The 120,802-nt window shown below is 35.7% G+C and overlaps 6 protein-coding genes across 12 annotated transcripts; 2 read left to right on the top strand and 4 right to left on the bottom strand.

The window, feature by feature from the left end:
- Positions 1 to 8,436: 8,436 nt before the first annotated feature.
- LOC124544270 (neprilysin-4-like) lies at positions 8,437 to 74,044 on the top strand. Of its 2 annotated transcripts, XM_047122744.1 has the most exons (17): positions 8,437 to 8,673; positions 20,130 to 20,206; positions 57,154 to 57,296; positions 65,865 to 66,110; positions 66,973 to 67,175; positions 68,988 to 69,164; positions 69,375 to 69,482; positions 69,804 to 69,948; positions 70,155 to 70,369; positions 70,813 to 70,989; positions 71,405 to 71,508; positions 71,590 to 71,648; positions 71,748 to 71,796; positions 71,878 to 71,945; positions 72,259 to 72,392; positions 72,940 to 73,110; positions 73,684 to 74,044. In XM_047122744.1, exons 1-17 carry the CDS (start codon positions 8,662 to 8,664, stop codon positions 73,858 to 73,860), a joined length of 2,265 nt encoding a protein of 754 aa, XP_046978700.1. In that variant the 5' UTR covers positions 8,437 to 8,661; the 3' UTR covers positions 73,861 to 74,044. The 2 variants fall into 2 exon arrangements, with proteins under 2 accessions (XP_046978700.1, XP_046978701.1); XM_047122745.1 differs by lacking the exons at positions 8,437 to 8,673; positions 20,130 to 20,206; positions 57,154 to 57,296 and adding an exon at positions 57,318 to 57,481.
- Positions 74,045 to 74,349: 305 nt separating this feature from the next.
- Positions 74,350 to 76,747, bottom strand: LOC124544271 (probable U3 small nucleolar RNA-associated protein 11). Its single transcript, XM_047122746.1, has 4 exons — positions 76,396 to 76,747; positions 75,725 to 75,850; positions 74,918 to 75,109; positions 74,350 to 74,647 (listed from the first exon to the last, which is right to left on the bottom strand). Exons 1-4 carry the CDS (start codon positions 76,624 to 76,626, stop codon positions 74,438 to 74,440), a joined length of 759 nt encoding a protein of 252 aa, XP_046978702.1. The 5' UTR covers positions 76,627 to 76,747; the 3' UTR covers positions 74,350 to 74,437.
- Positions 76,748 to 76,780: 33 nt separating this feature from the next.
- LOC124544272 (sodium channel protein Nach-like) lies at positions 76,781 to 79,865 on the bottom strand. The gene is made up of 9 exons (XM_047122747.1): positions 79,578 to 79,865; positions 79,314 to 79,511; positions 78,865 to 79,134; positions 78,510 to 78,609; positions 78,047 to 78,214; positions 77,568 to 77,691; positions 77,384 to 77,489; positions 77,200 to 77,306; positions 76,781 to 77,056 (listed from the first exon to the last, which is right to left on the bottom strand). Exons 1-9 carry the CDS (start codon positions 79,673 to 79,675, stop codon positions 76,914 to 76,916), a joined length of 1,314 nt encoding a protein of 437 aa, XP_046978703.1. The 5' UTR covers positions 79,676 to 79,865; the 3' UTR covers positions 76,781 to 76,913.
- Positions 79,866 to 83,342: 3,477 nt separating this feature from the next.
- Positions 83,343 to 95,175, bottom strand: LOC124544155 (E3 ubiquitin-protein ligase TM129). The gene is made up of 5 exons (XM_047122613.1): positions 94,570 to 95,175; positions 86,117 to 86,246; positions 85,603 to 85,857; positions 84,638 to 84,759; positions 83,343 to 83,592 (listed from the first exon to the last, which is right to left on the bottom strand). Exons 1-5 carry the CDS (start codon positions 94,983 to 94,985, stop codon positions 83,445 to 83,447), a joined length of 1,071 nt encoding a protein of 356 aa, XP_046978569.1. The 5' UTR covers positions 94,986 to 95,175; the 3' UTR covers positions 83,343 to 83,444.
- A 1,277-nt stretch (positions 95,176 to 96,452) lies between these two features.
- LOC124544109 (coatomer subunit beta) lies at positions 96,453 to 110,194 on the top strand. Its single transcript, XM_047122546.1, has 20 exons — positions 96,453 to 96,634; positions 97,363 to 97,457; positions 97,860 to 98,089; positions 98,912 to 99,081; positions 100,383 to 100,590; positions 101,271 to 101,408; positions 102,025 to 102,223; positions 102,298 to 102,443; positions 102,552 to 102,692; positions 102,779 to 102,934; positions 103,118 to 103,230; positions 103,415 to 103,602; positions 103,672 to 103,986; positions 104,488 to 104,631; positions 105,303 to 105,464; positions 106,644 to 106,789; positions 107,189 to 107,278; positions 107,972 to 108,124; positions 108,916 to 109,070; positions 109,390 to 110,194. The coding sequence occupies exons 2-19, from the start codon at positions 97,367 to 97,369 to the stop codon at positions 108,997 to 108,999; spliced, it is 2,874 nt and encodes a 957-aa protein (XP_046978502.1). The 5' UTR covers positions 96,453 to 96,634; positions 97,363 to 97,366; the 3' UTR covers positions 109,000 to 109,070; positions 109,390 to 110,194.
- Positions 110,195 to 110,555: 361 nt separating this feature from the next.
- Positions 110,556 to 118,440, bottom strand: LOC124544111 (troponin T, skeletal muscle). 6 transcript variants are annotated; one of them, XM_047122550.1, is made up of 14 exons: positions 118,295 to 118,439; positions 116,597 to 116,636; positions 116,286 to 116,327; positions 115,635 to 115,652; positions 115,303 to 115,320; positions 114,273 to 114,300; positions 114,012 to 114,137; positions 113,712 to 113,927; positions 113,406 to 113,624; positions 113,226 to 113,318; positions 113,062 to 113,142; positions 112,752 to 112,830; positions 111,652 to 111,878; positions 110,556 to 110,757 (listed from the first exon to the last, which is right to left on the bottom strand). In XM_047122550.1, the coding sequence occupies exons 2-13, from the start codon at positions 116,617 to 116,619 to the stop codon at positions 111,652 to 111,654; spliced, it is 1,170 nt and encodes a 389-aa protein (XP_046978506.1). In that variant the 5' UTR covers positions 116,620 to 116,636; positions 118,295 to 118,439; the 3' UTR covers positions 110,556 to 110,757. The 6 variants fall into 6 exon arrangements, with proteins under 6 accessions (XP_046978506.1, XP_046978505.1, XP_046978508.1 ...); XM_047122549.1 differs by lacking the exon at positions 112,752 to 112,830 and adding an exon at positions 112,387 to 112,465; XM_047122552.1 differs by lacking the exon at positions 115,303 to 115,320.
- Positions 118,441 to 120,802: the final 2,362 nt, after the last annotated feature.

Raw genomic sequence — 120,802 nt, 5'->3', positions numbered from 1 at the left:
TATGTAATTCAGACTACAGAACTTCACTTTTTGTTCTAACATCGAACAGACTGTCACGTATATTATAAATTAGAAATAATTAATTGTTAAATTAAATTATTTAAATAAACGTATAAGTTAAATTCGTTCGGTTTCATTCTGCATCCTCAACGGCAGCCCTACGTAATTGGCGCAGTCGGTAGGATGCTCGCGGAACGTTTCGCGTAGAAGATTTCCGTAATCGCGTGAAGCCCCGCCGTAGCTTGTCTAGCTGCTGCATCCGTAGCATCCGAATCTACGAGTAGTGCTGCACGAGAGGTATCCAGACATCGATAACGCAGAGAGACCGAAACATGTTCATGTGAGTACACTAGATTCTTTTTAGTGGTTGCTCAATCCTAGCCTAACTAACCTGTGTGTTAATAAAATTTGCCAAGATTTTTCATTTAAGAAAATCGAAGGAACCTAGGATAGTTATTAGTAGTAGGCAAACTTTCGTAGATAATAGAAGAGATATTAGTTTAAGTAGTATAGAAGAACAAACGGAAATGTCTGAGTTAGACACCATTTATAAAGCCTTAAGGTTGGTACCCGAGTTCGACGGGAACCCAAATGTACTTACTAGATTTTTAAAATTATGTGATCAATTGGTAGGACAGTTTTGTAGTGATAGTAGTAGTGAATTAAGTAGGTGTGCTCTTCTCAACGGAATTCTTAACAAAGTAACAGGCTCTGCTGCTCGCTTAATTAATTCTAATGGGATTCCATCCGACTGGCAAGGCATTCGAACTGCTTTAGTGAACAACTTCGCGGACCAACGAGATGAAACCGCTCTATATAACGATTTAGCTATTTTATCGCAAGGTTCTAGCACCGCGCAGGAGTATTATGAGCGTTGCCAGAATCTATACAGTACTATAATGACCTATGTAAGCCTGCATGATACCCTTGAGACCACCATTAATGCTAAACGAGATCTTTATCGTAAATTAACGCTTCAAGCGTATTTGCGAGGTTTGAACGATCCCTTAGGATCGCGCATACGTTGCATGCGCCCTGAGACCATCGAAAAGGCATTAGAATTCGTACACGAGGAGATGAATACTATGTACCTACAAAATCGGAACCAAAAATTACCTGACAAAAAATCTATAAATTCTATGTCCGTACCAAATCATTTTGTAAGTGCCTATAAAATGCCTAACCAACAGTTTTCAATGCCCACGCCTAAACCTTTTAACTTTAATATACCTGGCCCTTCACGCCCTCATTTCGTTCCACCATCTACACCGCAATGGAGACAGAATCGGTATCAACCCCGCCAATTCGGTCCAACACATACGCAACAAATTTTTAGATCGTCACCGCCAAATTATAACCCTCAACAAAATAACTTTCAAATAGGTTCACGTCTTAACCACCAAGCTGTTAACCAACCACGTCCTATGAGTGGAGTAAGCCATTATGTTACAAGACCATTGCCGCCTACACAACCAACAATTACAGGACATAACTGGGCAAAATCCGGGAACCCACCCCCTACGAACTACTTTAAATCTAAAGAAGTAAATTACAATAGTTTCATTGACAATTCTATATACGATGAATATGCCGATTATTACGATCCTTATTACGATATTAGCGAGTACGTAGAATACCAGCAACCCTATGAATATTCCGTACAGGAACCTTTAGAAAATTGTACAGAAACACCCCAAGTGGAAGCCGATAGCGTTAAAACAAACGAGCAGGATTTTTCGAAGGACCGGAAGTCCGACACCTTAAAATAGAAATTAATCTTCAAACCCAACGTCAGCTTCCGTACATTCAAATCGCATCACCTCCTATGAAACTATTAATAGATACAGGAGCAAATCAATCTTTTCTGTGTCCCGAGGTAGTGGAAAGATACTATAGTAACTTACCAGTAAATTACGATCCTTTTGAAGTTAAGAATATTCACGCCACCTCTAGAAATTACTATTCAATTACGTTACCTAGCTTTAAAGAATTTAATGATTCGGATAATACGACATTTTACATTTATAAGTTCCATGATTATTTCGATGGGCTTATTGGTACAGACCTATTAGATAAGTGGGAGGCTGTAATAGATTATAAGAACAAATTGCTAAAAACTAAAACCGCTTCAAATCCGATTAAGGTATATGATTCCCGCAACGCGAATTTGTATGAGGACATTATACCAGCGAATACTTCGAAATTACTTAGGATTCCGATAAATATTCATGACGGACATGCATTTATAGAAGAACAAACCGTTTCAAATTGTATTATAGGCGAATGCTTAACTACCGTTTCGAATAACAGGGGAATAGTTGAAGTAACCAATCCAAGTCGAAGCGACGTCATATTCTCTATGGACCGAGCAATCTCTGCAGAAATGTATAACGTACAGTGTACACCTGCCAATAAACAGCAAGATCGCATAAAAGAAGTAATTTCGCGTCTACGCACTGATCACTTAAATATCGAAGAACGTACGAACTTAGAGCTGCTTTGTGCGCAGTATGCCGATGTTTTCTACTTAGAAGGAGAGCCTTTAACTTTCACCAACAAAGTAAAGCACTCGATTAAAACAACTGATGAGGTTCCGGTTTACACAAAAAGTTATCGGTATCCCTATGTCCACAGACAGGAAGTACAAGAACAGATAGGTAAGATGCTAGAACAGGGAATCATTAGGCCTTCGAATTCAGCATGGAGCTCCCCAATTTGGGTTGTAGCTAAGAAAGCAGACGCGTCAGGGAAAGCTAAATGGCGTATAGTAGTTGATTTCCGAAAACTCAATGAAAAGACCGTAGACGACAAGTATCCCATTCCTAATATAGCCGACGTATTAGATAAATTAGGTAATTGCCAATATTTCACAACCTTAGACCTTGCTAGTGGCTTCTATCAAGTAGAAATGAACCCCCAAGATATACCTAAAACAGCTTTTAATGTTGAACACGGCCATTTTGAATTCTTACGCATGCCTATGGGCCTTAAAAATAGTCCATCCACTTTTCAGAGAGTCATGGACAATGTGTTGAGAGAGCTACAGAATACTATTTGTCTAGTATACCTAGATGATATAATAGTATTTAGTACATCCCTTCAGGAGCACATAATTAACCTAGAAAAAGTATTTAAGAAATTACGTGAGTCAAATTTTAAAATACAGATGGACAAATCAGAATTCCTAAAACTAGAAACGGCGTACCTTGGGCATGTTATTAGCAAGGATGGTATAAAACCTAACCCTGACAAAATATCGGCAATTAAGAATTACCCCTTACCTAATACCCGTACAGAAATAAAACGCTTTTTAGGATTACTTGGTTATTATAGAAAATTCATACCAGACTTTGCTAAAATAACCAAGCCTCTGACCCAATGCTTGAAGAAAGGTTCCAAAATTGTCCAAGATCAGAATTATATCCAATGCTTTGAAAAGTGTAAAACTCTACTTGTCAATGATCCGATCCTTCAATATCCGGACTTTTCAAAGGAATTTATACTCACAACAGATGCTTCGAATTTAGCAATTGGAGCCGTTCTTTCTCAAGGCCCCATTGGATCAGATAAACCAATAGCATACGCATCGAGAACGCTTAATTCAAGCGAAATAAACTACAGTACGATAGAAAAGGAATTACTCGCCATTGTGTGGGCAACGAAATACTTTCGACCCTATCTTTTTGGTAGGAAGTTTAAAATTATGACAGACCATCGGCCTTTGCAATGGGTAATGAACATGAAAGAGCCCAATTCGCGCTTAACACGTTGGAGACTACGCCTAAGTGAATATGATTACACAGTCATTTATAAACCAGGGAAAATTAATTCCAACGCCGACGCCCTATCACGAATAGAAATCCATAATGAAGAGTCTAGTTCTATTGTCGTTAACATCTCAGACAAATCTGATTCAGAAAGAACCAGAAGTATCGACTCAAGAACCGACAGTATTCATAGCGATGCAGAAAGCCCTATACTAGAAGTCCCTATTACTGATGATCCCCTTAACAAATTTAGCAGACAAATCGTATTTAACGTTGTTGGCGATATTAAAAGTAGACCTCACATAACTCACCCTTTTGAAACTTACACAAAAACTTGCATACAAATCTCCAAATCAAACCTAGAACAAGATGTAATAGATGCCATAAAAGAATACGTTACACCACGTATAAAAACAGGAATCTTAATTAATCCCCCGCTTGAAATGTACAAAATTATACCGGTTATACAAAAGTATTTCAAAAATTCCGCAATGAACCTAGTTCTTTCCAAATTAGAAGTTGAAAACGTTAAGGATTACCTAAAGCAACAAGAAATTATTAAGAACTATCATGAAGGCAAGACGAACCATAGAGGCATTAATGAATGTTGTTTAGCTCTGTCTAAACGTTATTTCTGGCCAAAAATGAAAAACCAAGTGACAAAATTCATTAATGAGTGTCTTATTTGCGGTCAGGCAAAATATGACCGAAATCCTGTAAGACCTAGATATGAAATTGTACCACCACCTACCAAGCCTATGGAAGTTGTACACTTGGATTTATTCAGCGTAGATAGTAACAAGTACCTAACAATTATCGATGCATTCTCGAAATATGCACAAGCATATTCTTTGAGAGATGCTACAGCCGTTAGTGTAGTTCAGGCTTTATTAAAGTTCTCTTCCCATCATGGTATGGCTCTTAAATACATTACGGATAATGGCCCTGAATTTACAAATCAACTATTTTCTGAATTCATTAAATTACACAAAATTGAACATCATAGAATATGCCCCAATACACCCAATGAAAATGGAATGATAGAACGCTTTCATAATACCCTACTCGAACACTTGCGTATCTTAAAATTAGAACACCGCAATGAATCCGTTACCAACCTTATGACGTACGCTGTAATGGCATATAATAGTTCAATCCATTCTTTCACGAAATGTCGCCCAATAGAAATAATTACTGGTCATTTAGATCCGCGAGATCCTTTAGACATGAATATAACAGAGCACCTATTGCAGGAATATATACTAGATCACCGTAAGCGAATGTTAAAGGTATACGAAATCATTAATGAAACCGCCCTTCAGCGTCGTACTGAAATAACCGAGAACATTAATAGAAATCGCGAGCCTGAGCAAACATATGCACCTGATCAACGAATCTATGTCAGAAATCCCCTAGCTAATAGACAGAAATTAGCTGCCCGCTATACGAACGATACGGTTGTAACAGATTTACCTATACATATTTATACAAAGAGAAAGAGAGGACCCGTACCCAAGTCGCGCCTGAAACGGGTACCTAATAGTGCTCGTTTGTTACAGGATACAGAAAACACTACTCGCGTTAATGCTGGCTCAGATCCTGAAGCTGGGACAAGCAGACGTGATAACACTTGAAAGCTTAAAAAATGGACCGGGTATTCTCCCCTTCAACCTAGGACCTACTAGAATAATTTCCCATTTCCATTCTTTTGTTCAAATTATAAATTTAAATAATGTGCGAAATAGGTTAGAATCCGTTCGAGAGAAGTTAAGCAACCTAGCACCTGACTTAAATAATAAAACTTCGTTACTTTACGCCCCGCATATCAAATTTCTTGCAACGAAATTAAATGACATGTCAGAGCAACTGTTAACCTTTCAAGGAAAACGTTCAAAAAGAGGCCTCGTTAACGGTCTTGGTTCCATAATCAAAAGTATCTCCGGAAATTTAGATTATACGGACGCACTAAAGTACGAAAATGCCATTGCTATTCTACAAAAGAACGAAAATAACTTAGCCATTGAAATAAATCATCAAATAAGTTTAAGCAAGCAGTGGGCATCTCAGAGTTCAAATGTTACAGATAGGATAGTAGAAAACCAGAGGAAAATAGAGAACATTATTAAAACCATCTTAGATAATGATGTTAGGAAAGAAGAAGATGCAATTAAGTATTTTCATTTAGCCCAGCTACTTACAATACTAGGTGATGACATAGACAATTTGTCACAAGAGTTGTCAAAACTACAGAATCTATTGGCATTCATAAGAGCTAAAAGCATCCATTATTCCGTTCTCGATTACGACACTTATATAGTTATGTTAAATAAACTAAAAGGTTTATACAATTCAAATGTAGTGCTAGATATTAATTTTAGGGAATATTTAGATCTATTAAGATTAGGATATTATTATAAAGATAATGATATAATCTTGGTAATTAAGTTTCCAATCATGAATCCCAATAACTACATCCTTTACAAATTGTCCTTAGCCCCTAATAGTAATGATAAAATTATAATCCCTACCTATCCATACGTAGCAATTAACGAGAAAGATCTACTGTATATAGAGACAGAATGTCCGAAGTACAGTCACGGTCATCTTTGCGAGGACAACTTAAACCGACACTATGGAGAGCAAACGAGCTGCATTCAACATCTTATACTCCAGCAACATATCCATGAAACCTGTCGGGTTACTCCAGTAATCTTATCTTCTCAAGCCATGGAACAATTGGATGATCGTCACTATGTTCTGAGCTTTCCCAACTTAACGAAAGTTCATTTAACCTGTTCTCAAGATCAATACAAAAACCTTCTCGGAAGCTATCTAGCTGAAATACCTAAAGGGTGTGCTCTACAAACGTCCATCTTCACCATCACTAACCACCATGATCAAGTAAAAGGACAAGTTTTGAAAATGTTGAATATAGAATATAGTAATGAAGATCCATACAAAGCGACAGCGAAGAACATCTTGAAATTGAACAGTATAGATTTGACTCACTTACATTCAACCAATACCAGGATTGCCTCTCAAGAACCAGTGACTTTGGAATTGTCGAACTTAGACACGCTCTATCACACGACTATACCTGTCTACCTACTCATCGGTGCATCAGTACTCACTATTAGCATCGTCCTCATTCGTCGCAAATGTATGCATTTAAGAAATACCAACCAGAAGGACAATGAGGCAACCAGAACACAAGAAGTCCAGGACAGCCCCAGAGATCCTATGTCTCTATCAGCACTATTTTCGACAAAAGTCTCCAAATAGCTGCTGATCCTGCGGAGGGAGTTGTTAAGAAATAATCGCAAGACCTCCCGAACATCGAGCGCTACCAAGAATTACCATACCGTGAGAAATAATCACACCATGCATTCCTTGAAGCTACCACCTGTTGCCAGCGTCGCTGCTTTGTTTCGCAAGACCTCCCGAACATCGAGCGCTACCAAGAATCACCATACCGTGGGGACCATTCAGTGATTTACCGATTTCGTATATAAATATGTAATTCAGACTACAGAACTTCACTTTTTGTTCTAACATCGAACAGACTGTCACGTATATTATAAATTAGAAATAATTAATTGTTAAATTAAATTATTTAAATAAACGTATAAGTTAAATTCGTTCGGTTTCATTCTGCATCCTCAACGGCAGCCCTACGTAATTATTGTGATATTGATGACGTACTGTTGCAGTTGACGGTCAACAAGAAAAAAAATACAAAGTCCCAAGCGGTTGAGTTGTACAAGAAAATCGGAGCAACTTAGGACATTACTAAATATGAAATGATAAAAATCCACCGTAACAGCCTCAAGTCAATTGGCGTGTTGATCTTTATAGAAATATTATTTATCAAAATTTAATTTAGTTTTTATTTCTGTCTGGTTTTAAAGCCAGTGCTCAATAAATCTCTCGGAAGAGTTGTCTCCGTCAGAGGCAATATGTCATATATCAATATCCAGTAAGCAGATAAGTCTTCATCATGACCTCCGCCTTATATGGGGATGCATATGCAAGCTTCCGCTTTTGCTGAAGAGATTTGAATGAAAAACGACACATTTTGTATATGACCTTCGTAACTTCGAAAATGCCAGCGGTTTTTATCTTTTTGTTTATAGTATAGGCACCTATATCGTGTCCAGAAACAGAAAAGAAACATGTTCTATAATCTATATAATAAATATAGATAAAATCGATATAAAATGCCAGCGTAAAATAATATAAAACTCAAAAAATGATGATTTGAAATACAATATCTTATAATGATGTAATTAAGTAGTGCAAATAAAATCAATTTTAAATTTTTAAATATAAAAAGTAAATGAACAAATCGCAAATCCCTATTACATCATGGCGCTAAACCAACGGCAATTATTTTTTTGTTATACCTACAAATATTAAACGTAGGCTTAAAATCGTAAAGTAAAATTGCAACAAGCTTTTCATTTTGCAAGAAAATACTTAATCGATTTACAAGACTAATTTGTATCTGAATGGCAGATTGCAATTGACAAATAAAATTTGAAATGATGAAACAGTCAAAGCCATTAGTTAAACCAACTGTATCGCGATTTCAGCATCCTAATCGTGTTGAACGTCATTTCTGTCTTACCTTCAACTTTGTATACATTATTGTTTAGTGCACTCTGCTTCAAGGAAGTTAGTTGAGAACACGGGTCGTTGCACCTCTATGGCGGGGAAGCAAAACTACAGCGACGGCTGAAGCGCAGCCATTGTCGCGTGGTTGTAGACCACGCATGCGCGAATAGTTTGTGCGCCGCGAAAAAGAATAACATCGTGCGTCCAGAAATATTATTAAAAAATATTATATTAAAAACAATTATTGTGTTTGTGTTTAAGTTAAAAATACTAAAACATAATGAAGTATAAGGTAAGCTCAAGCTAATTATTAGTGTGATTAGTTTTTTTATGATAATAAATAATTATCTATAACTAATATTAAAAATTGTGATATATTTTTTTAAACAAATAGACAAAGCCCGTATTTATTTTAATTAATTTTACAACGCTTACAATATTTTTTTTAATTAGAATTAAAAAACTAGTCCGATTTATAATTGTAATTATTCTAAAAATTTGTGCTATAACAGAAAATAGTTAATTTGACATTCATAAAATAAGTAGGTAGGCTGCATTTGTCTTCGAAATTATTTAAGAACTATCCGCAAAACCTTGATGGTGCGTCTTCGCGCAAGATAAATAATAACGTAACACTAATGAACGGAATCATTTTTTTTAATGAAGTTCTTTTCTTAAATAAAAAAGGCAACTAACTAAGGCTACCAATAAATTTGACAATGAGAATTCACGTGATAACAATAAACGTTTAATACAAAATAATAATTTTATCTATACAATAAAAATAAAGGTTAAAGTTATACATGAAAAACACAGCTATTACTTTTTTTTGTATTCGTATATGTCGAAGGTAAAAACTGTTTGTTAGTTTTTTTTTTTATTCAAAAGACGAGTTCCATTCTCTGAAATGTGACTGATGATATTTATTAAAATATATACATATAACAAAATTTATTTTGTACTAAGTACGATGTACCGCTTGGGACAAATAACACAAGAATATCAACAATATTCCATATAGAATTATTTTTCTGAATTAGACCTAGACTCGGCTAAAAATAAAACAAGGTGCGAGTTGTACAAGATATCAACAATTACAATTAAATTATAATTTTATTTTTAATCTTCATTCAGTTCATTCACTCATGTCTTTGGGTATTACAATCAGATTCTTATTCAATAATTTTAAGAATGTTTTCAAAGTTTCAGTATTATGAGAACACGCGTTACATCGGAAGTACGATAGTATTAAAGTCGGTCTTATCACTGAAACTGTCACTATTAAACAACCTCGAATGAGAGGACACGACATAAATTAATACAATAAAACAGTCTTAGGGTTCCGTATAAATAAACAGCAGCTGTTTGAAGTTTTAATGCAATGCATAAATTATATTTACGTCTGTCACAATCACATTAAAAAAACAATCTTACTAATATGTAATATGTACTATGTATGCAAACAAATAATCATACTCAGTGACAATACAAATAAAAATTGTGTAGTTATTTTCGTAAGCCATATTAACTAGGGAACTCTATATTCCGCGTGGCTCGATATGGTCTTGGCAGATTTAATAAACTAGGTATCTGATTGTTTTACAGTCTGTCATCTGTTCATATCTAGGTTAGTTATTAGCGAGATTAAAAATTATATTTTCTATTTTTATTTATTTAATTTCTTTCGTTTTTAATTTATGTTTCAACAATAAATTAGACATTATAAAAAAAGCTCTTATTCTAATTTACTAAATATCATTACATAGTATAAAACGAAGTCGCTTACCACTGTCTGTTCCCATGTATGCTCAGTCGAAATTACGCAACGGGTTTTGATGCGGTTTTTTTTAATAGATAGAGTGATTCGAGAGGAAAGTTTTTGTGAATAATACATGGATAATTTAATAAAAGAAAAACTGATACTTTACTACATACTACTGATAAGTTACTACTGTGATTTCGTATATAAACAAATTCTGTAATATATTTAGTATCAGTATTGCGCCCGTGTAGCTGTGCGGGTCGCTAGTAAAAAATGAATTAAATATCATATAAATTATAAGCGAGTATGAATACTGTAATTTTTTCAACCGTTAGAAATCAAGCAATCAAATCGTTTTTTCAAATAAGTAACTATTATTCAATATCGTTTACGTATAATATCATAGAGATTGTGTTTGCTTTATTTGAAAGATGAAAACATTAAAAATAAACCTAAGCATCATTGGCACTGGTCTCAGAGTAACGAATAAGGCTGGTTCCTTTGTCGCAGCTTCAGCAAGGCAAGTGAAACGGCTTGCCTGATGGGATAGGTAGCCTTACGTTTGCCTTATTTATAGTTTTAAACACTTTTCGTCGACCAGCAACTCATTATTATTAAATAATGAGCTGTTAGCACATTTAACGATGTATTTAGGAAGATTCTTTATTGTTTATTTTAATAAAAGTATAAGTAACTAATAGTCGCCCGTGTTGAGGTGGCCCAGTGGTTAGAACGCGTGCATCCTAACCGATGATTGCGGGTTCAGACCCAGGCAAGCACCACTTTATATATGTGCTTAATTTGTGTTTATAATTCATCTCGATCTCGGCGGTGAAGGAAAACATCGCGAGGAAACCTGCACGCGTCTAATTTCATCGAAATTTTGTCACATGTGCATTCCACCAACCCGAATTGGAACAGCGTGGTGGAATATGTTCCAAACCCTCTCTTTAATGGTAGAGGAGGCCTTATCGCAGCAGTGGGAAATTTACAAGCTGTTACTTTTACTTTTAGTCGCCCGAGGTTTCGCTCGCGTTTTAGGGATGTCATATGTTTGGATTTGAGATTTTGTTCAAAAATAATTGAATTAAAAAATCATACATTCATTCATAAAATAACTCGCATTAAAATCCTTTGCGTGGCTTACGACATCCGAATTACGAACGGTGGGAAGTAACTTTGTTTTATACTAAATACGAAGAGATGACAAAGGGGTAAGCACTTTTGTCAGCTCGATTATTTTTGTTTCGAAAGTAAACTTTACGATGGGAAATATTAACAGTGTTAACATATATAATTTAATAATTGACTGCATATGTATATAATAGGTTTCTATCAAAATAATGTTAGACGTTCAAAAGTAACTCTACTGTTTATTTGCGACCTCATTACGACTAAGCCACTGAATCAATAACAATGAAATATTACGTAGCATAACATAGTCTGGGATTTAGATAAAAGAGACATATAAACTTTCGGATCTATTGGAAAAATACTTTGTATTGACGGGAAGCTAGTTTGGAAATTAATAAACTGTATTAACTTTCGGTACATGAGGACATGTCTGTTAGTGACGTGGTGTTAGGACGCGTCCGTTTAAAAGTAATGCTTTGTGGTTTACGTAGAAAACGTTAAATTTTGATCAGTTTTCTTACACCTTACCAGCATCAGCGTTGAAATATTAATCATTTATAATATTGCCAAAGTCAACCAATTTTGATGAAATACTTGTACATACTAAAAGCACGTAAGCAGCAATTGCTGCAGCTTACTCACTCTTAAAATTTAGCGAGCTACCCAAGCCGGCTTGCACAAAGGCCTCTACCATTATAGACAATATATCATTCATATCAATTATGCAGTCTACCAATTCGAGTTTATAAAATAATATCCAGTAATAGCATTACTCGGTAACCATTTATACAACCGCCGAACAGCCATGCTTTATATTGCTGCGTTCCGGTAAAAGAATGAGTCAGAGTAATTACACGGACTAGGAACATATTAACATCTTTAGATTCCATGCTTGGCAGCGCATTGACAATGTAAGGAATGGCCACAATGCCAATGTCTGGACAGAGGTGAACACTTATCATTGGCATTTAAAAACACACAATTTAGTCATTTGTTTCCTGCCATTAAAATAACCTACTGATTTACGGCCATGCCAATTAACTCCATCCAAATTAACATTGTATAATGAACTACTAACCCCACGGTTTCACATGTAAAGAAAGATCAGCACCTCATGTCAGCGTGTATTAAATTTCATGATGATCGGTTGAATAGTTAAGAGGTAAAAGCGTAACAAACGAACAAACTCACTTTCGCACTCATAATATGCTAGCGACCCGCCCCGGCTTCGCTTCGCACGGGTGCAATACTGACACTAAATATACAACAGAATTTGTTTATTCACGACAATACATTAGACACTTCTAAAATTATTAGTGTTATGTGTTGTATACAAAAACCTTCCTTTCGAAACACTCTATTTATTAAAAAAAAAAAAAAGGATTAAAATCCCTTGCATAATTTAAAAGATCTAAGCATACATAGAGACGGGCAGCGGTAAGTTACTTTGTTGTATACTGTGTAATGATGATGAAGGAGTAAGAAACATTCCCATAACAGTTAGCCAGATCAATATTTTACCAAACGAACTTCGAAGTGACCTACATACGTATTCGCCGTTAAATAGAAACAATACATACAATAACATTATGCTCTTTTCTAAAGAGATAACCGATCGTTTCAGTATTATAATGGTAAAATTCAAATATGTCACATATACACAAAGAGGAGTACGTAGCCAGTTGTCCGTGTGTATTCGTACTATCCGTTACATAGCCCATAAACTGCGTGATTCACATTCAGATTTCGTTAGGCTCATGACATTATTGTTGCGGAGATAAAATTGAACAATGATAAGATACATTACAAATGTTCAATATAAAATGTAATAAGTTAATGTTTGTGAACGGAATAATAATAAATAGGCATAGTAATGATAGTACTCGTCTTAGAAATTGCGACTAGATCCATACAACAACAACGTGTAAATTTTCCACTGCTGGGCTAAGACCTCCTCTCCCTTTGTGGTGAATCTTTTGGAACATATTCCATGGATCTATACGTATCAGAATTTGTTTTTTCAAAGCTCTTTGTACGGTATGTTCCGAGAATGAGAAAGGTTAATAATGAAAGAAGATTCATAAATAATCAATCATCATCAATCAAGGCTTTTATATTTGATAGTATGGTAATCTATGTTAGAGTGGGATTATGCCGGCGGGCTACTAGTAATAGAACAGTATACTTAGTAGTTTAACAAGACAATAATTTAATAGTGATAATACTACTTCCATTAAGAGAGACAAGTTCAAATTAGTCGGGAATAGTACTTTCGTATTATTGTGCCAATCTATGGCTACCCGATTACTAATCACGGCTGTCATTCAAAAATTATGGCTAATTGCAGTGATAACTCTATAAATATAAATTCGATTCCCAACTTCACGTCATTAAAATCTACTATATTTTAAACCGCATCTAAAACTAGAACGCAAAGTCTTTATTAGAACAAATTCTAGGTAGTGCTTGAAGTAAAAGCTCGTGTCCTTGTTTAAAGGATGCGCACGCGCACATTATAGAGGTACCTGAACTATAATCGATTTTAGTGATCTTAAGGCATGCGATTGGAAATATTTGAAATGTTATAAATCAATACTTATATGCCTGCATATTTGAAATCTTAAAACTATACTATATTTTGTAATTGAAGATTATAAACATATAGTATAAAAATAATAATTACTCAGCATCTTTATATATCTTTGAATAAAATGCAAAACCCAGATTCTGTTGATATCATATGCAATATACAATCGGAAACATTGTATGTAAAAATGCAAAGCGTTGAAAAATTATTTGCAAACGTTCATTACCAATTTCTCCCTCTTGTGTGATGAGTTTTCAAAGACAATCTAATATATATTAATTAGTTATAAAAATAAACCAAAATTCCATATTTCTTACTTTCGAATACATTGAATTTCCATACAAGCTTTCGTTAATTTTTCACCCATTTTGAGTGCTGAATTCCTACATTTTCTTAGAACTCATTTAATTTCCATTCAGAATTCCTGTGCATTATTTCCTATTCTGTTTTGTGTTGTGCGTTGTATATCAGACAGACTTGTTTAATATTAAATTGAATACATTTATGTATATCGTTTTAGAAAATTTAATATAAACGTGTAATTAAATAAAATGTTTCCTTTATTTGTTTAATCATGTATATTATAATATGTTTGTTCAATAAAACTCATAGTATTGTATCATGCCACTAGAATGTAATTTATCTTATATTACGAACCATAGCATTCGTTTCCCATCGCGACAATCAGAGAGTAATGTATGGAAGACGTTCCATGAATAATAATCGTGGTTTTATGCATCCGCGTTGTAATTAAATTACAACGATTAAGTCAATAATAAAATCACAATAAACAAACACGTTTAATAGGAAAGATAAAGTAAGTATAACAAAAACGAAACTACGAAATAAGTATTTTACATCACTTTTATCTTGAACTTGAGATTTCCATAGAAAACCACTTTTGTTCCGGTTCAGTTGCTCTTATTACAATTTAATCTATGGCTAAATAGTGACATCAGGTTAGCGGGAAAAAAATAAAAATGGCGCTGGCGTTACGTACCGAAATGGTGCAAGTTCGTATATTCTACAATCCACTAATTGTATTAGTTAGTTATTAGTTCATTTATATCTTTTCTTTTACAAAATAATCAAATCTGACAAAACATTTTAAGTATTTAAATTAAGATTCGTTGTAATATTTTATTATTATATTAAAAGTAGTAAAGTAACAGCCTGTACATTTCCCACTGCTGAGATAAGGCCTCCTCTTCCATTACGGAGAGGGTTTGGAACATATTCCACCACGCTGTTCAAATGCGGGTTGGTGGAATGAACATGTGGGTGGTGGTGTGTGTCTAACCACTGGGCCATCTCAGCTTTATTACTATAAGTTATTGAAATGTATAGATAGACTTCTGAGTTTGGCAGTTCATATTTGGTCGTGACTATTATTTCCGTGTATATGTGGATACAAAACAAATAGACAATAGAAATTACTTTTAAGCTTAAGTTTGATGAACTGAATTATTAAAATCGACTTATATTATTATTTTTTTTGAATTACGATGTTAATTGTGCACAATCATTATTTCCTGATAACTCGATTGTTTGCTGTTGGTTTTAGATTATCGCGTATAACAAGATACACTTTCTAGTTTTATGGTGGAAATAAAGATACAGATAATATAAATGTATGTTTGATCGTTAAATTCGTTTGATTTCCGACTTGGGCCGTTTAAATGTTATACTTCTTTTTTATCAAGTAATTACCAGTAATTGCCTAGAATTTCGAAAAGCATGCATTAAGCCGTTTCTCAACTAACGAACTACTCTTTCTGGTGGTATTTAATTTACCGAATTATGGGAGATATAAGGAGTAAATAAATACATAATAAATAAACAATTATTGGACAACATCATAAACATTAATCTGATTCCAATGTAAGTAGCTAAAGCACGTGTGTTATGGAAAATCAGAAGTAACGAAGGTACCACAAACACAGACCCAAGACAATATAGAAAACTAATGAAATGTTTCTACATCGACTCGGCCAGGAATCGAATCTGGGATCTCGGAGTGGCGTACCCATGAAAACTGGTGTACACACTACTCGACCACGGAGGTCGTCAAACACAGTCTAATTATTTTTCCTTAAGGTATTATCAAACTCATATATTTCACAAACCTTCAATAATCGCATATAGCGACGTAAGGATGTCACATACAACAATGTGCCGAATACATTAAAGGGAAAGTACTACAAAGAAACATATTCGTTCTCCCACGGTTAAGGAGAAATCATAAGTTTGTCGCAATAAGTATGGTCTCACGTTATTATATTATTAAAAAATATTAAGGATTGAGTAACAGTAAACTGTATCGAAATTTACATCATTCATTTCAGGCTTAAAAAAATTTGAAAATATTTCATTTAATGTTTTTATTTATGTTACCTTTAAGATCGTGAGTTGTTACATGGAAAATGTTCTCTTGCTTCGAATTAAAAATAATATTTTTATTTTTAATAAAAGATTTTGTACAATTTTCTAAGTGTATGTCTGTGCAACAATGCGAAATTATACCACAAAAGCACATTTCGTGATGAGTTTATTTCCTTTCGAATTCAACGGAAGGCGAATGCCTAAAAAGAAATAAGAAAAAGTCAGAAGTAGAACAGTGTGGCAAGTGGAACACATTGCACGAACAATATGACATAACTCAGTCCGCGCGTTCGATTATACTTGCATTTGGCAGATCGTTAGTAGATCGCTCTCAGATATTATGACTACCGTTGACGTCATGTAGTACTAATGTTTCGATCGTAAATAATCAGCTTCAATAACACGCACTATTCGACATAAGAATTAAAATATCTTAGAGTTAGTGTTCCTTGATACGGGATATCTAAGCGTCATTGTATTGTTTTAACCTGGTTTAATAATATAATACTGGGTAGAATCTTTACGTTGAAAAAACGGCAACTTCGAATGATGTTGTATGTTTTAAAATTTCCATTCAGCACTTGTCGTACACGTATGCATTATTGGAGTATATTTTTGATTCATTATATACTGCATAAACGTTTAACGCTTGCTTTCGTTATATGTTATATTTCGACAGACAGTATCATTATCATTACATAGTATAAAACAAAGTTGTCTGTCCCTATGTGTGCTTAGATCTTAAAAATTACGCAACGGATTTTGATGCGGTTTATTTAAATAGATAGAGTAATTCGAGAGGAAGGTATATAATACATGGAAAATATAGTACAGAAACACTGATGATAACTGATAATAGAACGTCGCTAGTTATCAAAAGTAAAAGCAAGTAAGTATCTCACAGCTCGTTAAAAATTCTCCTCTTAATAATTGAATTTTATTTAAGTTTCCTTCCCCGTCTTCGCGCGTGTGCAATGCTCTTACTAAATATACTACATAATATATTGCTTGTTTCGTTACTATATTGTCCATATATTAAATACGAAAACCTTCTCTCGAATCACTCTATCAATTAAAAAACCGCATCAAAATCCGTTGTGCAATTTCAAAGATCTAGGCATACATAGGGAATGACAGCGGTAAGTGACTTTGTCTTATAATGTAATATGTAATGATAATGATGATTAAAAATACTATATAACACCTCCGACCTAATATAGCTGTATAATGGTTAAATTGATGATGAACATTCTATAAGAAAGAAATCTAAGAGTCGAAATGGCCCAGTGGTTAGAGCGCGTGCATCTTAACCGATGATTGCGGGTTCAAACCCAGGCAAGCACCGCTGATTCATGTGCTTAATTTGTCTTTATAATTCATCTCATGCTCAGCGGTGAAGGAAAACATCGCGAGGAAACTTGCATGTGACAAATTTCATAGAAATTCTGCCACATGTGTATTCCACCAACCCGCATTGGAACAGCGTGGTGGAATATATTCCAAACCTTCTCCTCAAAGGGAGAGGAGGCCTTTAGCCCAGCAGTGGGAATTTACAGGCTGTTGTTGTTGTTGTTGTTGTGCATTCCACCAATCCGCATTGGAACAGCATGGTGGAATATGTTCCAAACCCCCTCCTTAATGGAAGAGGAGGCCTTTAGCCCAACAGTGGGAATTTATAGGCTGTTGTTGTTGTTGTCGTTGAACAGTCTATAAATGCTATACTGCTGGTCTAACACCTCTCTAAACCTTTTTAAAAAGTAATATCGGAATTAATGCACCTCAAATTCGATACACAGTAATAAAAAAATCACCTCAGGTCCTCATGTCAGTGTTCTCTCTCTCTCTCTCTCTCTCTCTCTCTCTCTCTATCTCTCATGATGTTTTCTTTCATCACCAAACACGATATGAATCATAAACTGAAATAAAACAAATGAAGATTGATCGTTGCTTGCGGTGAAACAGCTTAGAATCATTAACTATACCGCAAGACTGTGGTTTCCAGGGATGTTAAGCGTGTTTCGGTAAGATGAGACCAAGCGAACAAGGCTTTGATGAATATCTATTATGACTAGTTACGATTAAAATAATGTTAAATGGTCACAATGGTCATTAATCCTGCGTTAACAGAAAGTAGGTGAAAATTAGCGTTAGCGTAACCTTGATAAAGTCCCAGAAATAGTGACGTCTTAACTTTGTTAAAAAAATCCTATCATAATAGAACTGTAACAAGAAATAAGACAACTATTGCAGTTGATTTTGAAACGATTTGTCAATAATTTAAAAGTACAGCGAGTAATTGTGATACGTTGAACTACGGTGCAATAATATTTTAGTTAGCCGTGGCCGAATAAATAAATTATCAACGCATATAATTTGTTTATGTTGTATTACTATCACTATTTTATTGGTTCTTATTGACTCCAAAGGAGGTATGTTATGACCTCTGCAGCTAGGTATTATTTGTAAAAAGTTGTTGCTTGTTTTTTTAATTTATGTGTTTATATTTACATAATAATAATTTCAAAGATGATGAATTGTCGTAAGAAAGCCAGCATTTCCCTATTTTTGTGAACTGTTATATTTGTCTGAAAATAATTTTGAATTTAAAAATTATATACGAACTTTTTTGACTTCATCATTTTATACAACATCTTTAAAAAAAAAACATCTCATATAGAAATTACTTTATAATTTAGCTCAGAAATGAGTCTGGTGATAAATAATTAAATGAAACGGATTAAATTTTGTTTCGTTACTTTTATCGTAGTGATCTTATCATCGAACGTAAACGTTATATCATTTAATTCGGCAATTCAATGATCTGCATCTTGCTGACCGGTTTATGTTTTCATTGGTGTATTTATCTTACTCTTATCTCGTCCCATTGTTTCAGCACAATGCGTCTGATGTCACGCTAAGCTGATTATATAATTAATAATCATTATTCGGTGATATGTTCTTGTTACTGATATCATTTACCAATGAAAAAATTTATCATTTATTAACATAACAATTGATAACATTAAATGCTTAAATATATACAAATATGAACTAAAACTAGTTACTGTATTAATCTTGACCGCGTGGAATGGTGGCAAGAATGCTAGCAGCGTTTCCCCGTTGAATCGCAATTCCGATCCTCTGGGCAAAAAACGAACCAGCGCTCCTGTCACCAGTGGAGGCAAAGAGGCGAGGTGTTATACTTGTGATGAAGCTTTTTGGCTTTTTGGCTTTTTGGCACCATTACTCCAAGGGCCAAGCGTTTCGACAACGAATGGAACAAAAAAGTAATTTGATAAATACCAATAATATAAAATTATGATTTTTGTTACGTTTAAATTGACCCTGAACGTGACACGACGGTACTGTCTTGTCTTTGGTTGTGGCAAATTTGAAATAGTTATTTTCATAGAATAATGCTAATTTTTATACAACCTATTTAACTACTACTATTAGTCTGCTGAGCTGAGATAACCCAGTGGTTAGAATGCGTGCATCTTAACATTCCAGCAGTGGGAAATTTATGGGCTGTTACTTTACTTTTTTTTTACTTTTATTAGTGTGCTATTGGTAAGCGTGGGTAAAGTCTTGATTAAAACTGCAAATAAATTCGATCCCCCCATTGGTCTGAAGTTTGGCTTGGTGAATATAGATAATTATTATAACAGTTATTTTCAACTGCTGATCATTGGATATCAAATTTGTTTCCTAATTGATGCTTTGCTGATGTTGAAGTTAAAGGACACTGCTTGCTGTAATCGAGTGAATAAGCTGCTCATGTTTCCTGAGAATGTATAATAAATTTATTGCCTCTGGGTTTTGAACCATTAGAACAAAAAGTCAGTCATGTATATGCATATAAACCATAATATTTTTGTGTCAGGTCAAGGATATGGACAGTGAGAGCCAGCGGTCAGCTGCACAATTGCCGGATACCGCCAGCGGACTGGAGGAGAAATTGTAAGTTTATTATTGTTCTTACGTTCCACTGTAAGGGCTGAAATAGCTAATGTATGTACTTAGAACTATAAACGAACACTTTCAGCATAACCTTAAATAAAATAAAAGTTAAAGAGAAGATAATTAAGAGTACTCTAAAAACCTGCGGTTTTGCTCGCGTAGAAAATATTAACAATATTACTCAATATATTTAGATACTTTGATGTAAGACCACTTTGTTTACAAAACTTTTTTCCAATTAAAAAGTGGCTTATGTCCTTTATCGGGTTCTAGGCTATTTGTGTACCATATTTAATTTAAATCGGTCCGTTAGTTTTGAAGTGAAAGCAAGGCAAACAGACAGACAGATTTGTTTTAGCATTTATGATATAAGTATGCATATGGATTTTATTTTTCATATAAATACTTAGAAATTAGTGTTATTGACCATTTATCGTCCCAGGTAATGAAATTGACAAATGTAATATTGATAAATTATATGTTTTATTAAGACAGGTGTATTGTATACGTGTGTATATCCATACGTACGACACAAGACAAGCAATAGGTATATAGCAATCAGTTAAATATCTGTTCTAATTTAATTAAATAGACTTTTTATATTTAATTCAAATTTAAATTATATATAGCTCCATGAGCAGAAGTTTATTAACTTTAATTTATACCTAGGTAATAGAAGGGTTAAAATATTCCTCATTTTGATATTTCTCTTTGAATTGTCATATTATATACTTTTTTAAGTCGATTTGATTAAAAACAAACCACGTTTCTTTGTTGTGTATCAAATCAACATCCTGAAATTATTTTTATCTAATTTATTTCATACATATTCAAATGAACTTATTTATAAGACTACTGAGAAATCAAGGAAGTGTGCAGACGTGGCACAGCGGAGCATCATTGCATTATGCAATACTGCTGTGCCGAGAATGCGTACCCGCATAAATAATGCACCTTCATCACATTGCAGATCTTTACATAGAATAAACGAGAAAATCGATTCCAAACATTCGAATGACGAATCTCGAAACATCGATTTTTTAATAAAAAAAATTCGTAATACATCCTGATTTAATCTCAACTATAAATAGACCTGTCAACAGACTATTTAATGTTTCACAGATTTTGGTAAATAAACACAGAAGTTTTATTTATAGGCATTGGCAACGCGTGTGAGAAGTATAATACTTATTAATACGTATTACAATCTATTCACAATAGGGAGATAAAAAATATTATGTTACTAAACAGACACGTATCCTTTACAAACGCGAGTCGAAGATAATTAATATGACGGCAAAAGTGTTATCATTAAATGTGTGCCGTCGTATCGAAGGAATAGCAATACAAGATTGGTACAAATTGGTTAAATTATGGATAAATATTTAGCAAGATTAAGAGTTACTTATTAAATGGTACAGCATTACTGGGAGAAGAATCAAGCTGCATGGCCGTGACTGTTTTTCACACCAGATTATATGATTCTTAGTAATCTTAGGATACACATATAACTTAGGATATATCTATTATACACTAAAAAGTAGATTTTTTTGGATTGTAATGAAAAAAAGAACATACAATTTTTTTGAGTTTTGTTTAATAACTAAAAAAAATATGTTAATATTATTGCACAATGGGCTTAAAATCTATATTAGTAGTGATATATTAGTTGATAATGAAAGAAGTGTAATTAATCATTTAGGTACTTTAATTAGAAAGAGAAGAAAGATCTCTTGGTCTGTCTGAGTATGTAGTCATCAGATATTCTACGGCATCAATACTTGGTATTATTGGTTTGAAGGATGAGGGAGGTATTGTAAGTACAGGGCAGAAGAGAGATAGCATCTTTGATACCAAGGTTAGTGGCGTAGAGCCAATGTCTGTGAGCGAAGGTGACCACTTACCACTATAGCTGGTCCTATAACTATACGTAATTCATAAAAACATATCTGTATGTAAGAAAGGGCATTTCTATACTTATAATACTTTAAGATGAATTTAGTTAATATTCTTTATTGTACACCACAAACATAAAAACAGAAATATTAACAATTATTTTTATGATTTGTATAACATGCAGAGATGGCTAATTAGCCATATCCTCCAGACAATCCATTTTGAGCTGAGTGTGTGCAGCCATACACTTACATACAAATATTTACACACTGATACTTATACTTAATACGCATATAAATATATATAACTAAGAAATTTGAGGATAATTGTATATGTATACGGAAATTAATTGAAGTCGTCTAAATTATTATTTAGGAAGAAAAAAATAACGATATGAAATACGAGGTAAAATACAGCTATATATTAGAATATTCGTACAATATGCAGCTAGACTATGCATCGTATGTTAGGAATAGACTGTTGGGCGTGTTGTGGAATTCGCCGATATTGAGCGATGACGTACCAGTGCTGTATGATCCTAACGGTTCAGGAGGTCAAGAATGAATTAACATGTTTGTACACCAAACATTAATTATCATGTGTTGCAAGTAATTTATTTAAGGCATCAGAACTTTGTCTACTACAAAGACACTGTTATTGTAAATATACTTTCACCGGCGGTATTTTCGAACCGATTCGATTTGGGAACCTTCAAGAAAAGAGCGTACTCCTTTCTTAAAGGTCGGCAACGCACCTGCAAGCCCCCCGGTGTTGCAGATGTCTATGGGCGGTGGTAGTCACATTCTGTCAAATGAGAATCCTGCTTTTTTGTCACCTATAACATAAAATATTATCTGCCCCTTCTTTGTCTAGGCAAGGACTTTTTTCAATTCGAGATACAGCAATATAAATTACAGTTTGTAAGAATAACTGGTGTCATGTACTTTGTGGATTAAGATCTGTTGTTATGTATACAAAACTCTGTAGACATTTTTAACTTTGCCGTTTCATAAATTCAAATCGTTTATAAAAAATACATTGGTAAAAAAGGCATATTATTCGATACAAGATTTTGTAGATGATAAAAAAGCGTGGAATTAATACCTGTTGACTTCCAGCCAGGATATATTAATTTAAATAATTGTATGAACTAACATAACTTTGTATTTTTTTAAATGTTTAAAAAGAGTAACTACTGAGTTTTTTGCCGGTTCTTCTCGGTAGAATCTACTTTCCGAACCGGTGGTAGCTTCACTTAATTGTTAAATGACGATTCAAAAGTGCTTGTAAAAGCCCACTTGAATAAAGTTTATTTTGATTATGATTTTGATTTGACTATTCCGGATTATCCAATCGTTTCATATACTTCCAGTTAAGAATATAACATTATACAGATATTATAGAAGAGAACATTAAAAAGTAGCACTTTGACTTTATTTAAATGCATTAGCTACTATCTTTAAGTATAATTAAGCTATAAGTTTTTATCGGATTCAATTACGGTTACGCAGCTCCATAACATCCATGCTTTAGATAAGAAAGTGCAAATGCAGATTTAGTGAAAATGACATTTGCAGTTAATAGTGCTGCGTCAATATTTACAGTTACTGTCTGTCTGTGCTTATTTTTAATATTGTTATACAGGCTGTTCTATATATAGATATTATGAGACATTGTGAGAATGAACTCAAATAATTAATTTTTCGTAAAGCATTCAGTTTATATAGTTTATTACATACACAACTAAAGTTGCTAATACATACAAATTAAATATGAACAGAGAATCGATGTGAAGAAGAGTTTTCTTTCATAATTTTCTAAGTAATTGTATGTGTACATATATAATAATAATACATCAATCGTTTTCCAAATAAATGGTCACAGCGATAGTAAGAACACAGAAAAATATATGTATATGTATTATTACAAGAAATCTAAAGGAAGTATGAAGGCTATAATCTCCGTATGAAGACTGGCTTTTATCACTACATACACTTTGTAAATACAATTTATAAAATTCTACAGAAAATATCTTATTGTTTTATGAACAAAATAAACATTTAATCTCAAATACATCATTCTTCTTCAAACTTTATTTTTAAAGTGATTAGATACATTTTAAGTTGTACCAAAACAATGTAAAACTAGATGATGTATTCGTCGGAAATGATATGACACGTAGCTGATAAGCTCAATGTAAGCACTATGGTATTATACATTCATAATTCATACTTCGAATATGTTTAAATTTGCATTTTCTGTTATTGCACTAGGTAACAAAAACACATGTATTAAAAATTAATGCACAGAAAAAAATGCATTCAATTTAAACGTGGAACATCATTATCTTAAAAATTAAACTTTATACTTCCTATATAAAGTTATTTTATCTTATAGAAATTTCTAGAATATTTATTTAATGAAATATAAAGGTGTAAATAAAACGCCAATGTTTGTGAGGTTATATGAATGGATAACTACTTCTCTTCTACACAAACACTACTGAACAAATTTAGATTTAGTAGTCTTTCGCGGTTTTGTTCGCGTTTTAGAGCGTCGCTTATCATGTGTCAGACAAAAGATAGCCTATTTCCTTTATCGGAGTTCAAGTTTGCTTCATAGCAAATTTCATGAAAGTCGGTTCAGCGGTTTGGTCGTGAAAGAGACACAGACAGACAGACAGACACAGTTAATTTCACATTTATAATATTTTAATATAGAAATATAGATTTGGAATCGAGATAGAGACTTAACACATAGAACCCACCCCGACCAATTAATGAAAGTTTTTTCATCTGATAGACAGGCTTGTAATCATATTTACTTACGAGTTAATTTACATATCACGAGTCATTTTACATAGACAGAAAACTCCACTGTGAATACGTAAATCGAAGATTCAATATCAATGAAAATATAATTTAATCAACACACGCGCCGTGTAATTGCCATACAATGACACGGAATTATCGACGAGGCATTACGGAGAAAGATTTACACATGTATCATCGCCTGACACGGTATTGTGATAACGCGACGCTGTTCCTGGTCAATTATATGCAAAACTAAACGATCGACGCATACAAATTCTTTGTACCTACGATTTATCGATCGAATCTTTCTTTTCTTTAATCATACAACCTTCGATATAGCAACGGTATATGTGTAAATTATGGAAATTTCTCTGCTTATACTTGAGTTATAGTCATTATAAAATATAATAGGCCTTTTTTTAGTAATAAATATATGTAAAGAAGTATTATTCGTTGACGATATTAATGATGCGTTCTTATATTTTTTATTTCGAATCGAAAAAATTACAGATAATTTCCAGTTTACATCACTATAATTACCTATCGTCTCCATTAGCTAATTATGCAAGGAATACTAAGTAATGTACACACTAGATAATACATTTGGTAATCTATTGAGTGGTAACCTAGTTTTCCAACTATCGTTCACTCCTAATTAACATTCAATAATGTTTTGTTCGAAATCGTACATTTTAACTGTAATTCTTTGACGTTTTACGTCACGGCTTGATGGAATTGTACCACCATGTTGTTCGAACGATCATCATTACATAGTTTAATGCGTCGCTTACCGCTGTCTGTCCCTATGTATGCTTAGATATTTAATATTACACAATTCATATTTTGATTTGTTTCTTTTTTTTTTTTAAGTGATAGTGATTCGAGAGGAAGGTTGTTGTATATATAATACATGCACAATATAGTAGAAAATTACTGATTATTTTAGATTCTAATGTGTAAATAAACAAATTCTCTAGTATATTTAGTATTAGTATTGCACCCGTGCGTAACCGGGGCGGGTTGCTAGCCTTCAGTATTTTTAGTGGAAAGGTTTTGGCAAGAGAAAATATGATATCTGTTTAGTATGGGTATGCTGGTTTGAGATGGAGTATTTTTATTTTGAAGAGTGATTGGCCGAGTCGAGATGGCCTAGTGGTTAGAACGCGTAACATATAATATATACCTAGCCGTTTTCGGCTACAGTGACTTAGCTTTCTTGAATTTGTAATTAGTAGGTAATATTTAAAGCCTGCGATGCGACCTCACATGACTAACATACCCAATCTTTGCACTAAACGTGCGACCACATGTGTCGCAAGTGAGTGTACCATTTACATAATTGTATGTTATATTAGCAGGTGGACGTGCTTTTATTTTGTCGCGTTTGAGGTCTAGTTCTATTTTCCTGTTATCTTCATAGGCATGTACTTTTTCATGTACATGCCGTCTCCACTCAGATCTGTTTTCAGTGAGAGATTCCCAGCGAGAGGCCTCAATGTCGCAGCTCTTCATGTGTCTTTTCTGAACATCTTTAAAGCGTAGGTACTGCCCCCCGCGTTTTCGTTTACCGAACTCTAATTCAGAAAAGAAGATGCGCTTCGCCTTTCGCTCGTCTGACATTCTCGCAAGGTGCCCGCACCAACGCAACTGACGCCGCATCAAATATGCCTCAATGCCGTAAACATTAGCTCGACGAAGAACATCGGTATTGCGAATCCGATCCGACCATTTAATGTTTAAAATTTCTCGGAGGCATCTTAGATGGAATCTGTCAAGCATGCGTATTTGGCTACGATGTAGACACCACGTCTCAGATGAGTACAAGATGATGGGCAGTATGATCGCCATATACACCTGTATTTTGGTACTTAATTTGATATTATGGGATCTGAACACCCGGACTTGGAGATTACCAAAAGCAGCCATTGCAGAACCAAGTCTACTATTGATTTCCGAATCAAGGTCGCCTTTGGCTGTTATGCTGCTACCAAGATAACGGAATTTATCTACTTGCTTCAAGTTATTTCCGTTAATGTGTAGATTCAGTGGAGCCTGATTTCCGGCACCCATAGCAATCACTTCGGTTTTTGCGATGCTAATTTTTAAACCAAATCTAACACATGTGGTATTAAGTCTCGTGATAAGCGCTTGTAGTCCTTCAGAAGTATCCGCAACAAAGCACAGATCGTCGGCATACATGAGTTCGGTAATAAGATCGTATGATACCTTTGTGTGAGATTTAAGCCTAGCAAGGTTAAATATGCCACCATCCGTACGATACCGTATTCGAATACCTTCTGTGTTATTTTTTAAACTTTCCTTCACAACGACTGAGAAATACAGAGCAAAAAGTGTCGGTGCCAATACGCAGCCCTGTTTTACACCACAGGTGACGGGAAACTGCTCTGACTGCGCACCGTTCACAAGCACTCTACACGTCATATTCTCATGAAGAAGCTTTATCAGACGTATAAATTTGTCAGGACACCCCAATTTCGATAGAACAATCCATAACGCCTCACGAGGCACACTGTCAAAAGCCTTCTCTAGATCTATGAAACAAAGGAATAGAGGTTGGTACTGCTCTCTGCTTTTTTCCTGCAATTGCCTTAACGAGAAAATAGCTTCACAGGTGCCTCTGTTTGGTCTAAAGCCAAATTGTGTTTCAGGTAATAACCTTTCTGAGAGATCCATTAGGCGGTTTAAGAGTACCCTAGCAAACGCTTTTCCAGCGGTGGAGAGCAATGAGATACCTCTGTACGAGTTACACTCTGAGCGACTACCTTTGTTTTTATATATGGCACAAATGAGCGAGACACCAAAATCAGAGGGAATTTCTTCCTCCTCCCACATCTTTTGAAAGAACAACCAGATCTTATGGTGTAGCGCATCTCCTCCATACTTCAGTAATTCTCCAGGAATATTATCTACACCAACAGACTTTTTGTTCTTTTGAGCCTTGATGGCTTCAATAACTTCCTGGAGTGAAGGAGGTTGAACTAAATCTTCTCTTTTGGGTAATTCAGGGAGTGTTCTCAAATATTCAAAATCAGCCAGCCGATCAACATTGAGTAAGTTATTAAAGTGCTCCGACCAACGATTCAGAACATCTTCCTTGGAGACCAGGAGAGTGCCATTAGTGGATTTGATGGGCACACTTACTTTATGTGAGTTTCCGACGAGTTTCCTAATCTCACCAAAGAATTCACCTAATTGTTTGGTGTCTGCAAGCCATTGGATGTACTCGATTTTGTTCTGCCACCATTCATCCTTTGCTGTACGGGTAATTTTCCTAAGTTCAAATGTACTCTGTCTTATTCTATCAGAAATATTCAGATTCAGCTGAGCTTTTCCACGAAGAAGTTGGCGATGTTTTGCCAAAGCATCTGATAACAACTTTTCATTATCGTCAAACCAGTCTGCACTTGAGCGAGGTTTAATATCAAGAATTTCTTTGGCAGCTCTGAGGATGTTAGCAGATAGATTATTCCAAGCTTCGGTAGTGTTGTCAGCAGCAGGGTCAATAGTTGTTGTTAAACTGTTGATAGCTTCCCTGTACTTATCAACAGTTTCGCCTGACTCCAGCTTTTTTAGGTCGAGGCTAAACTGCCTGATCTTACAGGGTCTTCGGCGAGGCCATAGACGCAAACGCATTTTGGTTATCACGAGTCGGTGATCTGACCAACAGTTTGCGCCACGCATAACCCGTGTAATAGTGACATCGGAGATGTCCTGCTGTCTAACGAGGGCATAGTCAATAAGATGCCAGTGCTTAGACCTTTGATGCATCCAGGTGGTTTTGTATTTAGCAGGTAGTCTAAACATGGTATTGGTAATAGCCAGATGAAATTGTGAACAGAGGGTTAAAAGTAACTGGCCATTGCTGTTCATATTTCCAATACCATGACGCCCCAATACACCAGGCCAAGCTTCAAAGTCGCGTCCAACACGAGCATTAAAGTCGCCGAGTAAAAGTATTTTCTCACAGCTACGAATTCTGGACAACGTTTGTGAAAGTTCTTCGTAAAAATGGTCTTTCACGTCGTCGCTTTTATCAAGCGTAGGTGAGTATACACTAATAATATTCAAATGCTTGTCGTTTTCAAGGTGAAGGCGCAAGAACATTACACGATCTGAAATACCAACAGGATATTCTACCAATTTAGAGGCTAGTGTGGTTTTAATTGCAAAGCCTACTCCTGATCGTCTTGGTTCAGAAGCTGGTGTACCTTTCCAAAAGAACGTGTAACCACCACCGCGCTCGACGAGTTCTCCCTCATCAGCTAGATGAGTTTCGCTAAGAGCAGCTATATCGACATTGTACCGTCCAAGCTCTCGCGCTACGATGGCGGTTTTTCGTTCAGGGCAAAGGTTGTTGGGTCGATCTAAAAGAGTTCGGACGTTCCATGCGCCAAAAGTCATAGTCCGTTGGATTATTTTAGCTTTCCGCTTCTTTGTGGTGTGACCACGCATGTGTGGGATGTCCAGGTAGCCGTGGTTACTACCTCCCATTAAATTGGGATGAGCATTTGTTTGGGGCACCTTTTCTAGCCCCCTCCTCGGCTGGGCGAGGAAAGCAGTGCCTCTCTAAATAGAGCTGCTTTGTCGCAAAGGGTGCTGCCGAACCGCACTGTCATCCCATCGCAGTACAGGAGCGACCACTCTCCCTAAGCCGCCTATGTGCAGGTATTAGACAAAGAACGGTATACATCAAGACCGGCCTTCTCTACCTCTACCTATCGCCACAGGACTTCTAGTTCGAGAGTACCGTTAATCAAAAGCCAAGTCAAGTACGCAGGATATATTTAGGTGCATAAGTGGACGCGCAATACACAGATGCACCCTCTCGTCTACCTCCCCTTGGTCCAATGGAGTGGATAACCGCTACGATCGGAGGAGAGGAAGATGCAGTCTCTGGCAACGATACATCACTCCTATCGCCACCTTCAGGCCTTCAACATTGCCTGGTTGTCTCGCCACTGAAAGTGGACTGCATATGTGCCAAGACAAACAGCACTTGCACGGGGAGTTGCCGTGTTAAACTCGAAACACTGACATAAGCCATCACAATTACGGAAAATGTCAGTGCTCGAGTCCCCCTCAACCAGGTTTAGCCCGCGAGTCGACGCGGTTCCCAGGGTGTGGCCGCTGTGTGCTGACAGCTGCTAGGAGCCACTGGTGAGAGGTTTTTGGACCATCAACGATTTTATAAATGCAGAAACTGTACCTTTAAGGTTAAAGGTCGACTAACAGTAGCTGACGCTGACAATCTAATACACCCCACGCGTGCATCTTAACCGATGATTGCGGGTTCAAACCCAGGCAAGCACCGCTGATTCATGTGCTTAATTTGTCTTTATAATTCATCTCGTGCTCAACGGTGAAGGAAAACATCGTGAGGAAACCTGCATGTGACAAATTTCATAGAAATTCTGCCACATGTGTATTCCACCAACCCGCATTGGAACAGCGTGGTGGAATATGTTCCAAAACCTTCTCCTCAAAGGGAGAGGAGGCCTTTAGCCCAGCAGTGGGAATTTACAGGCTGTTGTTGAAGAGTGATTGTGCTTATATAAGTGCTGGCACAGGGGATATAACATCATAGTTTCCATAGCTTCTGGCACATTAGCGACCATTATGTTTTCTTTGAGAAATATCACAATAAATAAATATAAACTCTATAACGATATATAAAATCAAGGTCAAAATATACTATTACAAGCCCTTTTGAATCGTCACTTCACAACACTATATTAAGTAAAGTACTAGTAACAAGTATCTTAAAACTATCCTTTTTAAAATTGATCGTAAATATTGGTACGTTAATAAATTTTTCCACCAACTCGCATTGGAACAGCGTGATGGAATATGTTCCAAACCTTCTCCTCAACGGGAGAGGGGGCCTTAGCCCAGTAGTGGGAAAATTATAGGCTGTTGTTGTTGTAAATAAATGTATATATCAGTTAATAGAAACCTTAAAAAAACTCCTTGTGGTTAATGTATATCTAAATAAAAATGTAAATATATTTCAAATAATAGAAATGTTAAAAATGTATATACTATAAATAAAATGTCCACGCTATGTGCAGTCTACGCTTTATATAATTTGACATAATTTGACATAACTGGTGTGACGGATGCACACGCGATCAATTTTTCGCGTTATGTACGCGGTATTCGCAATTGAGATGATTGAATACAAATTCTAGCAGTTGTTGCGAAATTAACTGCTATTTCGGTCTACGTTAATTGAAATAACTATATTGTTGTCTAGCTGTGCCCGCGACTTCGTGCGTTTATGAATTTCTTACAAAAGTTATTGTTGTAGCTTAAATTACTTCTTATTACATCAGCTAATTGTCATTGAAAGTCACGCCGAAATCAGACTAGCCGTTCCAAAGATTAGCCGCAACATATAGACGGACAAATATTGTAATACATGATAGTTTGGTGTACGTATCGTGTATATGCATTTAATAAACAAAACGGTTATTTTAATATTACAAACAGACACTTCAATTTTATTATATGTGAGTATGTAGCTTTATTAAATTTAATATATAATGTTATATATTTATAAATGTGCATGCTTTAAAGTTACACGCTGTGTTTTCAAATGTGAAGACACACATCACATCACATTTCCCTAAGATACGGGTTCTCCTAGTTTACGGGTACAGGGCCTCTTTGAGGTATATATAGTACGAGAAAACTTAGATATAGCATCGGCAAAATTCATAAAACCGATCACAACCGAATTGAGTACGTCATCCCAAATTATCAATATTTATTTCTTATGTGAATATGATCTTTACACAAATATAATAACTTGTAATATCATATTACCTAATATATTCGTCAATTTGGCACGTCGATTTAAGTGCACCTGCTTTCTCGGGTTGAACTGACGCGAGAATCTATAGCGACGAATAGCGTCGAACGGCGCGATAGGGAGCTATTTATATTGGTTGTATAAATCTCCAGTAATCGGTTTTATTCTATTTGCTGATTTTACATCTGATTTGTGTCGTACTATAACTTGATATAGTCACGATAAATATATTTTGATTTTTGATTTTTTTGACAGATTAGTTTAGACTAATTAGAAAATAAATGTCTTGTAATATAAAGTTTCTGAACGTATAATCTTATAAAATAAAGCTTTGAAAAGCTCTTCTAAGAGCCTATTTGAGTAACGTTTGTTTTCATTTTATATAAAAATGTTATTAATCGCTACGTGCGTGGAATCGCAAGGAGTCAAGCCCTTTGTTCCACGAAATCTCGGAAATCCCTCCAAGGCGAAGGTCGCGCATCCTCATAAAGAAAGCCGCACTGACTCACAAACATTTCATTTAAATAATGCGAATAATTTATCGTCAACGCATTTGTACGTCTCGTGATGGATCACCCCTGACAGTTTCGACTTCACAATCTTGTAGCTTGTCAGGTTGATTTTCTTCGAGATATTTTTAAACTCAATTTTGTGTATAATCTGTGCTGTCGTATTTATTTTAAACAAATTATTATTTAATTATACAAATAAATATTACAGACAAGCAAATGGACGATCTAAAGGTAAGTGACACTACAGTCTATGAACATAAATAATATTAAACTTTTCTGACATCACTAATGCGCCAGTAATATTGGGAGCGAAGATTTTCTGTTCCTTTTGCCTGGGCACAGTAAACCTGGGCACAGGAACACAGATATAAATAATATAAATCCTGTACCATATTGGCACAAAGAAAATCCAAATTAAAATATAAACATATATATAATTATATTTGAATAATAGTGTTTGGCGGTAGAATATTGGTACCTGCTACTCTGGTTTGCAATTTCTTCAAAGAAAGAAAGCAATCATTTTAATTGGCCATGACTTTGATTTTACTCATGTGGTATGGCCATTGCTTTATATTGTTGATGCTCTAGTAATAGATGAAAGTTCTCCCTGCTGAAGTTTACTGATGGTTTGTACCGATACCCTCAAACTGTCTATTTCTTGTGGTGCTATAAAAAATAGAAATAGGAAGAAATACAAAGTTTAGGATACTATCTCAATTTTTTGCTATAAGACCTTTACTAGGTTTAATATTTTGGTAATATAATTTATTTATAACAAATTCACGTTACTGGTATTTAGTTCTTGTGTCGGGATAAAGAGATCCTATTACATAGACTCGTGACAGTCGTTGCATCGTGATGTGCCCGACATTGTACGACGTTTAAGATAGGAAGGCAAATTATATGATATTTATAGATTTACGGATCTCTGGATCACCTTGAACTAATGTCAATATACTTTGCGTCACTTTGTAACAATTGCATTGTTGGTAAAGGTGTCTCATCTTTTGAGATCTTGCTGTCTCTTGGCATCTCTTGGCAAGAACCATTTACTCTTTTGATCGTCCCTGAAAAAAGATGAAACATGTAAATATTACAACAAAAAATATCTACGATTTATTATATTTTTTTTATAATCTAAGATCACAATTTATTAAAATGCTGTTACGTGAATATTATTAATTTATTTATAAGATTAGATAGCTAATTAGCAATGTATGGCATTGTTAATAAAGTGATTATTATTCGTTATAACAATAGGTTGCTTGAGGGTCATAGTCAGCTGTTGGAACAAGTCGCCATTTCTGACACTATCACAGTTAAACAGACTTAACTTTAACCTCCAGTTTCTGAAACGATAGTAAAATTCAGATTAACTATTACTAATTTAATCTGAATTGTCATAGATTATTAAGACAATTTCTTCAACAATGATCACATTCAAATTAAAGTCATAATGGTTCAATATAAACTAGTTCTTCTTTATTAACATAAGAATTAACAACATTAAATGCTTAAATATATATATACAAATATGAACTAAAACTAGTTACTGTATAAATCTTGACCGCGTGGAATGGTGGCAAGAATGCTAGCAGCATTTCCCCGTTGAATCGCAATTCCGATCCTCTGGGCAAAAAACGAACCAGCCCTCCTGTCACCAGTGGAGGCAATGAGGCGAGGTGTTATACTTTTGATAATTTTTATTATGGTTCAATATTAGTAATCTGTAATTTCCTCTTAAGATCGACAGATGGTATAGAAAATTTTTAGTATTCGAAAATTCAGTAGGAAGTAAAGTCTGATTGTACGATCCGGCAAAGATGTGAAAGTTCGCGGCCCGGACCTCGAACCTCGAACAACGGCAATTAAGAGGGAAAGTGAAGTCCTTATTAGACGTGATTATGGTACCTTGTACACGCCACTCCAAAAAGTGAGGCTTATGTAATGCAAAATGACAACGTAATAGTCTTTTGATGTCACCGACATTATATTGTTTTTTGAAATATTTAAAAACAATAATGTTTAATCCTTTTTTAAATGCACATGACTTTAAAGCTACCAGGACCCATTTTAGCCGAAATCTCCACGCTAATAAATTTCTAAATAAAAAATAAATGGAAATTCTGTCGTAAGCTAAATAACATGAATTTTTGTCTGGAAGAGATCACTCTTTTAGCGATAAGACCGCCTTTTGTACCGTGTTTGATATTCTGTTGTGTTGCTTCTTGTATTTTTTCTGTTTCGGTGTACAATAAAGTATATTTATCTTATCTTATGAATGTAGTGTATATTTATTTTTTGTTACATAACATGTTTGTTAAAATAATGTCATTTACTCATTAATTTTTTATTGAAACATCCGATAAAATACTTAAATGTTCAATTTTAGAAAATACGTATGGGCTCGAGGGGATTTCCCTCGTCCGTTGATCCAGATCTCTAAATCCGTATCTAAATATACTTACTTAATATAAATAAAAGTTTTTAAAATGCAACCGAGTCACAACTTTTTAATGCTTATTTTTTAAGCGAAATGAGAGATCAATGAGATCATTGATCTCTCATACAAATGCAGCACTAAAATAGATATTTTAGTGCTGCATTTGTATTTAAGTTTGTGATGGATTATATGGTTATAAGAAATATTAAGTTTACAAGAAAACTTGAAAATAAAACACAGTGTACGTTAATAGTAGGATTAAATCCTTCCAAAAGTCTTTCATCAAATTAATGTGCAATATTTTCACTGTTATTTTCCGTAAGCCTGTCACATGCCATCACGGTAGCACGTCTTGTGTCGAGCGGTGAAAAGGGGACGTGCGCTGCGTTAATTAACAATCGAGACACAGAGCAGAGAATACGAGTACTAGAAATGATATAAACATTATTGTTATGCATATTGTTGGAATAAATAAGAAACATATGCGTCACACAACTGCCCTTACAAAAAAAAAGGGAGATTCTTGGCTGACACATTGAGATCGCGAATATAAATATTACGGTGTAATGTGATTATTGATGGTTATTTGTGTTGTAGGCTAAATGTTTTTTTATTGTGGTAGATTGATTATTATTTTAAATTGTTTTAGAGGTTAACCTACTTCCTACTTCTGGTTATAAAAATATTATATTCATATCTTTATTCGAAATAGAAGTGATTACACTTTCTTATTGATAGTTAAAAATCTACCACCGGTTCGGAATTTAACAACTCAGACATGAGAAGAACCAGCGAAGAAACCAGCGGGATCCATCTTTTTTATATCAGGTTACATATACAATATATATTTTTAATAATAATACAAATATATTTTAGTCATTTGAAATTCGCCTGGAGGCGATCATCTCATTCCCAAGGTGTGCATTTTCCAGTGAGACTACTGTTTCCGTCGTCGTCAGTCACAAAATCACGACGTCTGAAATCGTTAGGTATTCCTCTATGAATCAATCGAAGCCGGAGTAATTAATAAAAATTTTTTTAAAAAAAATTGCGATTCATTTTCAACCGACTTCAAAAAGGGAGGAGGTTATCAATTCGTCTGTATTTTTTTTTTTTCAAACGCTCCTAAAGTAGCGGATGCGCGGACCATATTATACTTAATTTTTATTATTTCTGAATTCTACAATAGTTATAAGTATATCAAATCAGGAATATATCAGACTATCTGATGCTTGCAAGTCAGTATAAAAGTTTTCCTTGGAGTTCAAGTTTAATTCAAATCAAAATTCATCAAATTCAGTATGTAAGTATTTATAATATTAGTATTAATTGTGTATATTTATATCCCATTGTCTCTAATTAGATTAATGTATGCCAGAAGGTACTCTTCAGTGATAATAATCGGTTTATATAGTAAACAGTAATTTAACTAAATATAGGGTCGCTGTACACGAGCCACCGGCCACGAGCAATCTAAAGGAAATAAGCTGATGTTAGCTTTCTTTGTTGTTGCCGGTGACCCGTTTGTGGCGACCCTTATAACTTAAATGTGGTAATTATTCAAGGAGGTGTTCTGAAATTGTATACTAAAAAAACAAAATTTAATATATATATTAAACTATTCAGTAATCATACGCGCGTACCACTTCTTCTTATTTTTTTAATCTAAGAAACAGGCCATCGGACTTTAGAGCTTAGCACAGTTTCGCATTGGCAGTGAACCTGACGACTGACTCGACATTTTAAGCAGCCGGAAATCTGTAATTGTAACGCAGCCGTTGTCTTCCTCTCTCTTGGCTATCCCTATTAGAGATAACGTAAAGCGGATTGCGTTGGCGTTCCAATATTTATTGTAACTGATATAATATTATTATTTAACACCTATTTTATAATATATATACAACTATACATAGAAAAATTAGAAAACTTCATGATTCTGACCAATGTATCGGATAAGAATTAATTGTAATGGTTTTAAATGATCAATTTGTTTTATGATTTGGATATACTACTTGTATAAAAATATTTATATTTGTTTTGATATATCCACTAAACTCTCACTAGAGCTGGATACAAATAAATTCTCATATATACATACTTGTATCGTGATTATGAATTATCTTATAATTAAAAAAAAATATAAAAAAATGTGAATTTTGAATTAAAAAATGACTTCAAAAATTTTAATCAATGGTGCACATTTGAGTACGGTATATTCTCATTGTATATTTTTTATTGGAAAGGCAAGCAAGATAACATTTATTAGCTAGAAATGTATTTTCATGTTAAATTAAAATATGTAATATAAAAATAAAAATAAAATAAACAAAAAAATTATATTTTTACTTTAATGAATGAATTAAAAGAGTTTCCATCGTAAGGCCGATTAACAATATAATTGTATTAACTTTGATCAAAGTCATCTTGCATGGCGTTTCATAGCCACTTATTTGTGACGTAATATAAGTCAGTCTCATAAACCGTAATATACGCCAGTCTCTTATATTGTTCATAAATTTATTAAGACATATCGAACATCTCTTCATACATATATCGTCAACCCGTTTATCTACAGAAGGGTTATTCTGTAACAGGAAACACATAACGTAGCTCACCGCAACGCGAGCGTGAAATGTCAGTTGATATAGATTGATTATAATTATTTATTTATTTTTACTCATATAAAGTTACATTTTTAAATATAAAATACAAACATATGTATAAAATATATTTAAAAATATAAAATACAGAGGCCAACCAGTGGCGGGAACAGGGTCTAAGCCACCGGTGGTCAGGGCTCCAAAGAGAGGAACTTCCTCACAATACGCGCCGTGCCGAGGAGTACTGCCTTCTGCATCAGGCCCTTGACCCAGCTGCCTAACGAGAGCCTCTTAAGATGTTGGTCGAGGCTCTTGGCCATTAGGCCATTCGCTGAAACAACTATCGGCACAATAACTGCTGTATCCACATCCCACATGTCGACAACCTCGTGAGCTAAGTCAAGATATTTTATTTGTTTATCCTTCTCAGCTTTCACGAGATTCTCGTCATGAGGGATGGTGATGTCAACAATTATCGTGCGGCGCTCTGACCGATCTATCACCACTATATCAGGCTTGTTGGCGACAACAGTCCTGTCAGTGATTATAGATCGGTCCCAGTACAGTGTGATATGACCATTCTCGAGAACTGGGTCGGGCACATACCTGTAGTACGGTACCTCTGATACCACAAGACCGTATCGAAGTGCAAGTTGTTGATGGATAATCTTGGCCACTTGATTATGTCTGTGCAAATACTCTCCGTTAGCAAGACGAGAACAACCGGAAATAATATGTCTAAGGGATTCGCCCGGAGTGTGACACGCCCGACATATGTCCACCGTGCCATCCCTCACAATATACTTCCGGTAATTGTTCGTCATGATAACTTCGTCCATAATCGCACAGACAAAACCTTCGGTTTCACCAAATAGTTTACCGAACCGTAGCCAAGATACGGACGCCATAAAGTCCACATTGGGTCCATGAAGGACCCGATAGAAGCGTCCGTGTAACTCCTTGCACTTCCATACCTCCTTGCGGTTCTCAGTACTTAGTACTACAGGTTTGCGCCAGTTCTCTTTGCCTAAGGAGAGCGGAGTTAGTCCCTTGTCCATTGTAACTACATCTCGGTGCATATCCAAGTCAGTGTGGAGAAAATACTCCCTGAGTTTGTATACCTCACGGTTATGTAGGGTCTTGGCATTTAAAAAGCCACGGCCACCACATCTCCGTGGGATGTACAATCTCATCACCGAAGACCGAGGATGATGCATTCGATATGCAGTCAGCAGGACACGGACTTTCCTATCCAAGGCGTCTAGTTCTTTTTGAGTCCACTTGAGTATGCCGAAAGAGTACATCAAGACCGGCATGACCCAACCATTGAAGGCGCGAACCTTATTGCCACCTGATAAAAGACTTTTGAGTACCTTTTTCAGGCGACCAAAGAAACGCTCCTGCAATGATTGTTTCATGTCGGTCACATTGATGCCTAACGCTTCCGACATACCCAAGTATTTGTATGATTCGTTTGCGGACAGTGACTTAAAGTTTATGGAATCTGAAAGTTGTAATCCGTCAGATTCCACAATCTCTCCTCGCTTTACATGCATAACCGCGCATTTGTCAACTCCAAATTCCATTCTAATAGAATTACTAAAAGTTTCTGTTACCTTTAGTAACTCCATTAGTTGTGAATCTGAAGGTGCAAAGAGCTTTAAGTCATCCATGTAAAGTAGGTGGGATATTATTTTACCTCCTCTCCGCAAACGATAGCCCAGCCTTGAACTCTCCAAGAGAGTACTTAGGGGGTTCAAGGCTAAACAAAACCACAATGGACTCAAACTATCGCCCTGGAATATTCCCCGCTAAATCCTTATCGGTTCGTCATTACCATGAATCGTTCGGCATCCTGGATAGCGAAGGACTGTCCGCCATTGCCCCATACATGATCTCAAGAAACTGCATAGAGTTGTATCTAATTTATACAACTCCAGCACCCTCAAGAGCCCTGTATGCGGCACGGAATCATAGGCCTTCTTGTAATCTATCCAGCATGTCGATAGACTCTTTCGAGAACGACGAACCTGTTGGCTAATGGTCATATCAATGAGGAGTAGCTCCTTAGTGCCTCGTGATCCACCCCTACATCCATTCTGAGAGACAGACAAAATACTATTATTCTGTATGTGACTATTAATCTTATCTCTCAGAATGGCGGTAAGGAGCTTATAGACCGTCGGTAAACAAGTAATCGGTCTATAATTTTTAGGATCCTTTGCACTACCTGACTTATGGAGCAGGTGGGTGACTCCGGTGGTAAGGAACTGTGGTAGCGACCCAGACTCTAGAGCTGACTGGAACTGGGATGCCAAGCATTCATGCGAGCTGCGCAGCCATTTTAGCCAGAAGTTATGCAGCCCGTCCGGTCCCGGAGACTTCCAGTTGAAAACGGATCGAACTGCAGCGGCTACATCTTCAGAAGCAATGGAAATTTTTCCCATCACTTCCAAAGGCTCGCACGCTTGCCTGACCTCCAGCATCCAATCACCTTCAATGTGGTCGACGGGCACCGACCAGATGTTGCGCCAAAATGTATTCGTGGCATCATCATCTGGGCGGCACCCATCGCTCATATCCTGGTCGAGTCGCTCCCATGTTCTGTACACCCACCTTTGATCGCTCTGGAATTTGCGATTCAAGTGATAACGGTCCACTCGCCGCCTGTATCGACGGATGCGGCTTGCCCATGCATAAACTTTTTGTTTTAAGAAGTCAATACGCTCCATGACATGGGACGGATATTCTTGCGGACCTATACCAGTCCCTAAGAACGCCCGCCCCACGAAACGCATTACACGTGGACGCGTATTCCCTTCCTTAAAACAATATAATTTTCCAATGAGCACTCTGGTCTCATTAATACGTTTCTCAATCCTGCTCTGCCAGGCCGGTGCAACAGCCTTTGGTCGTGTAGCTCGTTCGGTGTCTTCAAATGTAACACCAGCTACACGACATGCTGCAAGCCGACAAGCCGCACAAAACAGAATTGAGTGCGTATCCTCGAGATTTTCACTGCTCTCAAAATAATCTGTGAGCAGAGAATCCAGAGTGCACACTAGGTCCCTATTCCGTTTAGTCATGGGCAAACGTGGCAACCGTGGCCTAAGCTCAGCGGGAGTGTTACGATACTCCCGAATCGCATCCCCCAGTGCGCTCCTCAAATGATCACTGTACTTACTTGTTGTAATAGCCATGTCACCACCGCCCTCGTCATCATGTTCTGGGCCCTGTGGTATTGTAGGAAGTGTTTCCTCAACCACGGGCGTTGACGGGCCGGAAGTGACACCGCTATTACATGTTTCCGAGCGAATCCGATCAAGTACGGTGTCACTCAGCCTGTTGTTACGCAGAATGACTCGCACCTGATCCGACAGTCGTTGAGCCGAGACGTTGACAGCTGGTTCAAGCGCCTGAAACAGAGAGAGCATCCTAACACGGTACGCCGTGAGGTTAGTTCCCCCCTTTGTAGCCCCATAGTATGCGCGCATGACATTTTCATTGATGGGTTGTGTCCATCGCATGCGCTGCACACCACCACCGGAAGCGGGGACCCCGTTTGAGACCGGTTGGCCTCTGGCTCCCAAGCCCGTCGGTGGCCGGCGTCTCCCCGCTCGACGTACAGGTGTTGGCGACGTCGGCGGGGAGAAGTACTCGTCGCTCGAGCTCGACGCAGCTGCAGACACCAGACTACTTCCTTGTGCGGGGTCCTGTGTCTGCGAGGCGGAGCTGAGCGTCGGGTCCGGGGATGGATAGTTGTGCGCTCGTTGTCTGGCTCTTGTCAACATGTTTTTGGGTTTTAAACATTCTTATTTTGGTTTGACAATGTCACTTTTATTTTTGGTAGAATTATTGATGTAGGTATATCTGTTCATTTTTGTATAATTGTACGTATATTTTATTATTTATGGTCCAAAAATATCTGTTTACACTTTTTTAGATAAATATAGAATTTTTTCATTAATTTCTTTAAATAATTTTATGACAGTCCCATTTTTTTCATGTTGACGTATTAGTTGGTTGCCAGTGATTATAATTATTATCATACTTAGTGCAAGTCAGCTGTCAAAACTTCATGAGTGAGATACGAAGTGAATTTTTATAGAATCTCACAACAGAAGTCACAACATTTTTTATTTATTTTTTTATTATAATTAGGACTCTATCACATTTTGACATTTTATGCCTGTATTTCGCAGTGACATTCGAGTTTCTTATTACATAATACTACAGTGTGTACGAAATAAGTAGTTATATGTATAAAAAGGTATATGTTATAGTTATATGTATAAAACAAAGACTCCAAAAACAAAACGTCTAAAACATATAAAAAGATAAGCTTTAAAAAACGTGTTGTTCATTCAATTATCTTAATTAAATGAAAAAGTTATTCATATAAAAATATCAGTTATTTTAAAGATAATACAATTAAAAAGAAAATTATTAAAAATTAAAGTGCTTCAAGATAATTTAGGAGACGGCATAAAAATATAATTGAATTTTCAGTTGACGTAACGTCGTTGACGTTTAATTATTATATAATTTATATCCTTTATAAAGTCTGAGTGTTGATGACACGTTAAATTTATTGAGAAGTTTACAATTAACACCAACATTTTGATTTATCTATAATTGTATTGAAACTTCAGTTGAATAATCCTTTAATTAAATATAATACATATCAAATAAAATATGTCCAATTTAAATTATATCCTAATCAAGGACGACTTCCTGTAAAGGACACATAATTAATAAAATAATCATAATATATAACTATATCGCATTTCGATTTAGCCAACTTCACTTCACTTACCTTACCACATAGACTTATTATTTATTATAGTACTTTTGCCTATCTATAAAAAAAAAGTTTTCTATGTATAGTATAACACTTAATTCCGTTATTGTAACGTTTAAGTCCGTTCGTATAAAATAGTTATGTAGTAAATTGAAAAGTATGTGGAAACACTTGTTAACTGGTTCAATCATAAATAATAGTTCGTAAATTTTCACATGGCATATTATGCCACAAGACAATAAAAAAATAAACAGTTTTTAAGTAAGGACCATTCGTTTAAAAACCATTTCTCGCTTTGATTGCTTTACTATACTTAGTTAAAATAAAAATCCTAAATGGTTGCACCTACCTAAAAAATAGGCTTATTACGATTCTATCTATCAAGAAAGAGTTTTAAATCATCTGACCTCAATTGTACTATTTGTATCAGATGAAAAAATATATCAAGAAACTTAATATTTTCAATACGTAAGCACGCGAGCATATATGTAATTTTTTCAGGCAAGCCTAAAATGACGCCGGTAATGATACATATATGTGATAAAGTTCCCAAACATATATACCTATATTACTGTTTAGATAATATCATACCAGTAGATTCTTCCCGTTATAAACAAAACATGTTTTTGCAAAACATGAGCAAGAGCAATGACCTTTAAATTTTCGTCATATCTCCCACACAATAACTCAAGTTCGGTGAACCGTGACTCGAGCAGGTCCTACCTTAATTGAAAGTAACGACCAGAGGTTTCATTATGTTATGTACACATTATAAGTAAACAAATATAAGAGATCATCTTCCACCTTCATCATTCACATAAGTAAAATTGTGACTAAAATATAAAAATATTAGTGATCTGTCCTGGCTTCGCACGTGTGCAATGCTGACACTAAATATACTACAGATTCATACAAAAACCACTATATCTATCAAATCTATTAAAAAAACGCATCAAAATCTGTTACGTAATTTTAAAGATATACCTAAGCATACATAGGGACTTTTCTTAATAACCTTGACGAGTTTAATGAAATTTCTTACAAAGCAAACTCAAGGGAGGACATTTAAATTTTACGGCTAACCCTTTTAGTACGAGCGGCAACATATACTTTTGTAATTAGAGAACGTTTTTCTCATCAAAAGCAGTTATCAAAGCTTAGAAAAAACTAGAGCCTTATTCGATTCCCATTTATTGATTCAACGCATTGAGGTGAGTTGTATTCGCGAGTACCGTTACAGGATTATAATCACAACAGTCACTTGCGTGTGTTCATTCTAAATACTTTCAATGAGTTTGATTTGAAGAATAATTATACATATAAGACCTCTTCGTTCCTGTTAAGCCGTTATGTCCTATAGAAAGTGCAATTTCGATCAAAATCAACTAGTGTGACCAGGTTTTTATACTGGATATGGACATATATTTTATTATTTGAATCTAAATCTTAAATGGTACTTTCATATAATAGAAGGACATATTTATTGTTCCATTGTATTTTTTTTATATTTGTATTGAAAATTTAATATTTAATTTAAAAAAAAATATGTATTGCTTGGTGCAAATCCGATTTAAGTATCAGCTCTGTAAATATGTACCTGTGCGCCACCAACATTAGGAACGAAGATTAATAAATAATGATAGCCTTTAAAACCCGAAGCAGCATCATTGCTTAGTAATGATATATTTAATTAGTGTACTTGGTGGTACCATTGAATATACTTTACATTTTTTACAATTCTCAATAGTCTATGAGCGGAGATGATCTCTTAATGAAAAGCTCATTTGCCTTCTTAAATGAAAATAGGCTATTTGACAATGCGAAAAATAAATTGTGAATTATTGTAATCAGTGTATATTATGAGTTTAAAAATGGTTATTTACTAACGAAATTTGAAAAGAATACTTAACTTATTCAAAAATCACTAAATAAAAATGCATTTTTTCAAACGTTTGTCACGTCACACAAAACCCTCCTGATTGGCCTGGCTTATGATGAAGTCACTTTCTTGTAAACCTTGCTTTTATACTATATGTACCACAGATTAAAATACAGCAAAGTGACATCACCGACTCCATTGCAGCGCCATATTGTCCAAGTAGCGTTTTCGCACTTTATTTAAATATGGAATTTTAATATGATATTTTTCGGCAAATATGTACTAGAAATAAAAAAAATCAACTTTTACTGGGTTCCTTAACCTCTACTAAATAATATAAAATGGGTTTTAAAAACCAGTCAAATAGCCTATTAAAATATTACTAGTTTCAAAATGCCGCGATCCCTGAAATAACCGTATCTGTTGGTCACCGTATTCGCAACATGAGACATTTGTCTCGGCATTGTTTGTACAGTTATGCGAGGAACACAAAGAAATAACTTTATTCCTTGTGTCACGTGATAGCCATTGATATATGGGTTTAACTGTTGATCTGTTATCGTTGTTTGTATGGAAAGGCGATTTAGTCGTGTTATTATGTAAATTATGTAGGTAATCTTATTTGCGGTCGGTGACTTCCTGAGTTTCAGTAAAGTCTTAGACAATGGTTCCTCTGCACTGGTATATGAGTGGTTTGAATATGAATAAGCTTTACTAAGTGTTTTGAGTATATACGCGATGAAGGTAGATGCTATGCAGATGCATAGTTTCAATCAAAAATTAATATCAAAGGAGGCTTTTACAAGAACTTTGAAACCGTCATTTAACAATTAAGTAAATCTACCACTGGTTCGGATAGTAGATTCTACCGAGAAGAACCGGCAAGAAACTCAGTAGTTATTCTTTTTTTAAATTAAAAAAAAATACAGTCCATATGTATGTAATGTTTCCTGACTGGAAAACAACAGGTATTAATTCCACGCTTTTAACAATAAAGTGAAGCTACCACCGGTTGGGAAAGTAAATTCCACCCAAAAGAACCGGCAAGAAACTCAGTAGTCACTCTTTTTCAAAATTTTTGAAAAAAATGTCCTTAATTTCAATTTAGCTGATTCCAGCTCAATAGGTCATTTAGATAAGATAAATTAGAATCGTATAATCTTTCATTTTTGCTAAGGCTGAGGTCGTACTTAATGCTATAATATAAATCCGTGGCCTAATTTAATTTTCTATTTTCACATTTTCATTCATTAAGACTGTAACTTTGTTGCATAATTGTTTTTTTAAGTTCATGATATACGAACATTTATTCATCATATCTTATATAAAAATACGAGTGAATATATTACGATAATATTATATCGAACCACAAAAACATAATATGCCACAAATGTGCATTTAATTGAAGTAACACCCAAAGACCGACTGCAACCATGCTTCATTATTATAAAAATCGGTTGCTTGGATTATCTGTATCGTCTATAATGTCATAACATCTATATTATACGAGCGACTTTCCCTGGATTTGCACGGGTGCTTGATCGTTATCATTATATTATGACAATATTACTTAAAAACATTATAAATTGTAGCCTATGTGTTATTATGATGTATAACCTATATTACTGTAATATTTCATCCAAATTCGCTCAGTTATTTTTTCGTGAAAGAGTAACATACATACATCCATCCTCGGAAACTTTTGCATTTATAATATTAGTAGCATACTAATGTCTTACTTAACTAAAAATTGTAAGTAGAGTTTTTTTTTAAATTGTCTTTTATTTATGAATCATAAAAAGATAATAGTCCTTAGCTATACACGCCGCGTAGCATATTATTAGTATATACTATACTAGCTGCCCGCCTCGGCTTCGCACGGGTGCAATACTAAATATAATACAAAATTTGTTCATTTAAGACATCACATTACAAACTTCTAACATTATCAGTATTTCTTTACTATATTGTCCATGTATTTTATATAAAAACCTTCCTCTTGAATCACTCTATCTATTAAAAAAACTGTCTCAAAACGTAATTTTAAATATTTAAGCATACAAAGGAATATAGGAACAGAGAAAGCGACTTTGTTTTATATTAGTAGTGATGAGGAAAGTACAAAACAACGTCAAAATAAATCAAATTCAACGATTAATTCATGTCGCGTGCTCGCCAAGCGAATAATAAGCGTTGTCACCGTTAGTCCGAAGCGATTACAATCTAGGATTGAATTTTCCGAAATTATGAGTAAATTTATTTTCTATTTGTAATTCGTGGTTTTCCTTTTCCGAATAAAATTGAGGCAACTCATTGAAACAGTCACCACATACTTCAGATATTTTACTTTGTAAGGCACATATATGTACTATTCATGTCATGACATGAGCCGAGATGGCCCAGTGATTAGAACGCGTGCATCTTAACCAATAATTACGGGTTCAAACCCAGGGAAGCACCACTGAGTTTTCGTGTGCTTAACTTGTGTCTGCTTTCAACTCGTGCTTGACGGTAAAGGAAAACGCCAAGAAGGAACCAAAATGTGACTAATTTCAACAAAATTCTGCCACATGTGTAACCAAACCGCATTGGAGCAGCGTGCTGGAATATGCTTCAGTCAGCCCAGCATAATGATATAGTATTCCTTTCGTCAATGCGCCAGCTAGATGCTAAGATGTGCCCGTTGTTACACAGGCTCACTCACCCTTCAAGGCCATATATCAATAATACTATACTTGACGGTATTATTATGTGATGAATAAATAATTTTCAGAGTTGTGTCATCTAGTAAATTTAACCTTAACCTTATAATTTTTGTTATTTAACAACATACCATATAAATATTAAACTAGTGACGCAACCGGACTTCGCTCGAGTTCAATACTTATATTAAAAATGAAATTATTTACAACATTACTTTAAAACATTTAAAATAGTCAGTGTTTCTCTTCTATATTATGCCATGTATTATGCATATAAATCTTCCTCTTGAAACAATATGCCAATAAACAAAATCGCATCAAAATCTGCTATGTAATTTTAAAGATCTCTAAGCATTGGGACAGACAGCGGTAAGCGACTTTGTTTTATACTATGTAACTCTCTCATGATAACTCTTGTTAAGTTTATTTCTTAGATGAATCCAACAAAATGATATTACGACTAGAAATTACTTAATCAACACAAGGTTCTAAGTGGTAAACGTAAGGTTGTTAAATCGTAAACGTTCACAATCTAACTTTGATATACCTCGGTGATAACCTTCAACCAAACTTTTATATACACTGTGTTCATCATTTTCCTGTTCAGCCAAAATATGTAATATTTTAATAATGAACAAGCTGCTCTACGCGCGACTCTTGTCGTGTGTTAACACTTCATATGAAATTATTCACGAAAATTGAAGGTCCCATCAAAAACATAAATGTAAAATGAGTGCCAAGTTCAGTATTATGAAATATACCTTGGTTGTTGACTTCAACGACAAAAGAAGTGAGATCTAAATGGCTGCCAAGGTCCATTCTCCTTCCTGAAATTCATTTGATACTACATAAAATAACATTTCTCCTTATAACTTAGAATAATGTATTGTATACTAAGGTCTGACTTGGCTATCGCGGGTCAAAAGTGGCTCGCCAGTTCTGTTACCTGAACTTGGCTGACACGCTACCGCGTGTCTAGATAAAAGTTTTATCTTTGTAAGTAGGATTTAGAACATAAAATGTACAGAACTAAGAGAAGTTAAAATTTGAATTGGCTACTTTACTGAGGCTTCTTCATTGAATCACATTTCCGATTTACATGAAAAATAACTATAAAAATAAAATAAATAATGTGGCTATATATATATATGACGTGTGTTATACGTTACATCTTTTTAGATTTTTATTGCAAGTCCAAGCGTCAAATGCTAACGGAAGAAAAATATTATTTGAATTTAAGTGATCCTTACAAAATCCGTCGCGACCTCATCTATATGAAGACAATCAAAATACGATACGAGATTCATTAATCCTTTTTCATATTAGGAACATACATGGCTCACATTAAGGTTCCTGCACGTATTCAAAGATATAATTTCGACATGTCCTTAGGTTTTATTACGAATAATAAGATATGTCTCATAAATAAAACAAATGTTTCGATATAAATAAATCATTAAAAAATGTTTTGTTACTAAAATCGATATTATAGTTGTATACAATGACGAGTTTCAATAAGATCGTTTGCGTGTAAATAGAGAAGGAAGAAAGAGAACTGGGTCACTTATGATACTTTTTAAAAATCTACAACGAACAGACACATCTTATATATGTATAGTATTAATTTAACAAAACCCTGCCGTAACTGTCGGAACGTAATGGAATTTTCTCAAACATCTTAAATGGAAAAAACCACAAATTTAATCATTTCAAGATCCTAAATAGTAATCTTCATTGTTCTACGGTTGTCTGTGTATTCACTTTATATAAGGGGTTAGGTATTTAGTAGATGGATTTAGACAATATACTATAATTTAAAATTAAGCTGCCTGGCTGATAATGCTTGATATATAATGTTAACCTATTTCTTTTGACCTTCTTTAATCTAGCAACGACTTGCTTTACCTAATTTGATATCAAGATTCAGCAAACCATGAGATCAAATTGGTTACATTTTTTTTCTTAATATCGCCGTCTCACTCACCTTTCAAAGTACATAGGTATATCAGATCCATTCATGAGTTTTCCAACTTAAACGATGTTTTCATTGAGACTTTTACGTCTAAAATTTTAAGTTTAATTCATAAGTGTCGGGGTAAGATAAGGTTCGTCACCTTAAGGCCTATTTTCGTGTGCTCGAGTGTGAGCGATAATCGGCTTTACCGATCGAGAATGACATATTGCGTCGCAATGATTTGTTGTTTAGATTCAAAAAGGTACTAAGAGTTTAAGACTTGATAAAGGAATGAATTTGAAAACTGACGAAGGTTTTCTTACTCTGACTGTACTTAAAATGTAACTTGTAAGGAAATATCATAAATATAATTTCAATTAGTTGTATTTCATCCGAGTCGTTTCCCGGTATACACTATGTGCTCAGGTGTGCAATCAATATGAAAGTGTAAATGGTGTAAATGATAGCTTGGTGCGAAACAATTGTTGGTTGCATTCCGTTCCGTCGCCTGCGCGCGCGCCAAGACGATCCGAGGAAGCTTAGCGATCCGCCTCTAGCCGTAAACAGTTAAGACTTCGTACTGGAATGTCTTAATCACGCCGTAATTGTTACTTTTTGCGTTAAGCTTGCTAGTTTATTAATAATTAAAATGCATTACATTTAGGTGGCTATATACACCAAGATAAATAATATAATTAAACTATTAAAGGAACACTCTATATTTCCTATTTTTAACTATTATAAAGGAGAGTATAGATTGCAATACTTTATCATATTATAAAACATAAAACTGATGTACAGACACACAGAATATTAATCTCAATTAAATATGATAAAAGTATACTATACCTTTAGAAGAATTAATATTACGTTATTATAAAACAATACATCTTATTACACACAGAAAACATAAAAAAATAATTAAGCAATTAGTCATAGACAATATAAAGTATTGTAAATTTCCAACATAGACTGAATATCTAAATACTAAATACAAAGGAAAAATAATAATATTACAATCAAAAAAGCTGCAGACTACGTAATCTACTAACTTTTATTATATTAATTGTATTTAGCAATTTTATCGCCTATAACATTCAAGTGTTTAACTGTTTACTGCAATCTTTAACAGTTATTTGAAAACTTAAAAAATATATCCATTAAAATAGTAATCTTAGCTATCATCGCGATCACGTAATATAAGGCTTGTTTGAAGTATTCTTATTTATTTATTTGGGAAACCAACGTGATATAAAAAGTGTCTAATTCTACTTATACATCCAGTCTTAGTCTCTAAAAAAAAAGTATAGAAACGGACAAATAAATACTACAACAGTGCTTATTAAAGAAGAAATAAATTAAAAAAAAAAACAAAAAAAAACTAATCAAAATTATAAAATAAACATCTCAGATAAATAAAATTTTAACAAAAAGAAAAACCGACTTCAAACAAAACCCTATTTTAAAACAAATGAATATTCACGAAAAAGTAATAAAAATAATTGCGTATTCAACATATTTTTTAGAGTCTTCCTAAGTTAAATGAAATGAAAAATATTAGACTACTTAAAAGTCGATTAACGATTATATCATGTAGTTATAATTATTGTTATATTTGGAGCCGGTGTCAGCCACGGTGCCCTTGCCCCAACAATCAAAAGAAAGAAGCGATACGAGCCCCTTGATTGATCCAGTATATTATTGTGTAAAAGGTAATTTGTAAAAAACATATTTGTTAAAGTATTCTCGTATTGTTTTTTGATAGATATACTGTAGGGTTTTATTGGCTGACACCGACTCCAAATATAACAATAATTATAACTACATGATATAATCGTTAATCGACTTTTAAGTAGTCTAATATTTTTCATTTCATTTAACTTTGGAAGACTCTTAAAAATATGTTGAATACGCAATTATTTTTATTACTTTTTCGTGAATATTCATTTGTTTTAAAATAGGGTTTTGTTTGAAGTCGGTTTTTCTTTTTGTTAAAATTTTATTTATTTTTTGATTTTAAGTGAAGCTGATGTTGACTAACTAATTTTTTTTAATATGGATAGATTAAGCGTTCCGTTTATATGAGTCAGAAACTACTTCGAGGACAATTTCAAAGGAAACTTGCGAATAAAGCAAAAATAGACTTTCGAAAATGCGGATTTAATACGTCACGCGGCGTGAACTACAAGGATCCCTCGAAAGAGCTGTAATCGAACTCAGCAAAAAACTTTGAAAAAGACCAACTATATTTCGTACATCATATGACATCACATCACATACACAAAATTTGATTAAAGATAGTAAGAAATTCTGCCCCACGCACCCTAACTGCGAGCCGTATAGGAGTTCCATCACTACATAGTATAAAACAAAGTCGCTTTCTCTGTCCCTATATCTTTAAATCTACGCAACGGATTTTGATGCGGTTTTTTTTAAAAGATAGTGTAATTCAAGGGGAAGGTTTGTGTATATAATACATGAACAATATAGTAAAGAAACACTGATAATTTTAGAAGTTTGCGATGTGATGTCGTATATAAACAAATTCTGTAGTATATTTAGTATCAGTATTGCACCCGTGCGAAGCCGGGGTGGGTAGCTAGTTGATTATAATATTCGACTATGATAATTACATAAACATAACCACATTACGGAAGGTGACTCAAATATCCAAATAACCTATAAATAAAAGATTCGACCGAGTATCGCTAACGTGCTCCTCAGAATTGTTCCGTTCCCTTCCGTTCCGTTACTTTGTCATGGATCCTGTGCTCAGAACCTTACCAAACTTTCACCAAATTACCCTTGAAGTATATATTTTATAATAAAAAAATAATTATCAAAATTGGTTAACGTGATTTTCAGTTATTCACCTATTTGTCGCGCATATACATAACGCAAATTTAAGACTTATGCCGTTTTCACATGGATACCATCATCGGAAAAAAAAATAAAAAAAATGGGACCCCACGGGAAGCACTACCTTTCAAACAAAAAAAAAAATTATCAAAATCGGTCCACCCAGTGAAAAGTTATGAGGTAACAAACATAAAAAAAAAAAAAAAAAAAAAATACAGACGAATTGATAACCTCCTCCTTTTGGAAGTCGGTTGAAAAGAGTTCTTATTTCAATACATACAACCTTAAAGAAATACTAAAATTAGAATCGGATTTAGATGAAAATTAATAGGTTCAGTTCCGGGTAAGATACTTCTTTTAATTCATCCCTCAAGGTGGATAAAATGGAAGGGGGTGTGAATACTATTGATAAAGTTCTATCACATCAGTTCATTATTTAATTTTTGTAATCACAATAACATCATAATCTTTTAATAAGTAATTAATTAATTCAAAAATAAATAATAAATTAATTAATTGTTACATTTTTAGTTTTTTTTTTTAATCTAAATATAAAATTACTCTATTATTTACTAGAGATAGGTGCTCTTTTGTTTTAGTCACGAACAGATCGTACCTCATACAGCCATATTGGATAATTACATATAAACGTTAAACTCCTATCGTCTTTAAGCAATTAATGTAGTATGTTGTTTAATAGTCGTCTTGTTACGAGAGAAATTATCTGCATGACTCAATGTTTATCATTACATTAAATTTATTATAACTACGATTATTAACTATTTTATAATATACACACAAATGAGGCTGTTGCGTGTGTTTAAATTATCTTATTAATTATCTGTAAAAAATGTAAATCGCTGCAAATATTCTATTAAAGTTCATATAATTCGAAAATGTTATATCTTTATTTATAATCATTAACTTTTAGTAATGCTCAATATAGCTGAGTTATTAGCAAATCGCATGAAATAGGTACGTTCTTTATGGAATAGGTTGGCGGACGAGCATATGGGCCACCTAATGGTTAGTGGTCAAAATCACCCATAGACAATGACGCTGTAACAAATATTAAATATTCCTTACATCGTCAATTCGCCACTAACCTTGGGAACTAAGATGCTATGTCCCTTGTGCTTTCATACCGGAACACAACAATACTGCGTACTGTTGTTTAGCTGTAGAATATCTGATGAGTGGTTTGTACCTACCCAGACGGGCTTGCACAAAGCCCTACCACCAAGTAAATCTAAGATTTGTTCATCTTTATCCCTACTTCGATTAGAATAGGCTATTTGATCTCTGTCGCATACGGAAGAGAGAAAGCGGGTCTAATTTGCTTGCAAGAATTAAAATAACAATAAAACAAGCTATATACAAGGTATTAAAAATATACGAGTAGTACATATTTATGTAACATAAGTTACAAATCTACTAGCTAATAGCTCTGTCTGAGTATAGTTTCCTCAACGTAAGTTAAAGTAAATTGTCATAACTATAGCTATTACTGATATTAAATAATTGTTTTACAAGATACTATTATATAATATTATTTATATACATAATCTAGAACTGGAATTAATATTAAAACAATTGATAACTTTATACTAAGCTAAGATTTAATATGTAGAATGAGTTTCTCTTGAACAAACAGAGACGTATGTCTGTCAATATATATAATGAAAATATAACTTTATATCAATTCACTTTTAAATATAACAAGAACAATACCCCAAATTAATGTGGGTATTTCTTATATCCCTATTTACCTCCCCTTTTAAGATTATCACTCGTATTCAGAGTAGGGACGACAATAGTCTAAGGGGTCAGGATCGAACCTGCGAATTTTTAAATCGTTAGGCGTCTTGCAAATCATTGCGATATTGACATTCTTTTCATATTTCACGCACATGAATATGTGTCATTGGACATAGTTTAACTTTATATAGGGAAGGGTGCAGATGTTATTGTCCTCTGAATGTAGTCAAGCCTGTTGTTCAACACTTCGCGTTAAAACAAACTGGCATCGAAATAGCTTTGCTAGCTCAGCAAGGCTAGGTCGGTACTTCACGTCGACTCATCGCCTAAAACTATACAAGAGGCAAATTCGGCCTCACAAACACTGCTCTCACCTCTGGCCGGGCGGTACCCTCGGTACCAGCTTCTTTCACTTGGCCGTATTCAACGCTAGGAAGGGTTTATCGATATTCAAGATCTGCTTGAAGTTATGGCTTTACGTAGAGATGTTGAATGACTATGCATCTTTGTTAAAATGTTAAGATTAATCCCGTCTGAACAATTTCAACTTCAGATAACGCCTGAAAATTTCAAGTTATAATCATGATTTGTACCACATACCTATACAAATCTCCTATGATAAAATAAGGAAGATTTGGATTTACTCTTTCTTGTCATAAATTATAAAATACTTTTGCTATACATATGAATTAGTTATTAAAATTTCACGTATTCTGATGTATAAACAAACAACACTAACACTCTATTAATAACTTGAAATGAAATGGATTAAATTAGAATAATCAACGCTACGAACCTAAGCTCTATATCAAAACGACATATATATAAATCAATGATGAAAGTCGTTTGTAATTTTATTTACCTGTGATATTTATCGAATACCATCCTAAAAAGTGTTTGTCCGAAAATTTAATTGAATAAAAAATTAAAAAGGCAAGTTCTTATCTTAACTGGCGTCGCCAAAATTGTACGGAACGTAACTTACACTTGTTCTTTTTTTTATCGACGAAAGAGCATTGCCCTGAACGTTAGTCATCCACGTTGCAATTAAAATTAAATTTATTGTAAAAATATTATTGTTTACGTTATAGTATACTACATACCTACTAATCAAGTTTTTTGTATCTGTGCATAAATTACTTATTTTACTGATCCTATATGAGTATTTAAGAATGTGAGCCGAGATTACCCAGTGGTTAGAAAGCGTGCATCTTAACCGATGATTGCCGGTTCAAACCCAGGTAAGCACTACTGAATTTTGATGTTTTTCTTCACCGCCGAGCTCGAGATGAATTATAAACACAAATTAAGCGCATATATATATATAGTGGTGCTTGTCTGGGTTTGAACCCGCTATCATCGGTTAAGATGCACGCGTTCTAACCACTGGGCTATCTCAGCACTTAAACACAAAAATTCTAAAATTATTTTATATATTCTGATCAAGTATGCTTAATCATATACTCTTTATATTATACAAGAGGACGGTAGCTCGTAAAAACACTTATGAATCGTAATTAAATGTAAAACAAGTATAACATAAATATTGGACAACATCACATACATTACTCTGATCCCATTGTAAGTAGCTACAGCACTTGTGATATGGAATATCAGAAGTAACTACGGTACCACAAACACCCAGACACAAGGCAACATAGAAAAGTATTGAATTTTTTCTACATCGACTCGACCGGGAATCTAACCTGGGACCTCGGACTGTATCTATGAAAACCGGCGTACACACTACTCGACCACGGAGGTCGTTATTATATTGATACAACGTATAAAATATATATATACATAGGTTTAAGGAAACTTTACTTCAAAATGTAAAAACGTAGCAATTGGAATATTAACGGCGCATATTTTTTAATTTCCATTACGAATAATATTTTCAACGGAACTTGTTAATTATAATTATTGTTCTGTTATGATCATAACCATATTTGTAAAGAGTGCGTAAATATTATGTGTAACCTCATTGGAAATAATAAACAAACCGTCATCATTGGAATAAAACGTCACTTAATTTATGTTAATGCATGTTCAAACCGGGGAAACCCTATAAATATGAAAAATCTAATAAGACGTTATTGCGTTTGTATGTGGAAAAGTTAACAATATGGAAAAAGCCTCATGTGGGGGTATTTCAAAACCGCACTAATATTAATTTGCTTCGTCATAACTAAAAGGATTATATGAATATAACTTGGGTTGCTCTATATAATTACCTTTACATACTACTTTTTAAACTCGGCATTGCTTTATACTAAAAATCATCAATTTCGTTTCAACTATGTAGCCGTGGATGCGTAACAGACAGATAGATAGACTTACTTTCGCTATTATTATATAAATATAGATTAAGATTAGGTACATTATTGCGAGTTTATTCCCGATTTTATTTATTTGTGTATAAAATAAAGTTATTGTTGTAGGCTGAGTTACTTCTTATTACATTAACTATCTGCCAGAGAAAGTCCTGTCAAACTCGGTCCCACCGTTCTAGAAATTAGTTGGAACAAAAAGACAGATAAACACACAAAAATTGAAAAAATGTTATACGTATATATTGATTTAGTAAAAAGCGTTTATTTTAATATTACAAACAGACACAGATATTTTTATATGTAAATATTATTAACGTAATCTATTATAATTGTAAAAAGATCTTTTTGGGTGATAATGGCCCAAAAAGATTGAGTTCGTATGGTCTTAAACATTTCTAGCAACCTTATGTATCTAACCTCTTTATGAGGTCAGGGTAAAAAAATTTCAAGGACGAATTTACATACAATCTTTCTTTTTGAACTCAACGTTTTTGACATTAGAGAACCCAAAAACTATACATACTCAATTAGTGAAAGAGGCGACGAACTCGATTGTTTATTTTTAAAATTATAAACATCAGTTCACTTTCACGTGTTTTTATTAGTGGGTCAACTATGCTCAAAATTGAGAACAATCTATCAAAATTAGCATATATTTATTAAAGAAAGGTAGGTCAATCAAAAAATCGAAAAGGAGATCACGGGGTCCAGCTGTTGGTAAAGTAAACCTCACCTAGGGATCTCGTGTAAAGAGTGAGATGTCACGTGACAATGTCACTTCTAGAAATTTATTCCTTACACCGTCGACATACGGCCATATTTTACTGCAATTGAATACTTTGTACGCTGGTGGTAGAATACCTGCTGTGTCAGTGGTATCTCCCTAGATGGAGAATAAGTATTTGTTTTATTCTACCTCGCTTGTTTCTTCACTCAGCCTATGAATATTTATTATAAACACACATGCAATTTCAGTGATGCTTGCCTGATTTTGAACCCGCAATCAATGGTTGAGATGCTAACCACTTTATATTTTAGAATAGATAATGGTGGAACCTCCTATTCTTAATGCTTAGAGTTTATTCCACAAAGCTATTCAAATACGGGTTGATAAATAATATATGTAAATACATCACTTTCTGTAAATATGTAAAAATTTGCTAACATTTTCAATTGATTGATGTTTTAAAAAGTTGAGTCAAATCAGTGAAAGTCAAAAACATTTGAACATCAATCTATGTCATATAATAGCAAAATCTAATACTAGAATACCGGATATTTAATTATTCAAAGCTTCATGTGTCTGTTCTATTTTCTATAATTTAGAAAATAAATATTTTTGTCTTCTATTCGTGCCTATGAAAAAATGGCTTACAATGAATCCGATTGTGATTGTGACAACGAATAGTAGGTTGATTTGCGAGCTATTTTTATATAGAATCTTATTATATTTGCAGCTAGTTATTTATAAATATGGAGCTGTATAACCAATGTCTCTTTTAAGAAAACCCAAATCATAAAATATTGAAAGAAATGTTCTGATCATCAACGTTTTTTTCCAGAGAGCGGACAGTGCGATGTTCGTCGGTGATAATCATCGCGCTAGGGTTGTCACTGCTCGCGCTCGGCATCTACACCACTGTGCTGGTGCTAACCGAGTACAAGAGCCCCCGACCCTGTCTCAGCGAAGTCTGCGTCAACACAGGTAACATGTTTGTCACACAGTTGGGGCTAACTTGCCGATACGAACACATGTCCTTCAAATGGAGCGATCAACGAAATTCGTTTTGGCTCTCTACCTAAGTTTCGTTTTTTATGTATCGGGTTCGCCGGTACCTTCAAACGATGAAGATACGGAGATCTGTACCAGTGAAATATGCTCTGTAACCGGTGAGTTGACCTATTGAAAATTATTTGCAAATCAGCTGACTCGAGCTATTGATATTTGATTTTCAAAGGGAATTCCGGCTATTATCGCGGGCTATATTTTAAATATTTTCTTAGTATATATTAGATTATTTATTATATATTCATGTACATGTATTGTATTTTGTATTATAATCATACATATATCTCGTGCATCATGAATTACATACCACTGTGAATACAAATATTATAATTATAAAATATAATACGCAATGTAAAATATATTTAAAATTTATTATTATTGACAGTCGATGCATTGAATAATAAAATTATTTGTAATTTGTACGTCTTGCGTTAGTTTAACACGATGCAGGGTAACTGCTGGCTTCAAAGCTCACGCCGCACACGATCTGAGAGGCCTTCAGACCTTAGATCGCTGATATACTCTTGCATATAAACCTCACAAAACTATTATTATTGTTATCTTATAGAAGATGTTTTAATTTATGGCAGACTTCATCTAACTACTATAAATAAGTTTCCACTGTTTATTTTATTCTTTAACGATACCTAATGTTGAGCATTATATTATCTCTAATAATATAAAGAGACGATTTCTTTTTCTCGCCATCTGCACATTTATATCTTTAAACGTAAGGGATTATAGAGGAATATATATACATACATATCATATAAATCAATATAATTTCTTATTATGGTTCTTTTTTAATCTAATAAAAAAACATATGCCTTTATTGCTCCCGTGGGAAACCGGGGCATGTAGTCAGTATAAAATTATGAAGAGATTGAAATAATGAACGTTCCATCAAAATCAAAACATTTGTTTATGTGAAAGTGGTAAAATGCAAAGAAACATATAATTCCTATATCGAATAATACGGTCAGCTTGCAATGATTTGCATACGATCAAGTTATTATAATTGTAAATATGATATTAATGGATGTAGTTATGTTAACATATTATCAATAAATCTCTTGATGCCGTTATAATGCAGCATATCTTTTGAAAAAGGCAAGTTCGAGTCAAGTTGTTTGTAGGGTTCCGTATAAATGTTTTTTCACTCAAAAAATAATTATAATTAATTTTATTTTTATGTTTTATTCAGACAATTCGATAATTTTACGCAAATATAATACGACAGATAACAATGAAAACTTATTTTATATTTAATTTTTGTTTTATAAATAGTATTCGCTCATTGGTCAAACTAACAAGCAGAAGAAAAGATGGTACTTAGCCTTGTTATTATTAATATTTAAGTAGTTATTAATTTTGCTTTGTTATATTGAAATATGAAAACAGTATAATTTTTATTACCTTATATTTTGATGAAAATAAATACACATCTATTGAAATATATATGGTCAGATCGAAATAAATAAAATTAAAATTTGGACCATCTATTTAAAACAATTTGACGTCACTTGAAACAAGTTTGTGGTCGGTGTGTTTCAGAATTTAACGGAACCGATACAATAAGAAATGAAAATAAAATATAAAAATATAATTTCTAAAATTTTACGACTACTAATCTGACATATCTATCGCGAATCGCGATAAAATCTATATTAATATACTTCATTCAAGTTTTATCGATTCCAAATGTAGATTCTACTGAGAATAATCGACAACATAGTCAAATATTTTTGCCCCCAATTCGATCTATATTACTATATTAATATTGTATTCGAAATGTATATTTATATTATATATGTGAAAGTAGCATTATCTGTCTATCGTTCTTTCACCACCAAACCGCTAAACTCAAATTGATGATATTTTAGTATGAAGCAAAAAAAAAATTAACTCTATGATAGGACATAGGCTACTATTTTCGCCTGACACATGACAACCAACACCCTAAAATGAGCGAAGCCGCGGGTCGCTACTAATACAGGATAAAAATAAATATAAACTCTACTTTGTATCCTAATTCATATTATTATAAATCCCCTTCTACGTCATACTAGGTATGGTACTACTTAACCAATTGAACAACAATCTTGTATATAAAAGCAGATGAAAATTATGCGTTGCTTGAAGTGCTTTATTTAATCATAGTATTAATTCAATGACTAAGTTAAAAATATCTGAAGACTTTTATCGTAGAAACGTAACGTAACCTCTAAAGTATTGATTTGATTTTGCTGTAGATCAGAAATTCACATTTCTGATTTAGTTTATAATTCGTTCTGTACACTGTACATACATTTTGTATTTGTGTGAACACATGTGGCTCAAAACTCAATGCTTATGGGCGAAGGGTCACAAATGAAACCCAGTTTTGAGTTTGTTCTTAATGAAAAAATGAAATAAAAAAATGTTTCTGTTCTGTGGGTTCAATAAAGTAACTTAACGAGTCATAGTAAGTCAATATCAATTATGATATCTTTAATATAAATATATATTAAACGTTGTAATGATTTAAGTATTTTAATCTCATCAAAGACTTTATAGTATATTTCGTAATTCAATATCACGTATGGATAACTAAAATACTTTATTAAAATATTAATAATAGTATTTCATATTCATATCTACTGGAGTACAATTATGCGCACTATTTTAATTTACTGAGTAGTTTTGTGCAAACCAATGCCATAAAAATGCACTCGGCCATTCAATAATGGAGATAATATCTTCAACGCATAAAATATTATATATTTTATACAAAGCGATTCATTAAAGATAAATATTTAACATATTAAAAAAATGCAGCTGAATTCGCGTTGACGTCTAATCTATTGTAGTCTCTATCACGAAATTTTGCTTAACTCTGTACTAGGGATGGAACACAACTCCGACACAGCTAAGGTATTCCTATAAAATATATAAAAAATGTAAATTATGAAATTAATATTTAAAATATTGATTGTATAATTATATACTTATGTCTCGATTGTTTTTAGTTGGTGTCAATTTCACCAAAACTGCATCTCAAACAGAGGTAGAGGCATTCGCAAATGCTACTTTTCACGTCATATAGCTAGCAATTAAAATAAATAGTATAATGTTACATATAGTCCCGTAATTTCGTGCTCTTGGGGGTTAATTAAATAATGTAATAATAATTTAAGGTAACACTAATCAATGATAAACATGTTAAGTTACAATAAATTTCCCAATTTTTTATGGTATAGGTTGGCGGATGAGCATATGGGCCACCTGATGGTAAGTGGTCACCATTACCCACAATGACGCTGTAAGAAATATTAACTAATCCTTAAATCGTCAATGCGCCAGTCGCCACTAACGTTGTGAACTGAGATATTATGTCCCTTGTGCCTGTAGTTACACTGGCTCACTCACCCTTCAAACCGGAACACAACAATACTGAGTACTGTTGTTTGGCGGTAGAATAACTGATGAGTGGGTCCTCCACCAAGTAAACCTACCACCAATTATGAAGAAAAATTTCGATCACCCCGGGTTAGCCGGGGTGTTAATTAAAGGAGAGGCTCATTCAAACACATTATCTGTTGTTTCAATCTCACATCCCAACACTTGGTGTCGGAACTCAGAGCTGCTAGTGTCACAAAAAATCATTAACTTTTCAACCGACTTCCAAAAGGAGGAGGTTATCAATTCGTCTGTATTTTTTTTTTTTTTTTTTTTTTTTTTTTTTTATGTTTGTTACCTCATAACTTTTCACTGGGTGGACCGATTTTGATAATTTTTTTTTTGTTTGAAAGGTAGTGCTTCCCGTGGGGTCCCATTTTTTTTATCTTTTTTTCCGATGATGGTATCCATGTGAAAACGACATAAGTCTTAAATTTGCATTATGTATATGCGCGACAAATAGGTGAATAACTGAAAATCACGTTAACCAATTTTGATAATTCTTTTTTTATTATAAAATATATACTTCAAGGGTAATTTGGTGAAAGTTTGGTAAGGTTCTGAGCACAGGATCCATGACAAAGTAACGGAACGGAAGGGAACGGAACAATTCTGAGGAGCACGTTAGCGATACTCGGTCGAATCTTTTATTTATAGGTTATTTGGATATTTGAGTCACCTTCCGTAATGTGGTTATGTTTATGTAATTATCATAGTCGAATATTATAATCAACTAGCTACCCACCCCGGCTTCGCACGAGTGCAATACTGATACTAAATATACTACAGAATTTGTTTATATACGACATCACATCGCAAACTTCTAAAATTATCAGTGTTTCTTTACTATATTGTTCATGTTTTATATACACAAACATTCCCCTTGAATCACACTATCTTTTAAAAAAACCGCATCAAAATCCGTTGCGTAGATTTAAAGATATAGGGACAGAGAAAGCGACTTTGTTTTATACTATGTAGTGATGGAACTCCTATACGGCTCGCAGTTAGGGTGCGATATGGGGCAGAATTTCTTACTATCTTTAATCAAATTTTGTGTATGTGATGTGATGTCATATGATGTACGAAATATAGTTGGTCTTTTTCAAAGTTTTTTTTGCTGAGTTCGATTACAGCTCTTTCGAGGGATCCTTGTAGTTTACGCCGCGTGACGTATTAAATCCGCATTTTCGAAAGTCTATTTTTGCTTTATTCGCAAGTTTCCTTTGAAATTGTCCTCGAAGTAGTTTCTGACTCATATAAACGGAACGTTTAATCTATCCATATTAAAAAAAAATAGTTAGTCAACATCAGCTTCACTTAAAATCAAAAAATAAATAAAATTTTAACAAAAAGAAAAACCGACTTCAAACAAAACACTATTTTAAAACAAATGAATATGCACGAAAAAGTAATAAAAATAATTGCGTATTCAACATATTTTTTAGAGTCTTCCTAAGTTAAATGAAATGAAAAATATTAGACTACTTAAAAGTCGATTAACGATTATATCATGTAGTTATAATTATTGTTATATTTGGAGTCGGTGTCAGCCAATAAAACCCTACGAATATCTATCAAAAAACAATACGAGAGTACTTTAACAAATATGTTTTTTACAAATTACCTTTTACACAATAATATACTGGATCAATCAAGAGGCTCGTATCGCTTCTTTCTTTTGATTGTTGGGGCAAGGGCACCGTGGCTGACACCGGCTCCAAATATACCAATAACTATAACTACATGATATAATCGTTAATCGACTTTTAAGTAGTCTAATATTTTTCATTTCATTTAACTTAGGAAGACTCTAAAAAATATGTTGAATACGCAATTATTTTTATTACTTTTTCGTGCATATTCATTTGTTTTAAAATAGTGTTTTGTTTGAAGTCGGTTTTTCTTTTTGTTAAAATTTTATTTATCATTGTTTTTTATCATTCTTCGGGAATCGATTCCCTCAAAACTGCATCATTATAAGTTTGACCGCTAAACTAATTCTTTATAATAAAATAACTTTAATTATTATTCTGATTAGCTTATGGAGCATGAAATTTAAAAAACCACATGTCGAACATATCTTAATACTTCCATTATTTCATTTAAATTGCATAAATCATATTCAACGCTGCATTGGTAAGTTTCTAAGGACCTTTAATGTAGATTTTTAATGTTTTTAAAACTAATCGCTACAATTAAAATACAAAAAAAAAACACATTCGTGTTATATTTCGTATTATCCGCATTGCATATTCCACGTGTTGGTCTAATTAGGAAAACCGTTCGTACTGCGCCATTTCGTACTGTCGTACTTGCATGAGCTATTTTCTACGCGTTTTGTGAGCTACCATTACGCAGTTCAGACACACGTGGGAATGATGCAATTGAAAAATTAACTTCGTTATCCTTTGACGCCACCAATATTGTTTACATATTTTTATATATAATTGATATGTTTATGATGTTATCAATTAATTAGAATTACAAATTATATATTTAATTCTTTAATCTATTTATATTTATTGTCATGTGGCATGAATATATTAAACTAATTGTTATGTAAAATAACCTATGGATGATAATTAGGTCATGTTTTTTTTTTTATTTCGAGAATTAAATTTTAATTGTTTTTTTTTTAATAAAAGATTTACCTAATACTTCACTTTGCACATTCTTCTGGAAGCTACTTTAAATTTTTGAAAAATGTTTTTATTTTTCTCGGTCGAATATAATTTCTAAATCGGTAAAGCTTTGTATTTAATACAATTCAGTTAAATGACGACAATAAACTTTTAAATATAAATGCTAGCCTAACTTTAACTATATAAAGTTATATTTTGGATATAAAATGATATAGGTAATTGTTATGAAAGGAGTTATTCTACATGTACTACTAATCAAGACACAGACAATTTTTCCGGATAGATATAGGAATATATCAGACTAGCTATACCCCCGCCCGCTTCGCTGGGCATTAGTCGTAGAAAAATATTTTTTTAATTTTTCATTTTGTAATTAATTACTGATACAATGTACAAATAATCAAGAAATATGCAAGATCTAATCAAATACTCAAAATTATTTCATTTAATATTCGTCAATGATGTTCTCGATAGGCTGCAGATTGGTCATAACACCCATAAACTTATTTATCAAGAGCATATCTTCTTTTTTTTGAATCCGGAAACAGATATGATTTATGAGAATTTCATCGGGATTCATCTTGTTATCATAACCTATATAGTAATTGAAGGCTGATTTACTGTGATTGGTTCTAGTTCTTGACTTAGTCTTTTTAATCATTCATCATCGAGTAATTGGGCTTGTAAGGTTTATCAGTATCTCTTGATAAAGATGCTTGTTCGAAGATCTGGAACTTGATAATTTCGTTGAGTAACTGTTTTGGCAGCTCTTAAAGTAGAAATTCGGATTCTATTTGTTTCTAAACGTATTTCTTCTTATTTATTGTTGGCGTGTTGTTTCCGTAGCTCTTTTGGATGACGCTACGCATATATTGTTGACATTCCGATCTTTTGTTTCTTCAATGGCATGGTGGTTTCCATTTATACAAATAAGTTGTTTTTTTTTTTTGGTTATGTGTCTTACGTTTACATTTTATACTAAAGATTCATTGTTATTGGAGTTATGAGTATACTTACCAATTATGATTATTGTTTACTTTCTCATAATCAAAACAGCTAATCACTTCTTCCCATATGTGTAATTTATAATAATTATCTCATTTTAAAATGACAATTATTATTGTTGTGATTATTTTGATGTTTATTGGCATATGACGGAAATTAAGTTAGTTGTTATGCTTTTTGAATAGATTTTCATTTTTTATAATTATCGGTTAATCGGAATATAAGTGTACCGTGACACACGTAAAGGCCATCTGTTGGTTATTTTTAATGATACGGATGAAATAATTACTTTCTCCATAAAACAATAGATAAACATAGGTACCAATTTTCATAATGATCGATCTGTTTCTGAGTTTATCTATGAAACACATACAAACACATCCTTTTGGCTATTTATATATACTTTTGTATGTATAGATAGCCTATGATTTGCGCAAGTACATGTTTTTCCTGTATGCCAATTGTTATAAAGATACAGACACACAAAAATTTCAAAAATGGTAAAAATTAAGTCAGTCAAAGAACACATGACGAATTACGACAAAAATAAGTGTACAGACAGACTCTAGAGATTTATATAATAGTATAGATTTAGTACTCACGTGCGATAGCTTTATAATTAGCGTATTTTATGTATAACTTTGGTGTTTCTATACCGATTTCTATGATTTTTTTTATGGAATAGTTAATACTGTTAACTTATGTAATTTGAGATGATTGAGAGTGTTATAAACGTAGGAATAGACAAATATAATCAGAAAGCTTCGAACAACTAAGCTATTGGGAGTGACACGTGTTATTGTGAGTCAACCATAAAAGATAGACAAAGGCTGTTATGTGATATTTTTTACATAATTTTAAGGAGAACATTTCCGTAATACACAATTTCTATGTAGCTTTAACCATTAAGGATGTAGACGCGACGGAAGCTTAAAATTTGGAGTAACTTCTCCCATTTTCTGACATTTCCCTTCACTGCTCTGCTCCTATTGACTGTAGCGTGATGAAAAGTATACTATAACCAGCTCAGGAGTATGAAAAATAATTGTACCAAGTTTCGTTAAAATCCGTCGAGTAGTTTTTGTTTCTATAACGGTTATATGGACAGACAGACAGACAAAAATTTTACTGATTGCATTTTTGCCATCAGTATCGACCCCTGATCACCCCCTGATAGTTATTTTGTAAAAATATTTCATGTACAGAATTGACCTCCCTACAGATTTATTATAAGTATAGATTACTGTGTCATACCTACTAAGATTTAAAAAATATGTTTTAGTTGTTTATTTTTTTGTTGTTGTTGTATTTCTTTTTTTTAATGAAGTTTTATTTTTGGAAAGTTCTTTACATAACTTTTTTTTTACTTCTAATAAAATTTCTCAATGTTGAATAGCGTCAAGAATCCTAGCGGCAATGAACAAGAGCGTCGATCCTTGCGAGGACTTCTACGAATACGCCTGCGGTGGCTGGATAGAGAAGAATCCGGTGCCGGAGTGGGCGACTTCCTGGGACCAGCTGGCAATACTCCGCGAGCGCCTCGTGTCCGACCTGAGGGAACTGCTAGAAGATAAGAACGACGATGGTCTGCCTGAGAGTGTGTTGAAAGCTAAGGCGATGTACCGCACCTGTATTGATGTTGGTAAGACATTAACAATATATACTTTAATTATTTAGTTTCAATTTGTTTCATATTTTTATAAGATTTTAGAGATGGCCTAGTGGTTAGAACGGGTGCGTCTTAACCAAAGATTGCGGGTTCAAACCCCGGCAGGCACCACTGAATATTCATGTGCTTAATTTGTGCTTATAATTCATCTCGTGCTCAGCGGTGAAGCAAAACATCGTGAAGAAACCTGCATGTGACAAATTTCATAGAAATTCTGCCACATGTGTATTCCACCAACAAGGATTAGAACAGCGTGGTAGAATATGTTCCAAAAACTTCACAAAGGGAAAGGAGGTCTTAGCCCAGCTGTGGGAAATTTACAAGCTATTGTTGTTGTTGTATATATCCGATATTAACGTTTACATCGGTCAATATATATCACAATAGGTATAATTATGTCCGTTGATCTGATCTATCAGTGAACCCTGATTACTATATAATGAAAATATACAATATATATCGGATAGATATGTCGAGTGGTGTGTACACCGGTTTTCATGGGTACGCTACTCTGAGGTCCCGGGTTCGATTCCCGGCCGAGTCGATGTAGATTACCATTAGTTTTCTATGTTGTCTTGGGTCTGGGTGTTAGAGGTACCGTCGTTAATTCTGATTTCCATAACACAAGTGCTTCAGCTACTTACATTGGGATCAGAGTAATGTATGTGATGTTGTCTCATATTTATATTTATTTATTTATTTATATTTATATGTTTTCATGTTAGTCCTTGCTGAATTGTTTGGGTAATTGCTCCGTAATAGATAAATTATTGACTGTCTTTCTTTAATTTAAACATTCAGATCAAGAAGGTGCTAATCTCGTGAAAATTTCCAGATAAACTTGAAGAGAAAGGCATTGAGCCCATCCAGAAACTTCTAGAGAGTCTCGGCTTGCCAGCTCTCCCGCCGAGCGAGGCCAGCGCGAACTTCACGTGGGAGGACGTTGCGGGCCGCGCGCGCCGCATGCTCGGACTCAACGTCTTGATAAGCGTGCAGGTCGCTGAGGACGTGCGGAACACCAGTCGCAACCGAGTCGTGGTGAGACATTGGAAAAATTAGATCCATTATACGCGCCGACAAACACACATACGTGGTCGAGTAGTGAGTAGTTTCAAGGGTACGCCACTCCGATGTCCCGGGGTCGATTTCCAACCGAGTCGATGTAGAAAAAGTTCATAGTTTTACTTGGTGGTAGGGCTTTGTGCACCCGTCTGGGTAGTTACCACCGACTCATCAGTTATTCTATCGCCAAATAACGTGTTGTGTTCCGGTTTGAAGGGTGAGTGAGCCAGTGTAATTACAGGCACAAGTGACATAACATCTTAGTTTCCAAGGTTGGTGGTGTATTGACGATGTAGGGAATAGTTAATATTACTTACAGCGTCATTGTCTATGGGTGATGGTGACCACTTACCATCACGTGGCCCAAATGTTTCTCCACCAACCTATACCATAAAAAAAAGTTTTCTATGTTATAATGGGTGTTTCTGGTACCGTCGTGACTTCTGATTGTCCATAACACAGGTGCTGTGGCTACTTATGTACATTGGGATCAGAGTAATGTATGTGATGTTGCTCAAAATATATTTATTATAATTTTTTTCTATTTTCCAAGGAAGAATTGCGAATTAAGATGACATAAAGTACTTTAATGATTCATTTGTTGGATGTCATGATTTTAACTAAATCTGTCAAGCACCATTTTTTTTAAATTTATTTTATGCTATGCATAATTAAATTGTGTTAAATGCCGCCACATTCCTTCATCCACCAACACGTAAAGTGGAATAGATAAAAAAAATTCAAAGGCTTAATATGCTGTGACAATTTATTTTAAAAGTCATTCACATACATTCAATACGATTTTCATTCAATTAACACACAATGGATGTAATGAATTATACATAAAATCTCGAACGCTTTCAAATGAATCCGAAAAAACTGTCAACATTGATGAGGACAATGACTTGTTCAATCTCATAAACTTTATTTTGAACTCTGGATCAGAAGCAAAAATTAAGATAAATATCAGTAAACTCATGCTGAGATGAGACGTCGTTCGTGATTCTGATTATCACTGTTACCCTTGAAGAACACAATCCCATTTTAATAATAATCGCATCCAGGAAGTCACGAATCGAATTTGAAAACTTAATGTCATTTGGGATCATCATTTGGATCTTTAAAACTGTTCTATATTAAATTCGTGCAAATAATTTATATAAACAATTTTAATTTTGAAAACATTTTGTACTAAAAGTTCACATTGGTAGGTATACATTTTCTTGCTTTATTGTTTCGTCTGCTATACCGTCGTATAATGAAGAATAGATCAAAGATTGATCCAAGTCGAGATGAAGTGATAAGAACGCGTAAAGCTTAATCGATGATTGAAGGTTCATATCTAGGCAAGGACCACTATATACCCATGCACTTAATTTATTTATAATTGATATCAGTGGTTAAGGAAATTATAGTGAAGAACCCACATAAGTATTCACTGCAGCAGCGTGTTGAAATTAATTCCAACCTTGAGCTGAGCAAAGCAAAGCTCGAGAACAACTCGAGAAGAGAAAGCCTTAGTAGTACGACATTTACAGACTGCTACTTTACCCTTTTTAGACCAAAGATTTACTTTGGCTTTGCGCAAAACGACTTAATCACACCTTAAAGTGCTCCTATGCAGATTGGTTACATCCGTTGTAGATTTGTTTTTCTTCGCGGTCGAATTGGATGAGTTATAAACACATATACATACATTTTTAGTAAAGTAGTGGTGATATTGATTACTTATCGCCATAAATCGAATAACATGGTCTAATAACAATATTAATCGATTTCCATTTACAGGTGGAGCAAGTGACACCAGGCTTCTCAGACCGCTACCTCCGCCAGCCGGAGCAGTTTGCTCACGAACTAGAGCAATACCACAAATATATAAAGTCAGTGGTGGCCATCGCTGATCCTGAAGTTGATGCGCAGTCATTTGCGGACGATATTATCGAATTTAGCAAAAAATTGGCATTGGTAAGATTTTTGACATAGATTTCAAAGATAAAGGTTTACATTTGTATTACATTATGTGTACTTAAATCTAGACTAATTGCAATAGAGAATATTCCAAAGAATGCTGGTCATACATTTATTGATCAATTCCTGCTTCAATTAGTTGAATGTCCATACTGACTTAAGAGGTAACTAGTAACCATCGTGAGTTAACTGTATTCCGTCTTGCAGAGTATGACGTCAGTGGAGGTGCGACGCAGCGGCACGCACCTGTTCCACGAGGTGAGCGTGGCGCAGCTCGTGCAAGGGGCATCTGGTGGCCCACCCAGTTGGAAACAGGTACCTAAGTGGCCAGCACAACATGTTTATAGTTAGTTATTTCGCCAGCGTTTTAGGGTGTTGTTAAAAAAATATGTTCTTTCTTGGACTTCAAGTTTGCTTCATACCAAATTTAATCAAATTTCATTAAGCATTTTGATCGTGAAAGAGCGACAGACAGATAGAAAGACAAAGTTACTTTCAAATGTATAATATTAATATAGATTAAGAATATTCGTGAATTCGGTATGATTACATGGCACAAGAAATGATTAATTGCTTCTAAAAACTTATAGTAATCTTCTGTAATATCTGGTTCAGTTTTGATTGTGAATATTTCAGCACGACTGGCAGAAATACATCGATCTGGTGTTCGCCAACACGAGTGTGGTTTTGGATCAGAATCTAGATCGTGTGACTGTCATGGACCTGCCATACTTGCACAAACTGTCTACACTACTCGCCGATACAGATCCTGTGACCATCGGTGAGATTAAAAAAATCATTTTATATCAAATTCAAAACTACTTTTCTCTTTAAAATGCCTTACTTTATAAAATAAAAGAACGATTGAGCGCTCAGCGAGCTTCCAGCGCTGGATCCAAGCGCTTGGTGTGCCTTTTATTTTTAATAATCATTGTAAATACATAGATATTTGTATACATTTTTTTCGTCATCATTTCAAAATTACAGAGAAGTTCCTTTGGTGGAGCGTATTCTCAACAGTCGCCCCGATGACCAAGAGTGCTTTTAGAGACCTCGGCTTCGAATTCTCGAAGGCCGTATTCGGTCTCCAGCAGAGGACTCCTCGCTGGAAGAGCTGCACCGCCAACGTCAACGCCAATTTTGGCGTCGCTCTCAGCTACCTCTACGTCAAGAAGCACTTCGACCAGGCGTCGCGACAGAAGGTATGTATTTGTATATATTGGCTCAGATGACTCAGCGAAAAAAAAAGAGCAGAGATGGCCCAATGGTTAAAACCCGTGCATCTTAACCGATGATTGCGGGTTCAAATCCAGGCAAGCACCGCTGATTCATGTGCTTAATCTGTCTTTATAATTCATCTCGTGCTCAGCGGTGAAGGAAAACATCTTGAGGAAACCTGCATGTGACAAATTTCATAGAAATTCTGCCACATGTGTATTCCACCAACCCGCATTGGAACAGCGTGGTGGAATATGTTCCAAAACGATAAGGAGAAGTCCTTAAAGGGAGAGGAGGCCTTTAGCCCAGCAGTGGGAATTTACAGGCTGTTGTTGTTGTTTGTTGTTGACTCAGCGAAACTCCCCCCTCTGGGGAGTAAGCTGGGCAAGCTGCCTGGTATGGCACGGCTAACGGTTCCGCCCGACAGGCCATGGAGATGATCGAGGACGTGCGCGAGGCGTTCTCGCGCGCGGCGACGCGCGTGGCGTGGATGGACGAGGGCACGCGGCGCACGACGCTGCGCAAGCTGGCCGCCATCCGCACCTTCGTGGGCTTCCCCGCCTGGCTGCTGACGCCCGCGCGCCTGGACGACCACTACCGACACGTGAGGCCCGACACCGGCGAATGTCCCCGCCATTAGCATTCAATTCTTTGTCTACTAAATATTTAATTGAAGCGTGTTGTTTGCTAATTGACAATATTGCGGTTAAGAGACCTTGTTACAAATGCCAGCATCTAAAATTGCGTAAATATTAATTTTCCTTTCAAAAATATTTTTTCTGGAAACGCACCGTCAACTACTATTGCAAGCTTTTCAAATAGTCTAATCGCCGTGGAGAAACGAGTATCTACCATAAATAATTGCCTGCTTTACTAATGGGTATGATGAACTCTGATTGAACTATAGTAGTTACAAAAGCTGTTAGCGACTTCTTTACAGTAGAACCAGTCTATGAATAACACGTCTCGTCATATCGCTTAGAAGAGCCGCGTGATAATAATGCGTTTACGTTTGTCAGGTCGAGGTAGTCGAAGGAGACTTATTCGAATCATATCTGAAGTTGACGTGGGCGATGGTCAAGAAATCCTTGGAGACCCTCAGAGAAAAACCCGACAGGGACAGGTGATATATTTGTCGATAGTAATTATTTATGTTATAATGTCACATACATTGCAAAATAATGATTTATCTTTTTTCATTTAGATGGGTTGCCACAGCCACCACGGTGAATGCGTTTTATTCAGCGACTCTCAACTCAGTCAGTAAGTAACAGCTATCAATAACACATCCATAGTTTATATACATAAGGCTAACAATTCTAATTATAGATATATAATATTATAACACTGTTATTTTTTTAGCATTCCCAGCTGGTATTCTCCAACCACCTTTCTATGGAAATGGAATTGAGTGAGTAATTAAATAATTAATAATTAGAAGTAACTAACTGCATTTTTACATCAAAATATAAATTTAACTAATGTTTTCCAGAGCGATCAATTACGGATCTATTGGAGCTATAATGGGCCACGAAATTACTCACGGCTTTGACGACCAAGGTAAATTGTAATATTTATTTTTTTAACCTAATTGAAAAGATTGATAAAAGTATGTCCCAGTAATCATCCTTGCGGTACTCCTAAATTAATATTAATTCAAATAATTAGTTTTACATTACGCAGTTTAAATGAACTAATCAATTAAAATTTTGTTTAAATAATGTTTTCATTCCAAAAATTTAGCATATCACGAAATCATTACAAAAATACTTTTTTTAGTTTTAGTAACGATATACTTTATCGAATGCGTATGTAAAAACAGCCAGTACTTGAAAAAACTGTAAAACTGTAGCTAAAATGTTCCTGTGTACAGGACGGCGCTACGACGAGCACGGGAACCTCGCGCAGTGGTGGTCGGCCGGCACGCTCGAGCACTACCACGCGCGCGTGCGCTGCATCGTGGACCAGTACAGCAACTACAGCCTGCCGCAGCTGCCCGGATACAAAGTGAGATATAGATCGCGTCATGTAGAAATAACGCTGGAAGAACAATTTCGTAATAAAAACTGTTTTGCGTGATGGTATTTTGAGAAAAAACGTAACGTGGATACACCGGCAAGCATGCGGCGCTTGACCCGCCGCACCTCATACCACCAAATAGACCGATAAATAGTCTAGTGCGCAGGTTGACTGCTAGCGTTCTTTTAAGTTTTAACACCCTTTCTCTATATCTAATATCATCTACAAATAACTGAGGTGTTTAAGATTGATTAACCAGATGATTTAATGAGTAGAACACGTGGATCCGCACGTTAGAGGAAATTTTGCTACTTTGTTATACACACGACAGAGTGCTGAAAATGTTAGATAAAAAGCAATTTTTGTGTACATGCGACAGAATACAGGAATAAACTTCTATTCTTCTTATCAGCAGAGAATTCTCAACAATCGAACGTTTAATTTTTCACTAAACATTCAGACATACGGTGTGTGACACCGCCCGAATAGCAAGCGGTCGTACGACAACAGGGCTAATAGTGGTGTGTGTGTGCAGGTGCACGGGTTCAACACGCAGGGCGAGAACATCGCCGACAACGGCGGGCTGCGCGCGGCGCTGAGCGCGTACGCGCTGCTGGCGGCGCGCGCGCCCGCGCACTCGCGCGCCGCGCTGCCCGGCCTGCCCGCGCTGCGCACCGAACAGCTCTTCTTCCTCGGCTTCGCGCAGGTACGCCACCTTCTAACGCACGTTTTCGCTTTGGATATTAAGCGTAATCGTAATTAAACGTTTAAATCGTTTGTACGTGTTTGTTGTCGCGCAAGTTTGAGTTTTTCGTGTTTGAGTCGAGATGGCCCAATAGTTAGAACGCGTGCATCTTAACCGATGATTGCGAGTTCAAACCCAGGTAAGCACCTCTGTTTCATGTGCTTAATTTGTCTTTTTAATTCATCTCGTGCTCAGCGGTGAAGGAAAACATCGTGAGGAAACCTGCATGTGACAAATTTCATAGAAATTCTGCCACATGTGTATTCCACCAACCCGCATTGGAACAGCGTGGTGGAAAATGTTCCAAACCTTCTCCTCAAAGGGAGAGGAGGCCTTTAGCCCAGCAGTGGGAATTTACAGGCTGTTGTTGTTGTTGTTTGTTGTTGTCGCGCAACCTATATATTTACCTGGTGGTACCACCCCCAAATCAATTGTCACCAAAACACTTAAGATATCACATCCAAAGTCAACTTGCTCGACTGAATATCTTGTAAAAATAAAAGAAATACTAGTTACTTTGTCATTTTTTTTCAGATATGGTGCGGCAATTCTACTACAGGCGCTCTCAAATCTAAAATGGTGGAGGGTGTGCACAGTCCCAATAAAATCAGAGTAATCGGCACTCTGAGTAATTCTAAAGAATTCTCAGATGCCTGGCAATGTCCAGTGGGCTCACCCATGAACCCCGAACATAAGTGTGTGTTGTGGTAGACTCATTGTGATCTTAGATATAATGGAACCAAAGACAAGACTCGAATGTTACCAGTAAGTTACCCATAGACTTAGTTGTTAGCTAGATAGGACCAACGGCATGTTTTATGAACATACTATGCGAGTCTACGCACTTAATTATAAAAAATATATAAAAATAGCTTTTTTATCTATACTTTTTAAATAACACAACAGTTTTGAGCAATGTTCCAGAATTTTTACTTTCAGACTGAAAATTATTATTAAAGGAATAAAAATCATAATGATTTGTTCAGACTTGCTGAGTATAAACATGAAATAGAGCCAAGTTAGAAGTATTAAGAATGAAATAGTTGTAATAACAAAAATAAAGACATAAATTGTAAGATATATTACTGATTAAAGTTAACTAATATGTGATACTATAATTATGAATGTGGCATTTTAAAATTATTCTTTAAATCTTGACAAATTGTTTATTTTAGACATAAGTTATAAATTAAAAAATAATTAAGTTAAAAAGTGAATTTATTATATGAAAACAAAAAAATACAATAAACTATTTATTATGAAGTAAGAAATGATACAAATGAGTCTTTTATTTCTTCCTCACATATTGGAACTTGTACACGGGGGCTGAAACTTTGGTGCCACTCTGTATTCTTTTAGGTTTCAATACTTTTGCATCCTGTAAATGTCTTTTGAGTTCCATTTTCTGTTGAATAACGGTCAGTTGCTTTTCACGCTCTATCCTTTGTGAAAGTTCCTTGTATGTCTTTTCTTTAATCTTCTTCGTTGATTTAATTATCTGCAATTAAATCAATTATTAGACGGTTCCCTTATTTCAGTTCTCAAGGGACAAAAGCTAACTGTACAGTGCATACTATAGGGCAAGTCTGCACTATAATTTGGTGTCATAAGCTAGTCACAAGACCAATGTGAAATGAGATCAATTGAAGAAAACTAAAAGTTTCTTCAATAAATAAAAGGAATCGTAACATATATGAACAAACATTATTTAAAAAAACATATCAGATATGTGATATTGAAATTGCTACAACACTTCTTTGTAAATTACCTCATCATTAACTTCAGGTAGGGTTATCTTATTGAGATCGGAGAGTCTCGGCCTGTTAGACTTTCTGTTGATAAGTGATGGATGTGTATCCAATCTTTTCGCTAGATCAAAATTCTTCTCTTCACCTTCATCCACAAAGAAAATATGCGTGTTTGGTGTGGCATCTGCCACATCTGTCATATGGAGCTGAGACTAAGACAAAAAATATTATATATTATTTATTGTGAAGGAAATATACATGTGATAAGATACAATTGAGGATTCATCTCTTATTATATTCCTCCTTTTCCTGTTTGCCTATTTTTGCCTCATAACTGATTGACAAGAGATAAATCATATGAACTAGTTCAAATAGAATTTATATGCTTTCTGAGGGATCTGTGCCAGTCAAAACTGCTTACTTCCAAACCTAGGCTGATGTTAAGAAAATTTAGCCAGGAAATACCAATAATTTTCTATAGGCCCAAAACAGGACCTAGGTAGATATACCTATATAGATTTATAAGCTGGTCAGTAGGCTATCTAGACATTATCCTTAACAAATATGTTAAACAGCCACAAAATAAATATATGTGAAAGTATGAAATAGAATTAAATAAAAAAATATATCATTATATCATACTAAAACAGCTGTCTATCTATAAGACAAACCCTGGACAGTTAGAATTAAAATGTTGACCAAATTTCTTTTAATCACCATGAATTTTGTTATTTAAGCGAAAAATTCAGTTCAAATACTTGCAATAATCAATATTCTTTCATTGATATGAAAATCAACCTCAATTTATAAGACGGCTTTATATTTACCTGCAATCTCTGTATCCGCCTACTCTCAATAGTGCGTTTCATGTTAATATATTTAAGATCCTGAGTTTGCATCAGCTTTATTTGCTCAGGTGTGTGTTCATCTTCTTTCTCCAGTTCATGGTGTTCCTTTAAATAAAAATAATATCATCCCAAGCATATACTTATGTACAATCTTAGAAAACATAAAGTAAAAAGTAAAGTAACAGCCTGTAAGCTACCCACTGCTGGGATAAAGCCTCCTCTTCCATTCAGGAGAGGTTTTTGGAACATATTCCACAGGCCTTGGCCCAGCAGTGGCTAATCTACAGGCTGTTACTTTAGAAAACATAGGCACCTTTACATGTAGGATATATACACATCGTAGAACACACATACTACAAATTACACATTTAACAGAGGTGTAAATTATTTAATTGTAGCATGTTTCTAAATTTTTAACCTATTTAATTCTGTAAATATGTTTTTAGAGATCAAATGAGCATAAAGTACTTATTGATATTTGATAGATGTATTTTTTGTTTTAATTCAAACACCAATAGATAATGCCTGTACTTGGTTGACTTAAAAGCAATACAAAAAATATTTGCTATGCTAAAATTTAATAAAAATGTACGTATAAATAAACAAATACATGTTTGAATTTTTAAAATTTGAATGCAACATATCCTTACCCCATCTTTCACTCTAGAATTGATCATATGAAAATAAAACTCATCGGGGTTCCTGTCCAATGTTCTTTTACGCAAAAGTTTAAGCGTAGCACCCTTTTCATGGTAATCATTTGCGCGTTTTTTGTAATCTTTCTTTTTCTCTAGTAAACCAAGATGTTTCCGAGACTCAGGTTGATGTCGCTCCTTATGAGTCTTCTGATTAGCCTTAGCGGCTTTTCTCCACGAGGACATACTTGTCGTTTAAAGATACTTATTATACTTTAATATAATTTAATCATAAATTTAAGTTTACTTTTTCAGATCACAAACTGTCACGTTCACGTGTTTACGGTTGTCAAATGTCAACATGACAAATTTCAATCTTGGGAGAGTTCTACTCTTAGTTGCCATAAAAAAAATGTCTTCACTATCTCTTATTTTTTAAATAAGTTGCAAATGGAGTCAATTATCATTTTTTCTATAATTTATATCAAGTAAGTTAACTATATACCTAATATTTAACTATCTACTTAGCGATACTAATTATTTACACTGGATGGAATTTGAATTTCAGTAGATCTCCGTATTGCAATCGGTAATCTTACAAATAAAAGGAATAAAATTTCCAAGGCACTAAAAAGCCCGACTCCAAGAAACATATTAAATACTCCACCTAAAGATGCTGTAAGAAAATTAAAATTTACCACATTTTACAAATAAGTGTCACAAAATATTTTAAATTAATAATTACCAATGAATATAAGCACCAAATATGCCACTACTTACAGCTATTCACTGAATTTGGAAAATAAGGTAATTACTTACACAGCAAAGTAATCCAAGTTTCTGTTGGATTCACCACGAATATTCTGGATCCACTAATCCTTATCGATATAAGCAGAACGGAACTTGTAGTTTCGTTTAAGCCAGCACTAAAATGATCATTTATGAGTGCATATATTTGTAAGTATATTCATATATTATAATTATAACGTATAATATTACTTACTATATTTCATTATGAGTATATTTAAAAGCATTCATAGGGCTCGATTCTAAAGCTAAGAAGGTAGATACCTTTTTGCAAGAAGGCAAGCATTTACAAGTAATATTTTCTGTAAAGTAAAAATAATTAATAGTTAAACATTATATGTGTTACTGAATCACATAATGTATAATTGTTAATCTTTTACCGAAATTAAATCGCCTTAAGCAACTCATTTGCGTCACAAGACACGGTGGAGGAACGCTGTCTTCATTTCGACTTTTACTTCGTAACGGGTCTGAACAGCCACATGCCTTCTCCTTACATTTAAGCTAAAATGTTTTTTTTTTTTTAATTAACACTAGTTTGTTTTTATATACGAGCGACCCGTCCCGGCTAGGCTAGGATGCAATGCTGATACTAAATAAACTACAGAATTTGTTTATTTATGACATCCCATTAAAAACTTCTAAAATTATCAGTATTTATTTAATATATTTTCCATGTGTTATAAACAAAAACCTTCTTCTCAAATCACTCTATTTATTAAAAAAAACTTTAAGGATCTAAGCATACATAGGCACAGACAGCGGTAAGCGACTTTGTTTTACACTATGTAATGATTGATACGACGAAATACTGTCAATATAAGTTGTTATTTAAATATAGCCTCATAAAATATCTAACCACACATCGACTTTTCGAATATCCATCCGCAGTACTGCAAGTTCCGTCGACTAACTTATCAGGATCACTGTCCACCACCGACGTAAAAGTCATCTGGGCGAGATAATCATAGCCAGGGCTCAGCGTCATGGGTTCTACCCATTCTTCGCCGTTAAACTTCGTGTAAAACTGAAATAATAATAGTAACTTTTCGCTTATTAATAATAATTTCGAAGAACAACAATTTTATAATTAAAATTATAACATTTTGTGTTTATATTCATCATTCTGATGGTTACATACAACAACAACCTGTAAATTTCCACTGCTGGGCTAAAAGCCTCCTCTCCCTTTGAGGAGAAGGTTCGGAACATATTCCACCACGCTGTTCCAATGCGAGTTGGTGGATATCACTGGCAGACAACTGATATAATAAGGAGTAACTCAGGCTACAATAACATTTTTGTTAAAAAAAATCTCTTACCTCACATCCATTTAAAGTTGGTTGATCAGAACATTGAACTGCAATTTGAAGCCTTCTTTTCGATTCTAGACGAGAAATTTTATTTTCCGCGATTTTCAATCTAGAGTTAAAATATAATATATTTATTTTTAATTACAATTCTTAATCAATACTGTAAAATAATAATTCAAAAGTTTTGTTTATGAGCATACTTGAATTTATATTAATATTAACAAACCGAATTTGATGAAACTCCATCGAAGGACATACCTAGACCACTTTTTTGCCTGAGATATGACAACCAACACCTTAAAACACGAGTGAAGTTGCGGATGACTACTAGTTAAGAATATTTTGATTTTAATTTATAACTCACTTATCGGGCCGTGACAAGCAGCACACGCCCCATTCAGTTAGCTCCTTTTCAAACAATTTCCCACAAGGTATTATGCTGGACTGCCAGCGACAGTTTTTGACAATACTGTGACACGGAGGCACGACTCGCATTAAAGCTTCAGGTAGAGTCAAATTGTTTTTGAAAAGTATTTCTTCTAGGATAACAAGATGCTCCTTGTTTGTGTCCTTTCTTCGAAGTACGTGATTCAAAATAGTTTGGAGACGATCTGTGACGTTTGTATTTATTAACCTAGTCAGAGAGATGAATGTGATTATAATTAAAATACTAGTTAATTCCTAACTGTATGTGATTCTTTGTTAAAAATTATAAATTAATATTTTGTGTAGACGGTAGAACATAATGCATAATAAATGATATACAAGAAGCATTGACACGTCTAATATAGAATAACTATTATAAGAACTTACAGTTTTTTCTGAAATAAATACGCAATAGTTTCAGCCGGAGGGCAAACTGCGACCAGTGGCATTTTCACTGTCTCTTGCTGACTACGTAAATCGTGTAGGGTCAGTAGCGCAGGTACCTCTAGGAAACGTTCCCATAATACAGCGCAAAGAACACCCGCACAACACGCGCTGGCACAGCAGCAAATAAGCCATCCAATGCTACAAACGTAAACTTAATTAACATTAAATAAGAACTAAAAATATATTCTTAGAAACTATACTCACCGATCGGCATAATACTTAGAACATAAATACTTAAAACCATGTAGGGTAGTAGTTTGATAAAATTGTCGCATTGCATGATTGCACGCCGACTGCTTCATTTTGTTATATTTTTGCAATAAACTCAAAAGAAGAGAGAAAATAGTCTCAGATTTTTCTAGCTATGATTACGTTTGGACGCGAAGCTCGTGAGTGCGGTATTAAAATTCAACAATGGTAAATAATAGCGGCTAATGAATGTCTATAAAATTTTACAAGTTCATAGATGGCTATCATCAAACCCTGTAATTAACGATCACTATCACGTGGAAATTGTGATCGATTAACTGTTGATGTGTTTACTAGTTTAGTTTAGTAGTGACTGGTTTGCGTGACCTTATATAGTAATTAAATTTATACTGTTTTTCGCTGCATGTTTTTAATTTAATTTTGTGATTAAATTCTACATTCACACTTAAAAAAATTATAAAAAAGGCAAATACGTATGTCTTAAATGCAGTTACATTTTTGCATTTTCAATATTTACTTAATTTTGTATAAATGTTTTATATTAAACTATTTTATTTGAACTATTTTTCGTAAAACTCCAGCGGTAGGTCTCTTCACTTAATTTCTACACAGCTTGGTTTCTAGCTAATCTAAGCATACTCCAGGCATTTCCAATATTTTGGTGCAGTGAACAACAGTGATGTAGATATATGTAAGATAAGAATATCTTAACTAAATGAAAAACATGAATTGTTCGATTAGAAATTTGCTTTGGATTATTAAATAAGCTCGATAACCAAGAGATGGGCAAACATGAAATAAAAAATAATATTAGCTTTTATTTCCTTTATTTGCATAAGTTACAAAAGTTATACTTTGATTGCTAGGCAAAATTTGTTAAAAGATTTTGGACGTTATTCAAAAACAATATAATTTCTAATTACAATAATAGAATATTCTGCATAATAGATACAATTATTATTTACAAATATCAAGTAACTAATATTTAAAATTAAAAAAAGACATGTATTAACATTCAATTGTGTCAAGTGTGAGATCACTGTGCTTTGGAATGTGTATCTTGAAATAGAGTTTTCCCCGCGGGCATTTTCAACTCTTGATACCTACTATTTGGCCATAGGATAAGGTATCCCTACTAGATACCCATCCATTATATAAATCGCCAATCAGCAATATTTAGTTTCTGGTATTCCCATTTGAAGGTCTACCAAAGTTAGTGATGCATTGACAAATGGTCATGGCTTGTAAAAAATTTCATTGACATTGAAATAAAATTAGTTTTAACGGATTTGAATCGCGTATATTAATTATTTTTAACATCCCGACGTTCCGAGCACTTTACAGCGTTCGTGGTCACGGGTAATCTACCTGTGACCACGAACGCTGTAAAAAATAATTAATATACGCGATTCAAATCCGTTAAATCAAGTTTTATTTCAAATTTCATTGAAATGTCTATGGGCAATGGAACTTCCCATCAGACGGTCCATTTGCCGTTTCACGTTGGTAGGCTTTCTGAGGACATTCTGTAGTAAAATTAATATCAGCATTGCACCCGTGGAGAACCCGAAGCGAAGGCGGTTCGCTAGTATAAGTATAAAAAGTTGATAGTCCGTGAACGAAAAGAAATAGATAACGTCCGAAAATATATTTACAAAAGTAATATTATCAATAACAATTACAAATCAGTTATATCTACGACGTAGATTAGTGTTAAAGTGGCTCTTCAACAACTTGATCGGTATCTATAGGGCATGTTCCGTTTTTATAATTAGGGTTTGACTGTGTATAAATACATATTTTATGTTGTATCAAACAATCCCAAAATATATTGTCTATCAGAGATAAATAGATTAGTGTTCACGAGGCTTTCTACCTAGCCGGTCAAATATAGCCATTGGTTTATAATTGATACGTACGTAACAATACGATTAATTTGCCTCAAAAACATCATTTGTCATAATGATCTCGATAGAAAATCTGATCTCGATGTTTTCGATTCAAACCTCAGGACAGGCCGATAGTTATTGATTTGATTTGATTTGTGCAAAAATTCTCAATAACAGCCTAAAGTTAGTGTGTTCCGTGCCTCGGAACGCGCGAAATGTCGTTGACCTTGAGACTGAACTCTTTATCATATCGGATTTGTCATCCCATGGAGTTATGAGCATGGGGGAATAGAGGACACACTAGTACGCTATAATATGGCCAGCAGAAATGCGTATGTCCTGCTATCGTGACCGAACATAAAGAATTTTATCCCCAAAGCGCTCCAATAAAATGTTCACATCATAAATATAATTATTTAGTTATTTAGTTGTAAAACAATCTTAGTTTTAATTATCTTTATTTTAAATGCTAACAGCACAACTGTCGTGAAGGGTTCAGCTATCTGAACTATAGGTCGATTTATTTCGTCGTAGTTAAGATAGGGAGATGCGCGTCGGCGTAGAGCGGCGGAACTACACGCTGAATGATAACAGATGTTTTTAAATTCTTATCACTAGTTTAGATGACTCGTTGTTTTTATAAATTACAATATTTAAAATACATTGTATAGTGACATGATATTATTCAGTTTCCCTAGCTGTTATCACTAGAGAGATTTCTCGTGTTAGCCTAATTTAACAAATAGAAATTTACTGTTAACAAAAACATGGAATTACAATTAGTGACGTCACAGTCTCCTGAGCTAGGTATACATTTTAATCACAGGAGTCATATAGTTTTTTAGCGATTGACAAGTGTTGCATATCGATAGTCTATCGATAGTAGACTATCGATATGCAACACTATTCTAGTAATCCTAACGTTATTTTGTTTCATTTCTTGTCCGTCATTAGTCGTGCACTTATTTTAGTGTAAATTGATACACGAATTTGTGAAAATACAAATTTATACAACATTAAGTTGGGGATAAAATAATTCTATATTAGGTACATTTATTCCTAAAATTGGTAGTCATATGTAATATTAATTTTAACACCGAGTATAATATTATAACATCGAATACTAAAATACTACGGACATTTCATAAACATTACATGTATATATTTTTGTTGTGATCACATTCAGTTTTATATGGTAAAATTATTCTATAAATTGTCTATGGGTACAGTAAGCGGCATGAGTCGTGAGTACAACCTTGAACTGCACAGTAGCAGATTTCGCGGTCTCTGTGGGGCGCGAGGCTGCACGTGATTGGTCCATTAAACAATCAATAGACAATGAGCATCTAGCTCATTGTCTATTGGATTGTCACTTGTCATTTGGCGGAAATAATGCGATTTTGTCCCTAAGTGCTGCTCGGCTATGCTCAAGACTCATGCCGGTACTATACTATAACATCAAATTGATATTTGTAGCTGTATACGAACTACCCACATATTACGTACTATGATTATATATTTATTTAACATTTTTCGAAAATATATTCAAACACCACTAGTTTTTACATTAGAGAATATACTATCTGCGAACTGTATAAACCTGGACCAATTTTCTGTAACAAGTTATAGGTGAGTAATTCATTTGACGGGGGTTAGTCTTACAGTCGATACAGCAAAATGCGATGAATATATCCTAACATTCAGTATTTAGCTAAGTCGGTGTCACATCTGATAGTCATTAACTCACAAGTGTGAACCAAGCACAATCGTTTTCAAAATTGATTACCACGTGTTCTATATACACAAAAAAAAAATGAAATACCAGTAAAATATTAGTAAACAAATATTTACTTCGTATATAAAATTCAAAAAATCAAATAAACTGGGGAGGCAATCTTCGCTCAACAGTCGGAGACGTGATAGCGTTCGAGATAGCTCAGAAGCCGAAGAGGGCTCGGGGGCGCGCGCGGCGTCAGGAGGCGCGCGCGGGCCGCACGTCGCGCAGGCAGAAGGGCGCGCGGCACACGGGGCACGAGCCGCGCGCCGCCAGCCACGACGCCGGCGGGCCGCCCGCGCGCGCCGCCCACCAGCGCGCCATGCACGCCGCGCACCACAGCACCCTGACATACCGTCGCGCTCTTTGTTACACTTAGGCTCATTGTAACATTTTAATATGACTTTGTAACTTTTTAAGATTTGAGATGGCCCAGTGGTTAGAACGCGTGCATCTTAACCGATGATTGCGGGTTCAAACCCAGGCAAGCACCGCTGTTTCATGTGCTTAATTTGTCTTTATAATTTATCTCGTGCTCAGCGGTGAAGGAAAACATCGTGAGGAAACCTGCATGTGACAAATTTCATAGAAATTCTGCCACATTTGAATTCCACCAACCCGCATTGGAACAGCGTGGTGGAATATGTTCCAAACCTTCTCCTCAAAGGGTGAGGAGGCCTTTAGCTCAGCAATGGGAATTTACAGGCTGTTGTTGTTGTTGTTGTTATGTTATCCAGCTGTAGTCAATTTACTATATATGTATTGGCACTCGGCATATTATAACAATATGTAATGTTTGGTCACGCAAGTTTGAGCAAGCCTTCATATGTGTTGAAGTGTCGCCGTCGTGTTCCCTACAATTATACAGCGACGACAATTTATGTAAATTAATTGATGAAAAGCTGACCCGTTAATAAAATATAATTATACTATAGGGTTACTACGAAACTAATTAAAAAAATGGATGGTAATTACTATTTACGCGATTTCATTTGGAGTAAAAATAAAAACTGTCATTTGTTTTACGATAGCCCTTTATCACATTCAACGAAAGCTGACTAAATATGTTTCGTTTACACGGATGTGACAATACCGCCAGCACTAAATAAGGTAGTAAAATAGCCTTTTCCCACAAATTTCTACGTAAACGAATTTATCAAAAATTTGGAAATAAAATTAAAGTGGATATAATTCGTTTACTCTAATAGTGTTGTATTATAAATCTAATAATAATTAAAAACTGCTTGTAGCATCGCATGGAATTTGTAAGTCTAAGCCTAAGGTTGGTGTATCTTTATTTCTCATTTGATTGGAGCCAGATTAAAGGACTGTCTGTCTATTAGCATAGGCTAATAAGACTCAATTATAAAATTGTATCTTAATTTTATTACCTGCAATTGCACTGTTGACACGGCACGTTCTCGTCCTGGATGTGCGGCGGCGGCGGCACGCAGCGCCGATCTAACTTCACATCAGCCGGGTTTTGCATACATCCGATGCAGAGCTCAACTTCCTGTTCAAATTCAAATTTAGAATAATTTCGGTTTGGACAACTGAACAAAAATATTGCAGAATCTTGACAGATCCTAGATATCCTCTTGGTGGTAGGGCTTTGTGCAAGCCCGTCTGGGTAGGTACCACCCACTCATCAGTTATTCTACCGCCAAACAAAAGTACTCAGTATTGTTGTGTTCCGGTCTGAAGGGTGAGTGAGCCAGTGTAACTACAGGCACAAGGGACATAACATTTTAGTTCCCAAGGTTGGTGGCACATTGACGATGTAAGGAATAGTTAATAATTCTTACAGCGTTAATGTCTATGGGCGATGGTGGCCACTTACCGTCAGGTGGCCCACATGCTCGTCCGCCAACCTATACCATAAAAAAAAAAATCCTTTCTCGCTCCTGTTTTATTTCGTCTCTAGAGGGAATAAAGTAAGGTAAGTTACAATAGTAAGACAACTTAGATGTAGCATCGGCAAATTCAATAAAACCGATTACTGCCGATTTATACAACCAATATAAATAGCTTCCATTCGACGCTATTCGTAGCTTTATATTCTCGGGTCAGTTCAACCCGAGAAAGCAAGTGGATGTAAATCGACGTGTCAAAATGACGAATATATTAGGTCATATGATATTACAAGGTATTGCGTTTGTGTAAAGATTATATTTACATAAGAAATAAATATAGATAAGTTGGGATAGCGCACTTAATTCGGATGTGATCGGTGTTACGAATTTTGCCGATGCGACATCTAAGTTGTGTCGTACTATACCATCTTAAAATGGCAGATGAATGGGGAATCAGAAATTCGGTAATAAAAACATCAAAGTAGTCAAATATTCAGTGTTACCTCTTCAATTTGGTAAACAGGATTCTGCTCGACATGCTGTTTGAAAACATCTACAAATCTCTCAATCAGTGTAGGCAGCAATGATATATGCTCCGGAACTCGTATTGCCCTGTCTAATCTTGGCTGTAAGTCTCTGAGAGATGTTGTAGAAATCCTAAATGTGAATTTTTTTATGTCTTCCCTCGATGGGATAGCTTCTATGTTTACATATTGCACTTCATCCTCACCCGATGTTGATAAGTTGTGGCTGTCAGTCTGTAACAATTATTAATTGTCATTCATAGACAATTAGCTACCAAACTAAATACATAATACAATTAAAAAGTACTTCAAACAAACTATAATTTAAAAAGACAATTACTCTAAAACATATTTATGTGATATATACATAGACAATATATTAAGAAGTCAGTAGCTCTATCTTATCTAGCTTTGATCGTGCAGTGTCTATGGTCCCGAAGGTCCTCTTTACTTCTATTTTAAACATAGAATAAGAAATGTTTAAAATACTCACTGCTGTAGCTACCAATGCACAGTCTCTCTGTTTCACTAAGTTTATTCCATATTGAGTCACTTTAACAAGCCATGAGTGAGTAACAACAAATTTGCTGGTTGCACTTAATGTTATTGATACTTTATCCACACTGAAATAGAAAAATTTAAATATATTAAATTTGTTAAAGTTAAAATAAAATACTGATTTATAACTATATTATATTGTAGATTGTAAATACAAAAGATATCAGCATATTAATTACTGGCCACTAATAGTGAATGACATTCTATCCTATTAATCAACACAATATAATAATAATGTTATGTTTGTAATGAATGATTAATTAATATTAAATTACGTAGGGCTGCCGTTGAGGATGCAGAATGAAACCGAACGAATTTAACTTATACGTTTATTTAAATAATTTAATTTAACAATTAATTATTTCTAATTTATAATATACGTGACAGTCTGTTCGATGTTAGAACAAAAAGTGAAGTTCTGTAGTCTGAATTACATATTTATATACGAAATCGGTAAATCACTGAATGGTCCCCACGGTATGGTGATTCTTGGTAGCGCTCGATGTTCGGGAGGTCTTGCGAAACAAAGCAGCGACGCTGGCAACAGGTGGTAGCTTCAAGGAATGCATGGTGTGATTATTTCTCACGGTATGGTAATTCTTGGTAGCGCTCGATGTTCGGGAGGTCTTGCGATTATTTCTTAACAACTCCCTCCGCAGGATCAGCAGCTATTTGGAGACTTTTGTCGAAAATAGTGCTGATAGAGACATAGGATCTCTGGGGCTGTCCTGGACTTCTTGTGTTCTGGTTGCCTCATTGTCCTTCTGGTTGGTATTTCTTAAATGCATACATTTGCGACGAATGAGGACGATGCTAATAGTGAGTACTGATGCACCGATGAGTAGGTAGACAGGTATAGTCGTGTGATAGAGCGTGTCTAAGTTCGACAATTCCAAAGTCACTGGTTCTTGAGAGGCAATCCTGGTATTGGTTGAATGTAAGTGAGTCAAATCTATACTGTTCAATTTCAAGATGTTCTTCGCTGTCGCTTTGTATGGATCTTCATTACTATATTCTATATTCAACATTTTCAAAACTTGTCCTTTTACTTGATCATGGTGGTTAGTGATGGTGAAGATGGACGTTTGTAGAGCACACCCTTTAGGTATTTCAGCTAGATAGCTTCCGAGAAGGTTTTTGTATTGATCTTGAGAACAGGTTAAATGAACTTTCGTTAAGTTGGGAAAGCTCAGAACATAGTGACGATCATCCAATTGTTCCATGGCTTGAGAAGATAAGATTACTGGAGTAACCCGACAGGTTTCATGGATATGTTGCTGGAGTATAAGATGTTGAATGCAGCTCGTTTGCTCTCCATAGTGTCGGTTTAAGTTGTCCTCGCAAAGATGACCGTGACTGTACTTCGGACATTCTGTCTCTATATACAGTAGATCTTTCTCGTTAATTGCTACGTATGGATAGGTAGGGATTATAATTTTATCATTACTATTAGGGGCTAAGGACAATTTGTAAAGGATGTAGTTATTGGGATTCATGATTGGAAACTTAATTACCAAGATTATATCATTATCTTTATAATAATATCCTAATCTTAATAGATCTAAATATTCCCTAAAATTAATATCTAGCACTACATTTGAATTGTATAAACCTTTTAGTTTATTTAACATAACTATATAAGTGTCGTAATCGAGAACGGAATAATGGATGCTTTTAGCTCTTATGAATGCCAATAGATTCTGTAGTTTTGACAACTCTTGTGACAAATTGTCTATGTCATCACCTAGTATTGTAAGTAGCTGGGCTAAATGAAAATACTTAATTGCATCTTCTTCTTTCCTAACATCATTATCTAAGATGGTTTTAATAATGTTCTCTATTTTCCTCTGGTTTTCTACTATCCTATCTGTAACATTTGAACTCTGAGATGCCCACTGCTTGCTTAAACTTATTTGATGATTTATTTCAATGGCTAAGTTATTTTCGTTCTTTTGTAGAATAGCAATGGCATTTTCGTACTTTAGTGCGTCCGTATAATCTAAATTTCCGGAGATTAGGTACCCGTTTCAGGCGCGACTTGGGTACGGGTCCTCTCTTTCTCTTTGTATAAATATGTATAGGTAAATCTGTTACAACCGTATCGTTCGTATAGCGGGCAGCTAATTTCTGTCTATTAGCTAGGGGATTTCTGACATAGATTCGTTGATCAGGTGCATATGTTTTATTTTTTATGCCATTTCTATTAATGTTCTCGGTTATTTCAGTACGACGCTGAAGGGCGGTTTCATTAATGATTTCGTATACCTTTAACATTCGCTTACGGTGATCTAGTATATATTCCTGCAATAGGTGCTCTGTTAAATAAGGATCGTAATAATCGGCATATTCATCGTATATAGAATTGTCAATGAAACTATTGTAATTTACTTCTTTAGATTTAAAGTAGTTCGTAGGGGGTGGGTTCCCGGATTTTGAACCTTGCGATAAAATAGCTAAATCGTTATATAGAGCGGTCTCATCTCGTTGGTCCGCGAAGTTGTTCACTAAAGCAGTTCGAATGCCTTGCCAGTCGGATGGAATCCCATTAGAATTAATTAAGCGAGCAGCAGAGCCTGTTACTTTGTTAAGAATTCCGTTGAGAAGAGCACACCTACTTAATTCACTACTACTATCACTACAAAACTGTCCTACCAATTGATCACATAATTTTAAAAATCTAGTAAGTACATTTGGGTTCCCGTCGAACTCGGGTACCAACCTTAAGGCTTTATAAATGGTGTCTAACTCAGACATTTCCGTTTGTTCTTCTATACTACTTAAACTAATATCTCTTCTATTATCTACGAAAGTTTGCCTACTACTAATAACTATCCTAGGTTCCTTCGATTTTCTTAAATGAAAAATCTTGGCAAATTTTATTAACACACAGGTTAGTTAGGCTAGGATTGAGCAACCACTAAAAAGAATCTAGTGTACTCACATGAACATGTTTCGGTCTCTCTGCGTTATCGATGTCTGGATACCTCTCGTGCAGCACTACTCGTAGATTCGGATGCTACGGATGCAGCAGCTAGACAAGCTACGGCGGGGCTTCACGCGATTACGGAAATCTTCTACGCGAAACGTTCCGCGAGCATCCTACCGACTGCGCCAATTACGTAGGGCTGCCGTTGAGGATGCAGAATGAAACCGAACGAATTTAACTTATACGTTTATTTAAATAATTTAATTTAACAATTAATTATTTCTAATTTATAATATACGTGACAGTCTGTTCGATGTTAGAACAAAAAGTGAAGTTCTGTAGTCTGAATTACATATTTATATACGAAATCGGTAAATCACTGAATGGTCCCCACGGTATGGTGATTCTTGGTAGCGCTCGATGTTCGGGAGGTCTTGCGAAACAAAGCAGCGACGCTGGCAACAGGTGGTAGCTTCAAGGAATGCATGGTGTGATTATTTCTCACGGTATGGTAATTCTTGGTAGCGCTCGATGTTCGGGAGGTCTTGCGATTATTTCTTAACAATTATATGATTGTGGGTAGTTGTGAACTGATTTGACAAAATAAATAGTTTAGCTTTGATTCTCAAATATGTTGTATCTTTTAATGGCGACTGTGGAAAATTAATAAATTTTTGTGGAAAATGGCATCGAATATTGCTAATATAGTGTTTCCCGGACGATTTAACCCTAAAACGGACAAGTGGTGTGATTATAAAGAACAATTATTGTGTGCTCTGGATGCAACGGGTTATGAAGAAACCAACCTTGACAAAGCGCGTTCTTTGTTTTTATCCCAATGCGGGAAGGAGACTTATTCATTAATTGCATCACTATTGGTTCCAAATCGACCAACGAATGTGAACTTTAGCGACATTCTTCGTGTTTTGGATCAGTTTTTTGAGCCGGAAGTTAACGAAATTTTACAAGCGGGAAAATTTCATAAACGTCAACAATTACAAAGTGAAAGCGTGCAAGATTTTGTTTCGGCGATAAGTTTACTAGGCGCTAAATGTAATTTTGTGGATTTAAAACGTCAGTTAAGAGACCGGTTAGTGTTGGGTGTGCGTGATGACCGCTTAAGGCGTGAATTATTGAAGATTAAAGGTTTAACATATGAAACAGCTGTACAGACGTGTCTTAATCACCAAGCGGCGTTACTTGATTTGTACCCCGATGCTAATGAGACAAAGCAAACTCCGTTCCATGTTACAGAACCCATGGATATTAGTAAAATCAGATCCAATGATTGCCGACACTTTTCGCGTGCACATAAGCCAGGAGAGAAATGTCCATTTATAAAAGCAAGATGTTTTTATTGTAAGAGATTTGGGCATATTGCAGCTGTATGCAATAAACGATCTGGAAAGACGCAGGATATCTCTAATATTGAAAACAGTGGGGAGGAGGCAACATTCAGTGATAGATCTATGATGGGTATATATGTCTGCTCCGAAAATTATCGTCAGCCGATAACAGCAGATGTTATGATTGAAGGTGTTAAAGTGACTATGGAAATTGACTCTGGAGCATCAAGAACTATTATTTCTGAAGATACATACAATAAATTGTGGTCAATTCCTCCTTCACTTAATGCTACTAATATAAAACTTGTAACATGGACTCGTGAACCATTAAAAGTAGTCGGTGAAGTAAATGTACATGTGAAGTTGGGTGCTAAGGAAGCTCGATGTGACTTGATAGTGGTTTCGGGCAAAGGACCTAGTCTCTTAGGTCGGAATTGGTTTCATGGATTAAATATTGAAATTGTTGGACTTTGTTGGTCTGAAGATAAGATAACAAATTTAGTGAATCAGTTTCCTGGATTATTTGCTAGTGAATTAGGAGAATATAAGGGACCACTGGTGTCTTTACATGTACGTGCTGATGCTACACCAAAATTTTTAAAAGCCCGAGCAATTCCGTTTCCTTTAAAACAGCAAGTTAATGAAGAATTAAATAAAATGGTGGATCAAGGAATTCTAACTCCTGTAAATTACTCCAATTGGGCTTACTCCATTACGCATTGTGAAAAAGGATGATGGGTCACTACGGATTTGTGGTGATTATCGAGCTACAGTTAATGCGGCAATTGATGTAGATTCTTTTCCACTTCCTAAAGCGATGGAGGCTTTTGTAAAGCTGAGTGGTGGTCGTGTATTCAGTAAACTAGACCTTAAACAAGCTTATACACAATTAAAAGTGGATGATAAGACAGCAATGCTTTTAACTCTGAACACACCTATTGGATTAATGAAAATGAATCGCCTAGCATTTGGTGTAAATGCAGCACCGGCTATATTCCAACGGGTGATGTCTACAGCCTTTGCTGACAAGGAGGGAGTTGCTTGTTTATTAGATGATATAGCAATTATGGGCCGGAATGAAGAAGAGCATGAACAGCGATTGTATGAAGTTTTAGATAAATTGCATGATATGGGTTTTCGATTAAATGTATCAAAATGTATATTTGCAGCTGAAAGTATCACTTTCCTTGGTCATATGATTGATGCTAATGGCTTACACCCGGCACCAGCTACGGTTAAGGAGATTCGTGAGAAACCAGCACCAACAAATAAACAAACTTTACGAGCATTTTTAGGCCTGTATAACTTTTATGAAAAGTTTTTACCCGATAAGGCTACACTTTTGGAACCACTGTACCGCTTGCTAGTTTCTAAGAGACCTTGGAATTGGGGTGAACCTGAACAAATAGCTTTTGATACGGCTAAGAATCTTCTATCTTCGGAATTGACTTTGGTAGGATATGAGCTGGATAGAGAATTGCTCCTTATTTGTGATTCATCTGATTATGGTTTAGGAGCAATCATTGCACATGTAATGGATGATGGTTCTGAAAGGCCAATTATGATGGCATCGAGAACTCTGCAGAAACATGAAAGACGTTATGGACAAATTGACAAGGAGGCTTTAGCAATAATATTTGGATTGTCAAAGTTTCATGAATATTTAGCAGGTCGTAAATTTTCTATTATAACAGACCATAAGCCTTTGGTTGGTTTGTTTAATCCAGATAAACTAATACCAGAACAGATATCACCTAGAATGTTGCGTTGGTCATTAAAATTAAGCTGTTATCAGTATATTATTAAGTACAGAGCAGGAAAGTTGATTGGTAATGCTGATGCTCTTAGTAGATGGACTGTTCCTACGGCTTCTGTGGAGGAAGCTCCTCTCAAGGATGTTTTATTACTGGATGAGACTCCAGATGGCTGGAACTTAGATGCTAATAAGGTAGCATCGGAGACGAAAAAAGATCCGGTTTTACGGAAGGTTATGTTTAACATGCTACATGGATGGCCACGTTCAAACTCCGATCCTACCTTACAACCATTTTGGCAGCGCAAAGAAGCTCTATCACATAGTAAAGATTGTTTACTGTGGTGCAATAGAGTTGTTATCCCTAAAACCCTCCAGGAGGATGTGTTAAAGTTATTACATGCTCCACATGCAGGAATTGTGCAAACTAAGGCTTGTGCTAGAGGATATGTTTGGTGGTATGGAATGGATAAGGAGATAGAGAGATTAGTTTCTGGATGTCATCAGTGTCAAGCGGTAAGAAACAACCCACCAAGGGACCCGCAGACGTGGGTTGTATCTGAAAAGCCATGGAGAAGAGTGCATATAGATTTTGCAGGCCCATTCCAAGGTAAAACTTTTCTATTATTAATTGACAGCTACAGTAAATGGTTGGAAGCAGAGATTGTTACGTCTATGAATAGTACCAGTGTAACAACAATTCTCAGGAAAATATTTGCATCTCAGGGACTTCCTGATGTATTAGTTTCTGATAATGGTAGGACTTTTGTTTCTGAAGAGTTTAATAATTTCCTAAGCAAAAATGGGATACAACATTTGTATTCTCCACCATATCATCCAGCTACCAATGGCCAAATTGAAAGGAGTATACAAAGTTTCAAAAATAAATTGAAGAAATTGTCTGAGTTGGAGATACCATGGAGTGAAAAACTCCCTAGAGTTTTATACTATTTACGTACAGTACCTTGCACTACTACTAACAAAAGTCCTGCTGAGATGTTAAATGGGCGTAAATACAGAACAGCAGTGTCTAATTTACACCCAGATGCTGTACCAAGTCGTACTGAGTTACAGTTGGATAATGCAGCCCAAACCTCACCAAGAAGAGCTTTCACAGTGGACCAACCGATACTGATTCGTATGTATGGACCAGGTGAGAAATGGAAGAGGGCTGTAGTAGAGATGGTAGAGGGTCCCAGCTCATATCTGGTGTGGACAGAAGACGGAGTATTACAACGTCGGCATGTTGATCAAATTCTGGCTCGCAGTGTTGAGGCGACTAGACAAAATAACGAGCCTCAAGATAGAACCATGCCTCCTGTATCTTTATCACCTAGATCAAACTCTGACTCACTACAAACAGATGAACCTATTGAAATACCGCCACCAGAATTGTGGCCGGATATAATTGGCATACCAAATACTACAGAATGATAATTAATTAATTTCCAAATTATTTTATTGTTGTAATTGGGCAAATCTTTACATGTAATAAATAACTTAAATGTGTGAGGGGAAGGTATGTTATGTTTGTAATGAATGATTAATTAATATTATATGATTGTGGGTAGTTGTGAACTGATTTGACAAAATAAATAGTTTAGCTTTGATTCTCAAATATGTTGTATCTTTTAAATAAAATTAAATGATTTTATTCTTTTCATGAAATCTGCACGTTGTTTTGCAAATAGTTGACCATCAACAAATTTGAACACTATCTGCTGAATGGATTACAAGAGTATATAAAAAAAAACAGTCTATATCTCTCCTGATGTCAAAAATAGTAAAACATTAAAAATATTGATTCAATATCATAGGTTAACATTTTGAATAATGTTGAATATAATTAATTAATAAGGATTAATGGCAAAAAAAAGTAATTTGAATGTCAGTACCTAAACCTCTGATAAGCTGGTTATTTTGTTATTTGATAAAGATAGTGAGAGATGAAGGTGTGCAGTAAAAACTTTACACCACAGCAAAACTTTCGAATATAAGTAATACCAGATGTAACATACACTGACTAAAATTTCAAACAATACATGCTTTTTATATTTAATCAAATGTTTTTTTGAGAAAAGTCTTTATTAATAATAATATTACATGCTGGTATTACCCATACCTTTTAAAATCAAAGGGCCACCAAGCATTCAGACTTCGATTTTATATTCCTTGTGACTAGAGTTACAATATATTATGAAGCCAATTAACGGCTTTCGACAGCTACAATTAGAACATGAATGACGGTAATGGTAAATGGTACCTAACCAGATTGCCCTATCACCACATATCTATGAAATATTTCTGTTGACTGTTGACCTACAATAACAGACCTATTGTAAATTAGATTACAAATAAAATACCTTCGAAACTCTACATTGAAGTTGGATGCCACGACTCTCCAATCAATCCCTGGTGTCACGTAAGGCAATAAAGCTTTTACAACTGGGTGTTTACTCTTGTCATATTCCCACCAAGTGACCATTTTGTACCCCATATAAAATGGGATGATCAATACTGCGGCTGCAGCCGATAGCATCCATTCTCCACGCACACCACCGCACCAGAGAGTAGCGAGATACCCAGCTGGCAGCATAGAATGTATTAAGACTGTTATAGTTGTTCTCTTCATATGATATCCAATAAAATTCGTATTCTCAGAGCCAAGCCAATTGTCAAAGAGTTGAGCTATAGTGAAACCGGCGGAAACAAACTCAGCGGGAGGATATACAACACAAATCGAAAAAAGAATATAAAAAAGAGTAATTAAGATATCCATTATGAATAACACTGTGCAATTTCCCGTGCTTAAATTGAATGTGCGTACTGCGTAGGTTGGTAAGTGGAAAAGATTCACTGAGCAATGCAAATGTATTGATCGATGTCACTATTTATATTTATTTTAAGGGATAAACGCATTTTACAGCTTCACAGTTTGCACACAAGTAACAACTAAAAATGACAGAAAGGTAAACTGATTTTGACGTATCATGTCATAAGCAAAATACAAACAACCAACGAGTCACGAATTACAAGTTAACAACCTATTCGAATAATAAGATTTCAATATCGATTTAAAATCTATATGATGAAAAATTACATGCCGGTTGCCAAAAAAAAAACGCATATCTACCTAGGTGCTATTACAATAAATCAGTAATAACATAGCACCTAAAAGTAAAGTAAAAAAAAAGGTAACAGCCTGTAAATTCCCACTGCTGGGCTAAAGGCCTCCTCTCCCTTTGAGGAGAAGGTTTGGAACATATTCCACCACGCTGTTCCAATGCGGGTTGGTGGAATACACATGTGGCAGAATTTCTATGAAATTTGTCACATGCAGGTTTCCTCACGATGTTTTCCTTCACCGCTGAGCACGAGATGAATTATAAAGACAAATTAAGCACATGAATCAGCGGTGCTTGCCTGGGTTTGAACCCGCAATCATCGGTTAAGATGCACGCGTTCTAACCACTGGGCCATCTCTGCTCTTGGGCCATCTCTGCTCTAGCACCTGTTGCTATCAAAATATATTTGTTGTGTATTAAATTTGTTCCAGTCGATAATAGGCTATTTGACTGGTTTTTGAAATCCATTTTATATTATTTAGTAGAGGTTAAGGAACCCAGTAAAAGTTGTTTTTTTATTATTTCTAGTCCATATTTGCCGAAAAATATCATATTAAAAATTCCATATTTAAATAACGCGCGAAAACGCTACTTGGATAATATGCCGCTGCAATGGGGTTGGTGACGTCACTTTGTTGTATTTTAATCTGTGGTACATATAGTAGAAAAGCAAAGTTTACAAGAAAGTGACTTCATCACAAGCCCGGCCAATCAGAAGCGTTTTGTGTCACGTGACAAACGTTTGGAACAAAGCATTTTTATTTATTGTTTTTTGAATAAATTAAGTGTTATTTTCAATTTTCGATAGTAAATAACCATTTTTAAACTCATAATATACACTGATTACAATAATTCACAATTTATTTTTCGCATTGTCAAATAGCTTATTCTGTATGCTACTTCATAAGATACATGATACTAATTTGATTAGTCAGTTTAGATTAGGCTTTATTTTGTGGAAAGTGATAATACATTTTTTTTAAATGCAACGATCTAGGAATGTAAGAATAAATAATTAAAAGTATAAATTAAGAATTTTTAATCGATTCTAAAAACGTTTATCGACTCAGCGATACCGATATTCGAGACATATGAATTCGAAGAGGAACGTCAGTCGTCAATTTATTGACACTTGTGACATGTCAATTTCGATGTGGAAATGTGGACACGTATTAAATAATAATATTGGTTAAATTTCATCATATTGTATATTTATATCAGTTAATAAGGCTATTTACTATATGCTATTAAAACACTGCTCTTTTAAGAATATAATTAAACATCAGTGACGCGTACTTTAAAGGTAAAACTAAAATTAATCTCTGACGCCGATGAGATAAGATGTTAAAATTATGTTTTAGTCAATTACTTTTGATTAAATATAAAAAAGTGTTCACTTTAACTGTAATTCTTAATCTACAACAGCTACATACAGAGATTTTATTCATGAAATATATACACATATATACAAACAGACATACATTGTCGACGAACATTCAACACCGATTATACATACTATACATATGCATAATCATAAAAAATAATATGTATCGATATAACTTATAGTGTTAAATAGTAATAATAAAATCGAAATAATTTAATTTTGAAATATACTTTATTCTTTCAAAACAATTCACATAAACACACACCACAACCAGATTATACTTCCTTAGACTTTTATAAGAAAAAGAGTTATTGTAAATAAGTGACGCAGAAGAAATAGCTGTTAGCATTATTACTGACTCACTTTTCAGAAAAAGGGAAGAGAAATCAAATCACACATTGCTAAGTGTAATTATTATAATTAAATTTAACTAGGAAGTGTAATAGTATAAAATAATGCTAATCTGTAGCTTGGAATAAATAAATATTTACAGCACTACTGTAATTACAATATTATAATTACAGTTTAAATAGTAAATATTTATTAGTAATTTGTAAATAGTCCTGCAATATAAACAAATACACCCATAGGCATTTTTAGTTGAAATACTATAAATGTATTTAACATTAAAAATGATTTTGTTTTAGTAACATGGCGGGAGTAGAGCAGCCTTGTTATACCCTTATAAACTTTCCGACAGACTCGGAACCACACAATGAAATGCAACTAAAGCTTGACCTTGGTAAGATAATCTTCTAAAATAATGATTACTAGTTAAAAAATCCTAAGGCATGTTCCTTTGATCAGTTCTTATGTTGGAATTGCATTCATCAACTGTCAGTTAGAGAACCTTCTTTATTTGTGCCAGTACTACTTCATAATAATTCTCTATTATCAAGATTTTATGTTATTAATTGTTTTATACTAAACTCAAGATATTCAAGTGTGTAGTCAAGCATGTATCAAAAATCAAATTCACATACATATTATGTAAATTTGTAGCTTGTTGAGTCAAACAGGGTACATGTTGAATATATTTTTAGTTTTAATATTACATTCACACATTGTGGTTTACACACAACTATTGGATAAATTGATAACAAAATATGAACAAGGGGTCATACTAAACTTTATAAATTTACAGAAAAGGGTGACATCAAGAAAAAGATTGAAGCCCTAAAGAAAACTATTAGCATCATACTCTCCGGTGAGAAAATTCCTGGTCTGTTGATGATAATCATCAGATTTGTGCTGCCACTACAGGATCATACTATAAAGAAGTTATTACTTATCTTCTGGGAGATTGTACCAAAGACCTCTCCTGATGGCAAACTACTACAAGAGATGATCCTAGTTTGTGATGCTTATAGAAAGGTAAGATATTTGAATGTATTTTTTATTTATTTTATATTTAAAATTAAAACAAAAATTAAAACTGATATATATTTTGAATGTGTGTACATGCAGGTTTAGTACTAAAACCAAAAATATTTAAAACATTGGTGTAATTAATAATGCTATGGTGCTACCCATGGTGCTGCTTGCTTGCTTGAACTTGGCTTAACACACTACCACGTGTCTAGATAAAATTATATTGTTGCTGCAGACATTTGTGTTGCTTCACAATTCCATTCAGTGTGCACCTTGTTAAATATATAGCAATGTTAGTAGTAATTGAATTAATCATGTTTTAATGAATACTAAAGCAAATTGACTGTATTGTATGATAAATAAAAAGTGTGTAAGTTTATTTGAATCAGTTGAATCAGTTGTTAATTGGACTGGGGATGAGTTGTGATCTTTGGAAGTTAGAAGAAGTACAATATCACATTTATCAAATGTAATGTATAATGTGTAATGTTATTCCTTGTTTGGTAGTGTCCATTGTTGTTCATTATTTGCAACTGTGATATATTATAAATTTGTTGATGTAGTATTAATTAAGTGATATGATTAATATTATATTACAATAATGAGAAGAAATTGAGAAAATTTTGAAATGATAATCACATGAAATCATTTTTGTGCTAACTGCTCATTTTGTTTAGAAATTATTTTGTTACCGCACCTAGGCTCGACAACCGACATTTCGATGTACTTTAACATAGTCCCGTTATATTCTCTAAGTCCGCAGATTATACTAAAACCATAAAAAATATTTTATCTGTATAATGTATTTTTTTTCTTTTTACAAAGGATCTTCAACATCCTAATGAGTTTATCCGGGGCTCGACACTCCGGTTTCTCTGCAAGCTGAAGGAGCCAGAATTGTTGGAGCCTCTAATGCCGGCCATTCGGGCTTGCCTTGATCACAGACATTCATACGTCAGGAGAAATGCGGTTCTCGCCATATTTACTATTTATCGGTAACTATTGTTATATATTTAATCAAACATTGTCTATCAGGAAATTTCCAATATTTACATCACTACGTAGTATTAAACCAAGTCAATTCTGTGCCTGTGTATACTTAGATCTTTAAAACTATGCAACGAATTTTGATCCTTTTTTTTAAATAGATACGTGCATAATTTAGAGAAACAATGACAACTTCAGAGTATTATAAAGTGATGTCGTAAACAAAAACTCCTTTTGAGTTTACTTTGCAAATTTTGGCTAAACAAACCTGATGAAAATGATGTAGTATAGTATTTTACACCTTAAAAGGTCTATAAAAATGTGCGCGAAGGTGAATGTTTATCTCTTAGGTATTGCCGCCAATAACAGATTTTTATTAGCTGAGGATCGTGGTCTTTTTCTTGACTTGATTATTTTCTTTTGAAAAATTTGGGTGTCTCATCGTAATGATGCTATTCACGAAGATTCAGCTTAATAGTAATTACTTTTACATCTAAGATCTGTACTACTATTTTTGAGCATAAGACCTAATTAAGATTTAATTAAGCAAACATTATTGCTGAAGTTTGTCAGAATGAGTCGAGATGGCCCAGTGGTTAGAACGCGTGCATCTTAACCGATGATTGCGGGTTCAAACCCAGGCAAGCACCGCTGATTCATGTGCTTAATTTGTCTTTATAATTCATCTCGTGCTTAGCGGTGAAGGAAAACATCGCGAGGAAACCTGCATGTGACAAATTTCATAGAAATTCTGCCACATGTGTATTCCATCAACTCGCAGCGTGGTAGAATATGTTCCAAAACCTCCACAAAGGGAGAGGAAGCCTTAGCTTAGCTGTTGTTGTATATATCCGATATCAACGTTTACATCGATCGATATATATTATGATAGGTATAATTATGTCCGTTGATCTGATCTATCAGTGAACCCTGATTACTATATAATGAAAATATACAATATATATCGGATGTATGCGGTACTAAAACCAAATGTATATTTATATAACGACCTCTGTCGTCGAGTGGTGTGTACACCGGTTTTCATGGGTACGCTACTCTGAGGTCCCGGGTTCGATTCCCGGCCGAGTCGATGTAGATTACCATTAGTTTTCTATGTTGTCTTGGGTCTGGGTGTTTGTGGCATATTCCACCACGCTATTCCAATGCGGGTTGCATTGGAACAGCGTGGTGGAATATGTTCCAAAACTTCTCCTCAAAGGGAGAGGAGGCCGGGGAGGTTGTTGTCAGAATGCATTTGACTGTAATAGTATGTCTGACTTCTTATATCACTCGTGTGACCTGGGTGCAGCAACTTCGAGTTCCTGATCCCGGACGCGCCGGAGCTGGTGGGCGCGTTCCTGGAGGGCGAGCAGGACATGTCGTGCAAGCGCAACGCGTTCCTCATGCTGCTGCACGCCGAGCAGGGCCGCGCGCTCGCCTACCTCGCCGAGCGCCTCGACCACGTGCACGCCTTCGGCGACATCCTGCAGCTCGTCATCGTCGAGCTCATCTACAAGGTGAGGAAGGGAACCCTGGTGCACTGCACCTCCTGGCCCTACGATAGCTACGCCACTGTGTGTATCCCAATGTAAGTAGCCAAAGCACTTGTGTCATGGAACATCAGAAGTAACGACGGTACCACAGACACGGGATCTCGGAGTGCCGTACCCATGAAACTGGTGTACACACTACTCGACCACGAAGATCGTCGCTATTAAGTAGCATGAGTTAACTATTTAATTTACTTGAAGAGAGTCGTAGCTTAACCACCAATTAAAAACTCCGGCAGACTTTAAGAATTATTTACTGTGACAAGTTAATAATGTTTACATTAGAGCGTACAGTAAAAGTAATTGAAATAATTAATTAATGAAAAATAAACAACAACAACAGCGCTTATATAGGCATTCCCCCGCTCGCGATAACCACCACGCGTGCTTGCCACTTTTGGGACCTCCTCCTAGGCGAAAACAAAAGCGATACATGCGGCCATCTTGCTGGGGGTGTGGTCAAGCGTGTGACGTTGCTGCGAGGACAATAGATGCGCATGCGATCATATTGCCGAAGGGGTGTATCCATACGTGTGACGACATACATGAGACCACTGCAACATCACCTGATCAATGACGTAGTTGATTATGACGTAGTTAGACGATAATGACGTAGTTTATATAACTTTTATATATTTGTCTTCCAGGTGTGCCACGCGAATCCTTCGGAGCGCTCGCGGTTCATTCGCACCGTCTATGGACTGCTGAACGCCCCCAGCGCCGCCGTGCGCTACGAAGCGGCCGGAACTCTCGTCACCCTCTCCTGCGCTCCTGCCGCGATCAAGGTCGGCTACATGCTCATAAGAACATTTTGTAGTCCACTGAGTAACTTTATAGTCTGAGCTTGACCACGTTTATATGAACCATTTTTTTTTTTGTGGCTTTTATTTGTGCCAAAGAGGCACAGATTATTTCGCCAATGTCACGTGCGATGGAGAAGACACGATGGAGATTGATCGGATCGGTCGAGATTACATGCTCAAATTAATTTTGAAGGCATAATAGCACTAGACGAATTGGAGACCCATAACCTAAAACAACACAACAATAATAATTACATAAAAAGTAAATAAAATAAGGCAACTACTATTAAAATGCATAACAACAATCACAAAATAATTTACAACTTAATCTTATTACGTTCAATATATTTACATAGAAATTTACAAAATGGACTAAACACAAACATTAACAAACATTCAACGTTAATAGGGCGAGGGACTTTAGGAGGGAGAACGTCATATATAGGATGAATGAGATTGGGGCAGGAGAACAATATATGGGATAAGGAACCTTCGTCTAGACCACATTCACACAAAGAGTGATCTCTAACTTTAATTTTATCATATATGTATGGGAGTACTATATGAAGCATGCAATATCGACGTGTATCGGTTGCAGGCGGCCGCCGCGTGCTACATCGACCTGATCGTGAAGGAGAGCGACAACAACGTGAAGCTGATTGTAGTGGGGCGCCTGAGCGCGCTGCGCGCCGCCAGCGGGGACGCGGGCGCGCGCGCGCTGCCCGACCTCGCCATGGACGTGCTGCGCGTGCTCGCCGCCTCCGACCTCGACGTGCGCCGCCACACGCTGCACCTCGGTGACGCCCCGCCCCCCACCCCCCCTTAACAACCTCCCGCCCGCGCCCCACTGACCGCCCTCTTTCGTGTGCAGCCCTGGAGCTCGTCGGCTCGCGACACGCGGAGGAGCTGGTGGGTGCTCTGCGCAAGGAGGCGGCGCGTGCGCAGCTCGCCGACCACGACGACGCGGACAAGTACCGCCAGCTGCTAGTGCGCGCCATGCACCGAGCCGCACTCAAGGTGCTCCACTCGTTCTACTGTTACAACATAGGAATTTTAACAGTCTGCATTCAAAGAGATGACCAGGAATCCGGTCCACTTAAATTATTTGTCATTTTAATTCTTCAGTTTCCGGAGGTGGCCGGCACTGTGGCCCCGGCGCTGCTGGAGATGCTGGGCGACGGCAGCGAGGCGGCGGCAGCGGACGTACTGCTGTTCCTGCGTCACGCGCTTCACGCGTTCCCCGACCTGCGCCCGCGCATCTACTCGGTGAGCGAAGCCCACCCTCTCCAGTGTTTTTCTAAAATTGCAATAATTCGAGATGACCTTGAACCGTAACCTCACCCGTGTCGCAGAAACTGCTGGAGGCGGTGAGCGGCATCCGCGTGGGCAAGGTCGCGCGGCCGGCGCTGTGGCTGGTGGCGGAGTTCGCGGAGGGCGCCGACAGCGCGCGCGCCGCGCTCGACGTGCTGGCCGCCGCGCTGCCGCCGCTCGCCTGCGCCGCGCCCGCCGTCAGTGCGCGTTTATATTGCTCATTGTGACGTCATTCGTTTAACATTTAAAAGGACGAGGCACAGCATTCGTCATTTAATCATTGATTAAACATGGCTTATAATTGAAATTTTAAATGTGGTTATGTGTCATGTAAATTTAATGGAAGATGATTATTTAATTTGCAAATAAATGCTACTCAGGAAGAGGAAGGTGCACAAGAAAATCCGAGTGTGAAGGAGAAGGAGGCGCCCGCTCGGCAGCTCGTTACCAGCGACGGCGCGTACGCCACGCAGTCCGCCTTTAATTTGCCTAAGTACGTTAACTGCATTAAACTCGTGTGACTATGATTTTTGAACGGCGAAGCAATCGATCGAATGAGATACTGATATTGAGTTGTCACGTTTGCTGATAAATATTGACCTTGGAAATGGAATTTCCTCATTTTCTTACTTTATACGATTTCTAGAGAGAAGTTTAATGTTAACGTGTCATGACAGGGCGGCGACTGCGGCCGACAGCAAGGTCGGCGGGCTGAGCAGCGCCCTGCGCGACGGCGAGAGCTTCACCGCGGCGTGCGCGTGCTCCGCGCTGGCCAAGCTGTCGCTGCGTGTGCGCGAGCCCGCCCTCGCCAACCGCGCGCTGCACCTCGCCGCCTCGCTGCTCGCCTACCACAAGACCAACAAAGGTCCGCCATCCGCCGGCTCCAGCGACGGTCCACACACAGCGTCACAGACTAACGTCACCTCCGGCGCAGGCGCGGGCGGGCTGACGGCGGACGACGCGCAGCACGGCGCGACGTGCGTGCGCGCGGCGGCGGCGCGGCCGGGCGTGGCGCGCGAGGCGCTGCTGCACGCGTCGCGGCGCGCGCTGCACGCGCTGCTGGCGCTGCCCGAGCGCGCCGCGCCCGCGCTGCTGCCGGACGCGGAGGCGGGGCGCGCGGCGCGCGGGGCGGAGCGCGCGTCGCGGCGCGCGGACGTGGAGCGCGGCATCACGTTCGCGGCGCTGGCGGGCGCGGCGGCCGCGCAGCACCACGACATCTTCGAGGTGTCGCTCAGCAAGGCGCTGCAGGGTGCGTGCCGCTCAATCAAACTCAATTATCTTGATTCAATATAGAAGCATTACACTTTCTTATTGATGGTCAATTGAAACACTACCACCGGTTCGGAAAGAAAACACCCTGACCTGAGAAGAACCGGCGACAGAAACTCAGCGGGTTTTTTTTTTTGTTTGTCTTATGTATTATATAAATAAACAATTTAATATGAGATGAAATAGCCAGGATGCGATCGTATCATTCCCAAGGTGTGCTATCGATCATAAACTCATTAATTGTATAGTAACCTTTTGCACACAAGCGTTCCTTAATAATTTTTTTAAATTTGGCAACAGAGGCATTTTGAACGCTTTCTGGGATCCTGTTGTAAAACCGTATACATTGCCCCACAAAGGAGTTACTGACTCTATGTAGTCGAGTAACAGGAGTAACAAGTTAGTGTTTGTTCCTGCTGTCTACATAATACGTTTTGTTTGTATCGGCGCGATGGTGTGACTCATTTGGGGCTCGGCGCAGGTCGCAGCACGGCGAGTTCGGAGCGCGGCAAGCTGTCGAAGGTGACGCAGCTGACGGGCTTCTCGGACCCGGTGTACGCGGAGGCCATCGTCGCCGTCAACCAGTACGACATCGTGCTCGACGTGCTCGTCGTCAACCAGACCGGTTAGCTATCTCTCACTCTCTATCTCACTCTCACTTTAACTTTATTATTATGTATTCTAATTTCACTCTCTACAGTATTGATATTTTGCTAATATTCATAACAGAATGAATACATTCTACCACGCAATAGGGGTAAAAATTAAAATATGTAACCCAGGCTTATATAGGTTTTTTTTTTTTTATTTAATTTACAACATCCACAGGCTCGCAGATGCCCGTGCCTTTTTTTACATTTTATATTAAATTACATTTTGGCATTTTATTTTCTATACTAAACATCAGCAGATCTTCGCTGGAAATTATATAAGTTAAACAGGCTTATATAGGTTATTATTTATGAGCAGAGATGGCCCAGTGGTTAGAACGCGTGCATCTTAACCAATGATTGCGGGTTCAAACCCAGGCAAGCACCGCTGACTCATGTGCTTAATTTGTCTTTATAATTCATCTCGTGCTCAGCGGTGAAGGAAAACATCGTGAGGAAACCTGCATGTGACAAATTTCATAGTCATTCTGCCACATGTGTATTCCACCAACCCGCATTCCAAACCTTCTCCTCAAAGGGAGAGGAGGCCTTTAGCCCAGCGGTGGGAATTTACAGGCTGTTACTTTACTTTTTTTTTATATAGGTTATACGAGTTTAAATATAATGTCGGTTCGATGGTTCGCAGACGACACGCTGCAGAACTGCACGGTGGAGCTGGCCACGCTGGGCGAGCTGCGGCTGGTGGAGCGGCCGGCGGGCGTGGTGCTGGCGCCGCGGGACTTCGCCTCCATCCGCGCGCACGTCAAGGTCGCCTCCACCGAGAACGGGATCATCTTCGGGAACATCGGTGAGAGACCGCGCTACGCTTTACGGGATTTTTTTTTATTTATTTATTTATTTATTTATTTATTCAAAACACATCACAATGGTATAGACATTGACATCTGATTACAATGCATAAAGGTAAAAGGTATATGCAAATAGAATCTACTGTCCCTGAGCTAGGTATAAACCTGTATTTCAGGCGACAGTACTCTCCTGTTACAAAGGATTCATTTACCAAGTTGACAAAAGTGAAATAGCGAAAAAAAGTCTACACAATATAGTATATGCCAAGCGTATCGTTAGCTTTAACTTAGAATATAACTAGTAACTAGTATAGATAATTGATCAGTTTGATGATATGAATCTTGAGCTTACAATAAAGATAGGCGCACACCGAGGCCGGCCGCAACGCATAACAAAAATTCTCATGAATCAGTTTCATACATTTTGTATGGGCTATCGCACACCTCAGGCCGCAACGGGCCGCATCGCAACGCATTGTCGCATCGCTAGCCAGGGCGTATTTTTGCGGCGATGTTATGCGTTGCAATGCGGCCCGTCTCAGTGTGCGTTAGCAGACGCAACTAGTAGACGGCTGAATGTGTGCTGTTCGTGAATTACCAAACGGAAACCGAATCATCAACAAGAACTATCCATCTTCTTAGATAGCCAAAACCTGACTGATTATAAGATATTGGGTTGCGGTGCGGCCCGTCGCAGCTATAGTTTGCGCGAGCCTTAACATTCTTTTTGCTACTAATCTTTTATCCAAGACGTAATCACAACTTGATTATATATTTATTCGATAATAGCAAAGCAGGATAGTTTTTATGTAGAGCGCATTGTAATAGCGCAAAAGAGACAGTAATGATGCGACAACAACAACAACAACAGCTTGTAAATTCCCACTGTTGGGCTAAATGCCTCCTCTCCCTTTGAGGAGAAGGTTTGGAACATATTCCACCACGCTGTTCCAATGCAGGTTGGTGGAATACACATGTGGCAGAATTTCTATGAAATTTGTCACATGCAGGTATCCTCACGATGTTTTCCTTCACCGCTGAGCACGAGATAAATTATAAAGACAAATTAAGCACATGAAACAACGATGCTTGCCTGGGTTTGAACCCGCAATCATCGGTTAAGATGCACGCGTTCTTACATTTCGGTACAATGACGGTGTGCGCGTGCGCGTGCGCAGTGTACGAGGTGTCGGGCGCGGGCACGGACCGCGGCGTGGTGGTGCTCAATGACATCCACATCGACATCGTGGACTACATCCAGCCGGCCGCCTGCAGCGACGCCGACTTCCGACACATGTGGGCCGAGTTCGAGTGGGAGAACAAGGTACGCCACTCCCACATCACACTCGATACAATGATATTCTAATAAACAGATATGTTATACCCATACTAAACAACAGAAAAGTGTGCCGCGCCGGGGACCGTTTATTTTAGTTTATTTTTACATTTCGTGAAAAGTAAAAAGGATAGCTTGATAAAAACAATAAGTAAAAGGGATAACTAGATGTTTTAATTACGCAAAACGTATTACTATGTAATTATGATGTATTATATCGTATTACTGGCATTATTATGATGAAAGGCAAACATCCTAATTAGGACGTTTTCTAGTCTTCACTTTTTGCGCGTAAATAACATATCTGTTTATTAAAACATCATTGACTTGATAGCTGCTTACTTTGATTGGAACGCTTGTTTTATATGTGACCGTTATTTTTTTCAGGTGTCCGTTAACACGAATATCACTGACCTGAAGGAGTACTTACAGCATCTCTTGGCATCTACCAACATGAAGTGTCTTACGCCGGATAAGGTAAGTCGTTATTAAAACAATTTTTTTTTATCGATTACAGAACTGTATGTTTTCTGCCATAGCCAATGATGTTCTAGTAAACAGATATGTCATTAACGCGCAAAAAGTGAAGACTAGAAAACGTAGTAATACGTTATACTTATAATACATCATAATTACGTAGTAATACGTTTTGCGTAATTAAAACATCTAGTTATCCCTTTTACTTATTGTTTTTATCAAGCTATCCTTTTTTATTCCCCGGCGCGGCACACTTTTCCCTGTTGTTTAGTATGGGTATAACATAGCTGTTTATTAGAATATCATTAGGCATAGCGGTATTAGAGGCATCAGGCGGCCCACTATCGAGTTTTTTTTTTATGGTATAGGTTGGCGGACGAGCATATGGGCCACCTGATGGTAAGTGGTCAACATCACACATAGACAATGACGCTGTGAGAAATATTAACTATTCCTTACATCGTCAAAGTGCCACTAACCTTGGGAACTAAGATGTTATGTCCCTTGTGCCTGTAGTTACACTGGCTCACTCACCCTTCAGACCGGAACACAACAATACTGAGTACTGTTGTTTGGCGGTAGAATAACTGATGAGTGGGTGGTACCTACCCAGACGGGCTCGCACAAAGCCCTACCACCAAGAGTGTGTTTTATTAAATTAAAACTAATGCCAAGAAAATCCTCGGCGTGCAGGCGCTGTCGGGGCAGTGCGGCTTCATGGCGGCCAACCTGTACGCGCGCTCCATCTTCGGCGAGGACGCGCTCGCCAACCTCAGCATCGAGACGCCGCTGCAGCGCCCCGGCGCGCCCGTCGTCGGGCACGTGCGCATCCGCGCCAAGACGCAGGTATGGCCCCGCCTTTAGCCTAGCCGCCGGGCCAACGTGGCCACTCGAGTCATTCCCATGTTAAGGCTTTAGTACTTTCTCAGTAAGGCCCCGTATCAACCCATTTGGGTAGATACCAGTCACCAAATGTTCTATATGCAGTTGGTATTGTTTTGTTTCCATTTAAAGGGTGAGTGAGCAACTCTTCCAACAGCCAAAAGCAATGACAGTTGATGTAACTGGTGGTGCTTTGGTGATTGGTGAATGTTTCAAACAGCGCCAATACCAGTCTGTAATCGGTGGTGACCATTTACCATCAGAACTTATCGCACAGGCCTATGTCATAAAAAATCCCTATAATAGGCTATTTGACAATGCGAAAAATCTTTTGTGAATGATTGCTATCAGTGTATATTATGAGTTTAAAAATGGCTATTTAGTAACGAAAATTGAATATAATACTTAATTTATTAAAAAAATCCATAAATAAAATTGCATTTTTTCAAATTCATCATCATCAATCATTTTTGTTTGTCATGTTTGTTTGGGCTTATGATGAAGTTACTTTCTTGTAAACCTTACTTTTCTACTATATGTACCACAGGTTAAAATACAGGAAAGTGACGTCACCGACCCCTTTGCAGCGCCATATTGTCCAAAGAGCGTTTTTGCGCGCTATTTAAATATGAAATTTGAATATGATATTTTTCAGCAAATATGTACTAGAAATAAAAAAAAAAACACTATAAAATGGATTTTAAAAACCAGTCAAATAGCCTATTATTATATAAGTGATGTGTCCGCGGTTGCAGGGCATGGCTCTGAGCCTGGGCGACAAGATCAACATGATGCACAAGTCCCCGCCGAAGCTGGCCGAGCCCACAGTCGCCGCATGAGCCAGCTAAGTCAGCTGCGACACTTAGTAGATTACGTATAGTACGACACAAATTAGATGTAGCATCGGAAAATGCAACAACAACAACAACAGCCTGTAAATTCCCACTGCTGGGCTAAAGGCCTCCTCTCCCTTTGATGAGAAGGTTTGGAACATATTCCACCACGCTGTTCCAATGCGGGTTGGTGGAATACACATGTGGCAGAATTTCGATGAAATTTGTCACATGCAGGTTTCCTCACGATGTTTTCCTTCACCGCTGAGCACGAGATGAATTATAAAGACAAATTAAGCACATGAATCAGCGGTGCTTGCCTGGGTTTGAACCCGCAATCATCGGTTAAGATGCACGCGTTCTATCCACTGGGCCATCTCGACTTCACTTCGGAAAATGCAATGGAATGAAAATAAAAACAATTACTGCCGATTTACACAACCAATAGAAACAACTCTCTATCGCGCCATTCGACGCTATTCGTCGCTATAGATACACGCGTCAGAAAAAGATGTTCATGTAAATCGACGCGTCAAATTGACGAATATATTCGGTCATATTATATTACAAGTTATTACGTTTGTGCAAAGATCATATTCGCATGAGAAATAAATATTGATAATTTGGGATAGCGTACTCAATTCGTATGTGATCGGTTTTACGAATTTTGTCGATGCTACATCTAAGTTGTGTCGTACTATAGTTTTGTATAGTCTATTTTAATTCCAATTCGACTAGTACAAACGGAATGAGAAACATTATTATTAATAATGTTTTTAAATAGCAAAACGCTATCACTAAAGGAAGGACATTGTAGTATTTTATCGTGTTAAATTTTCGTGCTCGTAGAATTGGAATATACTATATTAATATTACTACTAGAAATATTATTATTATTAATATAAAGATAATTCAGAGTGAATGAGACGATGTGGTTGCGATGAGACCATTTTTCTAAATCCTTGTTTAATTGTAACTTTTTCGTATCTACCCACATTTTTATATTTTAAGCATAAACAGATTTATATTGTTCTATTCGAAATTATATATATGTATTTCATTTTAATAATAGGTATTAAAAATATTTATGACAAATTAATTTGTATTATAAACCATTTTGTCAGCTCTGTAAGTTAAAATGCTGCCTTTGTGATGATTATGAAACATACATTTTGTTAAATATATTTCTTAGATATATGAACATTTTTTTTCTTTAAATATTTTCTTGATATATGATATTATTTTGTAATATTCATACTTTTGCTTAAAACCAACAAACATCAAAATAAGATCTTTTTGTTAAATATATATCATCATGAATTAGGGATCTTATATACTATTACAGATCTCAACCAGTGATGTAATTTCAAATCAAGGTCACAGTTTCTACTTCTTAAATCATTTACTTTGAATAGGTTGTAAAATTAAACGAAATGATAATCTCAGAACATATGAAATGCTTTCAAACTCAGTTAACGGATTTATTCAACTATATGTATATGTTCTATATATCATATATTGGAAATTGGAAAAAAATATAGTCGGGTAAAAAAACACAAAAGCCTTATGAAATAAATTAGTTTATTGTGACGTCATAGATGTTAGCGACGCAGTAAACGTCCATGTTCCGTAACGATTGATTCAACAGTATAAATAATAAAAATAATTTATAATAGAAATAAGTTAATGGATTGGTTACAAAACAGTACATTCCGACGCGTCCGAGTCGGCGGTCTAACCCTGGTCAAGAGCGGCTTGTTGTATCTGAAATTAAAACAAATATTTCACTTATATTAGTTCAGTCTTAAGTACAGTCAGAGTAAAAAAACCTTCGTCGGTTTTTATTAAGTCCTAAACTCTTAAGAACCTTTTGAGTCTAAACATCAAATAATTGCGACACAATATGTCATTCTCGATCGGTAAAGCAGGTTATGAGCCTTTTCTTACCGCGACTGTACATATTAAGCGTGCATCTCCAAACTCACGAATGTAGCGTCAGATTCGTACCATTGAAGCGTTAAATATAGAATACTTGTACACAAATTCGACCTTAAAATTCCATTCTCAACTCGATCAAAGACTTAAAATTCTGTATATAATTTAATTTATTTCGAGTAAAGCGGTACAGCTAGCAAAATATGTAATCCGATTGTATCGCATCTTATATTTTTTTTATACTGGAACTAGTACTAATAGTGCATACATAAACATAAATAATATTTAATTTTTTGTATTGAATTATTACAGATTTGATCATACTGAAACCATCGTGAAGGCTTTAGAAAAAATAACAATAATTATTTCGTGTTTTAGTTATATTATTTAAAACAGGTACGCTTGCCAAATGTTTACACTAAGTAAGATTACTCATTGAGACTAATTACTATCTACAACGCGCTTAAAGATGAAATGATTGCGGATGATTGATTGTTTTGGCAACATTGAGCCTTGTTTTGCCAATTCAAAATGTCTATTTTGGCGCCAATCACTAAGAAGTTTTCATTATTACATACTATTTCAAAACACTAAGACAGATATTTTATTACTCACGCCATAATGTATTATGATTTTAGATTATCTTTCCAGTATTATAAATGGTCTATTGTTTGTAATGCTGATGTATATCGAGCATTAATACAAACAAATCGTTGAACTCACTTATTCCTCCTCCTCTTCCTCTTCCTCCTCTTCTTCTTCTTCCTCTTCCTCCTCCTCTTCGACCTCTTCGACCTCTTCGACCTCCTCAACCTCCTCTTCGGGTTCGGGTTCGAAAGTGGGTTCTTCCTCCTCCTCGACTTCGGCCTTTACGTCCTCCTCGCCTTCGGGGGATTCGATGTCGCCCTTCTTCTTGCCGGGCCTCTCTCCGAACCACTTAGGCAGTCTCGCTATATAATTAACATTTTGTTAGTCAAATATAATTGTCTACTTACAGTACTCTGTGTAGTGAATTGAATTGTGTGTGAATATAAAAAGGTTGGAAAACGTAAGACTAATAGGCAAATTATGAAATCCATCTTTCTTTTATCGTTTAAGTACATCGACGATGCTTTTATTTGTAAAAATGTTGGTTGTGTGTAGTGTTTATGGCTCATGTTTTCGGTAACAATTATTTAGGAGTATTAACAAAACATAACAACTGAAAGACACGAGCAGTGACGGATTAACGAAATATCTTTGGTCAATCAATGTATGTACACTTTCTTACACACAAGTGCTTCATAAAATTGATACCCACACAACAGATAAAGGGAAATATCTTACTTACGCACAGTTTTATACAAATACGGACGGTACTTCCCAAAAAATTTAATTTATATACGGATACTGAAAAGATCTCTTCACTAAGATAAGTTGTAAAATCGTGATAGACCAATATCCTGATGTGAAACTTACTCTTTTGCCTGCCGCCGAACTGGTCGGCTCTTTCCTGCCACACCTTCTCAAGGAAGTCCTTGTTCAGTTTTTCAAGGTCCTAGGAACGGTTAACACAAGGGTCAATTTAAAGGTTAAAAACAACAAAAGCATCGTAATGTCGAAGTGAATCCCGTGAGATATAGTTTTAGACATTGTCAAACAGAGGTATCGCGTCCGTTTGTGTGTCACCTATGTGTACTGTTTGACAATATCCATCAAACAATTCTCGAGATGCTTGATAACCCATGATATTGATGCAAGATCATGCCGGGGTAACGTGGACATGCCATACATTGGAGCAAATATAGGGAGATAAACAACATGACTCCATTTCCGCATCTTACTTTTCGTGCGGTTCATGAACTCTTCCATCCTCTCTTTCCACGTCTTTTCCAAGACCTCTGCTGCTATAGTATCGTAACCCTGTATTTAAAGTAGCTAATTTGAATTCAGAAAAGTATTTTATTGTGATCGTTTTCTGTCCAAAGTCTCTGAGCTCCATCAGATGTTATAGAGTTACCTAAGTGCTAAAATAAACTCACTATAAAAGGAATGCTATGATTCTAAAGATCTCTATTCTAAAGCTAAATTCTAGAACTGAATTGGTAATTTAATTTCTATATACGGATCTTCACTTTTTAATGCTGTACTTACACCCTCGAACAATTTCTTTTTGTCATCGTAGGAACGTGTGTCGACGCGTCGCTCGTACTTGGACGCAACTTGGATTTTGGGCTAAAGATGAATAAAAAAAGACATGAGTTATATATGAATTTTTATTAAATTTTGATCGGATTATAATATTGTGTCATACTCACGGGATGCTTGCCTGTTAGCGCCTCTGGGTCGAGACCCTTCTTGAGGGCCTTGTGCCTCAATTGTTGTTTCTGTCTTTCTTTGAGCTCTTTTAACTGTTAACAAAGGTAAGGATTTAGTTATTTGAATGAATAAGATCAATAATAAAGTATCGGTTGTAATGGTTCCGCGTAAATACTAACGTCGTAGTCCTGTCTCTTTTGTCTCTCCTCGAGATCGTATTTCTCTGTCTCGAGTTTGATAATGCACTCCCATAATTCGACGGCCTTCTGTCGGAGCTTGTCCACGGAGAGACCTTCGATGTTAAGGGGCTTGATACGGATCGACAGGGAGATCTTCTTCTCTTCTTCAAGCTGTTCCTTGGTCTTGTTACGCTCGACTTGAGCATTGCTAAGGCCGAACTGTTGAATAATAAAACATTTCAATAATTATTCTACTTATTACAATTTTTTAAATGTCATTTTTCATTGCTTGTCTGTGAAACTCACGTTTTCATTCTTCTTCTGAATAGTGAAGTTAGGACCGGTCTTGCTGGCATCTTTCATGGCCTGAAGCATAGCCTGGCGCTTCTTCTCGGCTTCCTCGAGTCGCTGCCTCTTCTCTTCGATGTCACGTTGTTTCTTTTCTTCAACTTCACGGACCCTCCTTTCTTCTTCTTCCTTCTTCTTTTGAGCGAGGCGCTTCTCTTCCTCAGCGCGAGATACCTTAACAAAAAAGATCATTATGTATTGTTTCATTTAATTTTGGATATATTGCTCATGTCCACATATTGCAAGTTTATTTATTACCTTGCGCTTAGCCTGCTTCTCCTTGAGGCGTTTGAGCTCATCTTCTTCCTTGGCCCGTTGTTTGCGCCATTCGTTAATGTACTCCTTGAGTTGTTCGTCCAAGTCCGACCGCTTCTGGTCTTGACGCTGTATAAAAAAAATGCTCCATATAGTCAACTATTTTCTATACTTCTATTTTTTATTATATGATTTATTGTATTCACGATTTCATTGTCTCTACGTTGATTATTATTAAATTTAAAAACTTGACAGTTGGGTTACCTTGATGAACTCTGGGTCTCCCTCACCCCTGAAAATGAAAATGTAATATCAGCATACAGATCCTATGGAAATGTTTATGTTAATGTTAAAACCCGTAACAGCCACGGTTCACAATACATATAGCGGTTACGATGAAATTATTATTTCTGGTCATCTTTTAAAAGGTTTCCCTTATTTAGAATATTTTTTTGTTGCTTTGGTAAAGTTAATGTATCGTCAGCTTACTTTCTTGTTATGTATAGTTAACACTTAGAACATATGACCCATTTCTTTAAAAGCTGTACAAAACGTAAACAAAGGGACGTAAAAATAACCTAATTTATTTTATTATTTAAACTTAATTTATGTGTATCATACTACTTGACATTTAAAAGGTAAGAAGAACATGGACAATTTCCTATAAGTGTTGACTCTATAATCATCAGGATGTGACTGATCCAAATACTTTCTTAATTTGTTTACCTTTTATACAAGTTGTAATTAAATGGCATATATATACTGTTAAGTCAGTCTGTACTACATGTATACGCCATTACATATAACGATAATATTATTAAAACATTTGTAAATAAAGCGTGTATTGTTCTGTGTATCGGGTTTGTAAATGTTTTTATTTATTTGTGTAAATTTGTCGTTTATGAAACAACTGTATTACTTATCGAGGACAATGGTTTACATACAACAATAAAAATTATATATTAGCCATGCTTTAATTAAAACGGTATTATCGTGCAATTGGTTATCAAGGAAAAAGTCTTGAGAACTCTTCGAGTTTCCCGTGACCGACATCTAACTTCTTTGCGGGACGGCGCGGGCGCAACGCGATAATTTCAAAAATAGAACGCCTACCGGCGGATAAAAATAGCGTTCGACCACGGTTGGTTTAATCGCTTATTCAACGATCGTGTGGTTGGACGCGATAGATCTAGAATTAGAGAGAATATTCTAAACGGGTACATGCGCCCGGGCCTCGTTAGGTTAATGTTGGGATTACTTAGTTAGTGACACCACAGAGAGCGGTGCAACTTACGCGATCGACGGTCTACTCCTAGAAACAGAAAATGACAATCAGCCTCTACTACACTTTACAATTTACTACTCTTTAACTTAAAGAATCACAGATAGATAAATAAAAAAAAAGCGGTGAGAGGATTATTTCGCGCATCCAAAATAAAAAAAAGTTACGTGTGTTTGTAACATCATTTTAAATTTTGTAATATCCTTTCAATTTGTTGATCATTCACCCAGTGCAATATATTAATTTCGTTTCCAATCTCAGCGTTGCACGACCTTATGACCACATTCAGTCACTAAAAGCGAAGCGTTTCATCTTAAATTACTTTAGTCGTTTATAATACTTACTCTTGTTTGGGAGCGGGTCTTCATTGAGTAACGGCAACAGCGGCGGAAATAAAAAATACACCAGATTAGAAACTTATAAATGATAAAACGAAAATATTTTCCAAATTACACTTCACATAAGCACGTCGATATTAGATTGATTAACTGCGCGTACTTACCTGTTACCAAGTCGATCATAAGACCGATGGCATTGATTAGATGTTAACAAATGTTTTCGATATTAATAAAGCGTATTTTGAAAGCAGAGCTCCTATGGATTGTTGAGAATCTGAAAGCAATAAAAGCGAAGATTCAGCACTAGAAGCGTTAGACGGGAGTCTAATCTTAGCCTAATTAGCGAAGTGAGTGCAAGTGTCGGATCAACGAAAGGGCACGCCACTTACTTCCTGTAACAAAAGAGAGAATAGGGGTTGGTGAGGACGTGCAGCTAACAAAATAGAGGATATGAAAAGATGGGGAAACAATGTCTCGAATTTACATATCGAAATTAATTACTAGAGTTTTGCTTTTCTAATGTCTAAAGAAAATTGGTAAATCAAATCTGCGAGGCAGAAAGTCTGGTCTTCGTAAGCTTGAGTCTAAAACTAAATAGGAGTAATGAAACTAAATTTTGGGGAGTGATTGGATTGAGAGCTGATTAGAAATACTTACGTCTCCGGGACTTCTTCTTCTACTTCCTCCTCCTCGGAGCCACTGTGGAATATATTAACTATACAAAACAGTTCCTTCAATGAGATTCGAGGTGGGTGCAACACCATTTCATATCGGTAACCGGGGTCATTAGCATAAGTTAGTAAGAGGGTATGTACAACTACAGTTGAAAAGGGATTTTGATAAAGATAGATTTGACTGTTTATGTGTAGGTATATATTTTGTATTGTGTCGTATTGAGTATATTGAAATAGCTTAAATTGTGTGTAATCGATAATTTGTAAAGAGTGATATGAATTTTAGATACTTACGAATATTCCTCTTCGTCAGACATATTGGTGAATTATTATTCTGTAAGAAAAGGTCATGTTATTTAGTTACGAATTTATATGCAGAAGTTATTTCTTCTTTATACTCATATAAGTATAAAAGGGAAATAACTTGGCCATATCCATAATTGTAGGGGTAAAAATATATATTTTTAAACGACTCCGAGTTTAGATCAAAATCAAAAAATAACAATTTTATGTTCATTACTTTGCCCGCGGAAAATACTTCTTAACATTTAAAGAAACGTATTATATTTATACCTTTTTTATGAAACATATATCACTAATTGTGTAATGGTTGTTTTTTTTTAATCTGTTTACAAAATATTTAATTTCTGACGTTGATGAGTTACTATAGAACAGTGAGCATATCTGTTTAATATATAAATATCTACTTTCATCCTATCAACGACCGTAAAATTAATATACATGTATAATATAATAAATTTATATACACAATTTAAAAAAGAAAACTGTTGATATATTAAATAAAAATCACTGGACCAGTTTTGATAAAACTCGGCTTGTGTTTACAGAACTATAGCATTCAGTAAAATACCTTTAAAAATGGGAATGTAACAGTTTCAAGGTTCAAATATCGAAAGTGAATGTGGACAAAGTCGTGAGCAGAGCGAGACGTTATATCAAAATAGCATTAGTTATGTAGGTTGCCTGTCAATACTTATACGAGTCTATCTCATTGTTTATGAAGTTCAATCTATTTTAGGCGGTTTTATCTTTCCGACCATTAGGCGCACCCACGTCCCGCTGGCTTCTTGGCAAATGTTCAAAGCTACATCAAAATTGGATTGTTCGTTCAGTTTAGTAACGCTTGTGGTGCCGATTTCAGTTTTGCTATTTATTAATCACGCGCCTACACGTAGGCACCTACTTATATTTGGAATTATGTTAACTGATTTTTGACAACGAATTTTTTTCACGTAGTCTTCAGACCAAACATTTTAAATTGGTGTAATAGCAATAAATAATTACTCGTGCTTGGTATTAAAATGAGCCAAGACTTTGCAACTATTAATTACTTTAAACTGAATAATATAACAAAAATTCTAGATTTTACTCAAAAAAATCTGCTAAAAAGAATTCTACTAGGGAATCGGAAAATTATATTTTTAGACTTTAAGGAGTTGAAAATAAGCTCCTCGTCATTGGTCACAATCGAAATGGTAATTTTATATCACCGTATTATTAAAAAGAAACGATATTCGTACTTGATGTTTTTTTGATTTTAGCAATTTGTTAAGAAAGATCACAGCCCTATTGTAGAGTGTAGTGTAAAAAGATTTGAATTTTTTTTACTAAATTTGTATAAGATGTGTTTTATAAATTTAACAATTTTTGTCAAGAATATCACAATCCTTAGTGTACAGTGTGTAGTGTAAAATGTAAAAAAAATATATATGAATGTATCGTGTGTGGACGAGGTGCGGTAACGTAATCCCGCGCGCTAAAGATGGCAGTTCTATTTCGGCGCGCAGCGCCACCCGAATTTGGCACAGTTCACGCTGCGCTTATTTATAGGCCACTACAATGCAAGTCCATTTCGTACCGAAACTTTTCTCCAAACTTTTTAATTTCCAAAAACAATTCCGTTTCCGAACGCACTAAGGGCTCCTACACACTGTACATCTGGACACTGGCACTACACGGCACGGCACTTACGTCGCACGGGTTGAAGGCGGTCACTCAGTCACTCGGCACTGGTTCTTCGACCGGCAGCACAGCGACGTTGGAATGTGGAGTCCGCGGCGACCGGGGCGGCTCTGACCGGCCCGCGCCTCGGCCGCGCCGCCGCGGCTGCCCCGCACCCCGCGGGATATATTTAGCCACAGTCATTTTTGAGCCGAACGCAGCCAGCTCCGATTTCTAAAGAGCTCGCTGAAACCCTGCACTCGCGATTCCAACCCAGCAGGAGGTCGTGAAGGGCGTGGCTTCGAACCTTAACGTCCGCATCTGATGGCACGTACTTGCTACAGCCGAGTTGTTGGATAGTATTATGTGTGTTGAACATACAAGAGTTATGAATATGATTATATTACTTAATTAAATTTATATTTATACATTTTCTACAAATAGTTAACTAAGTTCGTCTGCTAAATGATATGTAAAGAAATAGTTTTTGCGAAACTTACATACAACTTTGGTGGATATGTTAAATTTACCTCTAATTTCTATATTATTATATGAATTTTATTATATAAATCTGCCAAACAATAAATATAACCACTATATTTATAGTAGGTATATTTATAACATTATCCATTCCAACTCACACACATCAGTGTGTGTGCAGCATTTCTTTGCATTATGATTATGTCAGAATGGGAGATTACAGAATGTAATTTATATTCAATATGAATTGGTAAATTTCGTATATTTAGAGAGCCGAAGTTAGGAATCTCGTAGTTTCCACCCATTTGTCATATATTTTTCCACAAGAAGCAATAATTAGTATTGTTGTGTTGTGGTTTAAGGTATGATCAAAGCAGTATAACAACAGGCGTTAGGGATATTACATCTTAGTTCCTAAGTTTGAAATGGTAAGGCATGGAGATTTTCTTACGCTGCAATGTCTAAAGGCAGCGTGACGGTTTAGTATCAGGTTAATCGATAACAAAAACATTTTCTGCTTCTTACTACCTCTTTGTGGAACCACTTGCCGGCAGTTTTTCCGAACCCTTATGACTTGGGAATCTTCAAGAAAAGAGCGTACTCATTCCTTACAGGCCGGTAACGCTCTTACAAGCTTCCGATGTTGTAGATGTCCATGGGGGTGGTACTAAATTTCACCAGATGAGCCTCCTGCTCCTTAAAGAGATCAAAAAAACAAATGTCATCTAGAAAGTTTTATAATTCGAAAATAATTTTGGTGTCCAATAAAAGGCGAACAAGGGCGACCACGCTATAAAAGATATTTTGGGTATCATAATTGCGATAGTATAATTGATGAGTAATTTATGCGTCATAGATAAAATTGCTTCCATACGATTATAAAAAAACTTTGAATATCAATCATTATATTATTTAAGAACGTGTTAAAATTATATCAGTGAAATACCCCAGTATCATCACGACATCTCTGAAACTGAAGGTCCGATCAACTTGACATTTAGTGACTGCTTTTGCGAAGAAGATGCTCATTACGAAAGGTTTTTTGGTAATTTCAACATACCTAAAGGAGAAAAAGGGAGCGGTAACTTTGTCTGAATTTTTACCAGTAAGAATTGGACAAGATCAGCCAGTTCTTAAACAATGGGTAGTTGTTCATGTGTTGATAAACAATACTGTAACACAAAGAGATAAATTACTTTGCGTCAATATGTAACCTACCACGGCCTCATATCTTACGCCAACAGCCTGAGTCATGCGTTTATGCCACGTAAAGCCGAGCACATTTGACCACCTACCAATCCGACTTTACCGTCTCCATCTAGTTTATGGCAGCATAATCAGTCGAAGGACACTAGGCTCTAGCTGCATACTCCTCAAGTGGCTAAGCCATAAAGTCACCCGTACTGGTAGTGACATGACACGTGCCATAATTTTAGTGACAGTCGTCCGCCATAGCGGTTAAATGCTCCAAGAGTGCTTACCCTGGCCGTGATTTCACTCATCCCTCTGGTAATGCATGGTGATGGCAGTTCCTAGGGCTATGCCCTATCTACTGCGGTGTAATGTTCGCCGTCCGCTACTACGGACGGGTCGTTGGGGTCGGGTAATTCCGTGGAACTACCCTAGTGGCGTGTGCTGCAGACATCTATTTCTCCGTACATTCTCAGAGCGATCAAGCGCATGAGACCCCGTATGGGGAGGTCCAGCGAACGACCTAGCTCTGTGTATGTCTGCGCACGACAGATGTCGCGATATAGAAGGAGGGTACGGAGACATCTTGCAGTTGCCAAAATGTGTGCACTTACCCTGGATGCACTACCAAACAACTATACTGGCACCACACTTACCACTGCTTGAAAACTATGGCTTTTTCTTTAGTCTGCTCTATTTTATAAATTGTGTATTATAATTAGTTTACTTTGACAAACAAAAAGGCAAACAATTCTTATAGCTAAACACACTTTAGATTTTATGTATTGTTAACGAAGTGAACGTTAAGTGTTTTTAAACATCTATTTACTTAAAACAGGCCTCCTTAACTCTGTTTTATTTAGCTCA

Source organism: Vanessa cardui, chromosome 4 (assembly GCF_905220365.1).
Source record: "Vanessa cardui chromosome 4, ilVanCard2.1, whole genome shotgun sequence".
In the NCBI taxonomy this organism is placed as follows: domain Eukaryota; kingdom Metazoa; phylum Arthropoda; class Insecta; order Lepidoptera; family Nymphalidae; genus Vanessa; species Vanessa cardui.
Note: the sequence above shows the minus strand (reverse complement) of the source record. Positions and strands in the feature narration are given on the sequence as shown.

Excerpts from the sequence above, each read along its gene's own strand:
- LOC124544270 (XM_047122744.1), top strand. Across the intron at positions 69,165-69,374 it reads TTAGCAAAAAATTGGCATTG|AGTATGACGTCAGTGGAGGT; the intron begins GTAAGATTTTTG and ends TCCGTCTTGCAG. Across the intron at positions 71,509-71,589 it reads GAAAAACCCGACAGGGACAG|ATGGGTTGCCACAGCCACCA; the intron begins GTGATATATTTG and ends TTTTTCATTTAG.
- LOC124544272 (XM_047122747.1), bottom strand. The coding sequence starts at position 79,675 with ATGAAGCAGTCGGCGTGCAATCATGCAATGCGACAATTTTATCAAACT. Across the intron at positions 79,135-79,313 it reads TATTTATTTCAGAAAAAACT|GTTAATAAATACAAACGTCA; the intron begins GTAAGTTCTTAT and ends CTCTCTGACTAG. Across the intron at positions 77,307-77,383 it reads TATACTCATAATGAAATATA|TGCTGGCTTAAACGAAACTA; the intron begins GTAAGTAATATT and ends TGATCATTTTAG.
- LOC124544111 (XM_047122550.1), bottom strand. The coding sequence starts at position 116,619 with ATGTCTGACGAAGAGGAATATTC. Across the intron at positions 114,138-114,272 it reads GAGACCCAGAGTTCATCAAG|CGTCAAGACCAGAAGCGGTC; the intron begins GTAACCCAACTG and ends TTTTTTATACAG. Across the intron at positions 113,928-114,011 it reads AGAAGCAGGCTAAGCGCAAG|GTATCTCGCGCTGAGGAAGA; the intron begins GTAATAAATAAA and ends TTTTTTGTTAAG.
- LOC124544109 (XM_047122546.1), top strand. The coding sequence starts at position 97,367 with ATGGCGGGAGTAGAGCAGCCTTGTTATACCCTTATAAACTTTCCGACA. Across the intron at positions 97,458-97,859 it reads GCAACTAAAGCTTGACCTTG|AAAAGGGTGACATCAAGAAA; the intron begins GTAAGATAATCT and ends ATAAATTTACAG. Across the intron at positions 107,279-107,971 it reads AGTGTCTTACGCCGGATAAG|GCGCTGTCGGGGCAGTGCGG; the intron begins GTAAGTCGTTAT and ends CTCGGCGTGCAG.
- LOC124544155 (XM_047122613.1), bottom strand. The coding sequence starts at position 94,985 with ATGGATATCTTAATTACTCTTTTTTATATTCTTTTTTCGATTTGTGTT. Across the intron at positions 85,858-86,116 it reads GTGCATTGGTAGCTACAGCA|ACTGACAGCCACAACTTATC; the intron begins GTGAGTATTTTA and ends TAATTGTTACAG. Across the intron at positions 83,593-84,637 it reads TGTCAACAGTGCAATTGCAG|GGTGCTGTGGTGCGCGGCGT; the intron begins GTAATAAAATTA and ends ACGGTATGTCAG.
- LOC124544271 (XM_047122746.1), bottom strand. The coding sequence starts at position 76,626 with ATGTCCTCGTGGAGAAAAGCCGCTAAGGCTAATCAGAAGACTCATAAG. Across the intron at positions 75,851-76,395 it reads ATTCTAGAGTGAAAGATGGG|GAACACCATGAACTGGAGAA; the intron begins GTAAGGATATGT and ends TTTTATTTAAAG. Across the intron at positions 74,648-74,917 it reads TACCTGAAGTTAATGATGAG|ATAATTAAATCAACGAAGAA; the intron begins GTAATTTACAAA and ends ATTTAATTGCAG.